Below are 144,179 nucleotides of genomic sequence, written 5' to 3'. Positions count from 1 at the left end.
CATATACTTCACAAACTATAACAAAAAAATGTGCTTGATATAGTTATTTACACACAAAATAAATCCTCATTAAAAAACATATTTTTGAAATATACAAGAGACATAACATTAAATGACACGTCTACGTCTTAATCATTGCTTTGAGTCTGGAAATGTTTGTAAGTTACATATCAGACAATATCTGGCTTTCAAACCATGCTTGTACGTGCATTTCTAAAACATACGTATGGGTAAACACAGACGTTTTCCTCTTATGCTGAATTAAAAACAGCTCTTACAGTAAGTGTCAAACTCTGCACATACATCATTATGGGAGGTCAAACAACCAAGTGACGTGACAATAACGAAAACACATTTTTAATCAACTCATTGTATACTGGCAATATATACACTTTAATATTTCCATATCTGATTTACTGTGTGGAGATTTGAGGAAACACGTACAAAACCAACCTACAGCCGTTATGCACATTACAAAAAAGGGCTATAAGAGTTATCAATAATGTTGGATATCTTGAACACACTAATGTATTATTTTTGAAGTCACATATTGAAGTTCACTGATCTGGTTAAATTTAAAACGGCACAAATCATGTACAGAGCAAGACATAATCTACTTCCTAGGAAATTAAAAACACTGTTCATAGACAGAGAGGGTGGGTATAATTTGAGAGGAAATCTACATTTTAAACAACTCAAGGTCAGAACAACTCTGAGAAGTATGAGTTTAACAATCTGTGGGGTGATTGTATGGAATGGTTTGGAGCAGGAGTTAAAACAAAGCACAAGCATAATTCAGTTTAAAAGGATGTACAGAAACACTTTTTTGGAAAACAATAAGAATGAAGAGAGGTGATTGAAGATGAGAAATTATTGTATATGTATGTATAAATGTACTGTAAGTAGGAATAACTTGCATAATGATTTAAAGGACAATCATTGATCAAGTAAGGGGTGGGAATTAATAACTGGGTTTTCTTTGGAAGTTTTTCCTTGTACGATGTGAGGGTCTAAGGACAGAGGGTGTCGTATTGTCATACTGATATTCTGTACACACTGTGAAGACCACTGAGACAAATGTAACATTTGTGATATTGGGCTATATAAATAAACATTGATTGATTGATTGAATAAGCATTTGCTTCCTCCTACTCCCTTTCGGACACATGATTTTTTATTATTATTATTAAAATGAAGACTTTTTTTGTATCATGAATGTGGATAAATACTGCATTTTAACAATACGGTATTCTGTTTTTTCACATTTGTTCTTTTTTATTTGTTCTTTTTTTAATCTGTTCGAAATAAAGATTGAAATGAAATGAAAACGGAGCAGGACTTATTTCACAGAATTCTTTTGTGTTTCTTATCACCATAGCAGAGTCTCCCTCTACCACAGAGAGGCCAATTGGTTAATACAGAAGGGCAGCAGGTCAGCGCTGGCTGGGTGCTTGTGCTCGCCAGGTTGTGGCTCCATGTGGATTCACTTAGTGGTGCAGGTTGCATTTCCATAACATGACTTTCTAGAGTTCAGTTCCACTTATGGGACACATAAACAGAGCAAATGCCTTTAAATCAATTTCTCACTGAGGTACATATATTCTTGAGTTCTGGAAACAGCTGAAGCTGTCAACTGCCCGATGACTAATCAAATTGTTATGTCAAATCAACGAGTGAGGTAAGTTCCCAGTAAGCTTTGAAACCACTAAGAGGTGGAAAGTACCATTTTCAAGGAATTATGTCACCAAAATGACTCAGTAATAAAGGTGCAGGTACTTCAGCATAAGACAAACAGTTTATATACAAGCCACTTTTCCAGGACTCATTGCACAGAGATAACGTTGTACATTAAATGAAAACAGATACGTTGGTCCCTGAAGAACTGCTTTGATTTCTTGTCAGAAGCCTGCTTTGGTTCCTAAAATCTAATCTAAGGATTTAGTGGAGTCCTGAAGCACGACAACAAGCCCACTCAAAAGCAGTTTTCTAGTGAAACCAAGCTGTGCGGCTGAGGTCCTTCCACACTCTCCAGGCTGTGGACAAGGTAAGAGAAAGCTTCCCTGGCCTGTTTGCTGTGAGTGTAAACCAGACATCTTTAATGAGTGAGCTGAAAGACACAAACCTGTACAGGGAATCCTCATAAAAGACACTAATGATTGATGTTTACCATGCAGCACAGTCTGCTTTGAGGTAACAGCACAGACATTCCAGTGCAATCTGCAGCTGCAAAATGCACTGAGGAGCTTGAATCCACAAACCACTATTCACCTAATTTACACTGACAAACCGGAGCAACACACGCACACTCTAAGGCAAATTATGTTTGTGCTTATATTTAATTTGTAGGTTTTATCTGAGCTGCACCCGCAGTGTTTCTGTGTTCTTGATAGGTTACAATGTAATGTGTACAATGTATATCATTTAGTTTTTAACAACTGCAAATAAACAACATACAACAGGATAAAACCATACCTGCCTCTTAAAACACATATGAGACTAACTGGTTAACATTAAGCACATCTCCTACCCTCCTCTCACCCAATAAATCATGTATTTTGTTTAACTGAGCAAACAGGGACCCCTATTGTGCCAAACACGATATTACAGCTCCTGTCCCTGTTGGGCACATCAGCAAGTGTGTTTTTTTGTGTCCATTTGTTTAATAATTGACTTCCAGTATGTTTCAGTTTAGCAGTTGATTGTCAAAAATCGTTTTACAAACAAAAGCTTGTTTAATTAGCTTGTTTTACACATTTTTTATAGCATCATAATCTGTCGAATGGGGTCCACCCCTACTGTGTGTTTGATGTTTTTATAGGTTTGAAGATAGTACGACTCGGAAGTTGATACATCAGCACGTTACAAATGGGTCTGCATGATTATGTGTTCTTAGCAGGGACGGACTGGGTTCCGTTAAAATGTAGGACAAGTAAGCTTTTTTAGTCATTTATAGTACATTCAATCTAGATGCAAAAATAAGTCATATTATGATCTAGGAAGGACTTTAAGGTTGGACATTTGTCATTTTTGCACATGTGTTTGAGAATGTTTTTTAGGTTGAATCATCAAGTTTATTTGTCATTTCTGCTTATTAAACCATCCCTGTCACAGTAGCAAAAGCTCACGTTTAAATTCAGAAAAATGACTGGCTTCCATATTTCTACTTTTCATGGAGTAGTGCATGGCGTTTTTACTGTCACACTCAATGGAACAGTGTAGTTTATGATGGGGTTCCTGTTGCTTACACAATCTACACAACATTCGTGCCAAGCTTCATCAGATTGTTTACTGAACGTTTTCTCCATGTTTGGTACACTAATCCAATTGATAGTGTTGACTGATGAACTACAGCCTTGGAGAATGTGCCTTTTTCACAGGACGCATAAAGACATGTGATTGTGGGAAAGCACATGGTGTCACTGATATCATTAACGATGGCTCCAAGTGTCCCAGTCAGCCTCGACAGTGTTACTGAGAGCCTGCACCAAAAGGTCAATGTAATTCAGACATACATAATGTATTATTTACACCTGTGCTTTTCTTACTTTGACATGGCAAAAATGATCTCTATAAAAGAAAAAACTGTTAATTTGTTGCCTATATTTTAATTAATGAATAAGAGAATTGTAATGTTTGTTGAAATGCCTTTTGCAAGTGATTATCTTAAATATAGTAGTTTAGAGTTTAAAACAGTTGTATTAACTTTGATTGAACTTAACTAATGTTGTTTGGTGAATATTGTAATGCATCTTGGTTACTCACCAGTAGATGGTAGCAAAGCTTCACACAACCACAGGCTGTCTCACCTGAGTGGAGTTCTCTAACCTCATGCAACATCAACAGTGACCAAAGACACAAACCATTTTAATGAATATGTTTTAGTCATTTTGTAATTACAAATACACATGTATTTGATACTGTTCTTTTGTTCCTGTTGTCTGTCAGTGGTCACCGCAAGCTGTCCATCCGTCTGCATACGCACAGCTCATCTTCTTGCTTGAACTGTATTCCATGAGGAATAGAATGAAGAGTTTGTGGTAATACATGGAGATCATTTTTTGTTCCAGTTTTTCACATTTCCGATAGCTGTCTGTATGGCTGTCAAAAGAGCAGCAAGCAGAAACTTCAACAAACTTCTTAGTTAATCTGTTCTCAAAAATATGTTCACAGTCAAAATGGTTTCAGTAGGAGGTAAACTCAAATCCTTACCTCACAAATACACACATCTCCTATTGCCTCACATAATAACCCATCCATTCTATTGTAGAACAATTGGCCTTGAAACAGTATGAGGCGCTTTCACACCAAGTACTTTGCCGTACTTAGTTCATCAGAACTCTTTAGTTCTGATCAGGGCCGGCTCTAGACAATTTGCAGCCCTAGGCGAGATTTTAGCTGGCGGAAAATTAATGAACATGGCTGAGCGCGATGTTTTCATAAAGCTGCCGGACTTCTGGGAGCACGCCGCGGAGGCATGGTTCGCACACGTGGAGGCACACTTCGCCTGCCGACAGGTCCGTGACGGGGACCTGAAATACTACCATGTGGTAGCAGCGCTGGGAAGCTCCACGTCGTCCAGGTTGGTGGGATTTATCGCAGCCCCCCCACACCATGGCAAATATGAGGCGATTAAGGCCCTTCTCCTTAAGACATTTAGCTTATCTGCTAAGGAGAGGGCCCACCACATACTTGACATTCAAGGCCTAGGAGACAGCAAGCCATCCCAGCTAATGGAGAAAATGCTAAATCTGCTAGGGGGGGAAGATCCCCGGATTTTATTCACGGAGATTTTCCTGCGTCACTTGCCTCCCCGGGCAGTAGTGTAGTGGGCGTTGGACGCGGTACGCCGTACCCCCACTTATTTGGAGCATGATCTTTTTTTTAATAGTCTAATAAATATAAAATCATTGCCAGTCTTATCAGTTGCAAGTGTGTATTTGTTGTAATAATGACAAAAACATAATCTATTTCACACTAATTATAATACAAAATAAAAACGATTTCCTTAAAGAATTATGATTCCTCATCATGCTCGTGACCCTGTGGCGAGCTGAGGGTGTGCGGCGAGCCAGCTCTCCGCCCGCCGATTTTGCGGCAGCTCTTTGCCTCAGAACGCTAACGAAAAAGCTCTATAATGGCAGGCAAACATTTTTTACTTGACTTATTTTCTAAAAAGAATATAATTCACAAGAAGAAAGATCTACAAGCACTGAAGCTACAAGTGAAGCTGCTACTAGTACTACATCATCAGAAGAGCCACCTAAAGACGTGGATAATGCAAACCAGTCTCACGGCATTTCGTGTTCACCAACACGATTTTTAATCTATTGATTCGTGTTCACCATCACGATTTGCCCCTTTTTTTCGTGTTGCACAGCACGATTTTAAAAGCAATGTATTTCTACTGGTAACGTGTTTCATGCATGCAGGCTGCAGCACGTCTTTTTCTCCGGTCGGGTCGAGGAAGACCGGAAGCTGTGTGGTTCATAAAAACATGTTCTTACTCAATATCAAGCCACAGTTATTGCTTTTATTTTAAATCGTATAATTTCGGACTTTTGTTGTCGTCTGTGAGGAAAATAAATGGGGCTCAGAGCCTCAGGATACTGACATCTGTATTTTCCTTCTAATTTGTTATTCTTTTCAAAATAACACACTGTTATTTACTCACCAATAACACACAATTATCCTTGCTTTTATTTATTGGTTTAATTCCATAATCTCTGGCTTTTTTGGCGTCAGGAACTGAATTTCAAAATAAATATAACCGGAAACAGACGTAGGCATTTCGAGCGATTACCCAAGATCCTCAGCTATGGTTTTAAGCTCGCTCATTGGATGTGTTAGCCGCAATGCATGCTGGGATTTGGTGTTTATATTATATGAAATCCGGAAAACATTTTAAAAGTATAAAATAATACTTAATTCCGAGTGCTCTTGCTTTTCTCTTTGAAAGTCATCACATAACGGCATTGTAATACACAGTTCGGCTGCATTACATATTACAGATCTGCCGTAGTTCTTTATTTAGAGAGCCCTGATGAGAAGACCTTTGGAAAGACTGGAAGAAATGGCGCCGAAACTGAATACTTGACGTGGATCATAAATATATCAACAATTAAACAACATCTTCAATTTCTCTTCACACAATACGTCTCCTTGCAGTATCAACACTAATTCGGCTGACTTTTACATTTGATCTAATTCATAGATAGGTTATATTTACACCATAACGGTGCACAGCTGATAGAAAAGGACTGTAGTTTTCAAAGATATTACTGATTTTCTTTGAATGTAAGAATGTAAATACTGAGTCTGAAATAGTATAGCAATATGCTGTAAAATGATGTGAAAGCATGCATAAAACTATACATCTTCAGATGTTGTACATACACACTAATAATACAAAGTTATTATGGCTGTGTGCACCTTGTATGCACCTCCTAGTGGTTAAAGCACGTTATTGAATTATTGTTTTTATGTTATATTTGATTACAAAAATATTAAGAGTACTACTTTCATAGGGGGAAAGTATAAATATAGAAATATAGAATATAAAAAATCAAGAAGATACTATAAGTGATCTCTACAATAAAACAGTTTAGTGCTGATGTACACAGATATTAATAGGAGGAGGTGCACAACAGAAAAACGGATTAACCTTTATTTAAACATTAAATATTAAATATTAAGCCTGACAAAGTAATTAACGTCTAATATATTGCTTTCCTGCAATGTTAACTATGTTGAAGCACTTATTTTAACTGATATTATACACATTAATTATACTCTTATGTATGTAGATAGAATAAGGAATGTGCAGAATATGACAGTTTAATGGTGGAGGTACACACATATTGATAGATGTCTTGTAATGCACTGTTGAAGAACCTGTGACCCAAGTTTTTCATTCATTGCATAACTACACCGTAGTTGTGTATATTGATATGTCAATAAACCTTTGAAAATCTTGAAAGGGATGTGCAAAATAGCCATAATATACAGTCTTTAATGAACTATTAGTAGAGAATAACGAGTAATGAATATACTTTATTACTTGTTTCCATTCATGTCAATTGCAGATACATGTTTAGTCTTCTCAAGCACCAACTATCAAATATCTATCCTGATCACCTTACCTGAATTTTACTCAGGTGTAACTAAAGTCTGATTTAAGGGTTGTTTATATTTCACATAATTAATCAGAATCTGCAAAGTAACTCAAATAAATGCAGTGGAGTAAAAATACCAGGTTAACCTCTGAATTGTAGTGGGGTAGAATTACAAAGTAGCAATGAGCTGTCATGTGGGTATACGGCATTAATATAATGCTGCGCATTATGGACACAAGTGATTTTCACCCATTTATTAATTATATGTTTTACATTTGATAACACCAATGTGTTTAATAATGGCAACTTCTAATTGTGGGAAAAACGAAAACGTTCAGTAGAGACGTCCCATAGAACATTTTGCGAAACACAATAGCCAGCATGTGTAGTTCTGGCGGGGGTGTTCGATTCCAGTTTTGGATAGTCTGGCGTGGTTTCGTTCCATTTCACACAGCTGTTTGATGCTCTGCGTAACCTTACGGGAACTGTAGTCCTAAACGATAGCTGGGGATTATGGGTAGTGTAGTGTCTTCGGCCATCCTAAACTCAGAAATGTTGACAATCGCAATGATGCTCGAAATGTCCCTTATAGGCCTACGTCTGTTTCCGGTTATTTTTATTTTGAAATTCAGTTCCTGACGGACACCAAAAAAGCCCGAGATTATGGAATTAAACCAATAAATAAAAGCAAGGATAATTGTGTGTTATTGGTGAGTAAATAACAGTGTGTTATTTTGAAAAGAACAACAAATTAGAAGGAAAAAAATATTTAAAAATACAGATTTCAGTATCCTGAGGCTCTGAGCCCCATTTATTTTCCTCACAGACGGCAACAAAAGTCCGAAATTATACGATTTAAAATAAAAGCAATAACTGTGGCTTGATATTGAGTAAGAACATGTTTTTATGAACCACACAGCTTCCGGTCTTCCACGACCCGAACGGAGAAAAAGACGTGCTGCAGCCTGCAGGCACGAAACACGTTACCAGTAGAAATACATTGCTTTTAAAATCGTGCTGTGCAACACGAAAAAAAGGGGCAAATCGTGTTGGTGAACACGAATCAATAGATTAAAAATCGTGTTGGTGAACACGAAATGCCGTGAGACTGGGTTGGATAATGCTAGCACTAACGTTAACGTTAGCTGCGCTTGCAACATTCCCTGTCACGTTTGTAGTTTTGTCTGTGTTGGTGTTTTTCTTGTCTTTGGGTTTTATTGTGTAAAGTGTTCACCCCCGTTTCCTGCCTGTCTGTTTCCCTCCCTGATTACCCGATTGTGTTCACCTGTTGTCCTTGTGTTTCTCCTCCCCTGCCCAGCTGTGTCTTGTTCTGTGATTAGCCTTCTGTGTATTTAGTCTAGTCTTCCCCTGTGTTCCATGTCGGTTCATTGTTTCCCCTCCATGTCATTCCACGGTCTGTGTTCCTTGTGCTGCTCGTTGGTGTTGGATATTTTGGATTCTGCCTTGTTTTGCCACAGCTTTAATTTATTTAATAAAGCTCGCTTTTCGTTATTCTGCATTTGAGTCCTACCTGCTTCACCCATTCCTAACAGAATGAACCGACCAAATTTGGACTCAGCAGATTTCAATGTTTTGGCCCCACAGGCGGAATGTCTTGGGTATTCTCTGGAGTACATTTTTTACACCTGGAAGAACGCCTCATCTAGACGGGGTAAAGAGGCTGCTTTGAAGGAGGCACGCCGGGAGGTTGCTCGCAAGCCCTGGCTCAGGAGCTTGTTGCCGGAGTGGCTACAAACCTTTTCAAGTAGCCCTGAGGAATTGGCACAAGCTTCTAACCCTTTCCTGGGATCCAACTACTGTCCTGTTGAAGGTCCACAGAGTCTCCAAAAAGCCTCTAGGAGACGCAGGGCCAGGATTCCAGCCCGTGCTCCAACAGCCATGATCCCGGCTTCAGTTCCGGTTTCCACAGCCATGGATCCATGCACCAGTACCGGCCCGCAGAGCTATGTTTCCTTGCTCGATTACCTGGCCCACACAGCCATGGTCCAGGCCTCTGTTCCAGTTCCAGCGGCTCCAGTTCCAACCTCAGACCTTTTCTCAGGAACCCGTCTGGCGTTTGGAGGTCCACGGAGCCTCCAAAAGGTCTCTGGAAGATGCAAGGCCAGGATTCCAGCCAGGATTCCAGCCAGGATTCCAGCCCGTACTCCAGCGGCTCCGGCTCCAGTGCCGGTCCCAGCGGCCATGGTTCCGGCCCTGGTTCCGGCCTCAGCAACCATGGTTACAGCCCCAGCAGCCATGGTTCCGGCCCCAGTCCTGGTCCCAGCTGCTATAGTCCCTCCTCAGGTCACTTTCCTAGTCCCTCCACAGGTCACTTTCCTAGTCCCTTCTCTAGTCACTTCTCTAGTCCCTACTCAAGTCCCTTCTCAAGTCCCTTCCCAAGTCCCTTCCCGAGTCCCTTCTCTAGTCCCATCTCCAGTTCCCTCTCGAGTCCCTTCTCTAGTCCCATCTCCAGTTCCCTCTCGAGTCCCCTCTCGAGTCACCTCTCGAGTTCCATCTCTAGTCCCTACTCAAGACCCGCCTCTAGTCAATTCCCTAGTCCCTCCTCTAGTCACTTCTCGAGTCCCCTCTCCAGTCCCCTCTCGAGTTCCCTCTAGAGGTCCCTCCTCTAGTCCCTCCTCGAGTCCCCTCTCTAGTTCCCCTCTCGAGTCCCCTCCTCTAGTTCCTCCTCTAGTCCCTCCTCTTGTTCCTCCTCTAGTCTCTCCTCTAGTCTCCTCTGGAGTTCCGTCTCTAGTTCCCCTCTCGAGTCACGTCTCAAGTCCCTACCCAATGTCCTGGTCTGTTGGAGGTTCCGCTGGGGGTCCTGCCAACTCCATGTCCTGTCCCGTTGGAGGCCCCGTCGACTACTCCTCTGCCGGGGGTCCTACCAATCGTATGTCTGTCCCGTTGGAGGTCCCGCCGTCTACTCTCCTGCCGGGGGTCCTGCCAGCTTCTTGTCCTGTGTCGTTGGAGGTCCAGCCGTCTACTCTCCTGCCGGGGGTCCTGCCAATCCTATGTCCTGTGCCGTTGGAGGCCCCGCCGACTACTCTCCTGCCGGGGGTCCTGCCAACCCTTTGTCCCGTCCCATTGGAGGTCCCGCCGTCTGCTCTCCTGCCGGGGGTCCTGCCAGCTCCTTGTCCCATCTCGTTGGAGGTCCCACCTACTGCTCTCCTGCCGGGGGTCCTGCCAACCTTTTGTCCTGTGCCGTTGGAGGCCCCGCCGACTGCTCTTCTGCCGGGGGTCCTGCCAGCTCCTTGTCCTGTCCCGTTGGAGGTCCCGCCGACTACTCTCCTGCCGGGGGTCCTGCCAACTACTCTTCTGCCGGGGGTCCTGCCAACCCTATGTCCTGTGCCGTTGGAGGTCCCGCCGACTGCTCTCCTGCCGGGGGTCCTGCCAATCCTATGTCCTGTTCCTCTGGGGGTCCCGCCGACAACTCTTCTGCCGGGGGTCTTGCCAACCCCTTGTCCTGTTCCGTTGGAGGCCCCACCATCACCTGTCTCACCGGGGGTCCTGCCAACTACTGGTCCTCTTCCGTGGGGGATCCTGCCGAAGCCTGTCCCACTGGCTCCGGTTCCTGTTCGGCCAACACCGGGTCCTGCCCGGCCTCCGGAGCTGTCTGGTCTTCGCCCTCGAGCCCGGCCCCCTGAGAGCCGCGGTCTTCTCCCTCGAGCCCAGCCCCCTGAGTGCCGCGGTCTTCGTCCTCGGGCCCGGCCCCCTGACTCTTCCTGCCGCTGCTTTTGCCCTCATGCACGGCCCCCTGAGTTTGCCCGCTGTGGCCTTCGCCCCTTTTTGAACTTTGCCTTGCCCCCAGGCCGTCCACCCGGGACCCCCTCCTTGGTCTCTGCCTTGCCCCCGGGCCTTCCGCCCGAGACCCCCTCCTTGGTCTCTGCCTTGCTCCCGGGCCTTCCGCCCGAGACCCCCTCCTTGGTCTCTGCCTTTCCCCCGGGCCGTCCGCCCGAGACCCGTCCTCCAGACCCCCTCCACTCACCCTTTCTTGGCCCTAGTTAGGTGTCCTCCCTCCGGTCCCCCTCCACCCACCCTGCTGGACCTTTTTTTGGGACGTCTGGGATCCGTCCCTTGAGGGGGGGATTCTGTCACGTTTGTAGTTTTGTCTGTGTTGGTGTTTTTCTTGTCTTTGGGTTTTATTGTGTAAAGTGTTCACCCCCGTTTCCTGCCTGTCTGTTTCCCTCCCTGATTACCCGATTGTGTTCACCTGTTGTCCTTGTGTTTCTCCTCCCCTGCCCAGCTGTGTCTTGTTCTGTGATTACCCTTCTGTGTATTTAGTCTAGTCTTCCCCTGTGTTCCATGTCGGTTCATTGTTTCCCCTCCATGTCATTCCACGGTCTGTGTTCCTTGTGCTGCTCGTTGGTGTTGGATATTTTGGATTCTGCCTTGTTTTGCCACAGCTTTAATTTATTTAATAAAGCTCGCTTTTCGTTATTCTGCATTTGAGTCCTACCTGCTTCACCCATTCCTAACATTCCCCTGGCTAGCTAGAGGTATGGACGGAGGAGATGTGGCGGACTGCAAAGTTTGTTCATCCATTTCGGATGTATCAGTCTTCAAAACGCAAGGTGTGTGTGTGTGTGTGTGTGTGTGTGTGTGTGTGTGTGTGTGTGTGTGTGTGTGTGTGTGTGTGTGTGTGTGTGTGTGTGTGTGTGTGTGTGTGTGTGTGTGTGTGTGTGTGTGTGTGTGTGTGTGTGTGTGTGTGTGTGTGTGTGTGTGTGTGTGTGTGTGTGTGTGTGTGTGTGTGTGTGTGTGTGTGTGTGTGTGTGTGTGTGTGTGTGTGTGTGTGTGTGTGTGGCAGCGGCAGCGGCAGCGCTGTCTGCTTATTTGCAATGTAGGCTTAATCAGAATTATGTCAAGTCCAGATTCAATGTTGTTTGCATAAGTAGGCTATATTTTTCGTTATTCCAGGAGAACTTTGGGAATTTTGTTTTACCCTGGTAGTTTTTGTGGACCTGTCTGCCCGTTTTGTGAGTGGCATTGTTTGGGATTACCTAATTAAAAATAGCGTCCCCCCCTGTAAAAAAATCCCCACTACACCACTGTCCCCGGGTCCAGACGGCGCTGGCCAACACTCCTGTCACGGAGCCCCGTGCCTTGGCTGAGGAAGTGGATCGTTTTTTCAGCCCGGTGCAGAGACGTTAGCCGCGACGCTCAGCGGCCCATCTGCAGTCAAGAAAGCGTGGCGGAGGCAGGACACGGCTGTATCGAGCCGGCGTGGAGACACCGGAGAGTGCTTTTACCACGCACATTTCGGGACAATGGCGAAGAAATGCATTGCTCCGTGCAGCTACAAACCCCCGGGAAACGGAGGGGCCGGCGCTCAGTAGTGGCCCTGAGCGTCGGCGGCACGTGCAGGCTCCTCTTCGTCAGCGATAGCGTTTCGGGGAGCCTGTTTCTGTGTGACACGGGCGCTCAACGGAGCGTAGTTCCAGCATTGAGTGAAGACGTCACCCGGGGTGGGCACGAACTGCGATTGACGACGGCTAACGGCGGTCCCATTCGCACGTACGCCGTGAGGCCTATGTGTTTGTGCATCGGAGGACAGCGGTTCAGCTGGGATTTTGTGACAGCGGACATTTCTTTTCCCCTCCTCGAAGCGGATTTTTTGTGTGCTCATGGACTCTTAGTGGACGTTAAGAATAGGCGTTTGGTTGATGCCTTAACATTTTCTTCCCTCGTGTGCACACTTGGCAGAGCAGCGTACGGGCTGTCGGGCTCGCTGTCGGGGACAGACACGTTTCTCAGACTGTTGGCCGAGTTTCCAGACCTGTCGCTGCCCACCTTCTCTGCGCTTACCACTAAGCATGGCGTGGAGCACCACGTCACTACCGAGGGGCCTCCTGTCTACGCCAGGGCCCGGCGGTTGAACCCTTCTAAGCTGGCTGTAGCGAGGGCGGAGTTCGCAACCATGGAGCGCCTGGGCATTGTCCGCCGCTCCGACAGTCCTTGGGCTTCCCCCCTGAACGTCGTCCCCAAACCGAACGGCGGGTTCCGCCCGTGCGGGGATTACCGCCGACTCAACGACGCCACTACGCCTGACCGCTATCCAGTGCCGCACATTCAGGACTTGGCGCATCTGGCCGGTACGGGGGTGTTTTCCAAGGTGGACCTGGTGCGTGGATACTACCAGGTGCCCATGCACCCTCTGGACATTCCCAAGACAGCAGTGATAACGCCTTTTGGACTTTCTGAGTTCCTGCGGATGCCTTTTGGACTCAAGAATGCTGCTCAGACGTTCCAGCGCCTGATGGATTCGGTGCTGCGGGACCTGCCATTTGTGTTTGTCTACCTCAACGACATACTCGTCGCCAGCGCTTCAGTGCAGGAGCACCTGTCCCACCTCCGAGCCCTTTTCACGCGGCTCAACGAACACGGATTAATCATCAATCCTGCAAAGTGCCAGTTCGGGATGTCTGACATTGATTTCCTGGGGCACCGCGTCACCAAGGGCAGTGCGGCACCTCTGCCGGTGAAGGTGGAGGCTGTGGAGGCTTTTCCTCGCCCGCTCACAGCCCGGTTGCTCCGTGAGTTTCTGGGGATGGTGACCTTCTACCACCGTTTCATCGCCCGGGCCGCACACATCATTTGGCCGCTGTATGAAGCATTGAAGGGCAAGACCCCCATCCAGGTGATCGACTGGACGGCAGAGGCGGCCGGCGCTTTTGCTGAGGTCAAGACCGCGTTGGCTCAGGCGGCTTTGCTGGCACACCCATCATCTACGGCTCCCATCTCCATCACCACGGACGCGTCGGTCTACGCAGTCAGCGCGGTGCACGAGCAGTGGGTGGAGGGTGCTTGGCAGCCGCTCGCCTTTTTCAGCCGCCAGCTGGCACCCAGAGAACGCAGGTATAGCGCTTTTGACCGTGAGCTCCTGGGTCTTTATTTGGCCGTGCGGCACTTCCGTTTCATGCTGGAAGGCCGGGAGTTTACAGCGTTTGTCGACCACAAGCCACTCACTTTCGCCATGTCTAAAGTGGCGGAGCCTTGGTCGTCACGTCAGCAGCGGCAGCTTTCCTACATCTCTGAGTTCACCACAGACATTAAGCACGTGGCTGGCAAGTCGAACCTGGTTGCAGATTGCCTCTCCAGAGTCGTCATCGGAGCCGTCCAGTTGGGCCTGGACTATACTCGCATGGCGGTGGACCAGGTCCAGGGCTCGACAATAACGACTGCCCGATGGCCCGGGGCCATCTAGTATTTAGCCTCGGGCAATGAAGCCTCACCTGCTGGTTGCCCGATCGGGCAATCTATTATGCCAGTATCATGCAGCGCGCGGATCCAGTAATGAGTGACCCGACAGTAAAACTAAACATCTATAACTAGTTTAGGTAGTTTGAGAGGTAATTAAAATAGCTACGTGTGATATTCTAACCTGAAGTGTGTGTTTTGTCCGCTCACCGCTACATGTGATCATGCAGAGCTGCGTGTCGACTCGTCAGCAGCAGCTGATCTCTCTCTCCCGTCAGATTAGACTTCACTCGCGTTTATGTCCATATCGATCAGATCCAGCTAGTTCTAGCTAATGATAGGACTACCTGCTTATTAAAAGACACCTAAACAATAAGTGTAGCTATGCAACCGGGTGAGGCCACAAAGTATAGCGCAGCGTTATTCTTTCACACACAGTGACGTCACGAGCTACCCACAATGCAACGCGCGCCATATATATATATATAAATACGCCATTTTCCTGGAGGTGCTAATATCCTGGTGGTGCTAATATAAACAGCTAGCTAACATAGCCAGGCAGAGCGCACTAGTTTTTTTTTCTGAATTAACGACCGAAGAAATCGCTGCATGTCTTCGGATTACATCTTGAGGGGTGTGCTCTAGGTCGTTACCAGTGTAAACTAGAGCTGTGTGGGTTGTCCGATTGCCCTTACAGACTGCCTGCAGATGTATGGAAAAACGACTCTCGAAAGTGGCCTTCGGTCGATTTTGGCAGCATCTACGTTTATCTTCTGGAAACACCAGGTGAATACCCCACTTGTCACAATAATATTATCATGCCATTGCATATATGTGGTATTTTAGAGTTGACTATATTGATTAAGGCAATAGACTATGATATTCTGCTTGCACCTCGCGTGAAATGGCACATACCGGAAGTACGGTGTCGCCCTCGGCCCAAAACCCGGGAACTCTGACTCTGCCTTCGGTGCGCTTGGTGGCCGCGAAGTTCGTCTGGCATGGGCTGAAAAAGGACGTGAGGACTTGGGCTGGTGAGTGCGTGGCTTGTCAGCGCGCTAAGGTGCACCGCCACACGAAGGCCCCTTTGGAGCGTTTCCTGGTGCCTGAGAGGAAGTTTGACCACGTCAATATCGACCTGGTTGGTCCATTGCCCTCCTCTCAGGGCTTTTCCTACCTCCTCACCATGGTGGACAGGATGACCCGTTGGCCGGAGGGGGTTCCGCTCGTTTCGACGGGCCTTCATTGCAACGTGGGTGTGTCGTTTTGGCACCCCGTCGGACATTTCCTCAGACAGGGGCTCTCAGCTCACGTCCGAACTCTGGAACGCCGTGGCAGGCGGTTTGGGGGTTAAGCTGCACAGGACTACCGCTTACCACCCTCAGGCTAACGGCCTCTGCGAGCGCTTCCATCGCTCCATGAAGGCGGCCCTTAAAGTCGGCCTTACGGACGGGAATTGGATCGACAAGCTGCCCTGGGTGATGCTGAGCCTGAGGGCTATGCCTAAAGAAGACCTGCAGTACTCTACGGCTGAGATGGTATACGGGCAGTCGTTGAGAGTTCCAGGGGATTTCCTCCCTAACGCATCGGCTCCCTGGTCGGCGTCGGCCCAGCGGGCTTTCCTGCAGGACGCCGCTGAGGCCTTTGCTCCGATCACTACTACTCAGCACGGTATTCAGGTGTCCCAGGTTCCCGCAGCGCTCTGCTCGGCAGGGCACGCGTTCATCCGGCACGATGTGCACAGAGGCCCCCTGCAGCCCCCTGCAGCCCCCTGCACCCCCTTACGATGGGCCTTTCCGGGTCTTGGAGCACGGGGACAAGCACCTGGTGGTCGACCTGGGTGGCAAGGCCGAGCACGTCTCGGTGGACCGGGTGAAGGCTGCTCAACTGGACTTGGACCAGTCGGTGGTGCTCGACCCCGGCCTCGACCCCTGTCACGGATTTAAGACCTGTTGTTCCGGTCCCTCCCCTTCCGGGGGCCGCACAGGCGGAAGTTACTTTTCCGACTCCCGTGCTCAGGAGTCGTGGGGGTCGGCGTGTCGTTCCTCCCCACCATGCTCATTTTGTTTATGTGTGAATTCTGGGGGGGCTTGTGTGGTGACACCATGTGGGACCATAATTCACCTTGATTATTGTGTTGCCACACAGACCCTTTAGTGGGGAACACCTGTAGCTTTAGCTGCCATTCCTGCTAGCTCATCAGGCAGAGCAGTTCATGTGTTAACCTCTGTGTTAACCGACTCTGCTCTCTAGCAGGGACTGACAAGGGGGTGAAAAGGTTCCCATGAACTAAGTTCTAGTTCCGGATTTTTTTGGTGTGAACGCACATTTTCGGAACTATATCGGAACTATACTGGGAATAGTACTCCGGTATGAAAGCGCCTATGGATTTCATATTTTATTCTCTGTGTCTGCTATAACATCCATGCAAACCACACACAATATCTCCCCTGCCAACTGGGCTATCAGTAGTTTGGGGTAGAAGCCTTGGCTCTTTGCCTCTCAGGCTTTATAAACCGAACCGTCAGCCTGGCTGCCAGGGCTTTTGAAGGAAATTGTGTCAGCTTTGACTTTAACTAGCTGAGACTGAATGAGGTCATTTTTAGGTATTGTGTTACATGGCTTGAGTGTCCATTTTGTAACAGCTGCATGCGATGTGTGGCCGACTGCAGCCTCGGTCCAAAGCTGACCACCTATTCACTGCACAGGGCCGGTGGTATGCTGTCAGACAGACACGGTCCAACTGGAGGAGGTATGAAGGGGGTGGGGGTTGGTGTTGGACCCCTGGGGTCTGGATGTATGTGCCAACAGCCCATGTGCACATGTGGTGCGATGAAAAATGGACTGGCATTGTTTGATCCATGAATGTGAGACTCTGGTGTGAATCACACATAGGACTGTTAGTGAACAGACAGTCATACAAAGATTTCCATATCTGCTCAGGGATGTTTGTTTTAACTCAGGAGGCAGGATATCTAACAATTTGAAGCTATTATTGACTATATTTGTTCCACAAAAGGAGCTGTAATTCTCAAAGCGATCAAAGCAAAATAGTCATAAAAGCCTGCTGACAGTCATTTCGGTAATGCACACATTATGTCCAGTGGCAATGTTTTCGTTGCGGAAAATACTTTGCCATTGTAAAACTTTGGGCTGTTAAGCAGCCTGGAAAATGTTGCCCCATGTCAGCATAGTTAGGATGAATGAGGCAAAGGCCAGACACGGGAATGGCTGGTGGCCAGTCTTTTGTGTGTGAAACTAGCAGGCTAGATACTGGATAACAAGAGGGGAGGGGGGCTAATTATTTTTAACAGCCTAACACTCCAATCAAATGAGCTTTCTGGAGATTTTTACACTCTGTTGTGGCTCACGTCACCAGGGTATATTAAACCTCTTAACAGAATGTCGCCTTTGTTCGACTGCATTTCACACTAACAAGAGGCCTGTGGGGTTTATACAGGACACTCCAGTGACACACACATGATGACACAAATAATAGAACATACAAGCAACAGATATCCTAAAAAAAAACATTTTCTTTCTTATGGCTCCAGGATTTTTGGGTTTGTTGTACTGCGTGCGAGAAACAAGCGACACGCTGTATTTATTCAGTGGAAAAATGTGCAGAGCTTATGAAAAAGACGTTAGCGGTCATGGGGGAATTCTTGTCAAGGTAGCTCAGAATAGATTATGGCTTTTTTTTATACTCAATTGTTTTCTTGCTGCAAAGAAACAGACCTTTTTCAAACTAGAGGGGATGCTACATTAAAAAGAGCCAAACAGAGCGGTTCCTCAAAGATTGAGAACTCGCCTCAAAAACTCAAAATGATTGATTGACAATTTAAAAATGACAGTTTGTCCTTGAATTCCTTTTTGTCAAACAAGCCTATACTGTATAACATATTAAATCATTCTTTATGTGTACAACAATCCTTCAAATATTGTAAATCTTACCAGTATTTTCTGTATTTTGTCACTTTCTAAATCTTCAAGTTTATTGCAGATAACATTTAAAACATGGAATCAAAAATATTCTTGCTTGTTTTGAGGATATTAACATACAAAGTTGCCTTTCTTCACGTAAGCTAAGAATGGCACTGTTTTCTCGGCGAAATGTCACTACTTCTACAAAATACCTAAAATGTTAAATAGATCGAGAGATAAACATAGTGGAAGCAGAGAGAGCAAAGAGTGTATCAGCCTGATCTAACAGTGGTAGGTAAGGCCATTTGGAAGTGATTTATGTCCCGTTTTGCACTGATCCATAACCCTGCATTTGACGGGGTTAACTTTCATCAATCACTTCTCTGAAGGTCCCACTTTTTCCTCATCGCTTGACTGAATAATAGGTTCTGGTTTCTTGTACCCAAGGGACATGTAGTCTAGCCCTCCTTTGTCAAAGGAAGATACCATCTCCGGACAAGAGAAAACTGGGAAATTCTTAGACACTTTGGGTTAGCGCTCTCTATAACCGGGACTCGATGAAAATAGCTCCTGTTCTGAATATAAATCATAATTTCTCCGCATGTGGGTGTGATCACGTTTAACCCACAAGAAAGGTCCACTAGTGTCCAGCTATTCATCTTTCAAAAGGCCCTCAAACCAGCATCCTTCCCCCTTCAAAATATCCCCACCCCTCTGTCTACCTGCTATAATTAAGAGCCGGTCTAAGTACTGCTGCTCTGTGTTTGAGCATGTCTTCCTGTCTGGAGTACAGACTGTGTGTGTGTGTGTGTGTGTGGTGGGGGGGGGGGTGTGTGTGTGTATCTCTTTTGTACAAGTGTATTTATTTAATTGTATGTGTATGTGTGCATGCTAGTCTATTAGCATGGCAAAAGGGGCACTCCAGCCAGTCTGTCTTGTGGTAGTGCTATTCAAACAGACAACACCTTCAATAGGCCGGTACAATGGCCAATGAGAAGCTTTTATCACACTAGCCGCCAACAAAGCTCTCCAGTCTCCATTTGGCATCTGAAGATGTTATAATTAACAATAGACTAGACTTATATTAAAATGTACTTCAATACTTTAGAGTACATATTTAGCCATCCACTCAGTCCCGGTAATACTGAGCATTGAGAGGCTAATATAGGGGAGGAATAGAACTCATGAACTTGAGCGAAGGAGGAACAAAAAGGCTCCTTAACTGTATACATTAAAGAGAGATACACACCTTTTTGTTTTATATATCTCTGTGTTTGAAAAAACTACATTTTATAAGACGAATCACATCGTTGTCTTAAAAAGCTAATGATCTTCAGTAAGCTTAAAGGTGGGGTGGGTAATTTTGGAGAAACCAGCTCAAGTGCGCTAGAATTTGAAAATACACAGCCGGAAAAAATCTGCCACTTCCTTCAGACTTCCTTACAGAGCCCCTCCTCCAACACACGAACGCGCACATCACCAATGAGGGCACGAGATAAGTTTGTGCACAGGCGGAAGGCTGACAGGCAGGTAGGCCATCCAGTTATTTTAGCCGGGCCTACCCCACCTTTAAAGATAAACAGAATACGTTTCTTGAGGTCAGAATATGTCTGCTGTAAAAAAGTATGTGTTTCTCAAGCAAGGAGTAAATCAAAACGGTGGCTGCTCTGAAACGGCCAAAGTAACCAACATGCGTTCTCAACTTTCATGTCAGAAAACCACAAAACCCCCTTCTTTGCTGCACCTTCCCTGAATTGTTTTCTCAGCAACATTGAATCCAAGCCCCGTGCCTTTACCACTTTCCCATTGTGCACATGGACATCCCAGACAGATCAGAAATGTAGCGTGTCCTGTAGGAAAGATTCATGAGCTTTTAACATGCCATGGTGGCAGCAGGATTTTAGTTTCAGTTTTAGCACTCCATATGGTACTGCAGCTGAACTACTTACACCACCCAGCTGCTCGTGACACATTTATTGGCACAAAATGCAGCATCAGTGTCCGCTTCGTCCAGACTGTCTGTCAGTCGCCATAAGGACAAGATTTGAACTCGATTAATTGGTTGAGAGGACTTGTTAGACAGACGATTTAATGTATATTAAACAGTCATGCTTGATAGAGTATCAACGCTCGCATAGATTTGTTTCAAATGTGTATTCTTTCAAGGAAACGATCACTATATTCTAGTGATTAGAATAATGTGTTTGAAAATAGTGTTTTTGTTCTTTCTATTAATGTGTCCTCTCTGACGACTTCTGCTACTTACCTAACAGCTAAAAATAAATGTGGCTTGTGATAGATGACTCATACTTTGTAGCAATTATTTCTGTCCTTAGGAGGACTGAATACAAAAGATTTAAAATGGCATGTGTCTCATACAATATCACTTTAATCCTTAACTTCTTCGTTCTTCTTCGTTGTTTGTTGTTTGCCATGGTAAACTTGGATTTGGTTTTTTTTTCTGGTTAATTCTCTCAACTAGTTTGTCTCCATGGCAGCAATAAATAACCTGCAAACACATTTCCCCCCTCAAAACTCTTATCTATTTTGGTAATAGAGTAAGTTCAAGGAGTTTTTCCAGTATGAGGCCACAGCAAGAGGCAAAGCACCTTTGAAGGAACCAAGGCCACACAGGGAGGCCATTGGATTGTTGTGCTGATGCGCTGCTAGATAGGCATGGCATAGTCAAAGCAAAAACCTGGTGTTGTTGGCCGTCTCTCGCACCTTTTACACTTCTCTCATCTTCTACTATTCACCGTCACTGACATGCTCTATCCCTGCATGCATCCACACACACAATAAGGCTTAAGGGATCCTTTTCTCTGAGAGGAGATAGGCCCGTAGACCAAGACAAAGGCTTCAAACTATCCAAATTATCTCTTCTGGGTGTTCCTCAAAAGGTATTATAGCTATCTGGGTGAATCATCTTAAATACTTTTGCCCCCAATGCAAAGCAAAAAGTCTTATTGTGCAAATTGCACATCATAGTGGGGTGTTTCTTTTTTTTCACTTTTTTTTTTCAAGTTGTAAATTTTGTGTTTGCCGCAACGGCCACAATATATCCACAAGTGTTACAGAAAGGTTTGATCTTGTGTAAATGTTGAGTCTGTGCACACAAGATGCTTATTAAAGCAAGAGGGGGAATTTTTCTTCCATCTGATTTATATCAGGTGCAACACATGGATGGGTAATTTGGCTGATAGAAGCATTTTTATTACAGAGCTCTAGTTTAAGTGGAAATGATAGGCCTGCTTTACAGCATTCGTGGACTGGATTTACCCCCTTTTGTCTACAGCTGATTCTCCTGGAATGTTTGATAGAATTCATCCTCTGAAAAGGAGCTTTACCTAAATGTGTAGCAATACCCAAGATGGAGACAAGCTGTGAGGTAAACCTGGGGCCAGATGTAGATGTATATTAGTCCTAAGGGCTGGAAATGATGCACATGAATGCGTACCCATGGTTCCACAATCATTGAGATATTATAATCCGAACCAGGTGTAACCACATATTACATATATGTGCATATTTAATTCTATCTGGGAGCGCTCTAATCGGTCTCTGTACAAAGTTAAAACCGTGATGCATCTGGCCCCCTTGTTACAAACTGACAAGACAATTATCCGCCCTGTTACACATTCCTGAACCAATACAGACATTTTTAAACACACCAACAAATGGATATAATTGAGTACAATTAAACTAAACATGACTTCCACTGCTTTTAAAAGCTGAAGCACGAAGTCTTTGCTGCCACACCCAGCAGTTCCCATTGGATGGTTTACACAATACATCACGTTTACGGTAGTTTTCTGCTACCACAACTATTTTTAAAGTATTTGATGAGAGCGGGGGTTTTCAGTATCATGTCTAAAAAACCTTGGTGCTGTCACATTCCTTCACCGCTACAAATGGCAGCAGTGCTCCTGTTTTTGTCTGACAAAGGGCTGTTGTTTTCCCCAGCCTTTTCTCTTTTCGCATGCTAGCCTCTTTGGCTCGTGCAGCTGCTGAGGCATTAGAATGAAATTATGTGAAATATGTTTACTTATGACACCGTCAATATGGTCAGAACACTGATTCTGTACACCCTCTTCTTCCTGTATGACCCCCTGTGTTTCCTAGGCATATGATATGGTGAATATACCGACGTTTAGAGAACATGCATGTTTAGATTTCTCCTCCATGACCTCAGCAAACCCATAAACTCTCTTTAATTGAGCGGGTTGTTTAGAAGTGCAGGCATTAGAAAAGGACTTAGCAGCAAAACACAAATGCATCAAAAAAACCTCTCAATCCTTTACAGGCATCCTCAGTTATTTTTCTTCCAACGCCTTGTTGAAAACATGTGCTTTCTATAACTTTAATGATCCATGACGAAAATTATAAAATTGTTAGGCTACAGTCAGACGAAGCCTAATGTCAAGGGTTTTTCATAAAATGTGCCTCTGCAGGAGTCTCTTCACCATGTCAAAGTAGACAATGATGGATTATTGGCAAGGGTGCAAAGGCCAGAGAACTGCTTTTCAAGTGAAATCCGGTAAAATAATAATATTTATGAACAGAGTTCTCTGAGAAGGTGCTAAGATAAATCTCAATGATCTGGAAAATATTCCAGCTCTAATTACAATTCACTGCAGCCTGATTCCTCAGCAAAGTTTGTGAAATTGATTGGTGTGTTTCGACAGCCACAGACTGTGGCAGAGCGTATCCACAAAGTGGTGAAAATGACGGAGAAGAACAAATAAATAAGAACTGGAGTGTTGACAGATAGTGTGAATTGTATTCCTAACGGGGCAGTATGAAAATGAATTTACCACTGTTTAATACAAGGGCTAATGTGAAAAAAGCTAAATATAGGATCCACTAATTTCCATATTGAATGACGTTTATAAGGCTATTTACTTTTAACAACATGGTTTTCAAAGCTATTATATCTCTGTTTGTTTGGTTTTAGAAAGTAATTGGCCCTAATGGCTTTGTCATACACTTGGAACTGAGTGGAAGATTGGTGTCTTCAACAAACGTACTGCCTAGTATGCTCTAAGTTTCAGCAATAAAATAACTGAGGTCAGAGAGTGCTAAATTGGCTCAAGAATGCTATAAGTTCATAATCATCTTTGTAATTTCAGACAAATCGGTTGAAAAGGCCAATGTGCTGGCTGACCTGATTTTCTGATTTGGGTACTTTGTACTCTCCCCAGAATGGCGGCCCGTGACAACGAGGAGAACTGCATGAAACGATCTGACATGAGTATAAATACTTTCCATGGGTAATGACCCTTTTCCTGGACACACACACACTCCAAGATCAAAGGGTATATCCTCTAGACTCCGAGAGCCACTGATTAAACACATTTTCAGAGGTATTTCCGTCCATTTGGGAGATCTGTCAAAGTGTGTGTGTGGTGTGTGTGTGTGTGTGTGTGTGTGTGTGTGGTGTGGTGTGTGTGTGTGTGTGTGTGTGTGTGTGTGTGTGTGTGTTGTGTGTTGTGTGTGTGTGTGTGGTGTGTGTGTGGTGTGTGTGTGTGTGTGTGTGTGTGGTGTGTGTGTGTGTGGTGTGTGTGTGTGTGTGTGTGTGTGGTGTGTGTGAGAGATATAAGGCCAGATAAATGAAGGGCTCTGTGTGATATCCTCTTGATATGAGAGTGCCATGCCTTTTTGCGAAGGAAGAGTGTCAGTGTCTCAGTAATATACAATGAAAATACTTATGTAAAGTATAAGTACCTCAAAATTGTACTTAATTACAGTACTTCAGTAAATGTACTTAGTTACTTACCACACATCTTAACCAAAATGTATGTAAGAGAGTAGACAAAACAACTTGATAGTTTTATAATGAACACTTTTATACTTAAGAAAACCAAGAAACAATAATAACATCTGTTGATCTGGAATTGAAGCTGCTGCTTTAGCAGACGGGCCAGTCTAACAGTCCATTCAGCAGGGTGTTCTGGGGGCCATGGCTCTTGGAGGCGATGTATTTGGTGTGTTGAGCCTCTGCTTTAAGCCGGCGCTTCTCCCGCTTCTTCTCATGGTTCTGCTGGTACTTTTCAACCCAGTGTCCAACTGACAGTCTGTCGGGGTCTCTTTGCCCTCAGCTGTGTTTCCTTTGGATAAAGAAGATCAAAGTTTACTTGCATGTTAATTAATAGGAGGAGGAATATGAAACCCAGGCTTGTGGAGTTCCAGATAACATAACAACTTTATGTAATCATGATACATACAAAATAAATCTTTATTCTATTACCATTACATTAAAATAATAAGTGATCATATTACTGCTACATTAAAAACAAAATAGAGAGATTACAAGCAGGATCACAATGTTACAGGATATTTTTAAAATAAATATCGATATACAGTATGATAGGTAAACGTAGTAAAATAATTGTATTTCTGGTTTATATTTAGACTACTTTAATTCATCTTTATTTTAAATAAATATTTTAATGCAGTAGGTAGCCACCTGATTTCTTAACTAAAAATACAGTTATACTTTTGATTATTTTATTAAGCTTAAAGAGCATTTGTTTACTATTACTAAATTTTTTATCTGAAATATCTTGGTTTCTCTTTTCTAAGGTGACATTGTTACATACACTTAAGCACAAATGGTCTTATTGTTGTTTGTTTTTTCTTGTCATATTTAGGTTATTCAAAAGTTACAGAAAGTAATCAGGTTACATTCCTTTTGTATTTTGATACTCAGATTAAAGGTGGGGTAGGTAAGTTTCAGAAACCGGCTCGAGATACACTTTTTGTTATATTCCATGGAATGCTCTTAACATCCCAATAGCAATGAATATCTTAAGTGCTTTGACAAAAAATCCATAAAAAAATGTCATCTGTAGAAGCCGTTATACTGTAAAAAGTACAACTGATTGGATGGCCTACCTGCCTGTCAGCCTTCCATCGGGGCACAAACTTATCTCGTGCCCTCATTGGTCATGTGCGCGTTCGTGTGTGTTGGAGGAGGGGCTCTATAAGGAAGTGGCAGATTTTCTCCGGTTGTGTATTTTCAAATTCTAGCGATCTCGAGCCGGTTTCTAAAACTTACCTACCCCACCTTTAAGTTACTGATTACATATTTGATCGTGTAACTAATTGAAATGGATTAGATTTTTAAAGTAACCCTCCCAACCCTGATGATGATACATGCCATCAGACTTTGGTTTTGGCTTCGCAGAATGGAGGTGATAGTTGGAGTTATCCTTGACAGGCCTACTGTCTATTGCTTTCTCTGCAAGCCAGTTGTTGTAGACACTTTTCTTGTTCAACGCTTTCTTACTACAGAAAACAAAGAAACAAGGTAAATAACAATAATATGAAATCTATTAGAAAGTGGACTTGAGGCTGTTGCTTTTAGCATACGGACCAGTCCAACAGTCCATTCAGCAGGGTGTTCTTGGAGCCATGGCTCTTGGAGGGCGATGTGTTTGTCGTGTTGAGCCTCTGCTTTCAGCCGGCGTTTCTCCAGCTTCATCGCATGGTTCCTCGCCTGTTTCATCGCATGTTTCATCGCATGTTTCATCGCATGGTTGATCGCATGGTTGATCGCATGGTTGATCGAATGATCGCATGGTTGATCGCATGGTTGATCGCATGGTCCATCGCATGGTCCATCGCATGGTCCATCGCATGGTTCATCGCATGGTACAGTCCAACCCAGTGTCCAACTGACAGTCTGTCCTTCTGCATCAACTGCAGGGTCTCTTTGACCTCAACTATTTTTCCTTCAGATATTAGAAGATAAAAGTGTATTGGAAAAATTGAACAAAAGGCCACAGAAGACAACAATTACACACAGGCTTGTGGAGTTTCAGATTACATGTAACGACAAAAATTACAATGACATTAAAAAAAACTAATCAGATTACTGTTACATAAAAAACATAGAGATTACAAGCAGGATTACACTGTTACAAGACATTTTCAAATAAAGATCGATATATTATAGGTCAACTGACCCAATACAGTTTGAAATCTGTTGACACAATACATTTAATTAATGTCAAAGTTTTATTTCTTTCACTGTAACGGATTACATTTTAAAAAGTAACCCTCCCAACCCTGATGATACATACCGTCAGACTTTGGTTTTGGTTTGGCAGCAAACAGGAGATAGGTGGAGTCATCAACGACAGGCCTACTGTCCATTTATTTCTCTGTAACCCAGTTGTTGTAGAGAGTTTTGTTTTTCTCTCAGGTGACTTTAGGTCAGGGGTCAGGCTATCGGCCTCCTCTCGCCTCTTCTCTGCTCTTCATTCAGTGCGATGACATTGTAAGTTGGGGTTTTGACTCCCTTCAGCATCACCTGTTGCCACTGAAGCCTCCTGTCTTTCTCCATGGCTGCTTTCTTGAGACTTTCTGTCACTTTTTGAGTCTCTTCTCTGTCCCTCTCGCTTTTTGCCAGGGTCTCCAGTGCAGCTGTTTGTCTGCGCTCCAATTCCACTGCTTTGAGCTCCACATACATTTGTCTTCTGACCTCCACCTGTCTCTCCTCTGGGGTCAGTGTGGACAAAGTGTGGGCAAGCTCCATCTCAGCAATGAGGTGTTGTCTCGAATACATGTTGTCGTTCATAATTTGAACTTGTGCTCTCTGTGTAGGTTTTCTAATGCTTTCTCTCCAGCAGGTTTGTGTGAAATGACCAGCAGAGAGAGTTCCGTTGGTATGGAGATCCAGCAGAGTTCCATAGTCATATGTTGTGAACATTCCGGAGCAGAATTCTTCTCTAGAATTCCTAATATGCCATATAAGGTGACACTGTTTAACTACTGTATGTACTTCGGCTAATGTGTTATTCTGGATCTATATTTATTGATGTTAGTCCCTTTTTGAAGTTTTTTTGGTTTCTGAATCTATTATTTTATAATTATCCCCCTTTGACACTTTTTCATGGTTGCTACATGTCCCTTTAAAGGTCACCATTCTGAAAGTTTCAGGAAAAGATTTCCGCTCACTTTTTGTCCTGATCCATTTATATAAAAACCTGTCTGAAAACTAGCTGATCATATTTTGGCCACTTTATGATGTCATAACAATTTTTTGGCTAGTGTAACCATTAGCCAATCACCAACCAAGGCAACACCCGCCCACCTTAGCACCTGAATCTTCAGAGACATGTTTTGTATATATCTGAGACCTATAATATATTGATGAAAAACAGTATAATAGGGGACCTTTAAGTAACGTGTTGCAGGTGAAGGGGCCAGAGTGTCACTGTCCCCATGGTCTGTACCCTGCAGGTCTGTTCAGTTATCCATCATAATCAAAGATAAAGCCAGGAAACTCGACTTCACACATATACAGTCCCCATGAAATTACACTGTTGACACTTGACTTTACCCCTATTGCCGCGCTGGAGTTAACCTTTTGGGGTTTTAGTTAAATATATTGATGAATATCAAATGGATCAATGACATTTAGGCTCCACATGCAGCTTAAGACATCTTACCCTGAGAAGAAACTGAGTTGTTGGAGATTAATTTGACCCAATTAACATAATTCAGCTGTTTGTGTGCTGTATGCGATCATTTAGCTTGTGCATGTGTGTGTTGCCCTTTCTTCATATCTACAGTACATGGTGCACATTTGTTGCTGATGTGGGGAAGTGACGTGGCGTGTTGCCAGCCAAGTCTCAGTGTTTCTCAAGAAAGACAAATGGCATTGTTCCAGGAGCCAATACCAGCTTTACTGCCAAATCCCTGCCGGCTGGACTGAAATTTCAGCCATGTAGAGAGCGCAGGAGAAGGAGGGCCCGACAAAAGATGACATTGGCTTGTAAGTTTTAGGCGATGATGCTCAGGGGGATTCCATTATGTTGCTGTCACACAGCATTAGGCGAGACAGCAAACACTTTCATGTGTGGATTACCATTTACCCATTGGAGATAATAGATATTTTCCTTAGCTAATCCATTCCTCTATTGATTATTTTCCCTTTATTAATAACTTCTTGCAAGCAAGCACATTTTAATAAGTGCAAGAATGCTGACATCCAAGAAGTAGGAACAGAGGACCGTGTTTCACAGAGATAAGTTCCTATTCTTTTTCTTACAAATATAAGATCCATATTCATTTCAATAGCAAAATATGTATACATAGTGTGATTAATCTATATGACAGAAACTCAATGGAAAACATATTTAAGTGTGTGCAAGTTTCAGTAGAAGTGTTCAAAACATTTTCATATTTTTTCCACAACGTCTGGAAATGTCTTTATTCATGACACAGAAGAACATTGGCTTCACAGTTAAAGAAGAAAAGAAGCAGATAAGACCATCAGTAACCTTAACAAATGATAAACAACACATCAATATTGAAATTCCTCCACAGTTTCCTGTCTCACATGTACTTGTGATCAGACAACACCTCGTTTGCACCGACTTTGAACCCCCACCACTACTGTATATTGGCAGAATTAAAAACATTAATGAGGACAATTCTACATATATGAGCCATGATATCCATTTTGAAGTTGCAGCTTCAAACTCTACTTCCCAGGTCCACAGCATAACATGATTAAACTAATTGTCCTCAGACACACATACTTCTAATATCTATTTACAGCATCACTGTAAGTATACAAGTAACAAAGACAATTTAATTTTGATTCAGTTGTACATTATCAAGGTAAAAAAATAAGCCTTTATATGTCTTAGCTCCTGGGATGGCACATTCAGATGTTTGGTGTCTTGGGGCCCTTCGTCCTCGGCTTCGGCACAGGGGAAGGTTTTTGTCCTTCAGCATCTGCGGACAGCTGTGCTGGCTTGTTTTCCGTCTGAGCTTCAGGTTGTGTAACATTCTCACAACAGTCTTTGGGTAAAGAAGTTTGACTCATGGTTGGAGCGTCCTCAGTTTGGTGCATTGTCTCATAAACTGGGCTGATCTTAGGCTCTAGTTTGTTTAGAGAAAGCATCCTAAGCCCCTCTTGATCCCTGCGTCTCATTTGTGTTTTGATGCGTCTGTAGCGGCAACATAATGTGATGATGATGACGAGCAAAAGCAGAATCAGACCTGCCCCTCCTGCCAGCACTGCTAAAACAGTTTGGGATTTCAAACAGAACAAAGGTGGCGGTGGTGGACTTTCACAGGTTGGACGGACAGTGTCACTCTTCTCCTTGCTGACTTTGTTTGCCACACTACATGTAAAGCTCCGCACAACTTTCTGCTGTGCCAATGATATGCTCAGGGTTTGTTTAGTTTCGCTTATTAAAGTCTTATCATCCATGAAGAGAGTCCATGAAAACGTCAAACCCTGAGGATTAGCTACATTGCAATTTAGAATAACAGCACTTGTCTTGACACAAATGTAAGTGAGTTGAGGTTTCGCTACCTTGTCCAGCACACAGAGACTGCCATTCCATGTTTTAGCCAGAGTACGATTGGGATTCACGACATCTGCTTGGTAGATCCCTGCTCTTGATAATTGTAGGTTCTTCAGGAAAAGAGATCCGGTTTTAGAGATGTCCTCTGCTTTTCCATGAGACACTCTGCCCTGCTGTCCGTGGAAAATTATCTTTGTATTATGAGTCCATCTCAGCTCATGTAACCCAAGTCCCTCAAAGACAAACGGCAGAGTTAGATTCTGTCCAACTAAGGCATACAAATCACAAGGGTCTTTGTTTGCTGCTGAGAGATCCATGATTCCTGAAAAAATGACGAGACCAAGAGTGGCAGCAAGACACGCCATGGTATATAAGACTAGATCGACGTATCTGTATAAAAATCACTTGAGCGTAATTATAATTTTTTTCTCAATTTTATCTTTGATTGAAAGCCCTGATCAAGAAGCAGTCCTGTCCAAATGAGTGGCAGGAACTGAAATGAAATGTCCTTGAAGAGTAGTCGGTTTTAAGGAAGGAAGGAAACGTTATTAGTCAGGTCTGCTTTCAGTTCTCTGATGATGACAAAAACGTGGTTAAAGTCATGTGGCAACGAACATTTTCTGACCACATGGAAAATATATATACATACACATATGTGTCCTAGGTTGCAATTTACTGCAATAAGCATGACCCGAGGGCAACACAATTGCAGGTAAAACATTGCTGAATGAACCACCATTACCACATCATATGTTGTTTTACTTCTGCTTAGAAAAAAAGATTGCAGTTGAGTAAGATTTGCTACATTATGAAATCTATCTTATAGATATTCCGTTTCTGGTTGATTGATTTTACTTGTTTGGGTTGTGTGTTTAATGTATATAAAATAAAGAAAAAGGAGCAAATAATAGCACTCTTACTACTGGCTCAATTAAATGCTACTTATGACTTAAAGCAAGGCAAGGCAAGTTTATTTATTGTTTATTTATTCACTTCTCAACACAAGGCAATTCAAAGTGCTTTACAAAAAACGAAAGACATTAAGAAAATGGCATTTAAAATCAGTCATTAAAAAGAAAAGCTAATAAAATAAACATTAAAAGAAAAAATACATGGATAAAAGTTACAGTGCAGTTTAAGATGTGAATAGTTCAATTAAAAGCAGCGACAAAAAGAAAAGTCTTCAGCCTGGATTTAAAAGTAGTAAGAGTTGCAGCAGTCCTGCAGGTTTCTGGGAGTTTGTTCCAGATATTTGGAGCATAATAACTGAACGCTGCTTCTCCATGTTTAGTTCTGACTCTGGGGACGGAAAGCTGACCAGTCCCTGAAGACCTGAGAGATCTGGATGGTTCATCATTTAGCAGGAGGTCAGAAATGTATTTTGGGCCTAAACCATTCAGTGCTTTATAAACCAGCAGCCGTATTTTGAAATATATTCTTTGACACACAGGAAGCCAGTGTACAGACTTCAGAACAGGAGTGATGTGATCCACTTTCTTAGTGTCAGTGAGGACTCGAGCAGCGGCGTTCTGAATCAGCTGCAGCTTTCTAATAGAATTTTTAGTGACACCTGTGAAGACACCATTGCAGTAGTCCAGTCTACTGAAGATAAAAGCAAGGACAAGTTTTTCCAAATCCTCCTGTGACATTAGTCTTTTAATCCTAGATATGTTCTTTAGGCGATAGAAAATAGGACAAGAATAACAAAATCTGTTGAAAATCAGAGACGGACAAACTTTGCCTTAGAAACATTTGTCAATTGGACTAAACCCAAAGAAGCTGACACAATCTCCTGCACCTTCGTTTGGTCACTTAACACAACATGCTTTTACTCAATATTAATGTATTTTTTAGCCTGTTCAAAATCTTGCCTTGTACAGCATTACACTTCTGAGGTGAACATCTCAGACATTGTATATATTTTGTCAAGTATGAATACACAGATCATGAATATATGTGAGGTAATACCTGGCTAGATTTGTCCTGCAAACAAAACGCAGACACCAAAGCACAGTGTAATATATCGAGTTAAGACACAAAGTATATTAAGTTACAGAAATAGCATGAAATGAGTTTCAAGATTTATTATTAGTCAGATATTTCCCTCCTGGCTTTTCGGTTATTCTTCTTTATTCATTATGAATTGTATTTGTCTAGCCTATAAATTAGTTTAGTCATGGCTGCCTTTCTTGATAAAGCAATTAAATACAAACAAGTATGCCAGTTTTAAATATCAGTTGAGCAAGCAGCTCGACTAAAGAGCATTTACACTGTAATTTATAATTAGAGGTGGGGCTTAACTGTACATTTAAGATTTAATTAAACAACTTCAATAAATCTTCCCTTGAGGAAAGAGCTGTTATACAGAAAGCCGCAAAACAGTCTTTCCTTTGCGAAACACAACATACGCTTCAGACAATCCTAGCTATTCTAACCTCAGTTGGCTTTGTGGTTTTAATATAAGTCTCCAAGTGGCACACTATCCTTTGATTTTAAATTAGGTGGATCGGAAAACTGAGTTGGCATTTTTTTATGTTATTAAATGACAAATTAGCTCTTCAAATGCACATCATCATCATGCGAGCTTTCTGTAAATCCCCTACAGCGTTTCCAGTAAACCAAAGTCATTGTTCAGTTAACATCTAGAAATACCCTTGTCATGCTATAATTCATGGCATCTACAAACCTCCTAAGTACTATCATAACTGTGTTGGCTCGAGCTACACTAGAATGAGTTCATTTTGCACACCGCAACTAATCTCATGCAATTAGCAGTGATTCACAATCTGTCTGTAACTCTCAGCACCTTCAAAGACAAGCATAGCAAGGAAGAACACCTGTTTCTTTTAGTTTCACCGTCATTACAATTTTTCCTACCCCGAGGGAATAGATTGATGTAAAATGTTAGCTTTTCGGAGGGGGCGTATACTGAAAGCCGAATGCAATGAATTCCTGGTTGCAAATGTTGTAAAGATTATATCTATGCCAAATAATTGTCTGTGCAGCTTACACATAGGTGTGTGTGTGTGTGTGTGTGTGTGTGTGTGTGTGTGTGTGTGTGTGTGTGTGTGTGTGTGTGTGTGTGCGTGCGTGCGTGCGTGCGTGCGTGCGTGCGTGCGTGCGTGCGTGCGTGCGTGCGTGCGTGCGTGCGTGCGTGCGTGCGTGCGTGCGTGTGTGTGTGTGTGTGTGTGTGTGTGTGTTTTATATTATAACTGACATGAACCGACAAAGGTTTTCTTTCCAAATCTGAACCATCTCTATCCAATGTTGTACTGTACGTTCCCCGTCTGGAAACATCATCAAACTTTTTTTTATACAAGCCATACAATGATAAATCTCCCCATTAATATTATGCCTTTGGTTCTCAATTCTCATTAAACAAACACCCTCCATGGATAAATCATTGCCAATTAAGAGGACGTTTGCTCTGCAGGGGACCAACGTTCATATTCATTGTGGCTGTGGGGACAGTTAGTGAGTAGTGGGACATTTTAGTTTTGCCTCTGTGATTCTTTGCAGTGTTTTAAATGAGACTATAATGTCTGTATGAAATCCATGCACCATCTATCATCTTTAACTTAATGGTATTAACATCCACATCTTATTAACCAGTTAGAAATTATATCAATATTCATATATAACCTGTGCCTCTCGCCAAATGTAAAACACACTCATAGCAAGTGTTTCATTTTGAAAGCAATGAGATGAACTAAAGCCAAGAGAATGAAAAACATATCACTGTCCAAATACTTGCAGCCTGCACAATATTAACAATATATTCATCAGGGACACAGACAGCACTATATTAAAGGTAAATCAACCTCAGTCTGCCTCTTGTCAGCCTTAATGTTTTTCATATCCACAATCTAGGGAAACTCATATCTTTTCTATAAAATCTATATATTTTTTTTTTCTTGGAAGAAAGATGACTTTTGTGGTTTCTTTATTTGCTCAATCTTCAGTTTTATTGTGAAACATATCAAGGTTGTTGTACTGGAAGCTTGAGCCACATCTGTGATCCGTCTGTTACAGTGGAAGAAGAAATAAATCTGTTCACTTTTAGTCTTCATTTGCTATAATTCCTGTCCTTTTCTCATTGGCAAGTATTTCCTAACACTAGACTGTTGACAGAGATTAAGAAGAGGAACTGTGCTGTGGTGAAGAAACACTTGTGACATGAGGTCAACGCAAGAGTTTCCATGATCAGTACTGAAATGATTCAACCAAAAGAGCACAGTTATGACTATATATGACTATAATCTCTTTAGGTAAACGAAACATCGAAAACAAGAAAACCCTGATTTTTCATAATTATTATTATTGAGGGCACTCCCATTGAGTTTATACAATAATTGCCAGAGGTTTATGATTTATTACGAACAGAGCCATTTGTGCCTGATGTCAAATTAAACCCAACCGTTTTATCATCAGTTGTTTCTCCCGTCTGTAATATGCCCTCTTAATTGCTACAAAGAATGGTCTGAAAGGACCGGGCATGGGTTAATTGGCCCCTGTTCCCTGTCCCTCAAGCTCTGGGCAGGGAGCCTGTCTGCCTAGCTGATGTTTAATTCAGAGGCCCAGATGGAGGCGTAACGGCCTGGCTGTGAGATCCTTGATTCACACTTTCCCCAGACGATGGCCCTGGGGGGATGAGAGGGTCTGGAGGGCCCCTCCTTCCCTGCATAGTCAGTATAATCGGGGACAGTGATATCATTCTGAGCCGAGTACTTTGAAGTGGATGGACAGCTGCTCTCTATTGGCCTTTGTCACAACTAAAATGATTACGAACCAGAACCAATTGATTGCAGTGAAGTTGTGACAATTCACTTGGAGCTATTGTATACACTGTAACTTTTGTAAACAATTTAAATGTCATGCAATAGCCAGAGAGAAAGGAAAGGGAGCTCCCAAGCTACCCCTAAATCAAAGTTCTGGTTAACCTTGCGATCCAACATATACATTTGTGGAAGAAAAAAATATTTTTAACAAACTGTATACAATATTACTCTGACTAATGTTTAAGAACTGTGCTTGCAGGTTGATAGCTAGCTAACAACAAGTAAGCAGTTTGCTCAGCAGGCACAGTAGCTTGCAGACAAGGCTGCATTACCAAGATATTTTATGAAGCACAATTATTTCACAGATTGATAAATGATCAACGGCATCTTTTTATCTCTGTCTGAACTTACATTTAAAAGAGACTCAGGCTACCAATTTACAAATTAAAAACTCGTAGGGAAATATATAGGGGACATACAGATCCTCCAAAACGAAGTAAATTATGGGAGAAGGTTTTTCATTTGTTTTAATAAATCAACGTCCAGACACAGGTCAGAAGTTAACTGTCATACATTGACATAATGTAAGACAATTATTCACCATCTGACACTTAAAGTAATCTCATCAGCCTACAGAGAGTGCACACAATAATCATATTAGCTCCCCCATTTGCATAATCCTGCATAATTCCTCTCTCAGCTCTATCCCATTAACCTTGACATTTTGGTTTGATTATATAAGAACCCCAATGAGGATAAACTTAAAGTGTATTCACTTCAAACTCAGGTTGCTGTGATTGAAAGTATTTAAAGGGGACCTATCATGCAAAATGCACTTGTTTGTCTTTTATACATAAATATGTGTCCCCGGTGTGTCAGGGAACTCACGCAGCGTCAGAAAATAAAACCCTCTCTCTTTTCCTCCGTACACAAATCTCTAAAAATGGGGGTACAACGGAGCTGATCCAGATTTGCCGCCGATATTTGACGTCAAATCGGCGGCGGACCCACAGCACTATCAGAAACGTTGCTGTCAGAAACAATGCCCGACTGCTTTGGACGTAATATGGTTGGTGTTTACATTAGCATCGCTAACACTCAGAGCTAACCTGTACTGCACAGAGCATGTGTGTGAAGAAGCAGGAAATAAAAAGGAACTCACCTCGTGGTATAACCGACATAAACCTTTATACATCATTTTAACATTTCTTTCTTTTTTTAAACTTTTAATCTTAAAACAAAACAATAGTGAATTTGAAACTGAACATTATCTGTATTTATTTTGGTGACATTCATATCATTTTATGGTTTATCTGTACTGTTTGAGAAGCAGTACGAGTAAGTAGCGCCAAGGTGGAACCTTTGGCAGGTGAGCGGTGACATCTGGGTTATTTTAGGGGGGACACTTCCGCCCCCTCCTCAGAAGCAATCCAGACGATCAACCGGATCCTGTGTATAATTATTGCTGCTCCACTTTTCTGTTTTCTACAGGTCAGTACATGATGAAAATGATCGATGTTAACTTGTGTGAATTATATATGATGTTGGAGATGTTTAGGAGAGTGTGTCAGAAGGTTTTGAGCATGTTTGACATAGTAACGGTATTTTAAAAATACTAAACTGTCGTCAACAATAGAGGCCATTTTCGCGGGCTTCAGCCGCACCTGGGTAAATGTGACCTGAGCGAAGGCTCGCAGGCAGGTTAGCTGCTGCGCACGGGTAATATGTTATGTTTACCTGAGTGCAGTCTTGCAGGCACATTGCCTTGTTTTTTGTTTATTAACATTGACAGTGTATTTTTGTGATCTCCATAATATGTTATATTTGGTAAAGATAGATATATTGATAGAAAGTATTATTTGATAGCGTTATGTGTTTATAGATAACAACCTGTCCTTCACTGCAAACATAGCTGCTACAACCCGCTGCTGCAGATACACGCTTTACAACATCAGGAGGATACGTCCCCAGCTGACCCAGAAAGCGACGCAGGTTCTGGTCCAGGCTCTCGTCACCTCACGCCTAGACTACTGCAACTCCCTCCTGGCTGGTCTACCTGCATGTGCCATCCGACCTCTGCAGCTCATCCAGAATGCAGCGGCTCGTCTGGTCTTCAACCTTCCTAAATGCTCCCACACCACGCCACTCCTCCGCTCCCTCCACTGGCTTCCGGTAACTGCTAGAATCCACTTCAAGACACTGGTACTTGCGTACCATGCTGCGAATGGATCTGGCCCTTCCTACATCCAGGACATGGTTAAACCGTACACCCCAGCACATGCACTCCGCTCTGCATCAGCCAAACGGCTCGCTGCACCCTCGCTGCGAAGGGGACCCAAGTTCCCATCAGCAAAAACACGTGGGTTTGCTATCCTGGCTCCAAAATGGTGGAATGAGCTCCCCATTGAAATCAGGACAGCAGAAAGCTTACACACCTTCCGGCGCAGACTGAAAACTCATCTCTTTCGACTCCACTTCGAGCGATATAATGACTAACAAAGCACTTACTAATAAAGGGCTTATTGAAGGGCCAGTTGAGTAGCACTTGAAATGTTTTTGCTCTATGAAACCTGATGTACTTATATGATTCTGTTTTCTTCAAGTTTGTATTTTGTTGGTCGAACGCACTTATTGTAAGTCGCTTTGGATAAAAGCAGCTAAATGCAATGTAATGTAATAATTTATATTGACTATGTTGAATTTCTCCTTGAGATACAGTAATTGACTGACAGACAGATAACTTAAATGGAGAAATGTGATGTTTGTAAAGTTCAGCTATTTGAATGTAACTGTGTACTTTGAATTTTGAATAAGAAGCATTCCAGACGATCAACCGGATCCTGTGTATAATTATTGCTGCTGCACTTTTCTGTTTTCTACAGAAATCATTTATTGTTGCTGTGGTACCCAAGCTTTTTGGACCCGTAACAACATTTTTTGTGCAGCTGAGTGTCAAGAACTGCTTCAAATAGTGATGGGATTAATTGTAGTGCTCCATCTGTATACATTTATGTTTGTTTGTTTGTTTGTTAATTTGAGTAAAGTTCCATTGTGATTGACATAATTGTTGTTTTCTATGGTTGCCAATTGACCCACAGTCAGTGGTTCATGAACAGTTCATGAACAGTTCATAGCCAGCCATTGAATTATATTCAGTGACTGGGTATGAACTGTTCATGAAGTTGTTATGAACAGTTCTTGATATGTTCATGAACAATTCTTGAAATGTTCTTGGTTGAATACTGAATATCCCTACTCACTGAAAACTCCATTTCATGAATTGTTCATGAACCTGCCTAAAACCATATTCCATGAATTGTTCATGAACCATTCCAGCACAGGAGTTTCATGAGTAGTTCATGAACTGCCCTAGTGCCATTTAATGTTCATGTCACTTTCATGAACAGTTCATCAACTTTGTTATGAGCTGTTCATGAATATGGTTCACTAATATTTCATGAACTTTTCATGACAAGTTCATGAACAGTTCACTATCATCTCACTGGGGCTATGCTATTACCTACAAATAGCATGATAGGTGACCTTTAAGGGAACAAACAACTCAGATTCTTCCTGCGTACAAATAGTATCTGGTGTTACCAAGACTTAAATAATAACATGTGTTCCTGGCAATCCAGTGAAGTTGGATCCTTGCTTACACTGTGTCATCCAGGCCTGGAGCACTGTCAGATAAATCCAATGGGAAATTGTAAAAAATGTTTACCTCCACCTTGGGTACTGTCCAGGAAAATGTAGTTACAAGAAAAGATCTTCTGTCCATATGTAAAGTCTGCAGTAACCGCAGCCTGTTTTGCTCAGTATGTCATTGAGAAGAATATTTATGTGGCTTTTGTGTCTATCAACATGAGACGTTTAGAGTGTTGTACATTTGTTTCAGGAACTATTAGCATTTTGTCGAGTACTGTTGGGTTTCATTGGCATGGCAGAGGTTTGTCAGCTATGGCCTGACTTCCACACATGCCTCAGAAGACCAAGGACACCATTTGTAAAACTTGGAGGGCAAATCTTTTCACATGTACATCCTTTGTATGTAGCTCCATGATACTTCAAGCTTTCTGCCTGGCTGACATTGAATGCTTTAACAGATCACAGCCAATGCAACTTAAAGTCACTCCCACCACTCCCCCAAAATGGTGGTAGAGACAAAAAACAGACCTTTTACTTTTGACAGGGTTCAAGAGATCACCGTTTATATTTCCTCTTGCATTAGGGTCTCTAAATGGTCTGGTTTTGGTGGTGCTGGTGGAAGAAGGGGGACGCTACTCTTCAAAAACAATATAGGCTGGGGCTTATTGACGCCACCGAGGAGGAAGCCACTTATATCATCTTTGTTTTGCTCTGGCCCAGCTGTTTTTGCTCACCGGGGTTGACCAGTTATCTGCTGATGCTCAGGATCTTTGATGAATGTAGGGAGGCGCTGCAGCCTATAGGAGAATCACCCCAAAACCTACCTCCCAGCAGCCTGCCGGAGTTCAAGTTTAAACAACTGAGAAGGATTGTTTTTGTTTCCTTTTTATGGCTGCAGGGCATCTGTTCTCTGGACGTACTAGCCAATTAAAACAGAGGAGACATTTTGTGGTTGACCGTAAGCTCCGGACACTAATAACACTCCATTAACTTAATGTTATGTGGCTGTTTATAATTAAGTTCAATCGGGAAAGCTACATTCTCTACATGTGTAGGTTTAACCAAAACCATCCCTTTTATAATTATTTTGTAAAAACATTTTTGTTTACCCTTCAAAGCCAATTCTAGAAACTCTGTTAAAACTAAGTTTGTTCAACAGCTGGATGAATGAATGAATACACACTTTTTTTAGATTTCTGCAGATTAGGCCATTTGTCCTTAGCTGGAGGTCATCGTGTGGTCTGCACTATGTTTTATGACCAATGAACAGTTATTCCACCACAGATGAAGTGTCCCATTTGTTCCAGGGCCTTATTTCCCTATTCCCCTTCGCTAACGTTGCCGCCAGACCTGGATGTTATAATAAAGCCTATTCTTTGGCTCAGTGATTCTGACTTTTGTGACTTTCATCCACCATGTTTTTGTCTAACTCAGAACTGTAGTGTAAAACCGTATTTAACATATAATGACTTTGTGTCCTTGTTTTCCCATAATTTGACTTTTTTGCCTTTCTACCTGATTTAATTATAGCTTTTTTATATTTTATGTTACACTTTTAAACACAACTTTACTGTATATTACCAATACAGATCTTTAATTACATTATGTCAAGCTGTGAAGCATATAAGACAACAACAACAGCAGCACAATCATTGATGAGGTGAAAGGTGTGGGTTTTGATAGAGGGTGTGCGAGCATAAATCAGGAAGCCTGTGATTAAAATGCTTGTAAATCCTCTGTTGAACAAGCTTAAATACATGCTCGTCACACGGGTCAAAATATAAATAGTACCAGGTTGTAAATCATTGCACAGCTGGAGGTGGGAAATAGCAGCCTGTCTCAGTGAAATGAAAAATTGACCATTTTATCACGTTGACAACCCACATTTGTAAGGTCTGTTGAACTCAAGAGTCTGGGGCACGAGCTGAAAGAATCCCATCAAAATGTAGACGTGGTACCACGTGTTGTTTCTAAAAACAGTGGAATGCCAGATCTTGGTGCTCTTTAAAATAGGAAGGTCATTAAAAGTGAAAGTGATTTAGGTAGGCTTAAGTTTACACACAGTAAAACCTTTGGTTTTTTTAGGCAGTCTTCACTAATGTGAATGTTGACATTTACTTTATGTCCATAAGGATTACACCTCTCTTGACTTTCTTTTTTTTACTGAGCTAACACTTAATGCTACAGAACAGTATGCCTCATTAGTAAAAACGAGTCACACCTGATGGCTTTCTGTTGGACTTCAAACCGCTGCTCACTAATTGGTAGTGGAGTTTATAAAGGAGTGTGTTTTAAGGGTGCCTCTTGTTTCCTTCCCGAGACCTGAGACTGCATGCACCTCACTTTATAAATGCAGAAAAAGAGTAGAACGATGTTCAATAGCTGCAAGACCTTTGAGAGCTTTACCCAAACTCAAATCCAGCCGTCCAAACCTTAATGTGACTTAAAGTCTTATAAATTCAGACTAGTAAAAAGATGCATAGCTTGAAAAAGCCACAAGTTTTACCCACATATTAAGAGGGGGATATGGTGCAAGGGACCTAGAATGTACTGATCCCTTTAAATTAACTTGTGATTTGATTCAAATGAACAAAATCACTTAAAGAAGAAGTTCGGCATGTTGGGAAACAAACGTATATGCTAACTTGCTGAAAGTTGAAAGCTGAATGAGAAGATTGAGACCATTCAAGTTTATAGGGCTGGAGAAGCAAGAAGGCAATTTGCTTCGCTTAGCAGAAAGCCTGGAAGAAGGGGAAAACAGCCAGCAGGGCTGTTCTGAAGCACCCCCTAAAAACTAGTTTACCTCTTTTTATTTGATCAAACCCATACATAAACAGAAATGAAAATGGTGGCTTTCAAATCAAATCAAATCAAATTTTATTTATATACAACATTTTTAAAACGATTTTTGGTCGAGCCAAAGTGCTGTACATACAATAAAAACACTTAACTACAATAGCAAACAGAAGACAATAAATTACAACAGCAACAATAAATAAAAATCACACACAGGGAAATCTCAGGAGTCGTACTCCGCTCTGACTATAGGCTTTGCATACGTACAGTACATCATGGTCATTTTTTCAAATACTCTATTGACATAGGTTCTATGCAACAATAATTCTCAGCACTTGAATCTTATTCTCTTTTTGTCAAGTGCTTGACAGTTCTGTTTAGATTAAACATTTATCATTACATTTTATCACAGTTATATGAGGTTATCTAAGTTATGAATTTATGTGAGCATGGGACTATTTAAAAATAACAAGTGAAAATATTTACTGAACAATGAGCGCACTCAAATCATAAGACAAACATAAAAGTGACTGTAATGTAGCACAGTGACAGGTTTCTAAACAAAAAGTCTGAATGCATTGCTGGCGAATGCAGGCTCCGCAGCGCTGTCTGGTGTTATGGTCTGGCAATACCAGGAGCTACGTCTGTGTGGCAGGCCATCCATCAGTCTTCATCCCTCTGTTCTGCTTCCGCCTGGCTTGGATTAGCTCACATGAAGACAGGACGCCATATTCTCCAGCTTCTTTTGACTAGCTTAAAGCCTTTGATGTGGGGTGAAATGTGAGAAAAGATCAAGACATCAAAAACCTCCTCACATTGGAGAGATAAATCTGTCTGTCTAATCTGACAGAGCAATAGAAAGGCTGTGTTCTCGGTTTGGTGATAAGGTCGCAGGGATTTTGACGAGTGATACTAGACAGTTTAGCTTGTGCGATGGTGAGGTGTGGTCCGAACTCATCAAATCCGCGCAAACAACTATTTACATGCAAGAAATTCCTCAGCAAAGGGGATAAGCCAAAAGGAATCCAGTCATTCTAAAAGTGATTGTTCTTCTCCCAGTGCTTTAAAGTGTTTGGCCAGTGTCTGTTCCTGTGTTTATTGTGAGGACGACCAGAATGGAGCCTTTCCAGAGAATAGTCTGTACCAGGTTCAACGTTATCCAACACTTCAATCTTACTGCTTAAAGACTTTCAGGATTTGACTTTTTTTTGGAAAACAATGGAATTTTGATTTTACATTCATAAACATAGATTCATGTCAAATAATACATTGAAGAGAAATGGAGCAGACAGCTTTCAAACACATTATCAATGGTTTCCACATGGAGCATTATTTTAGAAGCTTTACAAAATACAAATTACTTTTCATGAATTATTGCATGGAAATTCCCTAGAATTCTTTACTACAAAAACAAATCAGGATAACTAAACTAATCTTCTCTAGCAATAGGGAGAAAAGACATGGCCTCCTTCCACAAAAGAAATCAATTGTATATTGATTATTTATATTATTCAAAGTGTATTATACTTATCTCAGAAAAGCTGAACGGACTTTAAATACAGTTTTATTCCATTTAATTTCCCTCCCCAAACCTACAGTACAAAGAGGTCGTCAAAAGGCCTCCTGTGTAAGGTATGTCTTATCTTTGCAGAGCAGAGATTCATTCAACACAGAGCTTAACTTCAAATGATTTTTGAGAAGGATATGGTGACCAGAAAAAGGGGGTCATCCTTTCTATTCAGCTGTGACTCATTCATGTAGGTTAAACAGCTTACAGCACTCTGGTATGGTGCCCTGCCCGTGGCAGCAGAGACTTGGCTGTCCGTAGACACAAAGAGAGACAGAAAGGGGGATTTAATTAAATGCAGGAAGAAGGCCGTTCTGTCAGTTCCTTGTAATCCTCGTGCTCCTTAACTCATGGGTTGTAATCGGGCTGCAGCATCGACCTCGCCAAACATTCCTCAAATACTGAAGCTTCTCTGTTTTGTTAGTGGGTAAAGTTAAAAGACGGAAAAAAGCAAGTTGGCAGCATAAAGGGACTGAAAGAAGATAGTTTGTTGGTCCTTAGCCCAACAGAAAAAAAGAACAGGTAGATGTCCCATTTGAGTAAATGAAGAAACTTCTTGCATGACCTGATGTATGAGCATTAGAAATTAATTTCCACAGATGGACTTGAATAGGTAGAAATATATAGATCAACTGGCCAGAATAGTTTTAGTAAATATTTGTATCAGTGAATGATGTTTGCCATGAATCAAATCACAGAAATACATATTTTCTAAACAATATCAACACTGAGACATGATGTGACCTACTCTTCCTGCTAGTGAATAATAGCCAAGTCTGATGGGATCTTTAAACAAGACAGAATATTATTACTGAATATTTTTGACAGGGAAGTGCAACATGGTTTAGCCTTGTGTTGCGTCAGAGGTAGCAGAGGTAAATGGAAGAATTTGAAAGTGGATTGTACCTACATTGTAATATCACAGAGATATTAGACGCAATATTAAATCTTACTGATGGAGAGTTTAATAATGTGACTCCATCTGCCCTGCAGTGGAATGCAGCGTTTTCTCCGATAAGAGTGATGCCATGTCATGGGGGCAGAAGCCTTGGCACCAATGCTGATCTAATGGTACGCTACACTTTTACATTGCATGTTTGCCAATAGAGGGAGAGATAGAGGGGGAGGAAAAGTATGAAGAGAATGAATGAAGAGAAATCCCCTGTTTAAAAAAACATTATCCAGAAACATCACTGCCGAATATTTCATGCAAGAGACTGTGGGTGTTTCTCAATCACGAGGATGCTGGCTTGGTAGTCACGTACTTCCAAGTCACTTCCTTCAGAAACAAAGCAAGTATGCTTCCAAGCCACGGCTTCGGAAAACGAAGAAGAATGGAACAGACTAACAAGTGTGCCACTCTCTCTAACGGTTTCAACATAAACTGTACAAAAATAAATACCTCACGATGTCTATCTAATTATGAACTTGCTTTACTTTCACGGAACACATTTTTGGTGATAACAAACAAATGTAACAAAGTAACATATTTACCAACACATGTTCTTACATTTAAATGTGTGCTGCGTCGGTTCAGCCATTCTCCGCAAGGGTTTTTGTAATTGGTCCGTGCGCAAAGCATTGTAGGGATTTTAAGGACGCGAAGTCAACCCATGTGCAGCCTCGAAATTTCCCCCAAACCAAGGACGCTGCCTCGGTGGAATTCCAAGTATGCTGGAGATTGGAACAGTCCTTCGGCTGCACTCGATGACGTAGCATCCTTGAAATATTGGCTTGGAAGCCAGTATCCTCGAGATTGAGAAACACCCAGGTGCCGTTTCTCAATCTCGAGGATACGCTTTCTTGGTAGCACATGTCTTCAGAGCGTCTTGCTTCAGAAGCGAGGCAAGAATACTTCCTGGCATTCGGAAAACGAAGAGTGGAACAGGCGAGCAAGTGTGCAGGTGTGCATCACATGAGAGGCCCCGCCTTACATTTTCCGCCACAGATTTGGGGAAATTGGTCCGTGCGCAAAGCATTGTGGGGATTTTAAGGACGCGAAGTCTACCCATGTGCAGCCTCGAAATTTCTCCAAACGAAGTACGCCGGGCTCGGTAGATTTCCAATTATGCTGGACATTGGAACAGTATTTGGGTGGCACTCGATGACGTAGTATGCTTGAAATAGTGGCTCTGGAGTGGCTCTGGAGCAGCTTTACTCGCGATTGAGAAACACCCACTGTGCAGCAGGATCAGTTCACTGCAAACACTTCCAAACATATCCTTAGTTTCTTCATGGAATAGATATTGGATTCTGGTCACATGAGCATTGCAATGAATCTCAAATTAAATTCTCGACTTCACCTGCCATTTATAGTCAAAACTAATAAATTACAAAAAATGAATAAAATCCCTCTCTAATCTGGAATAACAATAATAGAGTGTCATCCATGGCTGCCAAACAGAGTTTACTAACCACAGGTAACAGAGTTCAAGGATAATCTAGGGATCACAGAGGTTTTATAAACTCTCAGCGTGCCGTGTTTGTGATAACATTCCCAAAAGCCTTGACTAAATATCGCCTATGGTTCCAAAATCAGCCTAGGGCGAATGAAAGTAAATTGGTGTTTTTCTTTGGATAGTGTCAAAGATTACAGCTCTTAGGATACTCAAAATGCAATCAAATTTGGCATGTTTGTAAAGGCTTGCAAACGTTTGGGTTCTACAGTGCAAGCCAAGGCCTCTGCACTCAATATGACTCGAGTTTTTCCCATGTAGTATTTTCTACAGCAGATTGTGGCATTTGTGGGATACAGTGATAGGAAGGGGCAGAAATGGATAAACAGCAATCAGATCAGTTAGTGACCAATTACAGGAAGGATTTACTGGAGAGCATTAGATCGGAGAGTGAACATTTATTGAGTCCTGCTGACTAGCCCGTATACATGTTGACATGCTGTGTTTGCATGCTTTAAATATCTGTTTTTCTATTCTCTGTTTTTGGTTTGAGACACTCTGAGAAAGGTCTTTTCCATCCATCCATCCATCTTCTCCCGCTTATCCGTGGTCGGGTCGCGGGGGTAGCATTTCCAGCAGAGAGCCCCAAACTTTCTTTTCCCTGGCGACATCAACCAGCTCTGACTGGGGGATCCCAAGGCGCTCCCAGGCCAGCGAAGAGATATAATCCCTCCACCTGGTCCTAGGTCTACCCCTTGGTCTCTTCCCAGCTGGACGTGCCTGGAACACCTCCCTAGGGAGGCGCCCAGGTGGCATCCTAACTAGGTGCCCGAACCACCTCAACTGGCTTCTTTCGACGCGAAGGAGGAGCGGCTCAACTCCGAGTCCCTCCCTGATGACCGAACTTCTCACTTTATCCCTAAGGGAGACACCAGCCACCCGGCGGAGGAAACCCATCTCGGCCGCTTGTATCCGCGATCTCGTTCTTTTGGTCATGATCCATCCTTCATGACCATAGGTGAGGGTAGGAACGAAAATGGCCCGGTAGACAGAGAGCTTTGCCTTCTGGCTCAGCTCCCTTTTCGTCACAACGGTGCGGTAAAGCGACTGCAAGTACCGCTCCCGCTGCTCCGATTCTCCGGCCCATCTCACGCTCCATTGTTCCCTCACTCGAGAACAAGACCCCGAGATATTTGAACTCCTTCACTTGGGGTAAGGACTCATTCCCTACTTGGAGTGGACAGTCCATCGGTTTCCTGCTGAGAACCATGGCCTCAGATTTGGAGGTGCTGATCCTCATCCCAGCCGCTTCACACTCGGTTGCGAACCGATCCAGTGAGTGCTGAAGGTCGCAGACCGATGAAGCCATCAGAACCACATCATCTGCAAAAAGCAGTGGTGCAATCCTCAGTCCACCGAACTGCAGACCCCCTCCCCCACGACTACGCCTCGAAATCCGATCCATGTATATTACAAACAGGATTGGTGACAAAGCGCAGCCCTGGCGGAGGCCAACCCTCACCGGAAATGGGTCCGACTTACTGCCGAGGACCCGGACACAGCTCTCGCTTTGGGAGTACAGAGATTGGATGGCCCTGAGTAGAGACCCCCTCACCCCATACTCCCGCAGCACCTCCCACAGTAACTCCCTGGGAACCCGGTCATACGCCTTCTCCAAATCTACAAAACACATGTAGACCGGATAAGCGTACTCCCAGGCCCCCTCCAGGATCCTTGCGAGAGTAAAAAGCTTATCCGTCGTTCCACGACCAGGACGGAATCCGCATTGTTCCTCCTCAATCTGAGGTTCGACAATCGGCCTGACCCTCCTTTCGAGTACTTTGGAGTAAACTTTCCCGGGGAGGCTGAGTAGTGTGATGCCTCTGTAATTGGCACACACCCTCTGATCCCCCTTTTTAAAAAGGGGAACCACCACCCCGGTCTGCCACTCCTTCAGTACTGTTTCCGACTTCCACGCAACGTTGATGAGACGTGTCAACCATGACAGTCCCTCAACACCCAGAGCCTTCAGCATCTCCGAAAGGTCTTTTGACAAAGCGTATTTAATTATCTGTTTATAAGGGATATAGATTTAAACAGAACGGCCATTTATCGAAATGCAGCCTCTCAAGTTGTACTGTTGGACCCACCAGAGACAAGGGCAAGATGCAAAGACATTTCAGATGCAACGTGCCGGAGGATTGTGTTTCATAGACTGTTCATCACCTTTGTTAAAGCATACTGATGCTTCAAATTATTGCACCAAAAATCCCCAATTGTTTCACTAACTATTGCATTATGTTACCTCATGTAGTTATTGATGAACTGCTGTCACAAAACTATTTATTTATTTACCTCCACATTTTGCCAAACTATCAGCTTTTGTGGCTTCTGTGGGAGACCCTGGTAAATACAGCCCTTTTTTATTTACACTTTCCCTGCCAGTCGTCTCGCAGTCGTTGTGAGTTTAATAAAAATATACTGTGGGTCGCTGCCGAACTGTTTTGCTGTTGATATGAACAATATAAGTGCTTGGTATGGGGACTGATGGTGCTCGGCCATCTGAAAGCAATAATTCCAGTGCGAGGGTTGGGATTGAATCATTTTGTGGCATAATCAGACCCAAAGGGAGTGTTGTTGATTATATCAGGGCTGCGTATTCACTGACAAACAGTGCTGAGTCGGAATTTTGATAGGCGACTAAAAAATGTATGAGAGACTACACATCTTACACAAGCATATTTAACAAAAGAAACATGCTCTGTACGCTTGTTGATTAGCAAGCAAACTTGGCAGGATGTCTTGAACTCAACACAGCTGGTGGCAGTTTAAGATCCAGCCATCTCTACTTTGCACAAGCTAATCTTGAAGGAAAACATGAAAGCAGGGTTATTCCACGCTTTTCACTGTCCTGACCCAGTGAATAAAGACTGAGAGCCAGTATAACAGTGGCCTGACCCTCACCACTCTAATAAAAGTCAAATGTTATCAGGCTTTTAACAAAACGTGGCCCTGCAATCCTTTCAACTTCCATGTTTAAAGGTACATTGACGGTGCTCTGACCTTGCAGGCATTTGGTGAGGTACCTATACTTTTACATCAGGACCGGGGTCAACAGGGCAGGAAGGACTGGACGGGTCAAAGATCCGCCCGTCAATTTCATGCTACAATCTGACTGTCACACACATATTATGACTTAAGACGTCCAGAGAGTAGACGAAAAGTGAAGTTGTCTTTGATTTTTTTTCCTCAGAATGGCCTGTGACCCATCATGTGTGTAACTGTAGCTTTCCACAAAGCAAAACAAATAGGTCACAAAGATACTAAGACAAGATCCCACTGGAGAGAAGCTAATTTGAAACAGTATCGCTCTCATGTATCTGCTCCAAACCGCTGTACAGATTTGTGTTAGAAAGAATTTCAATAACTCCATAAAATCACTGTGACAGTTAAAGCACAAAATTAAGTTTTGCAAACTTCTGAAGTTTAACATCAATACTTACGTGTTTAGGATGAATGGAATTTATATTTACAGTGAAATTGTAATAAACTAAAATAACACAACCCATCCTGCACCTATTTTGGGTAGATTGACTGTCCCCTGGGAAAATCAATAAGCAAAGTAGAGAGATACAATCTCATTTGAACCACATCCAAGCAGCTCTCCATAGCCCTTACCACCCTTGGGCGCAAAGCCTCCCACTCTGGCCCACCCTGGACACTTCCTGTTGGGCCACTCCTGTCTTCTTTAGTGGTGGGGAAAGCTGGAGCTCAATAGAGTCCACCCAAGTGGTTCTTAGGCAGCCTTGCTTGGCGTGATTGTGGCAAAGCTTGGAGAAGTAGAAGTGGGTTTGATGTTATCAAAGGTCCTTGTGTGTGTGTGTGTGTGTGTGTGTGTGTGTGTGTGTGTGTGTGTGTGTGTGTGTGTGTGTGTGTGTGTGTGTGTGTGTGTGTGTGTGTGTGGTGTGTGTGTGTGTGTGTGTGTGTGTGTGTGTGTGTGTGTGTGTGTGTGTGTGTGTGTGTGTGTGTGTGTGTGTGTGTGTGTGTGTGTGTGTGTGTGTGTGTGTGTGTGTGTGTGTGTGTGTGTGTGTGTGACGTGCGTGCGTGTGTTAGGGGGCGGTCTGGAACGTGGGCAGCAGCCCTCTGTCTAATGACCCTCTGTCGGCTCGTAATTGTTGCCTTGGCTTAGGCTCAAGCCTTTGTCCTTTCTAGAAGTCAGCAGTCATGATCAAAGTTGTTAGCAATACCTTAATCCCCTGAGTAATAAACAAAGCTTGGTAACAGAGGCCGCTCTGGTTTCACTGTGGATTAAAGCAGCCCTCCACAACTCCAGCTTCTTTATTAGGGTTGTGACAACCCTGCAAAACACACAACGGGCAAAAGCACAGAAAAAGGGGCCCAAAGGATGATGGCAGGTAGCCCGCACACGTCACTACAACTCGCATAATTGATATCCATAGGATTATTATTATTTTAGGTTTTATTTTTCCATTTTGAAAGCATTTTTGAGCCCCTGAACATATATGAAAAATTCACCAAATTGTGCACGCGTGTCCGGACTGGTGAAAACCAGAGGGTGTTGTATTCATATTCTGTACAAACTGTAAAGTCCATTGAGACAAATGTAACATTTGTGATATTGGGCTATATAAATAAACATTGATTGATTGATTAATTGATATTGTGCCTTAAGCCAGACCGAGAACTGAAATTTGTTCGGCCCAATCAGAAATCAAGTTCCACCTGGATCTGAGCCATGTCTGTTTGCTACTCATGTCTTAATGACCACTGATGGATACTCTAGTCAGCAGAAGGAGGTTTGAGCCTAACACAGAATCCCTCTCATTGAGAAGATGAATGGAGCTATTCCTTATATGATATGAGATATTAATTTAGGACACATCTTATCTCAGTGGGATTACAGATGGATGAAGGCAATCCCATAAGATCCTCAACAAGCCCTTTAGCCATTCCATAGATTCCATAGATTCCACTGATACCTGGCGAGAGAGGGTACGGTAATGTAAAACACAGGTGGAGAGGTGTTTTCAATGAAAAGCTGTCTCTAAAGATTTGAGCCACAAACCCCTTTCTTAAAGACGGCCACCAATGCTTTTTAATTGTCTTGTTTGGTTTAAATATGTGTAATGAGTCAGAAATACTGTCTTGTTGCTCATAATTTGAGGAAATTAATAATAGTAAAGCCAGTTAGCCAAACAATTGATAATGATCTACTTCCCGATATAACGCTAGAGGCTCAATAGACACTAGAACAATTGCTGTTAAGTAAAACATATGTGAGCTTACTCCTTATTCCGCTCTTCAGCTCAACATTAGGCTCAACTTATCATTACAAGTTTTATCATATCATTATATAAATGATCATCGGCATTATCGGCTATTAGCATAACACACCAACATGTGGACTGAACTGATGGCTGTTGAGTTGTAATGTGGCTTAAAGGAATGGTATGCTCATGACACTCATTTTTAAATAATTATCATCCGATAAAACAGACAAGTCTCTGGCAGGCTTTTTTTTTTTTTTTTTAATCCGATGACATTATCAGTGATTTTAAACTGATTATATACCGAAATAACATCAACACTGTGGGCGCCGCCATTTTCCGGACGTGACGTAAACCATGCGTTTGGTTTTCGAAGACACGTTGATCTCCATGTTATTTACTGTAGTTTCTCTCTTCAAATATGCCTCACTGTATCGCGAAATATTGCCACAATTCTGATAGGAACAATCCACGGAATGCTCGGTTCCATCTGTTGCCAAAAGGTAAGCGTAAGAAGTACATTCGGAGGCAGTGGCTAGCGAAATGTGGCCGGCCCGAACCGAAAGATTCACAGGCTCATGTATGCAGCGAACATTTCAAATTTCCGGACGACTACTCTGAGAGTATGATAAAACATAACATGGGATTTATGGAACAACCATTACTTAATGGAGATGCAGTACTATCGGTCTTTCTGGTGTCATCACCGACCAGGACACCAGTTCGGCCAGTTGAGAAATCGCCCTCTGCAAGTGTGAAGCGACGGAGGAGCAGAAGTAGTGCTCGGAGTAAGAATAAGGTATGTTATAGCGCATTTCCATTGCAGCGGCTAGCCCCGTTTTAACGTCCTTTAGCGTCCAGGCCAGGCCAGTTTTTGGTGGCCTTTCCATATAGCGTAGTACCGGCTAGTGTGTATTTCCCCCCAGTTTTTTCCGGCCCCATAAAATCGTGATTCTATGGCCAGGGACAACGAAGCTGAGTATGCTAAACTAGAGAGGGAATCGCTAGCAAGGGTGTTACTACATGCATACATATAGTATCTTATATCATCTTCCTATTATACACACATGCATTTCCAAACATCTGGACTACCTATGTTGCAAATGTATTATCTTTTCAATTTACACACGGCATCTATTGCACGTCTGTCCGTCCTGGGAGAGGGATCCCTCCTCTGTTGCTCTCCCTGAGGTTTCTCCCATGTTCCCTTTAAACTGTGGGTTTTCTCCGGAAGTTTTTCCTTGTACGATGTGAGGGTCTAAGGACAGAGGGTGTCGTATTGTCATACTGATATGTATGGTTGAATTCCCCCATCCAATCTCTTCACATTGGTCAAAACTTCTTCCTCTGCTGACGAGTCCGAACTCAAATACTCCTCCATGTTTCCGTGTGTTGACAAAGTGAACGCATGGATGACGTCACGACCATCACGTGACTACTGAAAATGGCAAAAATGGCGGCGGCCAGACGGAATATACAGGTTTTGATAAAAAAGAGCTATAAAATCATTATTTACCGGGGAATATCGCAGATTTCTTCAGGGTATGATTTAAACATAATGTTTCACTAAATACTGAAGTTTGGAATAATTATCTAATGAGTGGACCATTCCTTTAAGCAGTAAACAGGCTTGAGCGGGAAGAAGAATGTATGAAATAAAAAACAATATACCTTTGGTTCTGCTGCTTTGATTATTGAATAACTGCCAGTCAAGAGTCTGAAAGTGTTTATAGGTTTACCATGCTAGATCATTTGACCAATCGTTAAGCTGCCTTGCTCCATAGCCTGCTTTGCTTTGGATACCAGTTTACAGTGGTGTATAAAGAAATGCAAAGTTACATGCTTCATAACAAAGGGAGTGCCAGTGTCTTTACAAAGTAAAACTTTCCCTCCTCCCTCCCCATACTGTTGGTTGCCCTCGACAAGGTGACATAACCTTCAACTGCTTTATGAGTTATCTGGCAGCCGCAGCTCACTATAAATAATAGGGGATAAATCACTGCTGATGGGAATCATTTAAATTCCCCCAAATCTTTTTCTTTACAGATAAAGTTTGAAAACAATATTTTTCCTGCTGACTCAGTAGAAAAAAGGAACCAATCACAAGTCGTTCAGTGACACAAACCCAATGGATTATTACTTTCCGCAGTATGAACATGTTATTGTGTCTGACAGTTCTTCAGAAATGCCATGCTCACTTATCCCACATGATTGACAGAGTGGTGGTGTGAGAGCAGGCGCCAATTTATGATCTGAATGCCACAAAAATATGCCACAATGCCCTCAGTGTCCCCACAAGTTTGTTGTCTCTGTGGAATGTGTGGTCTATCTGTGTCGCTATTGTAAAAATAATATAAGTCGGCTATTGTAAACATTATTTTGATATCTCCCATGACCCGTACAGTATCTCGGGTAGAGAATTAAGAACATGGAACAATTTGTCAAACTTCTATTATTTATCAAGTTAAGAGCATGTGAACAGGCACAGTAGATATGCACAGAAAGAAGATATGGGAAATACGCCACATGCACAGATTCAGACACACTGTGAACGTCTCTATACCAGCCACAGCCCTGGACACCTGTTTCCACTTACACAACATACCAGTATCCACTTGCTTAAGCCAATAAACATTTGAGTGAATTATTGAGTAGTGAAAAAGTAGAAGTATGAAGAGTCAGCACAACATTTTCCTTTCAGTGTTTGAGACTGTTAATAATTATCCGTCTTGATTAAAATCTTCATGTAAAGCTCGTTTGACATTGTGGAGATATACAAAAGAAAATAGTAACAATTCATTATTTTTCTGCTTTTTGATCAAAGCAGAATTTGTTTTGGGACCATGAACACATTTGAAAAGTTTAAATATTGCCTATGCATCTTGATGGGATCACAGATGCATCGCCACATTGGTCCAGATTATAAAGCCTATGGTTCCTCCCCTTTTCCTTCCCCCTTACTTTCTGCACCTTTTCTCTGACCAAACCCATCTTTCATTAGATGTCAAGTATTCCTCTGTTAAGTTTCATGACGTTTTCTGCACAGTTGTGAGAAAAAAGTGCTCACATAATCTGTCCAATGGCAAACAGAGAACAATAGGAACACCTGGCCAAATCCTCAAATGTATGGTAGCTGCAGCACTGTGGATTCAGGAGCACATCGGCAAAGGTGAAATACAAACATCAATACTACACTGTAAAAGGACCGTTAATGCTTTGTTATGCCAAGAGTGGTGTTCTTCTTCGGAGCACAGACAGTCCATATAGAGCCTGAAGTTCTTAGTGGGATTTCTCCCCTCTCACGAGCCCACTGTCACAACATCATCACTCTAGAACAAAAGGCGTAAACAGCCAGCTCTTTGGTATCTTTCTATGTTCGAGCTCTTATGATTTATTATCCAGCTGCCCACAAATATGTTTCCAAACTTGGCAGCAACTTCTGCTTAGGATTAGCAGCAGCCGTGGCTAACAGGCAATTGAATATTTATATACTGCTGAGCAGGAGCAAACAAACCCCCTTTTGAGGGTCAGGCAGTGTGAGCTGTGAAATCGCTCTGTTTATGCGCTTGTATACACAACTCTTGCAATATGGTGAATTCATGCAAATTCTATCTGAATTCATGACCCTGCTCAGGGGTTAAGTTGGTAACAAAATGCATACGCATAAAGTGCAAAGGGACACGTCAAACAATCTGTTCTTTCTGCATAAAGGGCTTTGAAATAGGGGTGGTCACCCTCTGGTCAAAATGGACTTTATCCAATAAGGGCAGGGAAGGCTGCATGTTGTTTGCAAACAGCGGCCAGGCTTAGCAGCCGCAGAGCAGGGATCTTCTTCTGGTCCCTAACCTGAAGGTGTGCGTATTAACTTTGTCTGGCTAATCCTTATGCCATAGAGAATAGAGGAGGATTAAGACTGTAACCCCTTCAGAGAGTCGCCTTTTGGAGCGAAAAAAAAAGGCCCTTAGCCAAGCGTCTCTCTGCTGGAGCTCCCCTCAAAGTCATTGTCCCGTCACGAAGACCAGCTGTCAGTGTCCTTGGGATGAGGAGATGAATGAGGAGCCCTTGAGCAGTGCGTCTGCTCCCTCTCTCTACTGAGGGGCCTTTTGCTGCAAATCACAACTTCAGGGCAGAACAGGGCTTTACATCGAAGAAAAGACAAATGACTTTCTTTCACATAAATGAGTCTAAATCTTACAAGTCAAAATAAATCCTGGTGTCTATTGTTTTTCATCCCCAAAAGCTTCTTAGTGGTCAACCAACTCATTAGAAGCAACGCTTGCAATAGTTAAAACAGAGTTGGGTGTAACGCGTTACAAAAGTAACTGTAATAATATTACTTTGTCGGTAACGGAGTAGTGTAACGCGCTACTTTTATAATTCAGTAATCACACAGTTACTAACATTGCCCCGACACGCGTTACTTCGTTACTTACTAACATCAGTCATAATCAAACCTCAACAAACACCTGCAAAGAACACATGCTAAGGTGAAGCTAACGCACAGCTATTTGTTGTTTGTTTATATCACGTAGTCTGTTCTTCCCGGTTGTTGCCTGTTTTGAATGATGAATACACACTACCGCCGCCTGCTGGTAAGGAGAGTTATTGCCACTCACGCATGCGCAGTTCGTACGTGCTCGGCTGAAGTGTCTTTGCGGTGTCTGGTTCCAGTGCAACACATGGCCAACACGCAGGAGAACACGCCGACGCAACAGCGTGAGCAGAGATAGACTGCGCAAAATATACAGATAGCAGGAGACAGAGAACAGCCACGGTCAGGAAAACATTCAGGATCTGGATTAGTCTTATGCGACAATGGAAACTGAACTAAAGAGAACATTTGAAACTTTAGCAGTCTGCGTGATCTGCCTGCAGGGAGGGGTGGGCCGGCCCTGCGAGTAAAGTAACGATTAAAGTAACGATTAAAGTAACGAGTAAAGTAACAAGTAAAGTAACGAGTTACTTGATGTAGAGAGTAACGAAGTAGTAGGTAATATATTACTTTTTTTTATAGTAATATGTAATATATTACTTTTTTTTAGTAACGACCCCATCTCTGTCTGCAAGGACACACATGTTTAGAGACAGATGTCTTGCCACCTGAATTAATTAATGAAGATTTGTTTATCGGAACAAATCTCCTATACACAATATAATAATAATAATAATACCCTTTATTTTGATAGCGCATTTCATAGCACTTTACATGCTAAAAAACAATATTGTGACTCCAGTCTACGCACTTGTAACTATAGCAGCTTCATGCTAATAAGAAGACAATTATTTATACTGTAATTATGCCTGTACATTGATATTAATAGAATAAACAAGACACTGTCCCAGGTCCCAACCTGTGGCTGGTACAAGGGTTTCACAAAATGACCGGGACCGAAAAAAGAATTCTGCTTCAAAGAAGTATGTTTTAGTTTGTGAGTTTTTTCCTTTATTTATTAATTTACTTCCTGCTTCTTGTGTATGTATTTAAATTAAACAAAATTAGACAAGAGCCAAAAGGGAAAATAAATACTGGTCTTTCTTTACCCATGTCCAGTACCTGGAAGTAACTATTGGGACCCGTTATATCTTTGTTGTTTGGTTTGTGGTAACAAAGAAAGACACGGCAGAAGGAGGGTGAGAGAGATTCACACACCTGCACTGTTTAATGGGGACAGTGTGTCCTCTCAGCTCCAACTGTAGGTGGTCCGGTCCTCACACCCTGCCTCTGCTTCACAGCTGCACCACAAGCACTGTCACTCAGTTAACACCATGTCTAAACAGTGTTTCTGCATCACAGGTATTCACTCCCTTGGGCTTATAAAATGTGAAACCTGTGGGGGCTCCTCAGAGTGATCAGCGGTCAAAACATACTCACTGATAAGGGTCCTGGGTCACCAAGCTGAATCACTCAACTGGGCTGCTTCAATAAGGCCTATCAGTGAACCAGCAAAGCTAATGTGTAATGTTTTGCTTCACTGCTGTGGAATTGGTGGTCTTCCCTTCCCTCCTACACACATGGCTTGATTTATCTCGCTTCTTCACATCCATTGTGCCACCTGACACCCTGCATGTGCCTCCATCTGAGCTCTCACTGTCACTCAATGTACAAGTTCAACATGCTGCCAAGACAATACCACCAACAGGAGGATTTCTCACAAACAGATGACGTGAGAAATCCAGCACGTAAGCTTTCACAGTCACCCTGCAATCATCCAAGACTGTCACAGCTCCCATTGATGGTGTAGGCTTGAGATAACAGTAAACTGTCTGGGATTGTGGTTGGCGGTAAGGGGAGTGTCCACTTCATGTAGCTGAGTCAACTAAGTGGGATGAGTGACAGAAGATGGGTGGAACGAGAGCCTTCGACCAGCTGTTTTCCGTATGGATACCGCAAAGGTCTGGACCCTGAGGATGATCCTTACCCATCATGACCTGGAAGTCAGTTCTGCTGTCAACAGCTCTTGGGAATGAACATGTCCGTCCCTTTCATCTTGATGTCTTTGTGAGATTGGCAGCACCTTCTCGTCCCATCAGGCCTCAGTGATTCAGCAACTGTTGCCTGCGGGGCAAAGTAAGCTGATCCTGCAAGTTACCAAGCTAGCTCAAGATGTTCATTCATGACTGAACTTTGTTTACACATTAACAGTGACATTATTTATATCATTATTGATGACTATTTATAATGTAAACGTCTTCCAGATGCAGTCACCCCTCTGCATGTTCAGACTTAACTTACTGGAAAGTGCCTTAGGAAATGTCAGTGATATCTTCAGGATGGTTAACCATGATAGCACCCCCTCCCCCAAGTGGTCTGCCCACTGTTTCCAGTGTAAGTGCTCTCCATTTGTCTCTGTGGATCAAATGTCCTAGCGACTGCACTGTTGATCCGCGAGCCTCCTTATAAGGTCTGAGCAGAGAGAGCACAGCCTTGAGAGAGCCTTACCAGCCCTTACCCTTTATTTACACGACTCTGGGTGCACACAAGCATGAAAAATCAACCCTATCCGAGTTTCTTCACAAGCTACAGGAATATCTCCATTCTGGAACACCCCAAATGCCGCACAACCATTCTCTGCATGATCTCTGAATTGTGTACCGGACAATGGACACAGATTGATTAAAGCTTTATTTGTTGCCATTCCATTAAAAAAGGTTGTAAATATACGTGTGTGTGGTTCAGTATTTAAACATAAGAAATGGGAAATGTCGTAAATATTGTCAAACAAACTCTTTCAGTACAACCTAAAGGACTGATTTAATTTCATACCCTTTAAATGTATTACATTCGCGGAGGTCGTTACAGCACAGATCAAAATTCATATTGCGGCTAATGCAAAAACGACAGGGTTCCTCTTAGCACGTGAAGCAGGAATTTCCTGCGCTGGAGGGCTGTTAACCTGAATCTCAGGGTTAATCTATCTGGAAAACGGTAATATGGCTTTTTTTCCTGCTTAGATTTGGACATGTGACCAGTTGAGTAAACATGTATCCAGAGAGGGCCTTGCATGAACAGTACCTGCATTCAGCTCAGCAGTCTCCCCTTGTCCCTTTACCACTTGCTACAACATATGGTAACATGGCTTTGTAATACTGAACGTTTTTCTGAAGAGTTTAAGGCTTTTAAAACTTTTAAATACACTTTTCAATGCATAACTTGAATTGCTTGTGATATTTCTGTTCAGCTAGACATTTTACCACCTCCTTTACAGATTGTTAACCTGCTTAAACGCTGACACATGCTTAGTTTATAAGGAAACCACTAATGGATCTTAGGTTACGGGATTGGGGGGCTTTGCTGAAGTAGCAGCTTATTTGCCACAACTTTACATTTTAATTATCACAACTTCCAGTCTACCCCAGCCAATTAAAAATGATGAATGGTTGTATGTTAAGACGAGTGCTGGCTCGCAGGAAACATACATAATACATGTTACATAGCTACACATCCATCAAGCTAACAACACATTCATTTACCATTTAGGCTGAAGATCAGGTCACTAAGATTGGCTGCTGTGCTGAGGCAACTTATATTTGAAGGAACATAGTTAGAGGGATGTTGTTATTGTAATGAGGCATTTGTATTTGTATAAGTTGCATTTCATTGAAAGCCATTTTTCCTTCATGTTTTCTTGATCTTTTCAGGCTCTTAATGTATTAATTTATCCTGCAAAAAACTATTTAGAGGTCATCGGCATTAAAAGCGATATTATTTCTACATGTTAAGGCTTTCTTTGCCAAAAAACGGAATTCCTCAGTGCATTTTTATTTGGCCACCCAGGCCGTCGCAGCATTGACTTTCCAAATTCATTCAACTTTTGTTTCAATCCCCCACTGTGAATAACCTGCTCAAGGGGAGTCACAATCTAGCACACACAGACATCTAGAAGCATCACCTTACATGTAGCTAGGGTAAAAAACAGTCAGTGTGTGTATGTGTGAGTGTGAGAGACTCTTCAAATAATTGTATGAATATAGTTACACTGTAAACTTTGCACTACATACAAAATCCACTTGATTACATGCAAATGCCATAAACCAAATTTGGATTCAGAGATTTGATTCACAGTTCTCCTTGGGAGACCCCTTATGTTCTCCACCAAATGTAATGAACATCAGATTTGGATAAACATTTTAACCAAATTAGTGATAGTAGAATAACTTATTCATGTCCCAAAGGTGAACCGTCATGACAGGAATGTTTGTCTGAATTGTGGTGACTTGGCTTGGCCGCAGAGCAAAAGGTCTGCAGGTCTCAGACATGCAGTTATACAGATAATGAGGGAGTGGAGCCGGACAGAGCACAATCAGACCTGTGTGTGTGTGTGTGTGTGTGTGTGTGTGTGTGTGTGTGTGTGTGTGTGTGTGTGTGTGTGTGTGTGTGTGTGTGTGTGTGTGTGTGTGTGTGTGTGTGTGTGTGTGTGTGTGTGTGTGTGTGTGTGTGTGTGTGTGTGTGTGTGTGTGTGTGTGTGTGTGTGTGTGTGTGTGTGTGTGTGTGTGTGTGTGTGTGTGTGTGTGTGTGTGTATGGTAGAAAATCAGTGCGTCAATCCAGCTTTAGGGCAGGCAGCCAGAAATGACCACTGCAACTAACGTCAGCCATCAGCGGTCAACACACCTTAATGAATGTATGTATGCAATTCCAATGCTGTAATTCACTGGGTTGATGCATTTGGGTTGGTTACATTCCTCGTGCCAAATCATTGTGGATAGTTGACAAGAATGGAAAAGCTGAACTTGTCCATTACACCTACAACCTGCTTTCCATTAGAAAGAATCCCCCTGCTTTGAGTCTGACTTTTATGAAGGTGATTTTACAAGCCCCTTGTGAATGCACTTCGATTGTGGGGTAACCTTGTTTGGAAATGCATGCATGTTTCTTTGTATGTCTGCTAGCTTGTAAAATCTGCCAGCCAGTTAGCCAGCCAGCCAGTTAGTCAACCAGCCAGTTAGCCAGCCAGGCAGCGCGTATTGCCTTAGGGCAGTCTGGGTAATTACTGGCAAGTCATGAAGGCCAAACTGAATGTTTACTCTACCCTGGGGTCAGCAGGCGCTATGAGAGCTCTTCAAAAAGCCTTGACAAGATTTGCAATTGGCCACTTTGTTGTTGCTGTCGCTCTTTAAAAGATAATTAGTTTTTCACAACTGCTAGTTTAAAAGATTTACTGTATGTACACCCTGTACAATTGGATACAGGATTTTGTCCCACTTGTATGCAGCTTTGTTATTCAAGGATGCTCTGTGAATGCTCTTAAATATCCTATATTTTGCATTTTTTGAATAATAGGCTGTAAATGATGTAACAGGCAGGACACAGGTAAACACTTAGGCCATAAACAGCTTTGTTTGACTATGCTCTATGTAAACCTCACAAATCAGCTTACTGAGTATGATCTTTAAGCATAACTGTCAGCTGCTAAGACCTGGCCCCTGGCTCTTGACCCGTGACCCCTAGGCACTGAGTTCACTGAGTGTTGAACCTCGTGGCTATGAAGGCAGACCCTCTACGACTGGATGGGAATAAGGCAGGCGCCTCAAGGGCCAAAGGGAGACATCAGCTTCTGTGTCCACATGAGTCAGGACTACACAGACCTTAAGGCAGTTACAAACTCAAGCCTTTTCACATGTTCAACACTGCAAAGACTTTGAAATAAGCCAATAGGAGGTCAACCTTTTCTTCGGTGTCTGCACAGGGAGTGTTTCTGGGTGAAAAGCGAGCCAACTTCAGAATCATGATGTTTGATCTGATCTGAGCCCTTATGCAAGCCTTCAAACATATGTCTGTGTTTTAGATATTATCCTGTCGTGAGCAGTTTGAAAAAGCTGTAGAGCGTTCACATTTATTGGATGATGTTCTGTGGGAAAGCCTCCCTTCCAGTGACTTATGTTGTGAGTGAAGCACTGTGTTCCTCTAACTAAATACAACTTGAATTCATTTTATTCTTAATTAAACTCGGTCAGTAACTTGTTCCACGGTAACCGGGGGCTCGTTCGGAGAGTATCAGAATGATCTTGTTTCCTCGGCTGAGTTGCTGTTCTTGGCAGTGCACAACCCGTCACGTCCAACCCAAAGTCTGTGCGGTCGTAATCACCCTCCCCCTCATTCTGAGCTGCTGCTTTCGTCCTTTTGGTCTTGTCCAACTTATGGAGCTAAGTATGTGTTTGAAATGTATTCTTGTTAAAGGGATAAGCAGCTCCTCGTTCTCTTCGCTTGCTATATTTTCCCTTTAGTCAGGCCAACATTTTAACACAGCTTTCGGATTTGTTTTTGGTGTTTGGTGCTTTAGTGTGTGGGAAAGTTTCAGCTTTTAGGAGTTCCATTATCACTATGTATCTATCTATCTGCTCATGATGTAATGATGTGAGTCCCTGTTGGCTCTGCAAGCAGTCAACTGGTGGGATTAAATAAATATGGGTTTATATGAAATAAGTTTTCCGCCCGATAAGCAAAGATAGGATCTGTTTCCGTCGGGTAAGGTATAGGGGAAGTATGATGGTACAGTAGCAAACAGTTCAGGGGATTTGATATGAAAGCCCCTCTTGTTGGCTTTCCTGCTGTCCGAAATCCATGCGACAGAGATCTCTGTGAGGATAGCAGCGCTGCTTCCCACCACAACAAAGCACCCTGGGGCCTCCTGCTTAAAGGCCAATACTCAAGCAAAAACTATGCTAGCACATTTCCGCTGGAAGCCGACCTGTGAATCATATCAAGATCCTGCACGAAGGGAATGTATTTTAGCCTTGTACAAACTGGGCTTTTGTAAAGAGATTCTGAAAGTTTCAGGAAAAAAGATTCTCTCTCTTTTTGTCCTGATCCATTTATATAAAAACCTGTCTGAAAATGAGCTGATCAGGTTTTGGCCACTTTATGATGTGATAACGATTGTTTGGCTTGTGTAACCATTAGCCAATAACCAACCAAGGTAACCCCCCCCACCCCCCCACCTTAGCACCCGAATCTCCTAGAGCACCATTAGCCGCTTTCACACCAAGTACTTTTCGGTACTTAGTCCTCCGAACTCTTTAGTCCTTGGAACTGTCCTAGTAGATCGTGTCCACACCGGAATAAGTCCCTGAGGGAGGATTACGCAAATGAAGCCGCTGATGTCACTTCTTCTATTTCTGCTTTGGGTTTAGGCTACTGGCAGGCCGCAAACAACTTCACGGCGTATACTGCCACCCGAAGTCCCGGAGTCCCTGTGAGTTGGGGACTGGCTTCAGTAGAAGCTACTGGGTAGCGTCTTCCGAGCGACACCTCCTCATCCCTCCACCGCTCCCATGTTTTCTTTTGTGTTGCCATAAGTTAGTCTCTCTTCGTTGGTGCGCTGGGCTAATGCTAATAATGCTAATGTGAGCAAATAAAATGGTGGCTTCACAAACATTTTCAGAGTTTTACGGGGCGTGGTTTGCAATCCGCCCAGCCAATCAGAAATTGTTAGTGTGGCCGACACACCCACGAACCATTTCCTTCCCAGGGAAGTACCATCTCTCCAGCAGGAACTAGCTGGGGGTGAAAAGGTTCGCAGGAACTAGGTTCTAGTTCCAGATCATTTTGGTGTGAAACCAAAATCCCAAGAACTTTCGGCCTACAGTAGTTCCTGGGAAAAGTACTCCGGTGTGAAAGCGCCTAATGTGTTCTTTTTAACCAAATATCTCCCAGAGGGGCGTGGGGAGTGGCACCTTATTTTCATCTAAAGTAACAGACAGAGAATCAGCACTTTTGGAACAGGGCTGAAACAGAGGGGATTATGGGATGCTACAATGATCTGTTTGGTATTTGGAGCCAAACACTTCAGAGACATGTTTTGTATAATAGGGGACTTTTAAGGATAGAAAATACCAGTGGAAAAAGACAAATAAATAATATACAGTATGTGAGGTCTGTTAGAGTTATGGCCTCTGGTATCCTCCTGCTGGTGCAGTGGAGACTTATTCAACTCATCCACAAATCAAACCATCAGTGAGAGGAAACGGAACCGGTTGTTTTGAAAGCCTGCTCCATTCAGGGCTGTTTGTGTGGTGCTAGAATCTCATCGCCTCGTCAGTACAGCGCATCTCTCTGGTATGAGGTCATCTTTTTGATCCGGGGTGCCATAGGGGCAGACAGTCATCCGTGCTTCTGGGAATGAGATGTGCACAGGAGTTTCACACACTATCACACCAGCAATCACACCAATGATTCAGTATTGAGCCTGTATAACACAAACACATGACAACACACTGAGATGTTTATGACATTAAATTGTTTTTTTTTACTAAGTTATTCAAGCTTGCTGTTTTTTTTAAAGATGATTTATGTATACCATAGAAAAACCAAGCTATGATAGGTTTGTTGAGCATTTTTGGCACAGCAGCATTATGAGCTAAATGTTAATGTAAGCAATGCAGTTATCAGAAACTTTAACTCAAGTCCACAAATGTCAAACTAATAGTGGAGGTAGTGGAAATGTCAGGAGATCACCAACATTCTTAGGATATGATAATTATGAAACATGACTGTCTTCACAAACTTCTGTGCAAATTAATTAAAACGTTGTTGAGATTTTTTAAAGGATAATACGTAAAATGTCAACCTGCTGTTCCCGCTTGATGAAAAGTCTGGGGATCACCAGAGCTAGAAGGTTTTATCATCTTGTGAGCATGTCTGTATAACAATCTTCAGCGGCATCTATCTAACACTTCAGAGGTGCCTCCGCCTAGAACCATTCAATATTATAATTTAAAACCAGTCAAGGTTTGCAGATTGACAAATGAAGTTAACTTATAAATGTTAAAGGGAAATGAAAGTAATACAACTCAGTCTGGATGAATTCCATCAACAGATGTATCACACATTTACATAGAATTCAGGGATTGAAAGTAACAGACAGATACAAAATACCAAAGTCCCCTAGGCAGTGTGGCTCGATTAAATCCAAATTTAAAACCAGATCTGACTAATCCAAACAGAATGAAAAGTGTAATTGCAGACAGTTAAATGGTGGTACAGTTTGCTAAGGGCAGAAGGTGTTCAGCCAAGTCCTATTGTGGGATGACACAACATGTTCAGCTCGAACCATCTGCAGAGCTGCTGGCCACACTCAGGATGTGCCAGGACAGGCCAACTGCTTCCTGTCGGCTGCCCAGTCCCACGATGTCAAAGGATGTCATCTGGATCTGAACAAAGACTCATCATAAGCATCAACATAGAATGACATTTGTATGCAAGGCTTGATGAAACCATGATGTTTGTGGCTATAGATTTGGTGCCGTGGTGAGTGCTCTTGTTAGCTTTTATGTTTAAATCCATTCCCCAGTTTGCCTTCTAAGGAGCAGAAAACATAAAACCTCTTGGAAAATCTGTGCAGCTTTATTTGGGGAAGGATCAAACGCAGGGTGAGTTCCCTAATGAAAAGCTAATAAATGGATGTGTACTGGAGGAAGTTTCATGTGTCTTCCATCTAGGCTGCACTCTGATCAGGAATGTAAGTTCGCTTCCTTACCTTCTGTATCTGACTGTAATTACAGGCCTTGATATTTCCTGCTCCAGTTTACACTGCTAACAGAGTGATAGGGCCTCTCTGTGAGTGAAAAAAATCATGTTCATACAGTTATTTTCAGCAGCAGTGATGGCCAAGATAAATGTAGATTTATCTGATGAAGGAAGGATCAGGAAATATGTGTTTAATCAAGCTTCACCTGCAGTTTGTTTGCTTGTCTTGAGTGCCAAAACTGTTTAGCGCAGAAGAATAAATGGTGCCTACTTTTTGGGCTGTGCTGCATAATTGAAAAATGCTGGGTATCAAATGAAAGGCTACAATCCAGGTGTGTGTGAAAGTAAATGCTCGCACTTTTTTTTCAGGAATGCGGAGACTTGAGAAAACATTTTTTTGTGCACCTACTGAAGGTGGGGGAATGAAAATAACATGGAATGAATGAAGGGCCTCAGAGCGCCGTGTCCGGCATGTGCTGACGAGAGCCAGAGACCAGACCTAAGCCCGGACAAACACAAGCCGATGCATACATGCAGAAAAGTGCCTACTCATGCACAAGAAAACTGCTCATGTTGCTCAAAACCAGTTCAAATGTTTGCTAGTTAATTTTCTAATTACTAAACTGCGCACATTTACTCAAATGTTCTATTGCAGTACAACTTCGAGGTACCTCTACATTCTTAAGTATGCACATTTAATGATAGTTAATTACTTTAACGGAAGGAAATAGTGATCTTTTTTGTCCTTTTCATTTATTTGAAAGTTAGCAGTTCATTTCAAATTCAGATTATATATCCAAAATGATTTTTGCTGCTTATTTTATTAAAACATTAAAGATTGAATGCAAAGATTAAATATGTGATGGATTTAACTTTAGTTTAATGAAATATCTGGATACTTCTAACACTGATGTTATCCAGTCATGTAAGCATTTACGCCAACGTTTAGGATTGATGTATTGAAATGCTTGTGAAATGCTTAAAGATGGGGTTAAACATTTTTCCAGCACGTTTAACATCTGCTGATAGTTTAGTGGTGGTTTGGAAAGCATTCCAGCAAGGTGATGCTCCGAGGATGAAACATGAGGAAACTGGAATATTCTTTGTTTCTGCAGGATGAAGTCATAACGTCACTCCCTTTCCATGTAAAAGGCAGGGGGAAAACCTTACAGTTTACCCCCTCAGACAAGAGCATCTCTGCTTCAGGTTATTTTTGAAATGCCGGCGACCCAAATGAAATTGATATGTAGCATGTAACTAATTCACTCACTAAACAACTTTTCATTCAATGAGACTTCTGTCTGGTATAAGCTAGCCTCAGAGTAAGCTGTGGCTCATAACTGGCCCAGACCTGGCAGGACCAGAGGCCATAAAGCATCCTCTCTATTCATCAGCTGTAAAGGGTATGAGTTGGAGCACTGGCTGGCCTTAACTCATAGATCTTCCACACAAGCATTTTCTGCACACATGAAAAACCTTTTGGTATGCAGCTTATGATAACCTGATGAAGAGTGGAGCTCGTATGGTTCCAATTCTTTCCTTTAAGTATAATCATTTCTCTGAAACTCATACATCATGTGATCTTTCACTATGAATTTCATCAGATTCTTGATCAGACTTTATCACCTGTTTCTTTTTAGTATAATGCATTCCGTTATGCATGTCTTGTTCCCAAAATAAAGCAGTAACAGTCGTGGCTACGTGAAAAAGTAAGCTGACTCGCCCCATATCAATCACTAAGCAGTTCATTAAAAACCCTCCCTCACATGGATACACAGGGAATTCCTCTCCTCTGAGTTCTGTTGTGACCTAAATAGAAGACCACACCTACAAAAATGGAAACAGGAGCTTTTCAGAGACCATGTAGGAAAGTATATTCCTCAAAGTGAAACCATATGACTCATTCCTCCTGCAGCATCGCCAGTCAGGGGGAAAGGTGTTCGGGAACAGAGAACTATTCTCAGCACGCAGCTGAACGAAGGTTTGTTATAGTTTTCGCACATTAAGGCAAGATGAGCGTGGTCTTTTTGCATTTATGAACACACTTTACCCAGATCCAGTGTGCGGAGAGATTGGATTCAAACAACATTTTGACCATTCCACCTACTGGTTTTTGTGTTTACATGGTTTACAAAGACGTTGAAAGATTACTGTCAAACACTATAGAGGGGCAACGTCACCATGAAAGTGTGGCATGTGCATGACGAAAGAGCATATGCACTACATGGTCCTGTGCAAAACCTGAATATACATGGCCTCCGCACCGATAGTATAAAGGCTTGCACATATATCGTTGTTTGGGAAACGACAATGCTGGTAGTGGGAATAGTTTTTCATTTGGGAAAACATGCTCATGTTGAAAGTAAGATAATAATACCACTCTAGTATCTAAAGCTTAGACGAGCATTTCGTCTTCTCTAAAAAAGGGTTCCTGTTGTGGCTGAAAACAAAACTATAAGAGCGTGAGAGTGAATCAAAACAGTGAAGTGGGCCAGACTTCTAAATAATGAGCTGAACTTTGTTGTAAAACTTTAAAAGACTTTAAAGCAGAGTGAAGCTGGAACCACCAATAACAAGCAGTCGTTCATTTGCCCATACCACCAACATCGCAAAGCCTATGTAACCTCTCTGATTCGAGCAGATTACATTAGTTTTTTTATTTTCTCGAAAAATATAACACATTTGCTGAACATGGATACTTGCAGCATCAAAATGTCACCCCCTTGTTCAAATCCGTAAACAGCAAAGTAGAAATTTGCATTTATTATTTTAGGTATCCCTTCTCTTTTACTGTGAGCATGCACCAGTGCATTTGGGAACAATTGAGTCGGTCGTTTCCTGTCACAATCTCTCTTTTACAAGTCTCTTGCCATTACTCATCGGTGGCATTCAATTTGTCAACGTAGTTCTCGTAGTCATCTGTTAATGTCTGGCTGCAGATGCTGCAAAGTCCCCTGAGCAGGGATTGCCTGTTCCCCCAGCTCAAAGCAGACATGGTCCCTTATCACAGCTCGCTACGCTCACATCTATTAAGATACACCATCTGCACTACCACATCTCTCTTCATCCAGGGTCTTCCTTGTTTCCCCGATGCTCCTTTCTGACGAAGAATCTCTGTGATGTGGTACGATGTGGATTGTTTCTATTATTTCTCCCTTGTTACTGCTCATCATGCATGGTCTGTTTAACTTCGTAAAAACAACCAATGAGTGAAGAAGCTTAGAGTTTTGTGAGTTCCACCTGATAAACGAATTAGCAGAAAACTCACTTCATCTGTTCCACTATATTTTGCAATGTTTATTAGTTGAAATTGGACTTTTTATCATTCGCTCTAATTTAAAAACCCAGTTTTACTGTCACCGAAAGTGTAAAACCCACAGCCTCTTCACATCAATACAACATAGGACTATAAGGTGTTTACAGCAGCAAGTGTTTCATTGGCTGGGTATGGTAATCACTTCTGAATCACAGTGTTGTATGAACTTGTGGGGAGCAAACAGACATTTCATATTGGGAAAAAAGTCGCAGATAATGACTTTAAATCAGCAAGCCTACACCAAACATGTCTACCTTCCCCTGCTTACATGACAGCTTACAGCTGAGCTGTCTGGGGAGGATGGATGGGCCCTGGGCCTCCACATGTCAAAAGCAGAAGTTACTGTAGCGTGGAGAGAGAGAAAAAAGCTATAGGTACACCCTCAGATGACCCACACCCTCACCTCCCTCCCACCACCACCAGCTCCACTCAAAGCTCCCAGACACAGGCAGAGGGTGTGGCCTGTTTGGACACAGCTGGTGGACAGGCTGCAGACTCCAACAAAGATCAGACTGCATCCCTGAATCACCAAATCCCTCCTGGCATAAAAAAACACACATAAACCCTCCTTTGGATTAGTCTTGTTAGTGTTATAATCTGATGTACTGCGAGGCTATTATCGTATCGCATTGCATCATTTTAGCACTTTTTTATTATGGTACAGCACATAAAAAGAGAATGTTCCATATGTTTTATACTTTGTTCTTGCACCACTTAAAGTGGCACTGACTGCTTGAGGGTTTGGACCACTCTGGGTTATTTCAGCTGTGGTTTGTGCTCCGGCAAAAGCGTGTAAATCCTCCAAGGCGCAAGCCCAACATAAATCTGTTCCAACAGTGAGACTTTCCTGTGTTTCCAATTTGGCTTTATGACACCGTTGATAAATATGTTTTATTACGGACAACCAGAGAAACCTTAGAGGGAAAGGCCAGGCAGGGGTTATTTAAGGTTAATAATAAGCTAATCAAATGAAACTTTATTGAATCTGACTTTTTTATGTTGTAGAAATACTTTCCAAAACCCTGTCCTGCCCTATAATTTTGTAATTTGCGTGTTAGCGTAGACTAAACATTGTCACAATCGTTTCTTCACAGTATGGTTCTGGTGGTGTTTACTTAGCGGTCTGCAGTCTAGTCATTAGAAAGATTTAACAAACGACACTGAACACATTCAGTTCAGGCTCAACCTCTTTTCTTCCTTACTCTTTTGTTCTTTCTCTCTTTGTTTCACACACTCTCTCCAGTAAAAGCGATGTTGCTGACTCCTGCGTGGGGAAACAGAGCCCGTCAAATGGCTGAGAAAGAACAGTGAGGAAAACAGTCTGCACATTGAGTCATGTCTCTGAAACCGTGTCATTCATGACACCGCTTCAATCCTCTCATCATAGGTCGTCTCATGAACAGTGACATCTGTCTGGCATTGTTCACCATAATAACAGACTGGGAAACGTCTTGTGATCCTCTAAAGCCTTATTGTTATGTTCACCAGAGTTGCACTGCCCTGAGGGAAGTAGCCGTTCACAATAGCTTCAACTTAAGAATCTCCTTTTATGTTCAGTAAGGCAACAGTTAAAAGACAAAGAGTATCATTACATTACATTACATTACATTGCATTTAGCTGACGCTTTTATCCAAAGCGACTTACAATAAGTACATTCGACCAGGAAGACACAACCTTGAAGAAAACAGAATCATATAAGAACATCAGGTTTCAAAGAGCCAATCGTTTCAAGTGCTACTCAACTGGCTTTAGATAAGCCAGTCCTTTATTAGTATATAAGTATCACATTTTGAAGTGTTAGTGCCGTCAGTGTTGATACTTTATTTGATATTGTCATAAGATGATTTATGTATTTGCTTTATGTGAGCAAGCTAACAATCTCTTAAACCAGCATTATGCATTTCTGGGGCCAACACTCTTGGCCAAATAGTTGTCTGATTACATTAGGCAGGGAAAAGCAACATTACAATTTGTTGATGTCATATTTCTAGTTATCTGATGCATTGAGTCCAATAATTTATTTGTATTCTCTCTTTTGGTCAACACAAAAGTACTCTGGCTGTTTACAGTAACTTGTTTTCACTTTGGTCATCCGTTAGTCCCTATGACTGTGTCTGTCGATCTGTCGCCATGAGCAACTCATCTCAAATTGCACTTAGCCATGTGACCTATTGTCATTACAATGTGTTTGCAGTTCTCAAGCTTCCTTCTGCACAGTGTGAAGTATTTCAGTTGAAGCACTGCTTTGATTTGTATGACTTCAAAAGGACCAAATAAGTAAGTTTATTTTGGACTGAGTCTAAAAATAGCGTCTCCCTTCAAGCAAGTGAAAATTGGGTGATCAACCGTGTTTTTATAAAAGGAGTTGTGCCTTTTCAAAGATGGATATTTTTTGCCGCGTGATCCTTTCTTGGCCCGCGCTCACTCTCTGGAATAATCCTTCCTAATATAACCCAGAACAATATGTATGCCCTGACAATGAATTATGCTCTTAGTTAGCATGTATTTATATCTTTATTCTGGCCCCTATCTGCTCCGTTATCTAACTCAATTGCTGTTTCAGTGCCAGCTGAAAGAGGATCATTTGTCTTCATCAGAAAGTCCCTATAGAAAATGGGAAAACTTCCGCCATCTGAGCTATAGAGCGTTCTTATTTGTCTCTCTTGCAGGCATATTGTTTAAATCCCATCCCATTATGAGGGCGACAGAATATATCCGCACTGATGGACACAGCTCCAACCGTCACCTCGCTGTTCTGAAAGTGTGTAGCTGTATTTTTGTGTGTGTCTTTGTGCACTCACAGTTCATACCATTGCCTCATGCCTGAAATAGGAAAAGGAGGGCAATGACACTCTTTTGCTCGCGGCTTTTGGTCGCCTGGGTGCTCGGATCACTCTGCACCGCGCTGATCATGCAGGAGACAGTGAAGGAGTGTCTGGTTAAACTGATGGATGAGCACTTGAGCAAAGAGAATAAGAGCAGTTGACAGGAGTGTATACACAAACGCTATGTTACGCCATCTGAGTGGCAACACCTTTTGTTCACATGACAGCTCCGGAGAGTTTGCCATAACTGATCTCCAAGTGGCCTCTGTTGTATGACGAGATACCTGATTTGTGGGATTTATGATGGTAATTCTCCAATTATACAGGTATTGTAATGCGAAAATGAAGCATTACTAAAAAGAAACAGGTGATTACTATTTTTGATATTGGTTACCTGTAAAGGGACACATAAGGTCAACGCTTTTGCGCCCCTAATCATAAAATCAAGGTGTGAATTATATGAATATGTGAGTAGAAATGCAGGATTTGTATGTCAGACATCCATGCAAGAAAGCTACAGCAGTATTGACCCCAGTCTACACCCTGTAAAGCAGATGAAGCTCAATATAGACTGAACCCTCTAGGTGTTCAAACAGTCTCACTTATGCTTATTTGAGCTACTACTTTGTTCTGAGAATTTAGAGGGCTATTCTTCTCAACTTTTTTTATTTTATGTGGTTCCAAACTCGATTGGAAACCAGTTTTTTAAGTGATTTGTCCTGCATTTTGTAAAGTCAGTTGTACATCACATTGAGGTTCTTAAAAACAACAGCTTTCTGATCAAATCACCTCTCCAGTTCTCCTCACGTATTGCATGCACATGTTATGATCTGTATTGCCAAACTAGTGAGTGTTAGAAGATGTTGTGCTTTCAGAGGCCAATGTACTGTGTTCATTATGTTGTGCAACACATTTTGTTTAATTCACACCTTGTGACTCAAGACTTAATTCTCTACGTGATTTTTCATTATTATGCAAATCCAATGTTGCATTGTTGGCTATGGCTAAAGAAAGGTGGAAAACATTATTCATCTCAGCTCATTATCAGGTCAACTTCCTAATGGTTACATTAAACATTCTGAATTCGCTTGATTGAGAAAATCCTCACTTTGATCTGAATGATTTTTGGTGAATTAACAGCAGTTTTTAGCCTCCATTTTGTCATGAGTATTATTCAGTGTGGAAAACTAAAAACGGTGATGCATGTCACCAGTTAGTCACAATCAGCCACATGTCATCTATTCAGAAAACATTTATCTAATTCTCCCACACATGGCAGCTTTTGAAAATAAGCCATACATATTATAATAGTGTTTGTCTCTGTACGTCACAGTAGACTGGCTGTTAATGGACCAGTATGTTCCGTGACTCTGTGTGTGTGTGTGTGTGTGTGTGTGTGTGTGTGTGTGTGTGTGTGTGTGTGTGGTTGTGTGTGTGTGTGTGTGTGGTGTGTGTGTGTGTGTGTGTGTGTGTGTGTGTGTGTGTGTGTGTGTGTGTGTGTGTGTGTGTGTGTGTGTGTGTGTGTGTGTGTGTGTGTGTGTGTGTGTGTGTGTGTGTGTGTGTGTGTGTGTGTGTGTGTGTGTGTGTGTGTGTGTGTGTTTAAACCTATTTAAACCTTCAAACATTTACAATACTTCAATACTTTAAGGGGCCTTGCCACAGAAACAAAAACACTCACACGTGCACAAACACATACACACATAAGACTAAGGGTAATGAGTGTTTCCTCAGATATCAGATTCAAGTAATTCCCTGCCAGGTGTTGGATTGTTTTCCAAATGTCAAGTGTGTGTTTTCAGAAACTGATCTCAAGGGGAAATCCTTTTTTAGCTAATTAGACATATCCGTCCCTCAAAGGCCACATGTTGGCTTATAGCAGGCTAAAGAAGGGAAATCTCTCTGGTGACACTTTTAATGAGCACAGTGTTCAATAGAAATCACACAGTGGAAATGGTAATGATGTGCTGTAACACTAGTAATTGCAAGGTCATTAAGAGTAGTAGAGAAGCTGGTCCAGGTTTATTTTACTGTCCCCACCTCATTAAATTCCAACTAAGAGATGGACGCAGATCATTTTGAAAGCAAAGCAGATCAAATGAAACCAGGCGACATTCACAGATACAGTGTGTCTAATTAGGAAAGTGTTGATTGACAGGCAAGCTGTATTTGTGAGGAGACATTCGCACTCATGCAGTTAATGCCACCTTGAGTGTGTGTGGGTGTGTGTGAGCATAAGAAACAGAAAGTGAGCCAAATAGACGGAGACTGAAAGATAGTGCTATAGGATGTGTCATCCATCTTTATCCTGGGCTTTCTGCTTCAAATAACGCATCTGGTCATTTGGGTTTGATTGGCAAGAGTACAAGACACTTCATTCATGACCATCACATATGAGAAATGCATTGTGAAAGAACCAGACAGCTCAGGAAGTCATTTGTTATATTGTATTGCCCTGACAGGAGGTCAAACAATCTGAAAAATCCCAGTATGGGTTGTTTGTTGAAGTGCCTGAAACGGTTCATGTATACATTTTCATGACAAGTGACCCTCTGGCATTGAGCAGCTTACGTTTCTAAATAAAACATCTACAAAAAATAGTGTACAGTGATAAGCTATCCAACTGTCCTGGGCTTGTTTTAATGTTCAGATACTCTTCTATTTTTGTTAGAAATGAATACATAAGGAAAGCTATCTGTCAATATTTCTTCACTCGTGTTTAAACAGAATGATAGAGGGCAAACAGTACAAATGAAACCACAAGCAGTTGGCTTCACATATGGTCGCCAATAGACAGAGCTGAGATGGAATAATACTTTTTGTTCTTGTGGTGTTTTACATTTATTTATTTGTATACAGTGTATGCATTTTTACACAATATATGTATGTCTACACATTAGAAGGCTGTATGGGAACCAACCATTTTGAAAGGCTCTCTAGTTGTGGTTTTGCCTTTGTTGAAAAAGAGATAATTTGCTAAATGCCTTATGGAAATACATTACATAGCAAACATTTATTAACTCACATGACTGATCTTGTTTTTGCTGTGACAGGATAAAACATGATCAGTATTAGCTGTCATAAAAGAAGAATTCAAACTTGCCCTTCTAAAACAATATCGTGAAGACCTTCTTGCATTTCTCCTCAAGATTAGCAAATTCTACTTCTCGGTTTACTGACAAATTACAGCCAAGCAAGCCCATACCCCCAACCGCTGACGAAAATAGGCTTTAGTTGATTCCCCAAAAAGCATTGCTAATTTGCTTTTCTTTTATTGTGAAATTTCAAATCGACTTACAGATATGCGATATAATTACCACTGTCCTATCAAACTTTAAGAAGCTGGGGGGGGGGCTTCTGGTGAAAGTTGTAATGTATCTTTGGAGTTTGACGAGGCCTGGCTGTCTGGGTGGAATTGGTCCTCTCAGGAGACTCTTCCAGCCGGTTTGTCCCAAGCCCCGGAAGGTGAAAGGCGACACCTCCTGCACACAGCCTTCACACAAACAAAGACAAGCAAGCAATCTTCACAAAGTCTATTTTTAGAGTCTTCTTCTCAGTAAAGCCTGTTTTAATTTGTCTTGCTCAATGGCATATTTTCTACCCGCTTTCTGTCTCAATTTCTCTGTGTTTTGCTCACTCTCCTTTAACTTGTCCAGAGGTTGTTTTGACATTTCCGCTGTTTATATCCTCCACAGGCACAACCATCTGCGGCCGACCCTCACCACACTTGGTTGTCCCTCAGGCACGGACCCATGTTATTATCATCCAGAGCAACATTCGTGGAGTGGAAAAGGATTGTCACGACCACAAATACACCAGTTTCACATTAGTGCTGCAGAGCTGCAGAGGGAAGCGCACACAAATCCCTCATCCTGGCTCAGCGCTTGGTCGGTGAAATAAAACAAAGGCAAACGGCGAGCCCGAGCAGGGATGGGGCTGCTGATAAAGATCTGTCAATGGCGCATTTCAACGGGACAGAGGGTAGCAAGGAGGGAGGGATGAAGAGAGGGAGAAAGGAGAGTTTAAGCTCTTGTGGAAAGGCGTGCAGAGCAGGGGCCCCAACATTTTTTAAGAGTTGCAAAAAAACTCTGGACGTCGACAAACAATAATCTCTAATTTAAACATATTCGTCGTAAGCAGGTTGCCTACCAAGGAATTTAGAGAATGGGGCAGATCCCTATGAGAGACTGCTACCCTCAGACTACCTTTCGAAGACCACCCCCCCAAAAAAACATTCCCCCATCAGCCTGTCAGGATTGCAGAGGTGCAGACAGAGTTGTTCTGGCGCAGCCCCAGGTTGATGATCCTCAGGATACTGATCTACAAGAACGCGTAAAAGCCTTGCATGGAAAGACACCTTTCATCACAGCAAATTCCACAATCACGGTGTCACAAGTTGAAGTAAAATCCATAAACCATTGCTGATTCTAGAACCAGGGCCGTAAATCTGGTTATCAGCTTCCAACAAGTCTGTAAAAAGTAATGTGTGGTACGTAAAGTGTCGCCCAGAAATGTGGCTGACCTCATTTTGTTAATGTATTTTTTTGTGGCGGAACAAAGCTGTTGATGGTATTTTACTGAAGCAATATGACCCAGCGCTGAATTCCACAGGCACACATTAAATTACAGCCTGTGCCGCTGAGAGCCACACAGGATTGCAGTTGAAGATGTACAGCCCCTGTTATGAGGGAAACAGACACTATCCACTGGGTCAGCCTTTTGAAAATGGTTTCCATTGCCAAGTAAAGACAGGATAATGCTGAAAAGGGATTATATACAGTAGGCCAAGAATTTATACAAATAGCTTCCAGGCGACATCTCTCAACCACAGAAATTCTCAAGCTTGTGTTGAATGTATAAAGGTGTGAATTTCTGTTTGGTTTCTTCCCTGGAGTTGCAATCACACTATCACACATACTGGGTATATCTATGCATGAGGAATGGCCAGGAGTAAACTGTCAGTCAAATGATTTTAACTAGGGGATAACTGCTGGGGAAAGGTCCCTAAGGAGGTGTTTGCCGTTTAAAGTGCCAGAAAAGCAGAGCGTCAAAGAGCCACCAACAGTGATACAGAAACCAAACACCAGAGCTGCTAGTGCAGTAGTTATGATTGGACTGGAAACTCGGACAGGGTGAGAAATGGCGCAAATACAGGAGCTTTAGGATTACTTAAAGACAGGGGGAAGAGGAAGGAAGGAAGGAAGACATCAGGACAAACAGAAAGTAGCCTAAGAGGGAAAGCAGAGATTCTCTTATGTCCCTTATCTGGGTAACATAAGGATTCTTAATAGTAGTGCAGGTTGTGTGCTCTGCGCTATCTCAGAGGCGACAGAAGACCGGCCCGGGGAATGCAGCGTGCCTAAAGGAGCTTCAATCCACAGCTGGGGGATTAATAGCAGAAGCATTGCAGGATAAGAATGAAAGGCTAAGGAAAGAAGCAAAGATGAAAAAAAAGAAAAGGCAACGGAAACCAGTTAACATCTGAGTCTGATCCTCTGACAATTTACGTTTGAGGAATAACATTTAGAGGGGCGTGAAATCCAGCAGGGAAGCCAACCCAAACGAACAATGATGCAGACTCAACTGTTACAGGAGAGAAGATAAAGCGTTTAACTTAAATCTGTTCCGTGGCACGGCTTGGTTGAACCCTTTCAGTGATTGTTTTTAGCCCAGCTCTCTGCTTTCTCTGTCTGGAGTCCCACAAAACCTCCCTCAGTCAGCGAGCCTTGGACTAGGAGAACATTAAATACATCAACTAGTGACATCCATCAGACTTTCCACCTGCATGTGAACATACACAGTTTAATCCCCACAAATTGGTTGCTGATGCAGAAGCACTCTGACTAATGGAGTTTTGATCATTGTATGAAAGGTACATACAGTGGGGCAAACAAGTATTTAGTCAGCCACCAATTGTGCAAGTTCTCCCACTTCAAAAGATGAGAGAGGCCTGTAATTTTCATCCTAGGTATACCTCAACTATGAGAGACAAAACGAGAAAAAAAAATCCAGAAAGTCACATTGTCTGATTTTTAAAGAATTTGTTTGCAAATTATGATGGAAAATAAGTATTTGGTCAATAACAAAAGTTAATCTCAATACTTTGTTATATACCATTTGTTGGCAATGACAGAGGTCAAACGTTTTCTGTAAGTCTTCACAAGGTTTGCACACACTGTTGCTGGTATTTTGGCCCATTCCTCCATGCAGATCTCCTCTAGAGCAGTGATGTTTTGGGGCTGTCGCTGGGCAACACGGACTTTCAACTCCCTCCAAAGATTTTCTATGGGGTTGAGATCTGAAAACTGGCTAGGCCACTCCAGGACCTTGAAATGCTTCTTACGAAGCCACTCCTTCGTTGCCCGGGCGGTGTGTTTGGGATCATTGTCATGCTGAAAGACCCAGCCACGTTTCATCTTCAATGCCCTTGCTGATGGAAGGAGGTTGTCACTCAAAATATCACGATACATGGCCCCATTCATTCTTTCCTTTACACGGATCAGTCGTCCTGGTCCCTTTGCAGAAAAACAGCCCCAAAGCATGATGTTTCCACCCCCATGTTTCACAGTAGGTATGGTGTTCTTTGGATGCAACTCAGCATTCTTTCTCCTCCAAACACATCGAGTTGAGTTTTTACCAAAAAGTTCTATTTTGGTTTCATCTGACCATATGACATTCTCCCAATCCTCTTCTGGATCATCTAAATGCTCTCTAGCAAACTTCAGACGGGCCTGGACACGTCTGGCACTGCAGGATTTGAGTCCCTGGCAGCGTAGTGTGTGACTGATGGTAGCCTTTGTTACTTTGGTCCCAGCTCTCTGCAGGTCAATGACTAGGTCCCCCCGTGTGGTTCTGGGATTTTTGCTCACCGTTCTTGTGATCATTTTGACCCCACGGGGTGAGATCTTGCGTGGAGTCCCAGATCAAGGGAGATTATCAGTGGTCTTGTATGTCTTCCATTTTCTAATAATTTGCTTCCACAGTTGATTTCTTCACACCAAGCTGCTTACCTATTGCAGATTCAGTCTTCCCAGCCTGGTGCAGGTCTACAATTTTGTTTCTGGTGTCCTTTGACAGCTCTTTGGTCTTGGCCATAGTGGAGTTTGGAGTGTGACTGTTTGAGGTTGTGGACAGGTGTCTTTTATACTGATAACGAGTTCAAACAGGTGCCATTAATACAGTTAACAAGTGGAGGACAGAGGAGGCTCTCAAAGAAGAAGTTACAGGTCTGTGAGAGCCAGAAATCTTGTTTGTTTGTAGGTGACCAAATACTTATTTTACCGAGGAATTTACCAATAAATTCATTACAAATCCTACGATGTGATTTCCTGGATTCTTTCCCCCCATTCTGTCTCTAATAGTTGAAGTGTACCTAGGATGACAATTACAGGCCTTTCTCATCTTTTTAAGTGGGAGAACTTGCACAATTGGTGGCTTACTAAATACTTTTTTGCCCCACTGTATCTGTCAAGGTACATATGTTGTTTTATCATACTTTGGTCAAATCAAGGCTAATTTAAAGATAAACATATTACTCCATTAAACAAAATATGCGTTAGGGAGCAGGATTATTGCATATGTAAACGTTCTTGCATTCACCTAAATCAAAGAGCAGAGCCTCTATCGAAACATTTTTCAAGGATGCAGCTCTTTTATGAATGACTGTTGGGAAGAAAAGTAGAAGTATGATTGCAGATGGCGGATACAATAGCAGGAAAATACATTAATTTTGAATTACTGCTGAAAGGGGCCCCTCCAATCCAATGTGGACTAAAAAGCGATGCACCGTATTGTGTAACCTCAATACTGTAACTGAAAGGGATAGTCTGATGTTTTGGGAAATACAATTACTCTTAGGAGTTAAATAAAAGGATTGGTTACACTCCTGTGTCTTTTGAAAAATATGAAACTGGAGCCAGGAAATGTTAGCTTAGCATAAGGAATGTAAGTGAGGGAAACAGCCTGGCTCACTACAAAAGGTAAAACATTCAAACTACCGGCGACCTTCTCTAAAATCTGCAAAAACTGATGCAGATGTTATGGAGCGTTAGGACTATTTCTCTACCAAACTAGCTGTCTTCTTTATTCCTTTAAGATGTATTAGCTCAAGGGGGGGCTATATAAAGCATATACTAAATTGTTAAGAGATTCCCTTGCATTCCCTCCTCCTCTGTCTGTAGACCATTAACAAACAATAATAGCAAACCCCAACAGAGATACTGGGATAGCAAATATCATGACCAACAAGCAGTTGTTCTTTGCTACTTCTATTCTGTAACAATTCCATAATTAGCATGCTGTCAGCAAACAACCCTTCTCTTGTTTCAGCCGTTCTTTGTAGCTATTTTAGGAGAGCTTGAGCAAGAGCCAATTAAAGACTACAAAGGCTAAAGTGTAGGATATCAATTATATATATGCTCTGGAATTCACAGAATGCTTGATCAGCAAGCCAAACAGCCGATTGAAGCAGCTCATGAAGACCCTTGAATCTATTGCTGCCTTTCTTTACAGGATTCTACATAAACAGTGGAAACTGTATCTTCAGCTCATGCATTAGCTTGTTTGTTTTAGTAATGTGATTCCATTTGCCAATCTGTGACAAGCTGTCCAACAACACATCGAGTCAACAGGGTTAAGCTGGGCCTTTTGGGGCTCTGGGGTGACCCGTGGTCCCTAATTGGTCACCAGTGTTTGAGTATGGACATCAGCCAGGCGACTGGTCAAAAAGTCCAGCTGCTCTGTCGACCAGCTCCGCCTCAGCCTCTGCCCTAGCCTCTTGTTTGTTTGTTTTCCTGCTTTTGTTTGGACTAGAGCTTTCCTGTGTAAACTCAAAGAAAAGAGATCCCTTTATAGAAAGAAAATCCACTCCCAAAATGTTTAAATGAGCCTCAACGTGGATTTATTTTTTCTCCAGCTGTGAGAATGCAACAAATAACAAGCGACACATACCTCAATTAAAATGTGTATGGAATATTTTTCTAGGGTAGACACAATTTCCATCTATAGCTCTTTATATATTCCGATATGCTAATACCCAGGTTAGAGGGACTTGAGTCAAGTAAAACATCTAAGTATATTAGCGAAATTAGTTTGCACATTAGCAGCTTCATATTCACTCACCGTGGGCCAAAGCAAACATGTAGCCACACATAAAGAGTGGAGCAAACATGGACGGTATAGAGCAAGCCTCTTGATTAAGACCACACTAACACTCTGGCAAATATCCTCACTCTACCTGACAACCAAGGTTATAACTACATTACTGTTGGTGGCTTGAGGTGTTAAATAGAGAGACTTGTATCACTTAGACAGCCTGATTACTGTTATTCCAGGCCAAATATCAAACAACTCCAATGGTAAAATGTGTGCTCTTGAATGTATGCCACTATGTGCCAGATGCATTGACATTTCCTGAGAACAAAATATATAAGTTGATGGGATTCACTAAAGCTAAAATGGAGAATTCCCACAAGCGTATAAAACTGAGTCTCCAAGTCAGTGGCCAGACTTAAAAAAAATGGGCAACACACAGGTTCACATTAAAGGAGGGGTAGGTAATTCACTTCAGAAACACTTTTTGTTATATTCCATGGAATGCTTTTAACATCCCAATGAATATATTAAATGCTTTGACAATAAATACATAAAAACATTTCATCTGTGGAAGCCGTGGCGCTGTAAAAAGCACGACCAATCATCTGAGCCGGCCCGGCTAAAATAACTGGATGGCCTACCTGCCTGTCAGCCTTCCATCTCGTGCACAAACTTATCTCGTGCCCTCATTGCTCATGTGCGCGTTCGTGTGTGTTGGAGGAGTACTTTCAAATTCTAGCGCACTCGAGCGGCTTTCTCCATTCTTACCTACCCTACCTTTAAGGATTTATTTCAGTAAGCTTCCATTGAAGGACAAATGTTCTGCAAGATAGAGGAGCACAAAGAGAGAAAAAGAAAAGTGTGAAGTCATTACACTCTTACACGGATCTACATGCAAACAGTAAATAGCACTTAAAAAGAAGAAAATGTAATCTTCTGTAATTAAAGCATATTTGTTGGTGAGCTCTTCTTTCAGGAGTTACAATGCCTTAAGCTCCTAATCTTGTTAGAGGGATCGACAATTTAACCATCAAATTCACTGCTTCTCTGTCTGCACAACACAACACATACAAAACAGCTGCGACAGGGATAAATATATTGGTTTGTTGACCATTTGAGGCCCTAAAGCAAAGCAATTGACCAGGATTACCTTTGATACACGGCAATCAGAATCAAGATGTATGTTATTAAAATCATAGGGGGGGGGACACACATGCCACATTAACGAGAGATACTCTGGAAAGTATGCTGAGCATCTTTATGGTCCAAAGTCATGTAAGTGATGCTGCTCAGAGTCTGTTTTCAGGTTTTTTGTTTCCAATGCTGCCATAAATATCTAATTAAATAGCCTGGAAATAAGCTCTGAAAAAAGGCAAGATATGTAATCGAGAAATCTCTAGACCGTTGAACAATCTGTTTCAAGGCAAAATGGCTCTCCTAAATAAACAGGAGTCTGAATTTATATCTATCTGCTTGAGTGCTGTGTTACAGAAAAATGACATTTATTCCCCATTTTACTGTTTTCAGATGTTGTGCTGTAACTCATATATCCTTGCTTAAATATAATGCATATATTGTTGCTTTTTTGACTATATCTACACACACACCAATATTCAGTTGTGTTTTTTATATGAAGAAGGAGAATATAGCATATATTTCCCTTCTGTGGGACGAATAAAGGTATTCTGATTATGTTAAATAGATACATCTAAAACTCTTAGCTCTGATTCTAAATTGGGAGAATAAAAGTTAATATTTTACGGTTATTTTAATATAGCTCTTTATGACTGGTGACATGGCCTATGAGGTGAAATGATGGGCTTCATGAGTGTGATTAATACCTTTATTAGATGTGATTTAATTATTTGGATTATCTTCATATCGGCAGCTCTGATAAAGAATATACACAGTGAGTGTTAGCAGTGAAGTGTGGTACCAAGTTGTAGCTCATGTCCATCTGGTCCATATAAGATCTGGCACTGCAATGTGTTCCATTGCTTAGTGCCAGGGCTGTGTCGAGAATGACTGACAGGTTTTGAGCTCGCAAAATCTGTTCTTAATTAAGATGCGTTCACACACACAGATCTATGTGACGGTCACCGAGTTGTTACCGAGGTCAATCAGAGATGTAGCGTCTGTTCCAGTGGGGGAGAGCCTTGAAGGTCAAAGGGCACGCAATTAAATCGATGCATTTGTCACATTTATGTTTCATGTTTCAGCCAACATGTTTTAGAGACGGCATAATCCCTAATACACCTTTAGATCCTGATTTCAAAAACGACAAATGATCCAGATTCGGTTGAGTTGTTTGGGTGCGCAGTGTCACTTTTGATGTCATGGAAAGGCCTGATCTGGGTCACATGAGGTCAGAGTGCTCTTTAAAGGTCCACTAGTCAAGAAAAGATCTTATCTCAGATTCATTTAGGTGGTCATGTGCGGACAACCAATCATGTGATTAGCACTAACCACCAAGTCAAGCCATAAAAATAACAAAAAAGTGGACTGATACAATCTACAGGAAACAAGCTTTTACCTTTTAATGCAGCACAAAGATGAATAATTGCCATTGTATTTTGCTCATGCACTGGTGTACGGATGGTGGCAATTATTTTCAAATTCTTAATGATTATGATGATGATAATGTCTAGATCAGTATTGTACATATTACACAGTCTGTTTGGGAGAACATAAAGCACATTCTGATCATTTATATTTAGTGGTAAGTATGACAAATAGTTTGCAAAAATGTATAACATTTTCATACTAAGTGACAAATTGTTTGTTTGGGCATTGGTGCAAATGGAGTTGGTACATAAAGTCTTAGTAAACCCATGAATATGAATCAGTGGCGTTTTTAATATTTAAAAACGATAAACATTAATTTTTAAAGTTCATAACGTTTGTATTGATCTAAATATGCCTGGATATATGTAAAGGTTCATATAGGTAAGGGTCGCCTGAAGGTAAAGGCAACAGGAATAGATTAACTCACTTAGTAGTTTTCAAGCACTTAAATTACGCAAACACTTCTCAAACTCTTCGTTGCCGCAGCAGGAGTTAAACTCAGGAGCATTTGTCCACTGTGCTCCAGGCTGGTCCTTCTCTCCAGGATCGGTGGGGGCTGCTTGTTTAAACCAATAGGCAGGGAGCAACGCTAATGTCATTTCACTGGGACTGCCGAGAGGAGCACCATAGCGCACCGTGCGCCGCTGTAATGACTGAGATGTGGTGACAGCGGGAGAAGTCAGACCCAGCTCTCTAGTCGCGCTCCTCTCCAATGCAGCCAGTATCTGGAGTTTAAGATTATAGCTTTGCAAAGCTCCGGGTTCATTTGCGGCACAGTGGTGCATCCTCTCTGGACTTTTCATCCCATGCCAATGAGACGCAGCGTGAATCGCTTTTCTCACTTCGGGAATATTGGTTCTGGATACTCGGTCTACTGCGACTGAACGCTTTGTTGGTGAGTGGAACGAGTTATTTAGTTTAGTTTTTTGGGTTCAGGTTGTTGGGCAACTTTTAATTGATTTATCTAGTTGCAGCAATCTATTTGTTTTTGTTATAACCAACGAAAATGCTTGAAAAGTTACAGTGGTACAAAAACGAAGACATTTCGACCTGTAATGGTTTTGTTTTCGTCAATATTCTAAAGTTTTAACAACCCAACTTCCATCAATTGAATCGATACCCTAAATAGGTCATATGCTGCTTGTTTCAACCCAACTCATCAAACTGGGTTTAATTTCCTTGTCTTCCAAAACTGCTTCTAAGCCACATTTCACTTTCTCTGCGTGTTACCTCATTTCTATCACGCTGAAAAAACTTGTGTCAGAGACATGGGGCTCGAAGTGTGGAGTCCCCCGGGCCTCCAGATGTATGGACTCAGCTGTCGCCTGTCACTTTGGTGACAACTGGACGCCACTTGGTGACCGCTGCCTGTCCGCCACTGCAGGTCTCCATAGCTGGCAGGAGTGCTGTTGAGTGGGGGGGAATGTGGTCACACACCCCGGCCACATACAGTATGAGAAGTCAGTCTCACTTTCTTCAATTCCAACCATGATGGACAAGCGAGTAAACGGTTAGACCACAGAAAATACTCTTTCTTACAAATCATTCAATCCAAGTTTAGTCCCGAAATGTTTGATTGTAGTAAGTGAATACATATTGCTATTTGTTTATAAAAATGAACTTTTAGAAAGAACATTCTAGGGTCAGGTTTCATGCCTCTCATATGTGATATGCACTCTTTGTTGTTTCAAGATAAAAATCAAATAAAAAAACGGAACTATTCTTACAGTCTAAGCCTGAGCATTAATGACTTAATAGTGTGGACATTTGTGCATAGCATTCAGCTCTTAAAATACAAATAACGCTGCTTAAGTAAATGCATCCCTCCTTCTTGACCTCGCACAGAGCTAAACATGTCATAAAATGTTGCCTTTGGAGAACAATGAAACACCCTGAAGTTTTAAACATTTCCATTCTTAGCTGTGTTCGAAAGTGCCAAACTTAAAAAGCACAAGAGAGCAGTTAATGTTATATTCAACCAAGGCTGTCTAAAATTATATTTTGCTCTCGTTGGTACACAGTAAACATCACCGTAAGCCAAGACTGTGAATGCCCTCCTGGGGGCTGCCAGAATGACAGACCCACCAACAGAGTGCAGAGTCAGACTGGTCACTATGGCCACAGCTGACAAAAACAGAGCGCTGCTGATCCCAGGAAGGTTCACCTTGAAACCTGACAGCTAGGTGAGAGGACAGACTTAGAAGATGCCATAGATACCTTGGATACATTGTGGAAATGTTTTGAGGTATTGCAGTACAACACAAGTGAAAATGTGTTTAAATAAATTGAATTATACCTCGGAGCACTTTGACAGTACAAAGGAAGAACTGCAGGTTCTGTACAATGTCAGGGGTTGTACTTCCAAGTGTGACTCGCCAGGTTAAAATGTTGCTGTAATTTCACTGGAATGTGTTTTGAAGCACTTTACAACATCTGTAACCTTCCTATCACAAATATATCAATGCTTCTTGGCCAGTAAGGGAGAAGGGTAAATAAATAAAGGCTCAGAGGGATTTAGAGGGTTATTGACACAGATACAGGGAGGGCTGAGCTGAGAACCAAGGAAGTGGTGACACCTAGTGGCTAGAATATAGGTTGACGCCTTTACTGCCTTGAAGACACAGAAACACATCAGTAGCTTTTGCTTTTCAATCTTAACTACTTTCACATTTGTATCTCAATAAATGTAAATAAAATAGCTTAGGTCAACACAAGCTTTTATTCAAACTCTGTCAGTGTAAGTACTGACATATACAAATCTGCATGTGAGACTCAGCGCCTTATGCAGGAATACAAGTTCTGTGTTGTGTCATACAAATGTTTTCCATGCAAATGTTGTTAGATGAATTAAAATCTGCAACATCTGCTGAAATCATGATTCACAGCTGCACTTATTAAAGGATAACATGATATAGTAGGCCATGTGATAGTGGGATCTTGGCTAAGGTTGTACTCTTAATGACCTATAGGTGGGAAATCTATGAGGAGGATATTAAGTTATTGTAGAATAATGATAAGCCACAAAAAGTGGTGTTTGTGGAGCAGCTTCACGACTCAGTGCTTGGTCATGTGTTATTTTCAAAGCCTCAAAAGGATTTAAAGGTGCAATTTAAGGAACAAAAGACTTAAGATAGATTAAAAAGATAAAATAGCATGCTAAATATTGAATGTTCCTGGACACAGCAGAACAAAACAGCTCGGATCCTTGTCTGCATACTTGGTGTTTAAAAAGTGCCCGCTCAATAAAGGGAAATATGTTGAGGATTAATACGAAAGTGCATAATGACAGGAGAATGTAGTACTCTGCCTCTTTTATATTAGCATCTCATAATGCATATTTAATCTAGAGACGCAAACATTAGCCCCCTTGTGTGTCATAGGATTAGTGCAAGAATGATGCAGGTGTAAACAAATCGCAGACATGAAGCCAGTCTCAGACATTAACAGCGGGGCATGTCTTTGTGTGCGAGTGTGTGTTTGTCTGAGAGAAGAAGATGGACAGAGACAAAGTGACCACCTCTATGTGTGTATGACCAACACACGCATATACTCTCCGACACCTACACACAGACACGCAGCTGAGTGTGAATGAGCAGAATGTACATCCCAATGCCCGTATGTATACGTTCCCCACTGTTGATTTAAAAGCCTGGTACCATCCAAATGTACACAGAGGCCTGTTTGTGCAAAGTTAGAATGAATCACCCTTGCGTCCGTGTAAATCGCCTGCAAGCCAAACACTCTGGCAGCCTTTTATCCCCAGACGTGGTCCAGCTCACCGCAGCAGAGCTAAAAGCAGAGCGGGACAGGGCCGTGTGTTGTGAGGAGCTGTCAGAGGAGGCCAGTCTTTCATGGCTCTGCACGGGGAGATGTGGCACGGAGTCGGGTCGCCATAGACAAACTCCAGAGAGCAGAGCACATTGACTGTAAACTGTTTGTGGTAGGTTGGCAGGAGGCTGGATGAAATATGTCTTGTTTAAACGCCGGTGGTCCCTGAATCTGTGGTCATCAGGCCCAGCTGAATGGACGATGGCCTGGATGGTCAAGTCTAGGGCACTGTGGTTGTAGAGATCAGGATAACTAACCAGTGTGCACGCCGCTGTCTGCGCCATGCCATAAAATCCCCCATCCTGTAACCTTCTAACGGCATAATGGATGAGAGTCATCGCCTGTAGCAGTGGCACACATTGCATCCACATGCTAAGCATTATTCTAAAGTGATTAAAGGTATAGTGATTTAGCGCTTCCAGGCTGTTTATTAGGAGCTGCAGGATGATGTTAGAGGGAAACGGGTTTGGCTCCAGCAGATCTCTGGTAACCACGCGGCATAATTGCGGGACTAACCGTCAGACCACCACGATGATAAAAGTCATTCTTGACACACATGTTTCATTATCACCGCCGTGTTTAGGCATGGTGCTCAGCTCTGCATAATAGCCACAGTGCAGCGCTACAAAAGTGCTTATTATCGACATTGTCTGTCTTTGATAAATGGGAATAACAGACGCAGAGAGGCCGAATGTCAGTTGGAGTTTTTGGAAAGTTCCTATGACCCAGCCCGACACAGACATGCGGGAGGGCATGTGTCCTGCACATCGATAGGGATCCATCCAAGCAATCACAGCATCAAGGGCTGGGAGCAAAAGAAAACATATTACCCTGAGATAGTCATTAAAAAGCCCAGCTCATTTCCCCGGCACACAACAGGGGATTCAGTTAAAGCTTTCCGGACCCACGGCTGGACATATGCAAAACACAAACCCCCCTCCCCTTCCTGTGGTTCTTGTTCCTCCTTCCCTGTTGGCATTGTCACAGGGGTGAGGTCAGTGAGCGTGGATGATATGGAAAAGCTCAACAGGGTTTAAAAATGAACCCTGCGGGGTAAGGGATTTTTGGACTGACAACAAAGGTATTTCAGGAACGTTAGTTGCAGACAGTGGGGACAGTTTCTGGATGTCTGCCAGAGTATTCCTCGATGAACATTCCCTCATTAGAACTTTCATCCAGTCATATTTTACGATGCCATTAATTAGGTTTGGAAACAAATGCATATGAGACATATTCCCAAATTGCAGTGCTGGATTCAATCATAATAGCATTGAAATATATCCTCTATCATAAGAAGATTAAAAAGAACACAAAGAAATAAATCAATACCTTATCCCTTCGGGCCCTCGGGAGAAAAGATTGAAACTGCTGCTTCTTCTTTTCTTTCAATGGGGGGTCTTTTCCTGACAGCTAATTCAAAGTTAACTCCTCAACTGGAAGAAAAGCAAGTGCTCATATATCATCAGATATGTCCTACAGTATGCTTTGTATCCATAATTAGACTCCTTCTAATTTCATCTAAAGCATGAAATCAGTTAATCCTTAGAAGTGTTGCACATTGAAAGGGTTGGCTAATAAGAAAAGGTTCTGATGATAAGCTGGGTGGAAATGTATGACAACTGGCACGTGTCTTTCATTTAGGCTTATCAATTATCAACTATGAGTCCATTTACATTATGCAAACTTTAGTGCTCAGCGAAAGTCATTTCATACAAAGAAGGTAGGCCGTCTAATATGAAGATGCAGCATTCAAAATATGCGGATCTACTGTTTTTCATATCCGCAGTTGTAGTTACATTGCCTCAAGATCAGCTTATGTCAGCATTTCCGACTCAAGTAAAAATGAAGTGTAAAACATTCACTTTCAAACTGAGCAAGACCAGGAAAAAAGCATGTTTTCAAATAATTCAGGAAGTCTACCAGCTCCATTAGTTTTCTGTTCATTATTATTTAGAAAACATTGTATTGAACGATGTCATTTCTTGCAATATTTTAGCAAAATGTTAACTCCAGGTACCGTCTCTCCCACCTCCACTCTCTCAAATTAACTGCAAGTTATAAAGGCTATAGGTTTACTATGTCAGGCGTTATAATTAGCAGTGCTACTTTCAAATGTAACTCATCTCTTCACACAGAGGGAATGTATTAGCAGTTGGAAACACATCACAGTTAAGGTCGATGTTGTGGGAAGACATGCAGATGGGTCAATATTGATAAAGGCTAACTGAGGACATGTCTTGCAGAGCGGCAGCCTGAGGCCCACAATGGCCCCACTGAGCTGACACAGAGACAGTTCGCTTGGCCACAACAACCTGACAGCGGCTCCTAGTGAGAGGCCGGTTCAAAGAGCCCGGCTTTTGTTTGCTATGCTCGCACTGTCTTCCTGTTAGGGGCTGGGCTCCCAAAGAAAACAAGAGCAGTGGCTCACCAGATGTGTGCATCAGTGTGTGTGTTTGGTGTGTGTGCATGTCTTATCCAAACACACACACTTGACCATTCAGGGAGAATGTTTTATGATGTTTGACAGGAATAAAAACTTAAAGAGAAAAGGCATCTCAGATTTTATGGAAAGGGTTGTTATTTTTAAAAACACACGCAGCGGGTATGCCCACTCTGTCACATGTTCCTTTGTGCTGGCCCAAGATGTTGAAAATGGATTGGTGTCATTAGTGACCTCAGTATTAGCAGCTCCAGAAATAACACACTGATGCTGACAGAAACAGTATTACATGTGAGGTTCTTGAATAAGCCCTGCTCTGGAGGACGGGGGTCCCTAATTGGGGGTTGATAAGGCAGCCAGTTGTGTGCATGTTTTCCATTGCACACATACTGTATACTGTGACAACAGACATGCATGTACACACACACACACACACACACACACACACACACACACACACACACACACACACACACACACACACACACACACACACACACACACACACACGCACACACACACACACACACACACACACACACACATAGATCCCAGGCACGAATGACCCCATGTCTGGCTATCTGCTAAACTGACTAAGGCCTCCCCAGGGCTTCAGATTGGATCTCACTACAGTACCTAACATGCACACTCAGCTCCACCCTTAGGCCATATTCACCAGGCAAGCATATGCTTTAGTGCTAATATAAGGGGACAGATTCACAAAAAGTACTGTTTATATGTATTACTGTCAGTATGAGTGACAGAGTGCTTCACACTGTAAAAAAAAAAGTAAATATACTTTAAGGTACTGTAGATAAGTTCATGTTTAAAGTGTTTTTTGAGGTACAATTTATTTCTTCTTATTCATCTTTTATTTCAGTTTCTGGACATTTGTTGTGCTTACAAAAAGCCCAAAAGAGATGAGAGGGGAGAAGTGTGGCAAATGACATGCAACAAAATGCAAGATGTCGTCAAAAATCTATTTGGGTTTTATAACAATCTAGTCCAACATAATTATTACTCAACTTGTTTCCAAAGCATGTGTTCATTCTGGTATCCCACCTTATTACCTGGAGAAAAAACATTCCTCACCAATTCCCAACTGTCAACAAATAGATATGTAAAAACCACAGAAAACATAGAGAAATGCAAATGTGACAAACAGATGCACAGATAATGAGATATAAGTAGTATGACCCATTTCTACCCTCATTAAGAAATATATATACTTAGGAAACACATAAAACCAGCATTAAAGAGACTTCAAAGTCAATCAAGACTAATCCTCCAGTCAGACATCTCCTAGTGAGAGAGTAGGTCTACAATTTATTTATATATTTGAATGTGAATCGCGTGAGGAGGTGAAAGGGTCAACAACATCAGAGCAACAGGGAGCCTTACAGAGGAGATCATCGGCCTCTCCTCTGCTGTTTTTACTACCACCTTAATGACTTAAATTGTGTCCAATTAAGCAGAGCTGGAAAGAAGCATCCCCGCTCTCAGGGCTCAGTGTTCCCTCTATGCTGCGGCACTGGAGCATGTGTTTAATTAGAAGAGTCTAAAAAGACTGTAACGGAGTGTTTCTCCAGGAATGCTAATCATTAGTGGGATCCTGACTGAGCAGCTCTTAACTGTTTCAGAGTATTGTTGGATTCCATGGTTTGCCTTTTGAAGCCGCGCGGCTCAGGAAAATGCTTCCACGTGTGGGAATTGTCAACTTTCTCTTGCTTTAAAATAAAAAAAACTGCATCCCCTACTTCAACGACTTGCTCATAGCACTCCAGCCCTGTTTTGTTACGGCGGTCTTATTCATGTGTCCATTTGAGCCCAGGGCTGGAAACGCACAGGAAATAGTTTTCTTGCCATATGAAGGATATACCGTTGAACTTCGAGGGGATAGGTGAAGAGAAAAGCCCAGATGTGTGAGGTGTGAGGTTTAAGTGGTGTGTGAGTGAGACTTTCTGAAAGTGTGAGGTCATGAGCAAAAAATGTAGTCCTGAGTCTTGAAGGCCGCAAGTGTTGAAACTGGACATTGACGGGGTGAATGATCAAACATCTGGCATGGAAATGAAGGGATGGAAAACCTGACAGCTTCCTTTGGAATACACAGTTTACAGTTTCATTGAAGAGATTAAAAAGGGTGAACATGAAGACCTGTTAGTTGAACTCACAGGGTTCAGGTGATAGTTTTGTAATTGTATGTCCATATTCTCAGTGTGTCCATGGGGACCACACATGGCAGGCTTTCCCCTTTGCTGATCCAGTGCTTTGTCAGTGCAAGTGAGTAGTGTAAGAGCAGCCCATTCATCCTCTGCGCGCTCTGTGTGGAGACAGCCACAGGCTTTTGTTGAGTTATAGTGTCCTCAAATAAAGGGGCTTCCTTCCTTTAACAGCTCCAGAAGCTCTGTCGCTCCACTTCCCATTGTTCCCAATGAGGTCCGGCTTTTACAACTAGGTGAGAGGGTGTCACATTGAGGGTGAAATATGAGCTGTCCTAATCGTACATCTCTGCAATGTTTGGAAAAGCAGTTAGACAGCGGTGTACTTTTGATAACAGTGTGCTGACACCAGGCTCTGTTCAGTAGAGATGTTTATGTCATGAATTGCAGCTTGAGAACTGGACATCCATGTTGCATTAAATAAAACATGACACACCAGGGTGACAGATAATTAAATAAAGCTTAATACATTTGTAGATAATTATATCTTTATTCATTGCTCTTTTACAATTAGGGGTAAACAAAAATCATTAACTTTTAAAGTATTATGTTGTTGGATTTAAACAATAGAACTACATACTTTAATTTATTCAAACAAATAACTAAACAAACAGCTCTGTCATGCACTCAAGTATTAAGTATATCTGACCTTTTTTAGTTGTGGTTTGGAAAGTAAAAAAATATTTGTACAGAGTTGAACATTTCAGAAGTCATTTAGTCCAATAAATCTTGCACCCTGTCTTTGTCTTTACTTTTAATATTCAGTGAGAAACACATCTTCGGTGAGGTCAAGTTTTAAGTGAGTAGATATTTGTCTTTCATTTCTGTTACAAACATCCCCTGTCAAAAACTAAGCTTAAATCTAAGCTCTGCCCTCAGCTGCCTCCAGTGTGTCAGAGTGAAACAGTAAAAGGGGTTATGTGAGGGTTATAGGGCTAACAAGCCCACTGTCTGACCTGAGTTTGTCAGCGCCAATCTAGCTAAGTCAATATCAATGCGCTGACTGCTCCACCAGTTGACCTTTTCCTCCCTCTTTCAAGGCGTAAAAAGGATTGTTGTTACAGTAGAGTGATAGGCTTTTATTGGCCTTTATAACTGTGGCTTTTGTTAGGCCTGTGTCCTGCTAATACCCGTTGGCAAGTCATTTAAACCTTGAGAATGCCTACTTTTTATAAGGTAGCTCACACACCAGTGAGAGCTGTTCTCAACAATGGTCATCAGTGACGGTGAGTTAGAGACTGACCTTCCCTTTGCCCTCTTTAGTACCCCAATTTATGGCAGTTCTTGCGACTCAAATTAGTCTCGTCTAGAGAGGTTTCTTTAGACTTTAATTCATGTTTGTGTCCATTTGTACATAGGGTTTCACATAGATGTTTCTGTGAGATACAGCGATGAGCTTTTACTGAATGCTTTGTTTTATGGGTCCACTTTTCAAGGACGTGTTTGGACCAGAGAAGAATGCAGCTTTATCGTTGGCCGTTGGTTCTGATGATGATCATCTCTGTCCTGTCATTGTCAGGGCATGCTGGTCACGGACTACCTCGCCGCTAGCAGAGGGCGTTATCTTTTCTTTTTACAGCGGTGAGAAGGTGTAGACCAGGTGTTATGTGCCGTTCAGGTCGTTGTGGCTATGACAGGGCAATGGGTTGTAAAGCCCCGGGGCCATAGATTTATGGGTCATCTGGTGCTCTCTAAGGTCAAAGTTCAGGGATGCATGACTTGTCCAACTTTATATTATTCAACCATCTGAGGCAAACCTTGAACTGTGCATTCAGCTACCTCTAACTATAGAGTTGTGTGATATGTTATTCCGTTCAGGAGACTAAATATAATCCACAGATGCCTTTAAATAGTGGTCCTCACCCTAGTTCATTGTCAAAGACCACTGATTCTCTTTTGCTATTTCAGTGTGAGTTGTCGCTATATTTTAACTTCAAATATGTCAACTTTGTTTCTTTGAACTTCTTTGACTATTTTTTTAAATATGCAACTTTGAAATGAGAAGAGACTGGAACAATTTCCTATACGTTCAAATGAGGGAGAGTCATTGAATTCAAAGGAGAATCACAAACCCAGCCTGTTTACTCATACTGGCGTTTCTGAAAAGGCTCTGCTCCAGATTATTTTACCATTTTAGCTTTGCATTTCATGAAAGCCCCCTCCGAAGGCAGGATGCTGTGTTGTCCCTCCCCTCTAAGAATTGCTAATGGGGAGTCATTTGGACCAGCACAATGGCCTTAGTTTTGCTGTGAAAGAGTGCCTCTCCTCCCTGGCCTTGGCTGCTACAATGGCTTTGTGCAGACACACCTATGGTACATGAACTATGCAGACGCTACATGTAAGTCCATGAGCTCCAGAATGGCAATCATCAATCTATTCTGTCGTGTTTTTCTAGTTTTGATTTTAAAAAAAAATGTACTGCCTCATTTGCTAAAAAGGAACAGCCTGTTAAAACTGCATTTATGTTATTTAAATAAGTGAAATGACACCATTAACCACATAGGCTGTGACATGTTAGCACGTAAAGGTGTGAATGTGAGGTGTGTGGGCAAACAGAGTCAGAAGCTGTCAGTCATCACAGAAGAGGTAAATCAGGAATGATTGGCAATGCTTTGGCCCTTCTTTGTGAGCTGGTATTTGTATTGTACGATACAAATGTTCTGTTATCCATCATATCAGCCTGCATATTATGCAGTGATCAGATTTGAGGAGACTCGGGACACATTTTCTAATTATTGTCAGGAAATTGCGCATTTATCAAATCCTAACGTTAACCTACATTTTTCAAACAATTTCTCTGCTTGAACTTAGTGAACCCTGTTTATCAGCCCTACTTCAACACCCCCCAGTGACAATGTTTCACGCATGTGTTGGAGTTAACCAAATTACATCCTGACGTCAGCTCCACAAAATTAAACAGCTTCTAAAATGTTAATAAAGAAACCACTTCTAGCTGTTTAATAGATCCCTCGCTTCCTATTAAAATGTTCTATTGCTTTGTTTTACGGTCTTAAAGTAGGCTATGTTAACCCTTGTGTTGAAAAGGATGGCAGAACTTTTCCTCTTGGAAACGATTTCTGTCAACTATAAAATGTCCTTTTGGAGAAAAGTAACACTTGGACATTGTTGCAACCAAACAACCACAAAAGGTGCAACTCTCCAAAGTTTGACCTGAACTGGTCACTTTTGTTTTCTGAGGCAACAGGAAGAGAATCACGTTCGGAAATTCCTGCAGAGTTGAAGGAGAGGCAGAGGTCAACTGCGTCCCGGGGAGTTTCACTGAGCAGGCGGATATGTACATTTGGGTTTTATCGACCATGTTTTTAAGTTTAGTTAAGCTCCTATACCAGTGCACGGTTAAGGCAAACGGAAAACATGGCCAATAGTATCATGTGTTAATCTCTTTTGATGTTTAGTCTAAGGTTTATTTCAAAAGACTATATATTCTGGATTAGTTAAAAGATCACATGTTTGCAGTCAGAAACACATATTCAGTAACATTTAATAGAACATAAAGAAATGGAGCATATCATCACATTAGAGAATTTAAGTACATATTTGTAAGTGATCAAATTGATAAATCGTTTTTTCAATTGCTGTAGATTTATTTTTGGTCAATGGACATTTGAACCCTCACTTAAACAGATAATATCAGATTAGATCTTTTCCTGTGAATCATATATTAAAGGCCTGATAGCTTGACTCATATACACTCACATTTTTGAATAAGGGTTATGTGAGGCTAAACCAGGATGTTGTAAGAGCACTTATTCATAGTGGGATAAATAAAGCACATTTTGTTCACTCAATCCAACAATCACTCTGTAATCATAAAACTGAAGTTAGAAAACAGTCCTCTGTAACTTTGTGACATGTTATCGCGCAAGAGATGAGAGACAAACCACCGGATAAACCAAAGCCTGACTCTAATGCTCACCACCTTCCCCACATCTTTGAGCTGTCGATAGGGAAGGAGACGGAAGAATGTCATGTGCAAGCTGTTGTGGAGATGGGGCGGTCAGTGTGGTAAAAGGAGCTCTGCCATCACTGATGTGCTACTTAAAAGTGCAGTTCCTGTGAGCTGGAGCTCTACCGGTGGTTCTCATTTGGAAGCATATGTTTGAAGTACGAGGGGAGGGTCAGCGGAGGAGAGACGCCTCGCTCGCTCATTCCCTGCAGTGACTGGCTGTTCTGAGGGTTAAGGGGCCGGGCTGCGGAGGGCTGGATTGGGAGAGGGAGGAGGAGGAGGAGGTGGGGGAGAGAGACAAGGGAGGGATGACCATCTGGTTGAGCTCCTCCATGTACATGCACACACCCCTCTCAGACACTCTCTCCCACGCACCAGACAGACATCTCTCTGACTTTATAGAGTCCTGGCTTTGATATGGGCTGTTACTGTGCTGACAGCTCTGATAGGAAAGGCTGACTGCTTCTGTCCTGGAATTAGAGTGCTGAGGATCTTGCATATAGATATGGAGCCCAGAGGCTGAAGAAGAATCTAGGACTGGATATAGTGGTGATAATATCCTTCTTCTTCACTCAGGAGAGTTGACCTACGCTGAGGTAAGACATGCAGGGAAATGACTGAAGAAGTAATCTGTTTTTTATGTTTTTAGAAGGAAGAACAAAATTAGAGAGTATTGCAACTTACCTCATCATGAAATGTCTTTAGGTAGTAGAATCAGGCATTATTCCCACTCTCATGTAGATCTGTAAAGTAAAGACATATACAGTACATCCAAATCTCTTGGATTATTTAGCTTAATGGCAAGGTGGTTCAATAATGAATCTGTCTTTTGCATGAGTCACAAGACATACAGCACATTGCATGTACAGATGGAGATTTTTGCAACTTTGCAAAGTGCCTTCTGAGGGACTTATTAAGGTGTTGTGATGGGTACCAAAGTTCAAAGAGTTGTTTCAGGTCCGTTTTACTGCAACTCCACTTACTGGGGTTTAAATGTATTTGACGTCAGCTATGTGACAGCAGCACGTGTGTTGAGTCTTGAGGTCAGCATGGCCAGCGCATGCAGGTGGTCTCCATAGTGTGGATCTCTGTGGGGATGTCACTCCCATCCATTTGGTCTTGGAAAAACACTCCCACGGCCATGAGAGGAGGCCTCAATAAGACGACCAAACTCCGGCCATGTAGCGCCTCAACACTGCATACACTGAGCTCCTCGCTGGGTCTCATGTCAGCTCAGAGTTCCCAGCTTTTTTTGCCTTTGCATTTTCAGACTGATTGGATACAAATCTACTGCAGACAGAAACGCCCAAAATGAATATCCTCAGTTTTGATGTTCTTGATTTTGAGTGAATGCCTAAATTCTGATTTCCTTAGCTTTGAGGTTCTCTAAAAGATCGATTGTCTAACTAATGTGATTTGGCCTGCAGTTCCAGTTTGACAATGTTAGTTTTGTAAGGTCCCTTTTTTTCACAAGGGATACAACATATTAAGTGCCAACAATTGAAAGGCTGTTATTTCAATATATTTTTGTATACAGGGATAGTAGGGAGCAATAGCATGCTGCAAGTTAAGACATATCTCTTCTGACATAAAAACAGATTTGTCTGAGTAAGTAGGGACTTCGAACAGAACATCTTGTTTTTCTCTTCAAGTAGAGCCTGTCCTGCATGGCTGAGCTGGCATGAGCCAAGTTAATGTTGGGCCTGTCCAAACTGACAGAGCACTGTGCTGGTAGTGTGCATGTCCATCATTCACTTCCTTGAGGAACATAGACAGTAATTCAGACCAGAAGCTGCTTATTTTCCCTCTGCACTCTCCCAAGAGTTGTTAGTCCAATGCTCCAGTGTCTGGAGTTTGGGGGGAGTGTTGTTGAGTCTTTATTAATGTCAGTGACAATATATGTATCGGTCAGTCACAGCATGAGGTTCCTGAGAGGTGTGTATTCCAGAAAGGGATTAAATAACTTTAGCTGTAGTTAATGCAAAGTCTTTGTAACCTTTAAGGTTGCATACAAATCTGTGGTTATTTCTGTTCCTTAATGAATCAAATGTGCACCCGCTTGTTCATTGAGCTCCTCCTAACCCTAACCCTAAATAGAGCGTGTTGGGATATAAGACTATCGGAGTCATTGTGCAATTTTTTCAAGAACACAGACGACTTCATTCATTCTAAATATCTTGTGGGATGTTTTAAAATGTTCATTCACTGAAAACCATTCATTCGTGTGTTCCGACTTTTACCAGCCCTGACTTACATTTCACTTCTTTTGTGGAACAAGATACATTAACATTTTCACACATGTCGGTCACCCCATTTTAGCCTCTGTCTGATGGCACCCCCACTACCCTCTGGCCCTCCGTGGGCAGATCAGTCAGATATGCAGGCCTGCCGCTCCCAAAGCCTTGTTAACAAGCACCTTTACAAAAGAGTGAGGGGCTGTTAAACATTCAGGACTGCAGGGGTCTGGCTAGTGTGGGAGGAAGGCAGGGCAGGGGGAGTGAAGCAGTGAGTAGGGGGAGATAAAAAAAACTAAGCTCTAAAACTATAGGTCCCTTGTTGGGAGAAAAACTTAAAAAGCCAGCACAAATGATGAGTCAGTGAGTTGGCGGGTCAGTTTGAGCATGGCTAGGTTTTATGGCTCAGTGCTTCTGTCATTCAAAAAGTTAAAGAAGTGTTTTTCTGGGCTACGTATGTAGGAAATGAACTGCATGACATCTATAGGAAAAATTAGCATGCAAGCAGAAGTGGTTGTATGAGAAAGGCGCTTTGCCTGACACCAGCTTGTGCACATCCTGTATTCGTCTTTGCTGCCCTGGCTTAAGTTCAATCCTGACATTCCTGTGAGTCAGGTTTGGCTGTGTGAGACATCATCGCGGAGACTTGGCCAACATGTGAAAGCAAACATCTTTCTAACCAATGTAGCGCATGAGTGAGTCTGTGCCTGATGAAATGTGAGGCTGTGGGTCTCTAGCCTCCTGACAGAACCTGCCTATAGTTAGTTATCTCCCACGTGAAACCCAAGCTGTTCTCAAACAAGGCCACATTTTTGCTGGTTATTTTGGTCTCATTTGCAAGTCAATAGATGCGAATAGAACAAGAGAGTGTCTTCTCTCTGTCCCCCCCCCCCCCACCCGTCTCATCTGGAGACAGGTTATCTTGGTTTTGAGGGCTTTAACTGTCATGAGGTAGGAGATAACACACCACATCTTGAGAAGGAACGAGACTTAAAGGGAGATAAACAGGCTCCTGATCGTACAGGCCTTTAGTGGATCGCTTCACAAAGACGCCATTGTTCAGGACATCAGAGGCGGTTAATGGGACGTGTCATAAGCCAATCCGCCTGACAAGACACTTTAGGGTGTAATGGAGGCACGAATTCCAAAGAAAGCACATGAATCCAATGACACCGCTATCCATCATGCTTAACTCTGATAGTCTTTTGGCAGGCTAGAGGAGGCATGCCAGTTGCTGGCCACAGGGCTGACTTGTCCTTGAGGAAGATGAGTCGATATGAATAGCCAGTAGTGGCCTTGCCTGGCATGCATTGTGTGTGGCAGTTAATCACCCACTGGAGGGTCTTGTGTGGCACTCTCTCAGGAAGAGTTGTCACTTAACAAGAAGCAGGGTATGAGAGTACAGCTGACTCTGACAGGGTGTTCATGTCCTTGTCCCTGTATATCTGTGTGTGAATCAACTTAGCCTAAAGTCAGGCTCCAGCATAAATGTGTGCATTCCCTCCTCACGTGTGCATAGAGGCTGCACACTCCGTGGCATATATATTATTCCAGGAGAGAGCGCAGATTTTCAGGCCCCTTTACCGTCACGCTGGTGTTCAAAGGCCACCACTCGAGTGTGTCTGGTTTTCTCAGCTGTCTCTCCGCGGCTCTCGGTGCCCTTGCGGCCATAGGGGGTAGAGGCTTTGGGGGGGGGTGGCGGGCTGCTGTGCGCTGGCTGGGCCCCCATTTGATCTCCGCCAGAGCCCTTGGCCTGTGAGAGATGACCACAACTGGACACCCATTCATCTTCTCCATGTCTGCTTGGTCCCGCAGAGCTTACGGCAGCACAGGAATTTAACTAGCCGAAACGAGAATGTATTTGCTTCAAATATTCCATTTGTCCCAATGAGTAAAAAAAAGCCTCTTATAAATTAAAGTCTAAATCATGAACACATGTTTCTGATTCAGTTGACTTAACAGTAAAACATATATTAATTTGTTTTCATTTCTTTTTTATTCAAATATGCTTTAGTTTCCATCTTTGTTACTACTGTAGTGCAGTCAATACATCCATTAGTGACTCTGGCCACCACACACATAGATCAACAGGGTGCCAGTCTTTCATCTTCTTGCTCTTTCTTTTTTGCTGTTGCATTGTCAACGTCCAACTGAGTATCCGTCGATCCCCATCCATTAACGTCCCCCTCTATTCATCTCTCTGCTACTTCACCTGTCTGGAATTGTTCTGTCCATCCAAAAGATGAAAGGACGATCAGACACTCGCTGCAGCAGGTTGGAAAACAAACAGTCCAAAGAAAAAAGGGCTTGTGGACATTCCCCATATGGTGGCCCTGTCTTAAGTCCAGGCCTGTGTTTATACAGACTTCAGGCTCAACTGATCAAGCCAGCATCAGATCTCATGTGGTGGCCTCTCTTGGTACAAAGTATGACCTAGCACTAACAGGCTGAATGATGAGTCATTCAGACCCAAGCTCCGCAGCCAGATAAGGTAAAACCTGAAGGTTTAACAGTGTCTGGTGTTGTTCTTGCTTTTGGGTTGGTGGCTAATTGAATTACAGCAAAGGAAAGGAATGTGAGGTCTTTGCAACATTGCCAAAAGCTTAGCCTATATATATAAGCGACGCTAAATTCACTGTGTATTTATGAATAGCTAACTGCTTGTTATTGTCACTATAATGAGATCAGACGTCACTGTAAAGGAAGCTTTGGGAATGTCCTAATGGTCTCTGTATCCTCAAAAGCCACATGAGGAGGACACATGTTTGACTGCCACCACAATAGCAGTGAAAGGGTATAGTTCTCTTTATGAGTGTCTTTATGAAGTAGACTCATCACCATAAGTGAACCAAGAAAAGCTTGCTCATTTACCATTATGGGATTTAAGGGGAGGTGTGGGCCTCATGAAAGAGACAGAAATGGTGTGATTCACCCGGTGGTTAACATTTAGAGGAATTATATTGGAATGAGAACTGGTTGAGATGAAGTGAGCATTATGTGGGTAATGGTTGATGTAATGGCTTGTTAACCAACAATTTGTTTTCTTGTCTTTTTCGATCCTCCCTCCTCTTTCCTCCTTCCACCCCATCCTTCCATATTTCGCTTTGTCTGTCTAGTAAAAAGAGGATCAGATGAGCCTGGCGAGTGCGTCAGTGTCGGCGGCTGGCTTTCAAGGCGGGGCACGCCAGCGAGATTTGATGATGGAGCACAAAGTCAGTAAGCTGACCTCCGGCTTCCAACGCAGCTCCACCTCCGACGATGACTCAGGCTGTGCGCTGGAGGAATACGCCTGGGTACCACCTGGACTTAGGCCTGAACAGGTGAGCAAAGGTTTACTACAAATGCACTATTTAATATCGCCATAATTAATCATTTTAAGCTTTGCCTGCTTAGTTTGGAATAGGCATTCTTGTGCTACAAAGAAAACATACAGCGCAATATTGTCCTCTTTTTATTCTGGTACCTTACCAAATCGAACAGTGCAAATTCTCCTGACGGAGAGTAAAAACAGCCTGACCTGATTTTAACTTCCTTCTAGCCCATTTTGCTGGCCCAGATAAATGCTATTGAGCACATCACCGGATAACAAACCAACTAGATGTCTGGATAATGGAAGTTAATGGCACAGACAATATGTTGTATAAAACGTTTCCTTGGTTCCTTTGTTTTTCGGCAGACATGTCAGGCTCTACCAGCCTCTTACAGGCAGGATGTGTCTACTTTTATTTACAAACTGCGGTATGTCTGCTTGTGATTATCAGAGATCTGTTAAAAGGAGGACTTGGTGGGTTCGAGCCGACTGCTGCTGGCAGGATCAGGAATCAAGGGGCCGTCTTTTAACAAGCCTTCTCCTCCACAAACACAGGCAGGGCTGTTAGTTGTGTCCGCAGGGCAGCCAGTGTGATGTGGCACTTTTCCCAAATCGGCTGCATTTTCCCCCTCTTCTCTCTTAATTTCTCTCTCTTTTCATTCTGTGCTTCTCTCCCTCCTCTTCATCCCGCTTGCCTTGTTAAACAACACACATGGAAGCAATGAGGGGGCGGTGGGCAAGGAAAGATGGGTTCGCAGCAACAGAGAACCTTGAATTCTAAACATGCAGAGCCTTATGTGTTAGTGGTTGAACTGTAATGCATTTACTGCAACCATTGTCCCGAATGGGTCAAGTGTTATTGGTCATTGATCAGGGAAGACACATTTGGCTTGAGTGATAGCTGACTGTTCCCCAGCCCCTAGGGAGCTGGATGAGGGGTAATAGCAGCATGAAATGTGCATAATGTATGGCAGTGTGCAAACGTCAGGCTGATTGTCAGGGTAAATTGCTGTTATCCCCTTCTAGACGGTCAAAGCTGCAGGAAGCCCCCCCAACACACAACACTGGCACATCCCACCTCTTTATCCAGCCGGCTGTAATAGCCCCTCCCTCATAAAAGTTTAGTTTTTGGTGGTCAGCCCCAAGGGTCAAAGTGCCACAGTGACAGGCTGCTTTGTCCTGTCCCTATAGAGACAAGCATATGACTGGGAAATATAACCTTTAAACTGATTTGACCTGTTGACCTGTTTTGACTTGTATAGTAAAGATTTATGAAGAAAATGAGTGAATCCTGTCATCAAAGAGTATCAGCGCTATGTGATGTACTTTTGAAATAAAGCTGGTTCTGGGGTTGGAAAAACGAATGCATGACAAAAAGTCAGTGTTCCATAGATATTACACAGAGCTGTCCCAGAATGTGTCTCATCACAAATGAATGTGTTGGTTCTCTGGTTCCTTTGGAAAGAGTTTGCTTTCATACATATGGGCTGTTCGGTCCAAGATCATGACAATAATATATGACTGCAATTACATGGATGAAGATTTGGTTTTATAAGAGCTACATTTCTCCAGGATAAAAAAATATCTCTTTAAGGCCAAATGAATGACCACACATTCTTGCAAATATATCATCTGTAATTGGTTTCATTTGTATTGAGTAAGGGTTAATTAAACTGTTAAATGCTTTTTCAGATTTTAAGATTTTCAGCAGCAACTAATACTTAGTATCTAGTCGCTCAGATGGTGTTTTATCTGCCTAATCTCCTTATTCCATGATTTTCTCCAGGTCCAGTTGTATTTCTCCTGTCTGCCTGAGGATAAGATCCCCTTTGTGAACAGTCCCGGAGAGAAGTTTAGAATCAAGCAGCTCCTCTACCAACTTCCACCACACGATAATGAGGTGAGAATATTTTTGTTTGCCTTTGCATAAATGAAAGAATCATAAAATTCACCCCAGCAGGTCCTCTCATTTACGCCGAGGCTGCAGAAAAGATTTATTTTAGTTTGAGTAGCTATATCTGCTGCTGCCCGTTAAACCCATGGCGTTAGCAGTCCCACTATCTCCATGCCATCCGACCCACGTGTGCCCTCGGCATTCCGGTTGACATCGCACAGGGGGATTTTTGTTCCTCAATCTTGTAGGCATGTAGTGTGGGCACAATGTGACTTTTGACTTCATGATTTTATGATGTTTGCCGGGAGGTTTTTACGAGGGTTGCTCAGCGGGGGAGAAGGACGCTGGTTGAAAGAGGCTTTATGTGATGCCACCACAGCAGTGGCACCACAGTTGAACCTGGCCGTCTCTCCCTTTGTTGCCCGTCCTCTTGATTTCACTCTAAACACAAGCCTTGTTTGTGTAAACGTCTGCTTTCCCTCTTGTTAAGGCTTAGGGAAACATCAGAAAGGCCTGTTGTAAAAATGATGTTCTCAATCAGGGACTGTGGGTGGAGATATGTAGGGGGTGTAGGAAGGGCAAGCTGGGGTCAAGAGTTGCCTTTGTTCAGCATGCTTGGTATGCACTCTGCCCTCTGTTATACTTACCTACGTTTATAACCTTTTATTAGTGGCCGACATTCTTGCAATTGGGTTTTCAAGGGATGTATAATGAAAAGGTAACTTGAACAACAGCAGGTTTTTTATCAGTATAAGGCCTTCAAAAGAGAGATGTCGAAGTAAATGATTGAGAAATGAGCTTTCATAACGTATTACTTTTTTCCCCAGGTGCGTTACTGCCAGTCCCTCAGTGAAGAGGAGAAGAAGGAGCTCCTTATGTTCAGTGTCCAGAGAAAAAAGGAAGCACTGGGAAGGGGCACAGTGAAACTGCTGCCTCGAAATGTTCTGAACAGCATTTGTGAACATGTACGTTCCCGGTCTTGAATTTATTATGAACTGTTATATGCCGTGTTTTGGGAGAGTGTGGAAAGCATGACGTTTGTTCTGAAGTCAATTATCTAGTCCATATTTTAAAACCCAATATAATTGTTTCAACTATATTTAGCGAATCTGAATCCAGTTTGTGCTAAAGCCCTAGAGGGAAAGCTGTAATAAAGACCTCATTGTCAGACATTCTATTAAAGAGTCCCTTAACAGAAACTGTTGATTTGAGAAGTCCCTTCCTCATGTGATGCAGGGATCAAAAAAAGAAAAGAAGTTAGCTGCTTGGGGACTGTCTTTAGGACAAATATTACCCACAAAAATGGGATACATAATCACCCCCTCAATATGATACTTTAGTTTCTGTCGGCTTGGCTCTGTGTAACATTGACATCTTATATGGGCTTGAAGCCAAAACCTTGTCCATGTAGTGGTATGATAGATGTAATCACCAATGCACGATTCAGATTATATGATCACAGAATATTTATTCCAGGATGTTATAATCAACCATGTGATCATATCTTCAAATTCCAGTGCGGTGAAAACATCAATGGTGGAGAAATGGCAGTGTTCTCCTCGAGGGCGGGTCCTGGGCTGTGCTGGCACCCGGCATGTTTTGCCTGCTCCACATGCAGCGAACTGCTGGTGGATTTGATCTACTTCTACCATGATGGAAAGATCCACTGTGGAAGGCATCATGCTGAGCTACTCAAACCACGCTGCTCAGCCTGTGAAGAGGTAAAACAACAAAACTGAAATACTGACAGGAAACAATTTAGTGAAAGAAAAATATTCTGAGTCTGAAATGTATGGCCTTTTAGAGTCAGTCTAATCCAACATATATATTACAGCCAGAAGGGCAAAGCTGGCGGTTTTGTTTTATCCAGGGTCCATCTATTTCCTCAGATTATCTTCGCTGATGAGTGCACAGAGGCAGAGGGGCGCCATTGGCACATGAAGCATTTTGCCTGCTTTGAATGTGAGACAATCCTGGGGGGCCAGCGCTACATCATGAAGGATGGCAGACCCTACTGTTGTGGCTGCTTTGAGTCACTCTACGCAGAGTACTGTGAGGCCTGTGGGGAACACATTGGTAATGATGATTTTCTAGAATTAAAATACCTGGCATGATTGTCTTGACTTTAGTCTTAAGACCTTAAGTAGCAATTCTAACCACCTCAATATTGTCTGTTTTCCAGGCGTTGATCATGCTCAGATGACCTATGATGGGCTCCACTGGCATGCCACTGAAAGCTGCTTCAGCTGTGCCCAGTGTAAGAGCTCTCTTTTGGGCTGCCCCTTTCTGCCACACCAGGGTCGGATTTACTGCTCCAAGGCCTGCAGTCTTGGGGAAGACGTGCATGCCTCTGACTCCTCAGACTCTGCCTTCCAGTCAGCACGCTCACGGGAATCTCGCCGCAGTGTGCGCATGGGCAAGAGCAGTCGCTCAGCCGACCAATGCCGACAGTCCCTCCTTTTCTCACCCTCTGTCAACTACAAGTTTCCTGGTATGAGTGAAAACGTGGAGGACACCTTGACCAACAAGCTTGCCCAAGTGAACTTATCAGATGAGCATTTCTGGAGGGGACGTGGTGAGGAGACCGAGGCATCTGAGGACCAGGAGGAGGAGTGGGCTGAGCATGAAGACTACATGACTCAGCTGCTATTAAAGTTTGGGGAACATGGGGTCTTCCAGCAAGCAAATGAATCCAGACCTGCAGATTTCTGGATCACCCAAAAGGATGCCAAGTCCAAGCAGGAGTCATCGAAATCTGGCCATGTTGGCGGAGGAGAAAGGGGGAGCCTGGCCAGTAAGAAGTACCAGGCTGATATGTACTGGGCCCAGTCACAGGACGGGCTTGGGGACTCAGCCTATGGTAGTCATCCGGGTCCAGCAAGCAGCAGAAAGATCCAGGAGTTGGAGCTTGATCATGGGGCTGGAGCAGGCTTCCAGATAGAAGAGCCCGTATGGTATAATGACTCTTTGGAGTGCATCGCAGATGAGTTCAAGAAGACAGATCAGAGTGTCCGAGACTCTATGGACTCACTGGCACTCTCAAATATTACCGGTGAGTAGATATGACACAATGTATCAGATCATAGTAAATAATATTGTATTGGATGGCAGTGATTGTTATGTGCAAACCTTTACAAATGTGTCTCTCTCCTCTATAGGGGCCTCGGTTGATGGTGATAGGACAGATAGACCTTTGGTATTTTCCCTGCAAGGCTTCCATGACCTGGAGGAAGACGACTGTGAGAAAACAAGTAATATGGGAACCCTCAACTCCTCTATGCTACACAGAAGTGTAAATTCCCTAAAGAGCCTTGTATCCGAGCCGGAGGAGGAACATGTTCCAGAAGAGGTGACTCTCCCAGAAAGCAGGCCCAAACCTCATGTCCCTGCCCTAAGGAGGACTCGTTCACAATCTAGGCAGCAGCAAGTCAAGTTCTCTGATGACGTGGTGGACAATGGCCACTACTGCGATGTCCCAGTGCGCCAACCACCTATGAGTGAGCGAACTCGCCGGAGAGTGTACCACTTTGAGGAGCAGGGCCAGGAACTTCAGAGTGGTCGCCAACATCACCACAACAGGAGGCATCGCAGTCGCAAATCTCGCTCTGACAATGCTCTAAACCTTCTGCCAAAGGAGAAGGCCAAAATTTGCCACAAATTCGACCATAGGGGGAATGCCCTCGGCCCAAAGGCGCACCAAGCCTTCCAAGGCCACCAAAATCCTGCTGCCATGTCAGACTATGGGCTACAGGGCCAAGCCATGGGGAGGTTATTGGAGCTGTATGGGGATGATGATGACTGGTGTTCCACATGCTCTTCTTCCTCATCTGATTCTGAGGAAGAAGGATTTTTCCTGGGTCAGCCCATCCCTCAGCCCAGGCCCCATAGACATTACTACACTGAGGACTTGCCTAGTCCTGTGGCAGGCATGTCTTCTCCTTCTTACGGCTTACGGACCAAGTCCAAAAAGAAGAAAGGGCATAAGGGGAAAAACTGTATCATTTCTTAGACTTGCTTTACTCTCTTATCCTTATCTTTGGGTAATGCTCTGCTACTCACCTCTGCCTCTCAACAGTCTGCTTGCTCCTAAACGCTTCACAGCACTACATCTACCAATATGTTTGTGTACGACAAGTCATCATAAGTGTACGCATGTCATTGCAAACATTGCCAGTAACAAAGTATTTTTGAGCAATACATATTTATAAACCACCATCCAAACTGTCTTTATTTAACAGTGAAGATATTGATGTATATATTGTAGAATTAAAAGACATTATGGCTATTTTTATACCCTTGATTTCATGACATGATCTGTACCAAAATGGTATTATTAACATTAGCAGTTGGTACAGAGCCATATTTCCACAAGGGTGTCAGAAATGGACCAGTTGACTCTGACCCTAGCTCTTCAAATGTATTTTCTTCCAGGCATGTGCAGCGCTAACATAAGAGGAACACTGTGTGTATTAAAAGGCCTGGTTGAGTGGTGTATTTATGGGTCACTGTATTGTAAGCAAATTGTTGTAATCTGTATAAATGTACAAACTGGAATATAAGGCTAAGATAGATGATCATTGTAATAAAAATATCTATATATCATGATTTGCCTTGTTATTTACTGTGCAGTAGTACTAAATGGAAATAAGAAACAAGAGAAGACCTATATTTAATACCTCAGCTTTTATTTAAAAGTGTAACTAAAAAGACATCTAAAAGACAATAAAAATGCATGTTCTATACATAGAAAGCCATTCCATTTGAAATATAATAAAATAAAAACATCTGAGAAACATTATTGGAGTTTGACCCTTCGATACTGGTTTGAGAATACTGGTTACAGTTCGTGCACTCGCTGTCATGATTTGCAAGAAATAGATACAGATAGTAGAATTCACCTCATATCACTAATACACATGATTTTATTGGAAAGTTTAATTATTACATTAATCAGTAGATTTATCAATGAGACAAAGCAAGACAATTGACATTTTAAAAAATATTTGACAGTTTTTCTTCAACACGGTTCATGAATCACTGTTGCTAATTGTTGGTTAAAAATTGTAATACAGGTTTTAAATACATGTAAAGAACACGTTTGTTGACTTGTAGCTTCTGCTGAGTTGTACAGCTACTATAATACCTCATCCAGCTCCTTCACAAAGTGCCTGAGGGCATCAAGGCAGCGCTCTTTGAGCTCCAGCAGATTATTATCCAGCGGAGCCTGTAGCAAACCATTCAAGGTGGGTTCCTTGGCCACCAACATCTTCACCACTGTGCGAAATGTCTCACAGTCCTGCCTGTAATGCTGCACATAAAATAATCAGGTCAGGGGTGTCAAGAGTTTCTAATGATACAATACAAAGAATAAAGAGTAAAGTAACTTCCAACCTTATCAATAGATAGGTCTGTCTTTGAGGCACTCTATGTTTACGGGTCATTTTGGCAATATGAAATAAAGAGTTATTACAAAACAAAATGCAATTTGATTCCCATCTTAACATAATCAAACATATCGGCTTTTCAATCAACCTGAGTGATGCATTCCAGTGTTCTGTATTTTAGAGGGTTTTTATTCCCCATGTTTTAAGATGGAAGAAAGATTGAGACTTAAAGTGAACTGCCTTATAATAATAATAATAATAATAATAATAATAATAATAATAATAATAATAATAATAATAATAATAATAATAATAATAATTAATAATAATAATTCCTTACATTTATTATAGCGCTTTTCCAGTGCTCAAAGCGCTTTACATTACATTACACATATATATTTTTTTTTTATACATGCAATGGTCACTTATGTGTGTATAGGCTGAACAACACATCTGGAAGGATCTCTGGTATCACGAATCACTTCAACATCTACAGAAATCTGCACATAGAAAACCTATATTCATACAATGTATACATAATACATTTGAACTGACCCCAAATAATATAAAAAAACCACCTCTTTTATCAACGCCTTACTTTGAACTTAATGAACCCAGCTCTGGTGAATTGGGGTATTCCATTACACAGGTGTGTGAATGTGTGCAGCGAGCCTATTCAAGTGCATGTCCGCCCATAACAAAGGGGACCTGAGGTGTCAGAGTATGTTACTGGTGCTTTAGCATTCTTTCACACCACATTGTAACAAGCTCTCACATCCCTCTCAGATTTTACTGCTGACCCAAAACGGCTGTTAAGTCCTTTATTAGAGTTCCAGGTGCAAGCTCACAACATCTTTATCACCTGGAGAGAAAAGGCGAAATGTGAGGCCCTGAACTAACCCCACCCTACATTTTTAGGGCTGCACCAGTCCGTCATGGATAAGTCTGGGACATCGGGGTCCTCTAGGGTTGAGTTAATGCAGCCCAGATCACCTCTCCCGTCAAATTAGAGTCACTAGAGCAGAAAGGAAGGCTTCTCTGTGGCTACGACAACCACGTATTGGCCACTACAAGTTGTCAAAGGAAAATTACTAGCAAAGATTAGAGACATGTCAACTTTACAAAAACAGGGTGATATGTGTGGACATAGAAGACATATTTAGCCACCAAAACATATTGTCTGAGTCAGTCTTTGCACCATTTTACTGAAGTGTCAGCGGACCTACATTTTCAAAGAAGTGATTTCAAGCGTTTTCAGTTTCCTCTCCTTTTAAGATTGGAATTACCATTTTCGTTTATGTGGGCAGTTGCGGTCAAATTTTCTAAAACAAGAAAGAGTTGACAGCATCTTTTCAAACATTAACTGTCTGTTAAATGGAATAAAACAAATCAGCTTTGTTAACTTTGAAAAGAAAAATGCTGCCTGTCAACTTAAATCAGAGTCCAGTCTTGAGCAGAATGTGAGGTTAACCGGACAAACGGCTATATTCCAGGATGCTGTCAGTTATGGGAGGATTTAAAGCCACAACTGCCGTTTCTGTGCCGAGATACACATTACATAATGTGTATTCAGGCTAACTCGTGCTGGCGTATCCATCAATTTGTATAGAGATCACTAGAGCTTCTGTAAACTCATTATATTGCTGTCAAATGACTTAACTGTAAAAACAATGTTTTTTTGGGCAAGAAAATAGGGAGAAATATATGATTTACAGAAGTTTCATTAGAAGAGAAAGGATAGAAAATCCAATATGGGACTGTGAGTGTACAGTTTTTTAATAGATTTGCCACAGTTTGTATCAAGACTATCCTGCCTGGGTGGGGTCTTACACACACAGAAAAGGTCAAATACTAAAAGATAACATGACATTCAGCATGGAACAATAAGGTTGGAAAAAATGTGCCACATGGGAATCGCTTACTGTTTTTGACCACAGAAAAGAGCACAAAGTAAAGGCTAAAAGAGAGGCTAAAGGGAAATGCTGGTGGAGAAAGGGTAGGCGAAATAAGGTGATGTGAAAAATAAAATGACACAAAAAAAAAGGGTCTTCATTTTCTGCTCTACCTACTAATCACAATGAAACTTTCAACGCCTCCAGCCCCGGGATCACGTCAGTTCTTCTTCATTGCTTTTTTAATATGTCATATTTCTCTCTCCCTGATAATTCCCCTGCTAAACCAGCTTGTTCAGATAGTTGCACACCTATCTATTAATTCCCGCATCCCTAACCCATATTCTGTGATACGGGGCGTAACATTGGAACAGAGTTGCTCTTCTTACAGAGAAAATGTATCAATTCTTATGGTACTTATAACTATGAATATAACACTACAGTTTAACGCTGTATCACAACATGCATTGTACACACACAGAGGAAGGCAAGTGGAGTAACCTCAGACAGAAATACCTCAGACTGTGGGAGATGTTTGGACTCTAGCGAATGATTTAATGTCTGAAGATCATGTCAAGCGAATTTGCGGCCCCACATAATGACAGTCTTCAGGCCCGACCACAAGGAGAGACTCACGACACGTGTGGCCAGCTATGCTCAGGGTCAACTTCATTCAACAACACAGCTTTCCTTCTGTCTACGTACGAGTCCCTTCCCAGGCTATTTTTAACCTATTTCTAATTGGACATTACACAGGAGGATTTCCACACCGCTACGTCTGCAGTGCAGGTTTCTCCTCGGTTAAACATTCTCACTAAGTTAGCAGATTTTAAGAAAGGCGAAGATTGTTTCCAGGTTATAAGATGTGAGAGGAAACACGGTTAAAATAAGACACTAACATGTGGTGAATGTCCTATAAACCAGTAGCTCTCTAATCACTTCGGGTTGATTATGTTTGCCATCGTTCAAAACAAAACTGTTCCTAAGCGACAGCCTCTGTTGACAGCGATTACATTTTCACTTCATTATATTCCGTACATACAGTTTTACACAATTGAAAGCCTTGAGGAAAGGGATGGGGAAAGTGGGCCTTTAATGAACTATGAACGCAAATTAAGTGATATCCCTTGATGTTACCAGAGCTTAGAAGACTGTAAGCTATCTGCATGACCATGCATATAAATGTGTGCGAGATGGAGAGCATCAATTTACATTAATTACTGCATCGAGCGACCGTGGAGCGGCTCCAACCGGCGTGCTATTTTTGTAAAAACTGCTCCCATGTTACTAGAACAAACAGGAAGGGTACTTTTGACCAGAGCGTGCTCTGTGTGCTGGGAGGAAAAGGCTGCAGGGAGGTTCTACCTAAACCTCCCCTTAAAGTGGGAACCATGAGCTGATCTTAAGCCTGATACTAAGGGGCCACACAGGGTGGAAACAGCAACACTAGGGGCCTTAAAGAGGAGCCTTACAAAATGGGATTCTGCCCAAATCGGATGTTGGTGGAGGTCCAAATTGTGAACATACTGACAGGAGTGAGCTGGGGTCCGGGGTACGGGGTGGGGGTCTGAGTGAGATTATACATAAGGCACTCCCATGGACATTTAGAGAGGCTCTGTTCAAATGAGCACCGATGCAGGCAGGGGTCATGTATAATAAGGGAAGTGGGGTAATGAGTGGAGGGCTGGTACACATTAGGGGATATTAAAAGAGCCATTTTAATCACTCAAGCTGCAAACCGGACCTCTCAATGGAGGGGCTAATAGTTGAAATGGATAACTTTCATTTGCGCTGATTGAAATCAATGATGAATGGACTTCTTTGAAAATCACTCCCAGGCACTTTTCTATGTTATGAGTGGATATTCTTTCTTTGTTGTTATTTTACATGCTCCGATTTGTCCTGTGGTCCATCCCAAGGTTTATAAGTTGCTCCGCTGGTCATCAGTTCCATCACAAGGTTTACAAAACAACTGCATGCTGGTCATTAAGCCTGTAATCAAATCATTTAAGGTTTTAAAACATCTTATGACTATGTGTGTCATTAGCGTGGATGTTAACTGCGTAAAGGAATCTGTATGAAGTTTCTAAATGTCCTTTATAACCCCGAGACACCCACGGAAAGTATGCATTACAAAAAGCTCCGTCTTTAAACACTAAGCTATGCTAGTGTAGCAAATCGATTTCAAAATGATCTGGCCCCATGCTAACAGGGCTGTAATATACATTAAGAAAATGGCGCTGATGGTCCGAGATCCAGCTCTGCCCCCTAACTGATCTGCTCAGCCTGGCACACAGCACCGTTGAATCGGCGTGTGTTTAACTGCGCCTGAGGCAGATGTTACAGTATAGACACGGTGGAGGTTTCTGCCTCTCACCACGTCTCTAGAGGCAGTTAAAAATGGCAGGGTAAGCATGTGTGTACTAATGCCAGGAGACGTACCACACTGTGGGTGGGCCGCATGCATCCTGCGGGGCAATTCCTGCCCTGCTTTAACGGGAACAGATAAGTGGTACTGTAGTGCCGAGCGATGAGGGGGAGGGATAAACGTGCAGGCCACAAGAGGCATCACAACCTCAGGTGCTAAGGACTTTTCTGCTGACTCATCCTCCTTCTCTCCACCCACCAAAAAATGTTTCTCAATTAACTTAAATATTACGTGTAGCAAGCCAAGGCGCATTTATACGCCTTTTACATCAACCCCTTGACTCACAGCCAAATCGTAAAGCCATTGTAAAAAAGCGTTTCTGTGTACTCCTCGAGAACAGGGGGGAACGACGTGGTAAAGAAACTCATTTCAATTTATTACGAGCCTTAGTTTGGGGGCTTCAACTTCTCAGCTGGACAACATAGATTGTCTTTATTTAAACAAAACAACGTTAGTACTTTAGTGTGCGTTATTTAACAATGTAGGGCACCACTTAAGTTTCTCTAAAAAATGACCTTTACCCTGTTATCTGACTACAAGTTGCTATTTCGCTCATTCTTAAAATGAGGCACTAACCCAAAACAAGAGATGATACAACTAGTTTACTACGGAATACGGTCAATTGAAGCTTTAAGGTTTTAATGGAAATCATTAAAGCAATCTGGTAGTTTCTCAAGCTTCCACTTTCAGAAACTGAGGTTTTTTTAACTCAGTTATATGATGTCTGGTTAAGAACTAGCATTTTGCATTATATTGGAGGCTGGTATACATTTGGAAAGGCTTGGATACAACAAAGAAAGTTGAGACAGTTATATTGTTGAGAGTTAAGAGTATTAACAGAAGTTGGGTCGTTTCATGGAGAAAATCGTACTACCTTCTCAATTTCCAGAGCCTTAGCCTTAATGGCCTCCGACCGGCGAGCCTTGAAGTCTTGGTCTGGTGTCGGCTGTGGCTCCATGCTGGGCTCCATGCTGGGCTCCACGCTGGGCTCCACGCTGGGCTCCACGCTGGGCTCCACGCTGGGCTCCACGTTGGGCTCCACGCTGGGCTCCACGTTGGGCTCCACGTTGGGCTCCACGTTGGGCTCCACGCTGGTCTCCACGCTGGTCTCCACGCTGGTCTCCACGCTGGTCTCCACGCTGGCCTCCACGCTGGCCTCCACGCTGGTCTCCACGCTGGTCTCCACGCTGGTCTCCACGCTGGTCTCTACGCTGGTCTCCACGCTGGTCTCCACGCTGGTCTCCACGCTGGTCTCCACACTGGTCTCCACCACCTCCTCCCTCTCCACTACAGATGCAGGAGCGTTTTCCTGGAGGGCCAAAGGTGAAAGGTTAGAACCGGGGTCACCAGGTTTAGAAGCTGGTTCTGATTTCAAAGTGTTTCAAATGGAGACAACTCTGCTCTCTTACAAGTGTTGAGCTCTTGTTTTGGTACATGTCTCATTAAGCATGCCTAAAGTCAACAGAAAAGAGGAGCCATTTACAGTCCCTCTCTCTGACTAAAGGATCCTTACAGTCAAAGGTCAACTGACCCAAATACATGAGTCAGTTCTGCTTTCTAACAAGGAATATATTATTTTCTTAAAGGTGGGGTAGTTCATTTTGGAGAAACCAGCTCGAGATCGCTAGAATTTGAAAATACACAGCTGGAAAAAATCTGCCTCTTCCTTACAGAGCCCCTCCTCCAACACACACGAACGCGCACATGACCAATGAGGGCACGAGATAAGTCTGTGCACAGATGGAAGGCTGACAGGCAGGTAGGCCATCCAGTTATTGTAGCCGGGCCGGCTCAGATGATTGGTCGTGCTTTTTACAGTACTACGACTTCCACAGATGAACTTTTTAATGGATTTTTTGTCAAAGCACTTCTTTCATTGCTATCGGGATGTTAAGAGAATTCCATGGAATATAACAAAAAGTGTTTCTCCAGCCGGTTTCTGAAACTGACCTTTAAGTTATGTTAGTCTTTACAGTGGTATACTTGTGCTTTTGTCTACTTTTAGGCCAATACACAAGTACTATACATTGATATACTTTACTAAACTGTATACTGTTATAATTAAAAGTGATACTGTCACTGATGCACAGGACACTAAGACCTGAGAGTTTGCTTTATAATAAGCAATATTCATGACATAAAAGAAAGATATATATAGACTTTTTGCACTACCTTTTATTTTGTATTTTTATATTTTATTATATATGTTGTATTGTTGGAGGAGCTCAGGTCAGAACAATTCCATTGCCATTTCTACACTGTACCTTTGTGCATATGACAATAAAACCTTTGAATCTTGATTGTTGTAATATTACAAACCTGTGTGATGAATGCATATCCTTTTTTACTCAAGACATGCATTTACAGTATTGATAATTATCCTATTCTATGTGATATGTTAATATCCTCTTTCCAAATGTTTATGTCAAAAACAAGAAAGGGGAGGACCGAAGGATTATGACACAAAGTGCATTTGTCTTCCTGGGTATTCAATGCTTCGGAAATATAAAAATGATTACATTGTTATTGCTTTGAATATACACCTCATATCACCGGAGACTTTTCAAGCTTTTACTTTAGATGCAACTGTACAAAAACATGTAGAAGCTACCATTTTCAATTCATGTATTTATACTCACTGGAACAGGTTTTTTGTAAAGATTATACCGCGCTAGATCGCTGTGAAATGTTGGCTTTACCTTTGCAGATCCAGAGCTGTGAGGAGACCCCTCTACAGAGGGGCTGGGAGTGTGGCTCACACTGGTCTTATCTACGGAGAAGTGAAATGTCAGATGAAAATGGAGAACAACACAAGTAACCTTCCTCAGACAATTGTGGGAAATAAAAACGTCTAACTAAAGTGTGACAACAATAACAAGAGGTTGAAATGAATCGAATACACAAGGGCAGCACAGCATTATTTTATCTGATTTTGCTCTGTAGTAAAATCCACTCTGGGGGAGCGTTTTAAAGGGTCATTGGTCTGGGAAGCAAGCCACGTTTACTGCAGCCTTCCCAGTTCAAACAGGGTCCACTGGTTCCTCAGCTCTCTCCACTCTGCTGTCTAATAACTGCAGAATGCAATAACCTTTTATTTTATATAAACACTCAGAGGAACACTCACTGTCTGCTGAAACATCACACAATCACTCACTTGTCATCGTGAACAATCATAAAGCCAAGGCCTCATGAGGCGGCTGAAAACTTTAAATCCCTGTTTTTGTAATGCTCCCTTGTCGAATCCTCCCACACAATAGTGGTCGAGGAGTTCATCTGTGTCTAGATTGAAATATCGTCTTCTGCTGGCTCCAATGTGTCTAGAAAAAAAAATCTAATTTGAACAAGTTGTTTGTTTTTACTGAAGGACTCTCCCACAGTGATTAGAGTGAGCCAAGGTAAAGCCTCTATCTTAATTTGAGTCCCTCAGCAGGGACTAAGTAGTCCCCATGTGGCTCTTTCTCCAGGACCCCACAAAGACTCTAGTAAGGCTGAATACTCAGATACTGTAGTGTGTACCATCAGAAATACAACAGTGTTAAAACAAACTAGTTAATATGACTAAGAAGGCTGAAGTGTAGCTGTTCCCAATGGCCACACATAAAGAGGAGGCCCGCCATAATACACAGGAGCTTTATGCAATAAGTGTTTGAATGGGGACCACGGTGCACATATTTAGACAAGAGAGTGCAGAGTAGTTTCAAAATCTGGCATACGGCCAATCGCTGTACAACCGAGGCGTGTTGCTCAGATTGTGGGTTTTGTAAAGTTACAAAAATTGTTCGACGCAGCCACCCTAATTATGATGTCTAAAAGACGTGGGGGGGGTTTCTACATGCTGTTTGACATTCCAACAAGGGTTTCTTTTGGAGCATATTGGCCATTTTTTTTTTACGACATGTAGTAGTAGTTTATATGCGACTCTCATTCTCTGGAGAAAACTTCAACACAGGGAAGGTACGCTGGCCCCGCATCTCACACCCTCAGTGCGTTCCACTAATCTGAACAGAAAACTGGTTTCCATAAGCGGGGTAGAAGATTAGAGAAACCTGATCTCCCCAGCGAGATTTATCTGCAATGTATACGGGTAAACACTCGTCTAATTGGCTGCTCAAAATTATACGTCTGCATGTAAAAACGGTTCCCATTTAAAATTGGGGCAGTAAAGACATCTGATTAGTGATGTGCTGCATGAACAATAACCAATACTACAATAGATGTAAACAAATTACTTGATTAAATATGTTAACATGTTTCTTTTAGTGACTTCAATGCCTTTAAAACACACTGCCTGGGCAACTTCAGGAAAGGTGTGACCCGAATCCGGAGGTCTGATTATATTTAGTCGATAAATCTCTCGAGTTGACATTTATGTACATTTTTGTGATAGGGCTGAGACCACCAAGGCCCACACAGCTTCTGTTCGCATGACAACGCTTAATATACATACGCTATCATTGAAGCCCTTTCTTTTTTTACATTGCTGTGCTGGCCTAATTAGTATCCCAGATGGGAGTGGGGTTGGGAGGTACAACTGCGCTCTCACTGTTTTATTACATCTTCAAAAGGCCGTACGACATGCAGCTACATTTTCACAGCTTTAATATCTTTATGTGTCTTGGAAATCAAAGCACTGGAGGAAAGGCTGCCCACACTGCTTTGCCTCAGACTAATAATATTGCTGATGTCAGATCACTTTTAACACGTTGTTGTAACATGTGTATCCGTACATTTCATTAGCTCAGCATTGCTTATTAAAGTTCTAAAGCCTGTCAGAGTCACAAAAGAAAGCATGTGAAATGACAGAGCCCAAGTGATTTTGAAGAGGTCGTTAAAGCGGCGCATGAACAGACGAAAAGGTCAGGTTCTGAATCCTAAGCCAATCCAATAAACCGAGGGTATCCTTTTCCCAGCCTGTGTAAGTGTGTGTGTGGTGTTAGTGTAATTAACATCTTAACGTGTTTCAGCGCACTCTGACCCTTCACATTACACAGCACCTCGGAAAACAGATGCTTCACCTGGAATGGCTTAATACCTTTAGACATTATAATTATATGTATGCCTCTGTGAAAGGGAAAATCAACTCTGTTGTTGTGAGTACAGAGGGAATAACAGCTGTGACGACAAACATTGGACTAGATAAGAGTCAATTCATCATTTCACCGTGTTTTATGAGCTGTGCTTCTTCAGGTGTAGCATGCTGTGGCCAATCACAGTGTCTTGTAGTTTAAAGTGGTGCAGTGTTATTGGACATTATATAATGCTGGTCAGACAGTATAAGCCGTTACGGTTGGTTCTTTCATTTAAAATAGATTTAAAGATGCAAAGATGGACAACAGCAGAATATATTGTTTTTCTGCCTTTGTATAACTGCTATTAATATTATTATAAATAAATACACAAGTACGTTTTGTAAGAAGGCTTGTTAAGACTAAACACTAACACTCTAATTATTTCTCTTTGTCTGGTAGCATTACCTTCCAGCTGATCAGCTTATTGCACCTGAGGTCTTGTCTAAGCTGTGAACGTGCTGAGATCCACAGAAGTCTAAATACTTACGCTTTTTCAGAGGCTGCTGGTAGTTTAAAATCCTCTCCCTGTCGGGGGAGAAGCTCCTGCTGCTGGTGTTAGATAGCGAGCGGACAGTTACAGGTGGGTGTGCTTCCCTTCGTCCGGGAGAGCGTTCCCGTTTCATTCCTTTAGGTGTAGGAGTGCGTCTGTACTCGTCACGGTCTTCTCTACTGAAAAAAAGCAACAAAAGGAGAATTTTAGGAGTTCTGAGTGCTTTGGATAATTAATGTCTGTAAATGCTCTTCACCAACTTATCGTTTTGTCATTTTGATAGGAAGCCGACTTCTTACATCAAAAACCAGACCCTTATTTTAAGTCCCGTTAGTTGGACGTTTGTTTAAAGGTATACTAGAAAACCATATGGATGTGAGGGCAGTGACCTTTCTTTCGGGCACTGACCTTAAAGGAGGGCCTGACCCTCGACCTCTGCCGTGGAAATAGGGAGCGCCTCTTCTATTGCTCCTGAAACACATAAAAAAAAACACAGAATTAAAAACTACAGACAAATTAAGAACAGGCAAAGCTGCTCTGCACATGGAAACATTTGTTTGATTAATCGGGGTATATTAGTTCATTTAAAATGAACTACTTACATTATTACTGTATTTTAAAGAAATGGTTTCCTTCAGTGAAGGCCTTCAGGTGGGTAATGGAAACAGAGTAAATCAAAAACAAAACTGCAAAGACTTCAATTCAGTCCCAGTGGGATACTGATTCATTTGTGAAATTGTGGCAATCTTCCTCTTTGGCACTCGCAAGAGTTGGCACACTTTTGGTTTTCTTTCATTCCCATGCGTCGTCAATTGGAGGCTGAGTCATTATTAAGCCTGAATATGGAACTGAAATCACAATTCACTGTCATCTAACTATGATGTGTGATAATCCTAGCACATCTACTGAAAATAATCGTCGCTAATTTCCACTTGTTTCCCTTATTTCCAGGCTTGTAGCTTAGTGCCCGAGCACGACCTTAAAGTCCAGAGGTATAAATGACCCAAAGGCACCTGGTTTTCATGACCTCTGCCTGAACTCAAGCCACATCTTAAACAAAGAGCAGGTCTAACAAGGCTTCAAACTTTTACGACTCGTGGTCTGTTTGGCAAATGGCAGGCTGAGTCCTGGCTACTTCAAACACTGACTTGCCATCTATGCAGTTCAAAACTAACATCAAAAGGTTACAGATAGAGAGAAACGAGTGATTTACTTAATTTTGAGAAAAAAAACAGTTCTCTCGAGGGAACTGTTCTTCCCCCGGATATTACACGTATATTGAAGCCGAGATGGCGGTCAATACACTAAGGAATGACCCGAAATAAGCAGTAACTTGGTCGGGCATCCAGCGAGGCTACAACGAGATAAAACAAACTAATAATAATATGGCATTGTTTCCTTATAATATACACAAAGAAAACCAGTTAGCTAGTTTTAATTTTTTTTAAACTGGAATTAAAAAGGACAGAAAAAAGAAGGCAATGATTAATTTGGCATTTGCAAAAACGTTATTATGCTCTTGTACTTCTTGTCTTTATTCCACACCCCTAGTTGTATAGTGGCACGGTAAGGGGCTACTTGTAGCTACAGAGTCTACGCAGGTGGCCACAAAAACGACACCACCACTCCCCATGACAGTGACCCTTGCTTTGGATAAATAAATAAATAAATAAGGATCCTACAGACTATTGTGTTTTCTGACGCAGCTGCGGGAGAAGCTATAGCATAATCTTTTGCGAAACTAAAACACTGCTGGTATAACGTTTTTTTTTTTTTTTTTTTTAAATGATGGAGCATTATTACATGTGTGCCATTAAAGGAGGGATAAGGTTTGTGCCAGTGTGTCGAGTCTGTCTTAAAACAATAGTCAGGTACCCATACGTACAGTAAAACAGTCTTCAAAATACAAATAGATTTTAGGGCAAATTGGAACTTGAACATATCTAATTTAAATGAGTCGTACGATGCTCAGAATATCTGAGATGTGTGGGTGTGGGTGTGTGTGGGTGTTTGACTGAAGAGGGCGTGGTCCAGCTGTTTTTCCTCTCGGCTGGGGTTGGGGTTGTTTGGTGGAGTGAGTAGACACTAGTGCTCTTTGTCCCCTCTCTAGCCTGGTGTGACTCCTGGAGAGGGGAGCTTCGTAAAGTGTTGGTATGTTAAAGTGGCCGAGGCGAGAAGAGTGTCTGTTGATGGAACTGCTTGGCTTGGATACTCTGTGAAAGCTCTTCAACTTATCTCAACAGCAGTGTGGTCACAGAGAATTAAAAGTGTTTCCTTAATATATTTCCAAAAGATTTAATTTTATGCCAAGGTATTTGCCAAAGCAATATTTTTGTTATAATACATGTGATATTCTCAAGTATTGGGTTAAATGTTAAAGTAATCATTTAAAAAAAAGATTTAAAGTGAAATGTACTTTCATAAGCTTGGTTGACCCAGTTTTTGACATGCAAGTCACACACCTTGTTGTGTATCAAGCAAATATACTCACCTTTCAAAAGACGGAACCATGCTTCCACCTTGTGGACAGTTTGATGCATTACATTAAGAATTAAATGAAGACATTGACCATCTGACTAAACAGCATGTGACAAACTAAAAATAAAATATTAAAATAATTGTAAGATGTTATTTACCTTGAGGCTAACTGATGCCTTAAATCATCTCTGCCATAGGGCTGTTGGGAATACTGGCCCTCCTAAAAAAACAAATATCACATTTAAAACAAACTTAAAGGGTCCCTATGAAAGCATTTGTGGAAGCAGGTCACTATCGTGTTTATCTTGAAAATGCGAAGGAGGATGTATATCCATGTTAGCATGCAAGTTACTTCGTAAACATTCATGTTAAGTGGTAAATATATGCTACAATGCGCCATCAAAGCAGTGAAAAAGATGTGTGCTCATTAACATGGATGATAACAACGCTTACATTTTTTTTGTATCCACTTTAAAAAGGTTATAAGACGTGTAAAAGAAAATCGACATTTGGTTTTTGTGAGTAATATTGAATGTCAAAATAACTTTGTTAAAACCTGAAACAAAAAACAGATGTAATTCTTTAAACCTTACCAACTTTTACTTACATTTCTTGGAGGTGAGGCATTTCTGCGATAATTGTTGTTGTATGAATTATCATCAAAATATTGACGGTCATTCTGTGGGTAACTGTCATGGCCGTGAAATTCTCTTGAGTCCTGGTAATTCCGAGGACCATCATTCCACATTGAAAAATTTGAACTTTTAGAACCATAGTTCACATTTGACCGAGGCATGGAGTTCCCCTTTTCCACAATATTAACAACTCGATGGACTGTCACCTGAAATAAAACAATAGTTTATATTACATCAAATATATCCGCTCTTTAAACATGCTTGCAAGTACCTATGTTTCAAACCAGAAATGAACCTATTCCTAAGATGCCAATTAATGTTGCATTGTGCAAAATTTGATGCAGAAACACCGCATTTAAAGATTAAGATGCAACAACAATATCCCCCAAATATAGAGGGACCAACAAAAGAAGAAAAGTAAATTAATACTAAATACTACTATCAATAAATGTCATGGTCATAAAAAGCTAAACACATGATTGTGATTTCAATACAGTAAATGAATCAGTTCTCTGCACTTATTAGTTCAATTAATACATTTGGATACAGAAAACAACATCTCTCCTTACCTCTCTCGAATCCACTCCTAAAATGCACTCTTCATATTTCTCTCTAAGCGGATTTCGGCCATTGTGAAATGCCACTGCAAAGACAAAAAAGTCATGTGTTTGTCCATCGGTCAGATCATTAGTTCAAACTTCAGCTATCAAGTAAATGTTATTATGTTATTTAATGAATATGCAGTGAAAAATGTGGCTTTGTCATCGCAAAATCCTGGGTTTTTTTCTTAGGCTTGGCATAGATAGTTATTCATATTTAGAATGCATTGCCAGGAAGTATTTTTTAACCAAGGTGAGGGCTCATATCATCAGCTTGAGTCTGCATAAGACACAGAGTGGTCAAGTTTTCTGATGCTCATCTCATGTTCATTTCACTAAATGGTTTCCACACTAAAAGGTTTTCTGAGATTCTGACTTATTAGTGGCTGTAATTACTGGGGAAATTATCCTACATCAAACCAGAAGAAAAAAGGTGAAGAAGCAGGGGTCTGCAGACATAGATGATAATTAATTGATCGTCCCACACATTGTCATCTTAAGACACTGGAAAGTGTGCAAAGTGAAAAGCCTAACACTGGTAGGCTTATATTAACTTGCTCAGGTATATGTACTTGACATTTCCACATGTTGAGAAAAGTGGTACAGCCCAGTTTTAGGTGGCAGTCTCTCTAAAAGATCATTTATTATATTATATAATAATAATAAAATTATATATAATAATAATATATTATTTATTATTTATTGATATTCTATTTTGTTTGTATTTACCAGCACTGTGTTATCTGTTTATTGTGTTGCACTGTTGGAGGAGCCTGTGACCTAACATTTTCATTGACATATCTACACTGTAGCTATGTGCAAATGAAAATAAAAGCCTTGAATCTTGCTATGCTTGTAACACATGCAAAGTGTTGTTGTGTTTGTGTACTTACTGATTTGGTCTGCTGTCTGGTATTCACAATATGTCACAGTAGAGAATGATGGACCTTGAAGAAGGGAAAGGGTAGAGTGTTGTTAAGCGGGTATATTTGTTTTGAACACACACACACACACACAGACCTTTGTTAACATCAAACCCACTTCCACTTCTCCAACACAACGATACATCTACCAAAGCCTTCTGACATTCACTTCGCATCAAGTAAAACCCCTTTTTCAAATAGTTGATGTATTACAGTGTATGTATACTTAAATGGCATCTGCTGGGGACAATGTTACAACAATTCACCACTACACACTATCTTTTAAAGTAAACGTAAAATATGTGTGATCCAAACATCGAAAGTCCGATAGGGGAAGTGGACATCATTAGACAACGCATAATAGAGCAATTGCAGCGAGTGATTGAGATGGTTTAACTAACTAAAATGTATTTCCTGTATCACGAAGCTCCACATAATTAAAGTGGCACTGTTCGAGCACACATGTAGCTAATAGCATCACAGCACAAGAGGATGACGCTAAAAGATCACCCACCTGTAAATGATCGTAATACTCCTGGTCACAAAGTGCGTTTTACATAATTATCCTATTGCTAAATCTTACAATTCGACAATCGAATTGTTTTCTTCGTGGATCTGCAAAGGAGAACCAAAACAAACCCCTAGCATGGACGCTCTTCTTTGCTGAATGACCACTTCCGGAAAACAGTGCGCTGCCGCCTTCTGGTGGCGACAGGTGGTAATGTGTCTAACTATGGCTGTGAATAAAGTGAATAAAGTAAAATCAAAAGTACAAAATGTTCCTTCAAAATGTAGAGTATAAAGGGTTTAAAGTCAATATAATCTAATACCCTTCATGCAAGCACAATTGTTATGTATTACGTTTTCACCATGTTCTTACATTGTGCTTACTTTGTAGTTTGGTGTACATAAACACGTATACAAATGTATTAGAACAAAATGTAGGACTTGGTTTAAAAAATAAAAAACATATTAAGTCAACTCCTCAAACATAAAAATTCCACAGATCTCTGTTAATATGCCATTTTATTGAACATAAAAGTAATACATAGTATTATTTTACATTTTACTTCCCCATTCCTCAATGGAACATGTCTATGTCCGCACGCTCTCATTTTACCATGAACAAATTGACAAAGCGCCCTTCATCAATGTTGTGTCACATTTATTACAGCGTCTGTTGTGATTACATTAACTGTGATTGGGTGAACCGGCGTCACGTGACTGTCCTCGACAGGAGTTTCTACGACATCTGAGTAGCAGCTAAATGCGTTTTTTCACCTGTAACATTGACGTGTTTTAACTCCAGTGAGTCGAAGTTACGTAAGATGGGAGACAAGAAGAGCCCCACAAGGTAAAACTGCTGCTAGTGTCTTCAGATGAAGACTTTATCGGGCCGTTTGAGGGCAGAAAGCTCGGTCAATGGATGGAGCTGCTTTACTGAAGTGCTCATGGCGGCTTGCTGCTGGTTTAGTATGGGGGAAAACTGCCTGTGTGAACTGAAAGCTCCCCTTTTCTCTGTGACTGACTTGTGAGCAGAAAATAACTTTAGAGTCGTGTATTTCTTGTTTCGGTCATCTTTGTCTTTCTTTGAAAATGTGACGTTATCACAGTGTTTTTGTTTTGTTTTTGTCAAAGGCCAAAGCGGCAACCTAAGCCCTCCGCAGATGACGGTTACTGGGACTGTAGCGTCTGCACGTTCAAGAACACCGCTGAGGAGTTCAAGTGCATGATTTGTGATGTGCGGAAGGGGACGTCCACTCGGTAAGAATAACTCTTGACAGTCTGGCTGTGTATTTTTGAAACAATCAGAGCAATGCAAAACTACTTTAATGCATGATTTAAATAATAATAATAATAATAATCTCAGTATCAGCTATCTAACGTACATGCATAAATCCTATCTGCATAAAGGGTTTAATGTTCAGTGTTTGTTGAAAAGGGAGATAGATAGAGGTTGATTGAACTTTATGGAAACAATTGTATGTAGTTTTGGGTTATGGCCTTATGTCCTTAGCATTTTGTGGGGGATATTTTAGCCATTTTTACAACTTCTTAATGAAAACCAAAATAAACAAAGAATGCAGAGTTTCCACAATATAGTTATATTCCTGTTAGTGGGAAGACATCTATTTAAACTTTAACATGTAGAACTTTGTGTGGGTGAAAAATAAATGCAGAAAATACAGCTCAACACAACCGAAGATATAGATTTTGGATGTCTTGTCAAAATTGACAGTTGTTGCAAAGAATTGTAGTCAGGACCTCAGTATTTTACCATGATTTGTGTGCTGTTAAATTGTATTGCATTATCCTGAGATGTTATTATTATCTTGTCCACACTATTTATGTCATTCGGGGTAGGGTAGACTACTTAAAAATACCTTTCAGTGTAACGCATTGCAATCAACAGCATCACAATCCCCAGCCTCCAAAATGACAATCAACACCTCTTTAAAAACACAACCAAACTTATAAACATTCATAAAAGTATGGTTTATTTTAGGCATGTTGTAGAATACATTAGTTTAAGCTAGACGATCCAATGAACAGGCAGCATATTGAAACATTTACATATATATAATGTAAAGCCGATGGTCACACTCGCAGGAACACTTAGACACAATTGTAAAGATGGTCAAATGAATAGGAAATGTATCGCATGCCTTTAAACACTTACATTTTCATAATGTTCTTAAAACAGTTGTACGGTGCCATTTTGCTGTTATTATTTATATTGCTCATACTGACCGTGAAGAGATTCCATCCTTTTACTTAAATACATGGGGGGCAATATCCACAGTCCTAGTTCTGTGGCGAAATGTATTCCAAGGTAATATTCTTTCAGCAGTATGAGTTAATCAAATCAAGGGGGTATCTTCAAGGTTATTGTCCTTTTTAGTCTCTTAATATTACAATTACCTCAGCTGCAGCTCTGTTTCTCCAAACACTGTTAGAAGTAACGGAAAGCAGGTGTTTTCTACTTTTCATTTGAAAGATACACACTTGATTTGACAAATGTAGATGTAAATGGTAAGGTAGCTGAATCCACATATTAACTTCATATGAAATTGTGTATGCATTTTAACCCAAAAAGAGTGCTGCGAATGTTGTCCCCCATCAATTACATCCAAATAGCATTAGCAAACATTTTCACTTTTGACTAGAAAGAATGATAACAGCAAGCAAAATATGTTTAAAGTGTATATATGGGTACCTGATTACTGTTCAGACTTTAAAACCATTTTTAAACAGTAGTCTATATTTTTTTTTAAGTTAAAACATATACAAATGTAACCACAATGCCAATATATATTTGTTTGTCTCTTTCAGAAAACCACGGCCTGTTTCTCAGCTGGTCACACAGCAAGCAAATCAGCAGTTTGCATCACCCACACTCCCCAAAAAGGAGAAAAAAGAAAAATCAGAGAAAGCCAAGAGTGATAAAGACCCAACACTGAAAAAGAAAAGCCATAAAAAAATGAGGTAATTTATTTCTAAAGGAAATAGTGAAATGGCTCATCTTAATCAGTGGTCTTTGCAACTGAGATATTTGTAATTCTCCAAAAACGTTTAAAAATAGTTTTTTGTACCTTTTCCCACACCAGGCCCCGGTTAAAAAACATCGACAGGAGCAGCGCCCAGCATCTAGAAGTCACAGTTGGAGACTTGACTGTAATAATCACAGACTTTAAGGAGAAAGCCAAACCCACGCCAACTGCAACAGGTGCTGCCTTAGCAGACCAACACAGTCAAAGTGGCTCCAGCTCTGATAACACTGAACGGGGGGTGTCCCGATGCACTTCGCCCCACAGGGAAGCCTCACCGGTTAACGGAGAGACTCACTAACCTTCACACACCCCATTCTTCTGCACTCTCAACAGCCTCGAGTTTCAACAATTCAACATGCACGTTTTTTCGTTAAATACTTTAAATGCAAATATGATAGCATTCACTTCTAATAATGGATTACATTTTTTATTTAGAGCGCTTTTACAGGTGCTCAAAGCGCTTTACAATTACATATTACACATATTAGACATGTAAATGTCAATACTGTGGACATTACCCACAGGAGCAAATGCGGGTAGAGTGTCTTGCCCAAGGACACAACGGCCTGACGCAGTGGCGGGTTTCGAACTGGAGTTCACCAACGCTGTATTTCTCACTGCCATCCCACGATGATAAATAATTTGGGACGTGTGCTGTATGCTCAACTCGAAGAACTGTTACAGCATGATGAACGGAAAAAAGGAACGGTAGCATTAAATCCTGGATGTCATTTGAACTGTGCCACCTGTTATGGTTACTCAAGTTTAAACACCTCAGTGTTACTTCAGCATCACACTGAGATGGTTGTTGCTGCACAGAATAAATGATGCATTGTGAAAGAAAATATAAAATGTCATCTCAGAATTGTAGTTTATTTTTAAATGTTATCGTAATTTGCACTTAATGGCATCCAATGTTCATGATAACATTTGTTAGCATTAATTCCTCTGTTTAATTTTCAGTAAATCATTACACTGTTGGTTACTGGCCTGATCCAGCTCCAGTTTATGCCATTGGATGCAATACTTTTTTTACTGTCTAACATTTGAGTTCAAATATTGAATAAGTATGCTTCTCGTTCACTTGGTAGAGTTAAGCATGATGTAATCTATAGAATGGTTTATATTGTAAAATACTGTTAAATAAAATAAGTTCTAGATACTTGTATGTTTTTATTTCAAGATGTTCTCCCTGCTACAATTGTTTTTTTTAAATCATTTGGATTTCTTTAAATGTTGCTTTACTGAAACTGAACTATTGACCTCAATAATTTGCTTTAGTGTCTCCACAATTAATGGATGGAAGTATTGAATTTGTTAACCTTTTTCACAGATTTAACAATATGTTCCATAAAGGTGAGAAATGAAAAATCAATGGACTTGGTATTTAACTTATAGGCAGTTCAGGTCAATTAATGAGTTGCACACACTTCACCATACTGTATTGTGTGTGATAATTATCTTTCATCATGTTCTTCAAACTGTGTCTTGAGAGGAAGGCCCTTGACAGAAATGATGAAAAGCAACTCATTTTATTTTCACAAAATGTATATAAATAAAACCCTAATATATGAGTATTTATACCAGATACTCTGAGTCTATACTTTACATTAGGCTTTCAGGTTAAATGTGAACATTTATTTGACAGCCAGGCATTTTCCATATTATTTTCCTTGTGACAAAATATGTGATCACTAATAAAACATGCATTGTTATAGGTTAAACAACCTAACTGCTCCAACATTCAACTGATGTCAACAAATCAGTAGTACTCCAATGATAATGTAGCGCAGGGGTCGGCAACCCCTGGCACGCGTGCCAATGCTGGCACGCGGCACCGTAACCAGTGGCACACTAGGAATAAGTGTGCAAAAATATTTAAATTGTATTTTCGGATCCTGAACGAGACCGCCGCCAGAGCGCGTCTGTCCGTTACCTGCAGAAGGAAGCCATGCACGCAACGCAGCCCCGCTCTCTTTAACTCCAGGTGATTTTCTGCCGCTTTCCTCCGTGGTGCAGTGCTGATAGTTTCACCACAGAGGAAACTGGAGAGGAGCTGTACAAATGCCGCAGTTTTTGCGTGGCTGTGTCTTTAGTTGAAAGCCCAGTGGCGATCTGCTCATCTCTCATCTAAATAATATGCTACAAACAGGGCCGCCTTAATGCACGGGCTGACCTGGGTTGAAGCCCAGGGGCCTACGGAGATCGGGGGCCTATCATGAGCCAATTAAAAAAAAAAAATTCAAATATATATATTTTTTATTTCGGGTGTTTTAATTTTTTTTTTAAATAAACAAAATTTTGGCTTTCAGAATATGAAACTTTTATTTCCAAAATCACATGATAAATACATTTTTGAAGCTTGTAAAGCTTGTAAAGCTTCCCCTCCCCCCGCTGAAATTATTAATGTAAGGCGTATAGTAACCATAGATAACACGGCAGGGTCCGTTACAGTTTGTTTTCATCTGATCTCAATTAAACAAAGTCTTGGCTTTCAGAATATTAAACTTGTTTCGGCAAATTCAGATGATAAATACAACTTTGAAGCTTGTAACGGCATAATTACAAGCGGAGAACGGAGTAACTTGAAACAGCCGGTGTTTCTCGTGAGTGTTTTCCCCGGGAAACAAACACAATACACACAAACGCAAAAATACACAAACACACACGTATACACACACACACTCGTGAGCTTCCCCCAGACCAGTAATCCAAACGAAAATATCTAATCTAATCAATCAGATCGATGGATTCCAGAGATTTTTCTCAAAAATGATGACTCCGTAACAGTCCGTGGGCACCACTTAACAGCCAATCAGAATGAGAATATGCTTCACATGTGATTCATTCAAATTGCGACTGATTGAGTGACAAATGAAGGTTGTTTAGGAGAAAATTTCGGAGAAGAAAAAGTTTGAGAGTGGCGCTCGGAAAAGGAAATTGTTGAGGGAAAATAAGTTTGGAGACAAGCAGCTATTACAAAACATGTCGAAGCTTACAGGTTATTTTAAACCTGTAGGCCGGGATGAGGAGGAAGGACAGATGAGTTCTATACCGAGCGGCAGCGGTGCCGGCAGCGGGGCCTCGGAGCCATAGGCCGTCTGGTTCTGATAGCGATGGAGTAGCGGGAGAGGAAAAACAGACAGGAGGGATGTTGGAGGAGATGGAGAGGACGACGAGGACTTGCTACGTGGAGGGGAGCCAACGGCAACCGGACAGATACATGAGGGAGGCCCGATACGTCACTCATCTGGAGGAGAGGACCAGGCGCGCGTAGAGCAGAGTGGAGAAGTGCGATCACAGAGCCTGCCGAGGCTAAAATTACTTTGATTTGTTGTTTAAATATGGGGCCTACAAAAACTATCAGCCCCAGGGCCTGATGGCAGGTTAAGGCAGGCCTGGCTACAAAGGGGCGGACTGGCCTTCTGTGTGTTGAACTTTCCTGTCGGCTCCCAGACCGTAGTCGAGGAGGGCAGGAGCAACAAGCTTCGGGTTCAATAACCCACTTTAGCTTACATGACTGGAGAGAGGCGAGCTCTTCTTGGGAGGCCGTTGCATTTATTTAGCTGTTCTTCTGTTTCACAAAATACATCACAGACCTCTGTTTTTCTGCTCTCTCTCTCAAAGGGACAGCGATCTCATCTCACTGCATGACCCTAATATCATAACATGTGTGCTCTGGATAATCACAGAAAGGACGATCGTCCTTATTATTATGCCGTTTAAACCAATTATTTAAATGTGTTTGTTAAATTCAGCATCATGTAAGTTGCGCTGACACTGCTCCCCGCCCTCCTGCTGATAGTTGACGAGCGTCAAGCTCCTCAACCCCTCAGGTGGTTAGGGGGGTCTGCGATTTCTCTGCGGCCGTGCCTGGTCTGCGGCAGGGGGAGACAGGCCCACCGTGGGGCCCAGAGTAGGGCAAGGGAAAAAAGGTCCAGGTTGTGGGGAACCAGGCAAGGTGAGAGGGGGGTTGGGAAGAAGAAAGAACAGTGTCCCTAGCCCCCTGAGTCTCACCACCTGATCCTAGTGGTGTCGCTGTACCCCGATAGGGTGCCAACCTGTCCCGGTGAAGAGCAACTATTCTCCTTCTCCGCTGCAGTTGGACCCTGTAGACGACTTCACTCAGTCTCTCCAGAACCCTGCAGGGCCCTTCCCAGTTGCTGTCCAGCTTTGAGCATCTGCCCTTCTTCCTCTGTGGGTTATACACCCAGACCAACTCGCTTGCACTGAAATGCCGTCCTCTAGCATGCACGTCGTAGTTCCTCTTCTGCCTCGCCCCTGCACTCTGTAACTGGCACCTGGCAAAGTCGTGAGCAGACTGCAACCGTTCCTGGAGTTTCCTGGCATATTCAAACCCTGGGGGGGCAGGGGAGCAGGAAGTGGAATCTTGGATCGCAGACCGGTACGCCATCAGCACGAGGGGGACATGGGCGTCCCAGTCTCTTTGGTGTTTTGCAGTCACTATGGCAAGCTGTTGAGCCAGTGTGCGGTTGAACCTTTCTACGAGGCCATCGCTCTGTGGGTGAAGGGGTGTGGTGCGGGTCTTATGGGATCCCAGTTTTTCGCACATAGCCTTAAACACTCGGGACTCAAAGTTCCGGCCCTGGTCTGTATGACTTCAGGCGCCCCGAACCTGCTAAACATTCCCTCCACCAAAGCGTCCACAATAGTCTCTGCCTCTTGATCTGGTAGGCTGTATGCCTCAGGCCACTAACGGACCCTACACACGGCGGCGTGCGTTGCCGCTTCAACGCTTCTGCCCATTCACTTTGAATGGGGTGACGTCACGATTCGCCGAACTGCATTGTGGGAGCAAAGCGTAGCTTCTCTCGCGGTGCTCGCTACAAAAGTAGAGCAATGTTCTACTTTTGCCACCTCGACGGAGGCGTCAGCCAATCAAATCCCTCGTATGAAAATCTGACAGTACAAGCACTAGCCAATCAAACCGCGTGTATGTTGGGAGAGCCAGACGCAGTTATTTCCCATAATTATCGTGGCGGTAGGGAATCACCCGGTACTCTATGACCAGTCCATCTTTACATACAGGGATACAAACCGGAGGAGCCATGGGGGGGAGGTGGCAGAGACAGTGGGTGAAACTGGTAGGTTTTCGCTTGTTTGGGGAGTTTATATCCAGTGTACTTCGTTTGAATGGACAGCTAGCAAGCATAGACAGTATATTTAGCCAGCATGAATCAGAGCTATTTAATAGAAGAGTTACGACATCTCCGTTCACTCCAATGGACCACTTTTTTACAGCAATGGCGGATCGTGGAGCCTCTCAATCGTTCCCCGGAAGTTAGCGCCAAGGCTGGCAGAGCTGTGGAGTAGCAGCATAATACACCGTTCGTGACGGACTTTTAAAGGTAAGAAGAAGTTTAAAGATGTATATTGCGGATATTATCAGTACATCTGATTCAAATGAACATGTGTATTAAAGGATGTCAGTGGATTATCCCTAAATTAGTAGATTTAGGGAACGTTTACAGATAACAGATTAAGCTAGCATACCGAAGCAAGTTAGCAACACACGTTGAACAGCCTTTTAATTGTAAATTCCGTTCTCTCTATGTCATTTCGTCCAACATGTTGAATTAGAGAAGAGGGGCTTCTAAACGGGATTGTATGCGGGGGTGGAGGGAGTTAAATATTAGATAAATATAACTTTGGTGCGTGTAAGAGTGAGTGTTTTTAGCAGAGCCATATTGTGTCCTTGTGATTATGTATAATGTTGCAGCTCAGCTGATTCTGGATTGATGGCAAAGGGAGAGGGACTTAAGTGAGAGTGAAAACAAAAGGTACGTTTAATACTACTGTTTTATATAAGTAAACACGTTATCTCCCCAAGGCAATAGGTGTGCTATATAGGTGTGTATAACCCTTTCTCCTGTCTGTTGCTCCCTCTCTCAGCACAAGAACCAGAGGGGGGTTCAATGGAGCCTGAATACCTGCACTGAGACCCTCACCCTGCACCCTGAGTCTCAACTCTCAGTGTTTTTCAAGCCTTTCCCTGTTTTTTTGTATTAAATAAAACATTAAGCTTTCCCAATGGTGTGGTTTTCGTTTTGTGAAAAAGTGCAAATGCAGTGTTTGTATATAAATCACATATGTTGTTGCTGTTGGTCATGAAATTGCTCCTGCTGATTTGAGCCAGCCATTTTTTCCTCCGCTCTGTGTCAGTGGGGAAGCCGTACATTCGTACTCCTTTCTCTGAGCGATTTGAGCATCCCCAGGCAGCACAGCAAACCATGGTGGCGACTAGGAGGCAGCACAGCAAACCAGGACAACACAGAGGAAAAGGCACCGACAAACTGCATGATATGCTCTTCTATGTTTATTGAATTCCATGTATTTGCAATGGATGTTCCTAAAGCAACACATTTAACATCATCATCATCATCATCATCATCATCATCATCATCATCATCATCATCATCATCATCATCATCATCATCATCATCATCATATCCTGTCGGTCTCCTGTCCTTTCTGAAAGCCATAAAGATGACATTAGTCATTTAGATAACTTGTGTCCTCAATTACCAGGGGATTACTGAAACTACAATGAATTTAAGTAGAGATGTTCGGATCCGATCACGTGATCGGGGATCGGAGCCGATCACGTGATTTTCAAAAGATCGGGGATCAGGAGAAAAAAATCGGGGATCGGGATTTTTTTTTTTTTATTATTTAATGTTACAAAACAAAAATGACCATGTTCACGTCTTAAAGTCATCCTGAGGACTTAGTTTTGGTTTAAATTACACAACATCATGTATGTGTTGCTTTCTTTGGGCTTGTTTTCATAGACCTGGTTGCTTATTTCTCTCAAATCTGGCAACAGAGTGGGCGCAGTGTCTAATAGTAGCAGTAAGCTATCGAGAGGCTACGTTCAGCTGGTGACTCGGGAGTCGGGACAGAGAAAATGTCAGAAGTTTGGAAGTATTATAAAACTGAAAGCGAAGGCAGTGTAACAGCCAGATGCAATGTTTGCAAGGCAGAGGTTCCGCGTGGTGGAAAGAACAGAGCTACGTTCAACACGACCAATCTAATACGCTACCTGAGAAACAAACACCAACAACAACACGGCGAGTACACAGCGGCCACTCAGGTAACGGCACTGAAACAACCGACACTTTCAGAGACTTTTGAAAGGAAAGAGAAACTGCCCCAGAACAGTAACAGCCAAGATAGCTGAATTCATCGGGTTGGATGACCAGCCGTTATCTGTTACCTTTTTTTTCTCTTAATGCATTGCATAAAGATCGGATCGGGAAAAATCGGTATCGGCAGATTGTCAAAATCAAATGATCGGAATCGGATCGGGAGCAAAAAAAGGTGATCGGGACATCCCTAAATTTAAGAAAATGGTAGAAATGAATCCAATCTGAATTTTAAAGCATTACTTTAGATCCCCTCCCTCTAAAAGTCCATGGTCAGTTGATGCCCCGACTGGTCCCACCGCTGCACATATCACCTCAACCTGTAGACATTCCCTCTCCTGTATCTCTCTCTTCACGCAGTAGCGGCAGTCATCACTGTAGCAGGGGCGGCGGGAGAGTACATCAGCGTTGCCGTGCTGCACGCCAGGTCTGTGAATTATGGTGAAGTCATATGCTTGTAAATCTTCAAACCAGTGTGCCAGCTGGCCTTCTGGTTCTTTGAAGGACATGAGCTACATAAGGCAGAGTGATCAGTCCAGACTGTGAAGTGGAGGCCCCCTAGGTAGTACTTGTAGTGCCGGATGGCGCTGACCACAGCAAACAGTTCCCGTCTGGTGACACAGTAGTGGCGTTCAGCTTTGTTAAATGTTCTGCTATAGTAGGCCACTACACTCTCTCCTTCTGGTGTCACCTGGGCCAGCACGGCTGTTGCTGGCATCGGTGTCGAGGATGAAGGGAAGGGTGTAGTCAGGGGGGAAGAGGATCGGTGCCTCCACTAGGGCTTCCTGTAGTAAAGCAAATGCTGCCTGACACTCCACTGTCCATGAAAACACCTCTCCTTTCTGTAACAGGCGGAACAGCGGCGCAGGTATACAGGAGAACCCTTTCACAAACCTCCTGTAGTAGGACAGGCCCAGGAAGCTCTTCAGGTCCTGCACAGAGCTGGGGGTGGGCCAGTCCTTCACAGCCTGCACCTTCTCTCCCATGGTGCAGACGCCGCCCTCTGTTAGCCTGTGACCGAGAAAAGTCACCTCACGCTTCACGAAACAGCACTTCTGGGGGTGCAATTTCAGTCCTGCTCCAGCCACTCTCACCAGCACACGTTTGAGGGCCCCGAGAGCTGATTCGAAGGATTTCCCATGGACGAGGATGTCGTCCAGGTAAACAACACACTCATGGCGGGGGATGTCTGCCAGCACCTGGTCCATAAGCCTCTCAAACGTGGCAGGGGCATTACAGAGGCCGAATGGGAGAACTTTAAACTGTCATAAACCCCCGTTGGTGATGAAGGCTGTTTTCTGTCTGGCCTCAAGGGCAAGGCGGACCTGCCAATATCCGCTGCGCTGATCCAGGGAGGAGAACCAGGAAGACCCTGCCACTGTATCGAGTGCCTCATCGATGCGAGGAAGGGGGTATAGGTCCTTCTTGGTCACTTTATTGAGCGGTCTGAAGTCTACGCAGAACCGAAAGTCCTCCTTTTTCTTGGGAACCATGACTACTGGAGTGGCCCAGGGGCTGTTGGAGGGTTCGATGAGTCCAGCCCGTTGCATCTCCCCCAGTGCTTTATCTGCTGCAGCTTGTCTGGCCAGAGGGAGGCGTCGTGGTCTCATTCTAATGGGCTGTGCATCTCCAGTGTCGATGTTGTGTTCAATGAGATCTGTCCGGCCAACATCGGCCTCAGACAGTGAAAAACAGTCTTTGAATTCCAGAAAGAGCTGCAGCAGCAGGTTCTGCTCATTGGGAGTTAGTCCATCAGAGTTTCTCTGCCAGACATCTGTCACTGCCGAAACTCTCATCTGCGACAGGTTCTGCAGCAATGACTGGGTGAAGGCAAGGGTCCAGGGTCGGCAGGGTGGGGGTTTGTGCAGGTGCCGTCATCTGGGGGTCGCAACAAGCAACGGCGTTGGTCACTGTCTCGGTTGTCTGTGTTATAATGGTGTGGGTCACACGACAGCCTGTCTGGGGTGGCCGCCTACACATCTGAATGACCTGACCATCTGAAAAAGTGAGTGTACCCCTCTTTGTATCAATGACACAGTCTAATGTCCCAAGAACATCCAGCCCCAGGATGCAATCTTCCAGGTTTGGGACCCACACTGGGCAGCGAACAGACTTCTTTCCCACCCCCATTGTCACAATTGTCTCTCCCACCATCGGAGATCGTTCCCCGGTAACTGTCTGTAATTTCACTATGGTGGGGCAAATAGTTGTTTTATTTCTCACAGTTTCAGGCTTCACCAGGGTTGCTGAAGAACCTGTGTCGACCAGCGCAAAACAGTCTGTTCCCGCAATAGTCACTGGGGCATACCAGCAGTCCTCAACCCAGGTTCGGCCCAGCCTGATGATTCGCTCAGGCTGGCCGTCAGCCTCTTCTGTTGGTTGTAACACTTCTGCTTGGTTAATGCGCTGCGACGTTTCCTCATTTGAAGAGGGACGGGACACATCATCAGGGGTCCGCATTGTCCCAGTTATGCAGACCCGGCCCCGTTTCCCTGGTTAGCTGTGCTGCGAGGGCAATCTCGAACCAGGTGGCCAGGCTGTCCACACCCCCAGTAGATCCTCTGGCGGGGTCTCGGAGACTGCTCCTCTCTCAGCGTGGTGGCACGCACAAGCTGTGTCAATTTTTCCACCCTGCTGTATTCAGCTCAATACCACATGCAGCGCTCACCTTCGGTGTGTGGTCATCCGCACTCCATGAAGCAGTACATAGCATCTCTCTCTCTGTGGCTAGCTCCAAAGCCTCCTGTAGAGACTTGGGGTGGGCGAGCAAAGTCTGTGTACGCAGATCGGCTGGTAGTAGGCCCTGGAGGAAGTAGTCCTGGGCTAACTCACTCTGGATAACAGGAGGCATGTGAGCATAGGTGCGGTGAACCAGCCCCTTAATGTCGTTGGCGAGCTCCCTGAGCGGCTCCCCAGGTCGACGCTTGCGGCTACACAGTTCAGAGCGGAGCAGGCTAGCTGCAGAGCATAGTCCAAAGCGCCTCTTTAGAGCTCCCACCAAAGCATCATAGTCACTCCTATCATCAGGGTTAAGTAGTAGCAGGCTGGTTAAAGCATCCCAGGCACATCACAAGCTGGAGGGCCTTTTCTTCAGCAGACCACCTGCCAGCCTTGGCTAGCAATTCAAATTGTGCCAGGAATGCTTCCCAGATAGCTTTGCCATCATACCTGGGGGTTTTCATAGATGAGGGGAGGGCTTCTCTGTGCTACTCAGTGTGTTGACTCTGCCTGCCCTCTTTGTCTCTGTTTTCCCGCGTGTGGCGTCTCTATCGGGGGAGTAGCCGGAGTATGGAGTTAGATTTGGGTCAATATTCTAGCGCGTAAAACAAGCTACTCACGAGCGGGAAATGTGCTTTTACACGCGCATAAAATGACCCTCGCGCGCAGATTAAACCCCCGCGAGCGGCTCTGCGCCCGCGAGTGGCTCTGCGCTCGCTCGTGAGAGAGACAGCCTTCTTGCTCGCTCGCGGGAGTGTCAGCCTCGCGGAGTCTGTCTACGCGCGCGTGAAAAGTTTCTGGGATTTTGGAGCAGAGCCACTGGACTTTGATTGACAGCTGCAAGAAAACCCGGAGTTGCCAGGTTTGATAAATGCCTGCACTACCAAGAGCCGAGGAGTGACGGCAGCAAAATCAGTTGGACGAGATTGAATGGTAAAATTGTCCATAAAAAACTATTATATTCGTAAAGTGTACAGCTAATATATATATATATATATATATATATATATATAAATGTATTTTATATAAAACAATATATTTTTGAGTGGGCTGTATCTGTCGAAAATTGCTAGCTACTGTCTGCTGTACACTCTTAGAAGGGATGTGTCAAATATGACACAACATGTGTTGAATTTCAACACAGATACAGAGTGTGCTCAGGGACAACACGTGTTGTGTTTATTTATGTGTAAATCATTTTTACACACAAAATGTGTTACATGCCCCTAACACACAATGTGCACATTTTACACATTGTGTGTCATAAATGTGTAACCAAGATGAACACACTCATTTGTTATTTCTGCACATTTTGTGTTATATTTCTTTAACCAGAATTAACATTTGATTGTGTTATATCTGCACATTGTGTGTCAATGACGATTACTGGAAGTACCAGGTGGTGGATATGGTTTTTATTCAAAAAAATTGAATGCAAGAATAAATTCATTGGACATTTATTTACAAGGATTTCATTAGCACAATATGTCATTAAGAAAATAATTGTTAACATTTAAAAACATTAATATTTTTCTAATTCATCAAATGTTGACAGAATAGATAATTCATAAAATCACACCTAAAAAAACCTTATACCTTGGTTAAAACAAACTTAATCTTCAGCAAACTATTGTTGTAAATGACTTTCAGATGAGGGAATATAGTGATGAGACTCTTCACAAGGACCACCTTTTCAGTGTTGGATGGATAATTAAGGATTAAAATGAATGACAAGTGAGCTATTTATTTTTTATTTTTCAAAAAGAATACAAAAAGTTCTAGCATACAAATATTACAAATGCGTGATAATAAAGCAATTGGTTATAAAGAATGTCCTTTTGTATCAAGCAAATAAATGTGTACAACCAATATATCACTTAAATGCAACAATTATATATACACATATGGACAACTTTACCATTCAATCTCGTCCAACTGATTTTGCTGCCGTCTCTCCTCGGCTCTTGGTAGTTCAGGCATTTATCAAACCTGGCAACCCCGGGTTTCCTTGCAGCTGTCAATCAAAGTCCAGTGGCTCCGCCCCAAAGTGCCAGACATTTTTCACGCGCGCGTAGACAGACTCCGCGAGGCTGACACTCCCGCGAGCGAGCAAGAAGGCTGTTCTATGGAACGCCCTTTGAGCCACAATTCGCGCGTTTATTCGCGCGTAGTTTCGCGCGGATTAACGGGGAGGTCCGTTTATTCGCGCGAAACTACGCGCGAATAAACGGGGAGGTCCGTTTTATAAACGGGGAGGTCCGTTTGAGTTCAAAGTCTCAGTAACCAATCAGTGAAGAGCAAAACCAGACCAAAGCAATCTGTAGATGAAAAGTTCCTGACATCGTGAGGCTGTAAATTGTACGTTATTCCAGATTCAGGGGACTATGTATTAAATTGGCTTTCAATATAATAAATATATCAATCAATATAACCTGCCTTCATTGTCTTTTAAAATAAAATCGCCTTACCTTATCTTACTGAAGGGTATTTATGTCTCCTTAAATCACCTTTTAAAAGTACTTCTTATAACATGGCATGGTGTAACATATCAAAATGATCAGACTCTGGTATTGCTAGAAATGCTATGTCACTCACCTTAGAGCCACTGTTTTATGAGATACTTAGCTTAGAAATCAGATTTTTGGAAAACACAGATGTACTCATGTCATCCATTTTTTTTGGTGTTTCAGATTTGGTTTACCAACGTTTTTGGTTCACAAAAGTAGTGAAATATATGAATTACACTATAGGCCTATATAAATGTGTTGTTCATGTCTAAAATGAAAATGTGTAAATTAGAATTTGGAGTAAAATAGTTCCATTACTCTACTTTCACCACAGAAAAGTTACATCAGGACTGATTCATGACTTCATATTCCATACTGGGGTTCATGTGATGTGTACAAATACAAATTGAGCATTACAACTTTTTTTTTAAACCAACTATTTATGTTAACATAAGAAACTGTAAAATCTCAATATTTACAATACAGGGTTCATACACTTTTTCACCAGTGATTTTAAATGACTCTTTCATGTGGCTAGCATGCGGTACCTCGCCCATATTCGAATATGTTACAACACAGTTTGCATTTAGCACGTCTTGGGTCAATGTCTTTTGATAACCACAATTGGTACTTATTCTTTAGAAGCCATACATTGTTGAAACTGCACTTCCCTGACAGCTTGGCATCTTTATATCAAATAGTAGGTCCTATAGACTAGAGGGCGTGATTGTAAACATCTCTGACCAGCGAAATACTGCCACAGTTGCCATTTTACGTTTCATTATACGATACAGTATTTATTATCATTATAGTATTACTATTTCGGCGATTAGATAACATATAAATTATATTTGATGCAACTTTAGTTATATTTCCATGACTTTTCAAAAACTTTGGGAAAAATATTACATTCCATGACTTTTCCAGGTTTTTAATGACCGTACGAACCCTGACAATATCGGAACTTTCTCAACCAATATTCATTATAAATGTAAAGACAGGGGGAGCAGTGCCATGGTCTTTGTCTGTCTTCCAAGACAGTGGGTCTGGCTGCTGTGTAGGTGATGGTGCATGTGCTGCTGGTGGCTGTGTCGGAGGGAGGGAAGTGTGCAAGGCGAGACTTCTTTGCTGGCTGGGTTGATCGTGATGGCTGTGGTGGAGGCCTTTGTACCGAGGTGTATCTTAATCTTGTGGCAGGCACAGATGGAGGCTGCTGTAGTGATGCTGGTCCTCTGGTCCTTGGTTGTGATGGCTCTAGTGAAGGCCCTTGAGCCACGGTAGATCTTGACCTGGGTGCAGGCACAGATGGAGGTTCTTGCTGCTAGGCCCAGGCAGCTGTGAAATGGAAACAAATATAGGACAATAATTAGTACTAAGTTCATTAAAATATAAAGTTCAAGTGGAATGTTTCTCCCCTCTCTCTCTCTCTAACTATGTTTCACCCACACAATGAAAGTACACTATTACTGTAATATTTACCTATCTTCAAATGGATCCTTGTTGTTGTTGTATTCTCCAGGTTCTGATGCTCCATCTCCACTGCTGCTAGTGCTACAAGTACGCTGTGCAGAGCTGCATATTGCATTCCATGACTTTTCCAGGTTTTTAATGACTGTACGAACCCTGACAATATCAGAACTTTCTCAACCAACTATTCATTATAAATGTAAAGACAGGGGGAGCAGTGCTATGGTCTTTGTCTGTCTTCCAAGACAGTGGGTCTGGCTGCTGTGTAGGTGGGGGTGATGGTGCATGGCAGGGCTCGAGCATAAGGACATCCCGTCGTCGGAAAAAATAGTGTCGGGGAGGATAAAAAATAATTTTGGGACGAGAGTTAAAATAAAAATACCCTGCTAACTCTACTACAAACGGCGATGAAAATGAAACCGACTGCACGTTTTGTGTAGCACACAGTTATTAAACCTCCTTGTTAACATAAACACCATGATAAACACACACGCACAAAACAATTAGAAACCCGCGAAATACACACATGTTGCTACAGCTGTGCCGCTGACTGTAAGCCAGCCGCCCAGCTGGCTGTGCCCGTGAATTCCTGGCCCGGGTCTAGCTATGTACTGAGTGTGTGTATTTCGCAGGTTGAGTGATGTACAATGGCATCCCGTGGAGGAATTCTGAAATGTTTTACCATTACATCACAAAAATGCACAGCAGAACCAGACCCTGGAGCACCGGCCTCTTTATTTACTTACTCCTCTTCATCCCCTATGAGAAATAAGGCTGAGAGGAGAACCCTCCATCGTATTTAGTCCTTAGCAATATGCTGCGCCTCTCCCCATGTAGGGATGGGTACCGAGCCCCGGTATTAAACGGGCCCCGGACCGGAATTATTAAAGACGGCGGTAGAGACGAGATCTCTCTCTCCCGTCTGGGTGCGAGGGGGCGGGGACGTTCGTAAAGGTCTCCTGACTGTGTTACAGACTGTCATCCTGGTTAGTGGTTACTCTGGGTTCTGTCTTCAGGACAGTGTTGGATTTTTTTGTTAATTGGATGAGTAATTTTCTCATTTGTGTGTTTGTTTAAATATATTTGGCCTTTGTTTATGTGATTGAATGATTTACTCAAATAAAAAGGTTGATGAATTATCATCTAATGATTTGTATGATGTTTTATTCATATTAAAAGGTCACTTTGAATGATTTTAACTCATGATAATGTAGAAAAACTAACATTTTAAATTCGGGACGGTCCACATTAATTTCGGGACGGCTTATATTGTATTTCGGGACGGTTCCGGGACGATGGGGAAAAAAGTTAGTCGAGAGCCCTGGTGCATGGGCTGCTGGTGGCTGTGTCGGAGGGAGGGAAGTGTGCTAGGCGAGACTTCTTTGCTGGCTGGGTTGATCGTGATGGCTGTGGTGGAGGCCTTTGTACCGAGGTGTATCTTAATCTTGTAGCAGGCACAGATGGAGGCTGCTGTAGTGATGCTGGTCCTTGGTGGCTCTGGTGAAGGCCCTTGAGCCACGGTAGATCTTGACCTGGGTGCAGGCACAGATAGAGGTTCTTGCTGCTAGGCGCAGGCAGCTGTGAAATCGGAAAGAAATATAGGACAATAATTACTAAGTTCATTAAAAAGTTCAAGTGGAATGTTTCTCAAGCACAAATAACAATGCACAACTCAAAATAAAATGGGGAGGTGGGACAGGAGTCTCTCTCTCTCTCTTACAACCTATTTAACTAAACCCACACAATGAAAGTACACTATTACTGTAATATTTACATTTACCTATCTTCAAATGGATCCTTGTTGTTGTTGTTGTTGTTGTTGCTGCTGTATTCTCCAGGTTCTGATGCTCCATCTCCACTCTTGCTAGTGTTACAAGTCTGCTGTGCAGAGCTGGTAATCAGATAATAAGCCTGTTGAACAGGAGAAAAGAATGAAGCAGAGGGAAAGTTGCTGCCGTTTGTGTGGTTGTCCTAGCCAGAATTTATTAAACACATTAATAAATTCACTTACAAATTATATCCGTTTTCTCTATTTATGTATCTCTGCGTTGTGGTCGAATGAATATGACTTCCTTCTTGCCAACCAGCTTTATTATCTGTGCAAACAGAATATAAGGAAATGGCTTCACCAGCTTTCTACCTCAATACTTCTCCTCAGTGAGGCCTGAAGCTAACTGAGAATGTAAAAATACATTTAGCCAATCAAAATAACTATGTCTGACATATTTCGTTTTCTAATCAAAAATGGACATAAATCCACATGCCATATTATGACTTTCATGAGGGATTAAAGCCGTTTTCATTTACAGTATATAATACGGTGATAACAGATACAGGGATGCAAACTCATCAGGTATGAAAAAGGTGTCAAGGATCCGAGCCCCGGACCCCACGGAATATCGGCTTTAAAATGAGGAATAACAGATGATTTTAGCAGTCAGAACAACTAAAGCAGCAGTGTCAATAATAACAGAAACTCCAAAGAGTCATATCTAATATAAATATATATAAAAGCGTTTATTTTAATTGTGTAGCAGTGAGTTTAACATTTTGGCAGCACTGTTGAGCATTTTGAAAATGTATTTTCATGCCTCTGTGCAAGGCTTAGTCTTTCTATCTTTATAGCCACTGGTGTAAAGTAACTAAGTTCATAAACTCAAGTACTACTTGGGTACAATTTTGAGATACTTGTACTTTATTTAAGTATTTCAATGTTTCTTTTGCTACTTTGTACTTCTAATCCACTACAGTTCAGAGGTACATGGTGTACTTTTCCTCCACTACATGTATTAATACCTTTAGTTACTTTACAGATGTGGATGAATGATGTGAAATATAACCAAGTGTTGAATCAGACTTTAGTTCCACCTGGAGTAAATCCACCAGCTACCCTGCAGTCTACAAAGTCATTCAAACTAGCTGCACCTTTACCAGCTTTGAGAACACTTTCATGATCAATCATTATAAAACACATCAGATATATTATTCTGAAATGGACAAATCTGCACAACGACTACTTTTACTGTCGCTACTTTCACTATATTTTGATGAGAATACTTTTGTACTTTTATTTGAGGAACATTTTTGATTGCAGGATTGTTCCTACATTCTGGTACTTCTACTTTAACTCAAGTACAAGACCTGGGTACTTCTACTTTTACTCAAGTACAAGATATATACTTATACCACCTCCGTTTATAGCCTATGAAAAAAACGAAGGCTAAAGCTAACGTTAGCAGATAGTGATGCTAGTTAAGTTTGCTCAACGATAATATTGCGACAGAAAAACGTTTCAGTTCTCAGACCGAAATATGACATAATCTGTGTACACACTACTAACCTGTTGAACAGGAGAAATGAATGAAGCAGAGGGATAGTTGCTGCCATGTGTCTTCTTCTTCTTCTTCTTCTTCTTCTTCTCTCAGACCATGCGGTTTCTTTAACGCTAAACCGGAAGTGAGGCTAAGAACGGCGAATTTAAAGATAACAATACCATTAGCACTCCTAGTGGTGACTTTATGAACTGCAAACAAATTATAACATTATAAAATGCCTTTAAGGCAGCACACTGTTTGAAGCGCTGCACATTATATAAACTAACCGCTACACACGGCAACGACATTAACTGCAAACAGTCGTGACTTGTGTGAAGTGTAACATTAAACAATATATTAACATATTAAATACAACATTTATGACACCACTCGTTCCACTCAGTAACCCTCTTTCCAGCGCTGAGATAGGCTACAGTCATACCAAGAAATGGCTTAGCCCCCACCATAAAAAATGATATTAAAGTAAGCAAAATAAAGTCCACCAACTCGCGGAGTAAATTGCACAGACAGCAGTTAGTCAGATTGATTTCAGCCACTTGTCTGGAAATACCGAAGACTAGAAACGGTTTTGAAAACTGTTGTCACGTAGTGATTGTCTTCGCAATAGAACATCTTTGATAATGTCTTCTGGCCAATCAGAATCAAGATAACGGCGTGATGTTGTTGCAGGAAGTCCCGACGGAGAATATGTTTGCTGAAGTACATCTATATATACATCGATACAACATTACGTGTTGATAGAAATCAACACGTAATGAAATAAGACCCCACGGTTTGATGATTGATAAGTGTGTGGGCTGTCTTTCATTTTGACACACAGAACAATGTTACAATAAACATACATACTGTATGTTAAATGGATATATCCGCCTTCTTTCATTTATCTTTCCATTCCCACAACAATATACATAAATAAATGGCATATTTTGGACATAGTTCGAATGGTGATTAATCATGATTAATTAATTTTTAAGCTGTGATTAATCTGATTAAAAATTGTAATCGTTTGACAGCCCTAATATATATGAAAACAAGTGGGACATAATATCACAAAACAATTAATGATGATGATTATTTCAGCCATATGTATTAATAGTGTTAATATCTATGAGATTTAAAGTAATAATAATAATAATAATTCCCTGCAAAAGCACTAATAACAATACAATAATGGCAAAAATAGCAATTCTATATATAGTACAAATCAATCATTGTCATGTGAAGCAAGGAGTGGTTGCCACAAGCGGGGCTAGTAACTGCACAACATCAATGACAGAGACCATTGTTTAAACAAAGTAATTTATTTAAGGAAAATTCACTCGAATACTACAACATAAAAACATAGGTACACACATATATACACGGCACACTAGAAAAATGTGCAAAGTAGTAGTTTTAAAAAAGGCAATTAGTGTGAGTTCAAAGGCCAAAGAACAGCCTGCGGGGAGCCGCTGGGAAACATGTGTCCGTGACGAAATCAGACAACATTCAATGTTGCCATGAATGACAGTATGTTCTGGATGACGTCCAAGATCTCCTCTACGACCAGCAAGAGGATCAACCTGCGGTGAGTTGCTCCATGTCCTCATCGCTGAGCAGGTGCTGGTTTCAAGGTACGGTGACCCTCTCTGGCTCCTCCTGAGCATCCTCTACTCTGCATCAGCTCTACCCTCTCTCTCTGGCTCCTCCTGAGCATCCTCTCCTGCATCAGCTCTACCCTCTCTGTCTCTGGCTCCTCCTGAGCATCCTCTACTCTGCATCAGCTCTACTCTCTCTCTCTGGCTCCTCCTGAGCAACATCTCCTGCATCAGCTCTACCCTCTCTCTCTCTCTGTCTGTCTGGCTCCTCCTGAGC

At 42.2% G+C, this 144,179-nt stretch overlaps 4 protein-coding genes and 2 long non-coding RNA genes across 8 annotated transcripts; 3 read left to right on the top strand and 3 right to left on the bottom strand.

Moving 5' to 3' along the window:
- Positions 1 to 24,055: 24,055 nt before the first annotated feature.
- LOC117448590 (uncharacterized) lies at positions 24,056 to 26,869 on the bottom strand. Its single transcript, XR_004552340.2, has 4 exons — positions 26,315 to 26,869; positions 25,606 to 25,963; positions 25,390 to 25,517; positions 24,056 to 24,337 (listed from the first exon to the last, which is right to left on the bottom strand). It is a non-coding gene; the product is annotated as an uncharacterized lncRNA (long non-coding RNA).
- Positions 26,870 to 27,107: 238 nt separating this feature from the next.
- Positions 27,108 to 31,166, top strand: LOC139434008 (uncharacterized). Its single transcript, XR_011643410.1, has 3 exons — positions 27,108 to 28,011; positions 30,849 to 30,924; positions 31,008 to 31,166. It is a non-coding gene; the product is annotated as an uncharacterized lncRNA (long non-coding RNA).
- LOC117448053 (T-cell surface antigen CD2-like) lies at positions 28,414 to 30,039 on the bottom strand. The gene has a single exon (XM_034085141.1). The coding sequence runs from the start codon at positions 29,920 to 29,922 to the stop codon at positions 28,909 to 28,911; it is 1,014 nt and encodes a 337-aa protein (XP_033941032.1). The 5' UTR covers positions 29,923 to 30,039; the 3' UTR covers positions 28,414 to 28,908.
- Positions 31,167 to 82,400: 51,234 nt separating the features above from the next.
- Positions 82,401 to 106,250, top strand: prickle1a (prickle homolog 1a). Of its 2 annotated transcripts, none has more exons than XM_034084304.1 (8): positions 82,401 to 82,686; positions 99,596 to 99,799; positions 101,576 to 101,689; positions 102,511 to 102,648; positions 103,201 to 103,404; positions 103,573 to 103,759; positions 103,866 to 104,735; positions 104,842 to 106,250. In XM_034084304.1, exons 2-8 carry the CDS (start codon positions 99,611 to 99,613, stop codon positions 105,690 to 105,692), a joined length of 2,553 nt encoding a protein of 850 aa, XP_033940195.1. In that variant the 5' UTR covers positions 82,401 to 82,686; positions 99,596 to 99,610; the 3' UTR covers positions 105,693 to 106,250. The 2 variants fall into 2 exon arrangements, with proteins under 2 accessions (XP_033940195.1, XP_033940196.1); XM_034084305.1 differs by lacking the exon at positions 82,401 to 82,686 and adding an exon at positions 94,612 to 94,841.
- A 97-nt stretch (positions 106,251 to 106,347) lies between these two features.
- On the bottom strand, positions 106,348 to 122,248 carry LOC117448317 (periphilin-1-like). 2 transcript variants are annotated; one of them, XM_034085564.1, is made up of 10 exons: positions 122,096 to 122,248; positions 121,552 to 121,605; positions 120,629 to 120,702; positions 120,032 to 120,265; positions 119,583 to 119,644; positions 117,355 to 117,417; positions 116,944 to 117,125; positions 114,087 to 114,157; positions 112,262 to 112,696; positions 106,348 to 106,991 (listed from the first exon to the last, which is right to left on the bottom strand). In XM_034085564.1, coding segments are annotated over exons 2-10 (1,296 nt in total). In that variant the 5' UTR covers positions 121,553 to 121,605; positions 122,096 to 122,248; the 3' UTR covers positions 106,348 to 106,817. The 2 variants fall into 2 exon arrangements, with proteins under 2 accessions (XP_033941455.1, XP_033941456.1); XM_034085565.1 differs by having other exon boundaries at positions 116,944 to 117,122.
- A 550-nt stretch (positions 122,249 to 122,798) lies between these two features.
- On the top strand, positions 122,799 to 126,294 carry LOC117448088 (YY1-associated factor 2-like). The gene is made up of 4 exons (XM_034085200.2): positions 122,799 to 122,935; positions 123,220 to 123,345; positions 124,915 to 125,067; positions 125,190 to 126,294. Exons 1-4 carry the CDS (start codon positions 122,910 to 122,912, stop codon positions 125,428 to 125,430), a joined length of 546 nt encoding a protein of 181 aa, XP_033941091.1. The 5' UTR covers positions 122,799 to 122,909; the 3' UTR covers positions 125,431 to 126,294.
- The last annotated feature ends 17,885 nt before the right edge of the window (positions 126,295 to 144,179 follow it).

The sequence above is a fragment of the Pseudochaenichthys georgianus genome, chromosome 6 (genome assembly GCF_902827115.2).
Source record: "Pseudochaenichthys georgianus chromosome 6, fPseGeo1.2, whole genome shotgun sequence".
In the NCBI taxonomy this organism is placed as follows: Eukaryota; Metazoa; Chordata; class Actinopteri; order Perciformes; family Channichthyidae; genus Pseudochaenichthys; species Pseudochaenichthys georgianus.
This window is presented reverse-complemented; position numbering and strand designations above follow the sequence as displayed.

Bases quoted from the DNA above. Each gene is read 5' to 3' on its own strand.
- LOC117448317 (XM_034085564.1), bottom strand. The intron at 120,266-120,628 runs GTAAGGAGAGAT...GTTTTATTTCAG, and splicing joins TAGGAGTGGATTCGAGAGAG to GTGACAGTCCATCGAGTTGT. The intron at 117,126-117,354 runs GTCAGTGCCCGA...GCTTTTTTTCAG, and splicing joins GGGTCAGGCCCTCCTTTAAG to TAGAGAAGACCGTGACGAGT.
- LOC117448088 (XM_034085200.2), top strand. From the start codon at position 122,910: ATGGGAGACAAGAAGAGCCCCACAAG. The intron at 122,936-123,219 runs GTAAAACTGCTG...TTTTTGTCAAAG, and splicing joins GACAAGAAGAGCCCCACAAG to GCCAAAGCGGCAACCTAAGC. The intron at 125,068-125,189 runs GTAATTTATTTC...TTCCCACACCAG, and splicing joins AAAAGCCATAAAAAAATGAG to GCCCCGGTTAAAAAACATCG.
- LOC117448053 (XM_034085141.1), bottom strand. From the start codon at position 29,922: ATGGCGTGTCTTGCTGCCACTCTTGGTCTCGTCATTTTTTCAGGAATC.
- prickle1a (XM_034084304.1), top strand. From the start codon at position 99,611: ATGAGCCTGGCGAGTGCGTCAGTGTCGGCGGCTGGCTTTCAAGGCGGG. The intron at 102,649-103,200 runs GTACGTTCCCGG...TTCAAATTCCAG, and splicing joins TGAACAGCATTTGTGAACAT to TGCGGTGAAAACATCAATGG. The intron at 103,405-103,572 runs GTAAAACAACAA...CTATTTCCTCAG, and splicing joins GCTGCTCAGCCTGTGAAGAG to ATTATCTTCGCTGATGAGTG.